Source organism: Cyanistes caeruleus, chromosome 2 (genome assembly GCF_971803275.1).
Source record: "Cyanistes caeruleus chromosome 2, bCyaCae1.hap1.1, whole genome shotgun sequence".
Taxonomy (NCBI): domain Eukaryota; kingdom Metazoa; phylum Chordata; class Aves; order Passeriformes; family Paridae; genus Cyanistes; species Cyanistes caeruleus.
Genome location: NC_141702.1, coordinates 363266 through 492512, shown reverse-complemented (window position 1 = coordinate 492512; position 129247 = coordinate 363266). Strand labels below are relative to the sequence as shown.

The window sequence follows — 129247 nt, the reverse complement described above, 5'->3', positions numbered from 1 at the left end:
TGTAGCTCTGGGTCCTGATGTCCCCCAGCACAGCCCTCACTCGGGGCAGCAGCTTCCCCCCGTGCCTGAGGCCGAGCTGGGGGGCAGCGGGAGGCAGGCGTGGGCACCGCGCCGCTGGGTGCCGGTGCCCGGCGTGCCACAGTGGCCTGGCACGCTGCACGAGGCCACTGCCAGCCCGCCTCGGTCCCCTGGGGGGTTCCTCAGCGGGGACACAGCTGTGCATGCCGGTGACATTCCCGAGGGGGGCCGCCTGCAGGACCCCGGCAGCTGCTCCTGCTGCTCTGAGCCGAGGTGAGGGCACCAGGACACGGCGCCAGCTGGCACCGGCATCACCCACGGCAGCCCCTGTGCGACCCAGGGGCAGGAGCCGGCCCAGGAAGGGCTACTGGTCCCCCCCGGTGCAGTGGTGGTCCCTGGGAACAGCCACTTGCCCCCAGCCCTGCAGCTGCCTGGGCCTGGGAATGCCCAGCTGCCAGCAAAGCCCGGCCCAGCCTCACGGCCACCGCGGCTCCTGCCAGCTCTGGTGCCTGAGGAGCCATTTGCTGCCCAGCAGCTGCCGGGATGGGCACAGGAAACCCCTGGCACAGCTCTGGACGGTCCCTTCAGAGCACTGTCCTGGTCTCAGCACCCAGCTGGGGCCGAGGCAGCACCAGCCACCCCTCGCCACAAGGGCCCTGTCCCCAGAGCAGCAGCAGCAGCAGCCTTTGCCTGGCTCCGCTGTGTGCCTGTCCGAGGGGCTGGGCACCCCGGGCTGGGCGCAGCAGGGTCGTTCCAGCGGTGCCAGACTGTCCCACGCTGCCCCTGGGGGTCCCTGGTGGTCCCCACAGTGGGGACAGCGAGGCAGGGGTCTCTCTGTGGGTCTCTGCAGTGAGGTCTCTGGGTTGGGGGCTCTGGTGGGGTCCCAGCCCACCTCGTGCCCCCCGGGTGGGCAGAGCCGCACATGTCCCTGCTCTGATGGGTCGATGGTGTTTGACCTTCACCGAGTGACTCATTGATCCTGTCTGGGGGTGCCCCTCGCTGCCGGGGGCTGAGGCAGGGCGGGGGTCTCTGGCACAGCTGGCACCTCACAGAGACCCCGGTGAGCGGTGCCAGCCCTGGTGCTGTCCATGCCAGTCCTGGTCACTCACAGGGACGAGGTGGGCAGCCCGCCCTGGGCGAGTCACTTTGCGGGGACGCCCAGCAGTGTCCCCATGGCGCGTGTGGCAATGGCGGTGGGGGGTGGCAGGGATGGGGCCTGCTCCAGGAGCTGGGCCTGCAGGGTGGCACTGGCTGGGGTGCAGCCCGGAGTCACTGGAGAGGGGTTCCTGGCAGGGAAGCAGCCCCAGCTCTGTGCCAGGGCCCCTCCTCTCCGCGGATTTCCCGGGATAATCCATTGACACGGCCCGTGGAGGACGCGCAGCTGCGGGGCCGAGCCCTGCCCGCACCGGGGCACCTCCGGCGAGGGTGGGCAGGTGGAGTGACCCCCAGCCCTGGGGGCTCCTGGTGGTCACCCCGGTGCTGCCTCTGCCCCGCAGCACCATGATGGCCAACGCGGCCACCATGCGGATCCTCATCAAGGGGGGGAAGGTGGTGAACGACGACTGCACCCTCGAGGCCGACGTCTACATCGAGAATGGCATCATCCAGCAAGTGGGGCGCGAGCTGATGATCCCCGGCGGTGCCAAGGTCATCGATGCCACCGGCAAGCTCGTCATCCCGGGCGGCATCGACACCAGCACCCACTTCCACCAGACCTTCATGAACGCCACCTGTGTCGATGACTTCTACCACGGCACCAAGGTACCCCCGCGGGCTGAGCGGGGTCTGCTCCCCGCTCTGGGGGCTCCCTGGGGGCCCAGGCTGCTGCAGGCAGCTCAGCCCCAGCACTGCGGCCATCCCAGCAGCATCAGCTCCACAGGAGCCTTGCGGCGTGGCACCGCCTGTCCCCACGTCCCCGTCCATCACGTCCCCTCCTCCCCCGCCGTGGCACCCCGTGCCAGCCCGGGGACCCTCTGCCCTGCCTGTGCCGGTGGCACTGTGTACCGAGTGTCAAGGGGCAGGCACAGGACTGTCCCTGCAGCTTGTCCCACTGTCCCCAGCACCCACACAGAGCAGCCATTGTGCCGGGCTAGCGCTGGCCGTGCCTGTCCCCAGGGTGTCCCTGGGCAGGGGGCTCGGCGGTGCGCCGGGGGGAAGGGGCCGGGGCAGTGCCCACGGGCGCCACATGCCAGGCCTGCTCCCTGTCACTGTCACCCGCCTCGCGGCACGGCGCCGGCAGCTCCCGAGGGCCGATGGGCAAAGGAGCTTTGGGGATTAGCGGGGCCGGGTGAGCCGGGGACACCGGCAGTGCCACCGCGCCTGCACCGCCGCCCACGCTGCCCGGGGGGGGCTCTGTGCCAGGGGGGCTGCGGGGTCCCTCAGCTCCCCAATCCAGTGCCTGGGGCTCGGGGGAGCAGCGGGTGCCCCGGTGGTGGCAGGATGGGGCCCTCCAGATGTTTCACACGCCCAGATGTGCTGCTGCCTTTGGGGGATGCGGGGGCCCTGCCTGCAGCCGGGACCCCCGCACGTCTGTGTGCCCAAACGCGGCGCCCCCAGCCCGGCACCCCCGAGCTCACCCGGCTCACGGCAGGGCAGGGCCGGTGCCAGCAGTGGGGGTCGATCCTGACCCCCCCCGCGGGCCCTGTGCCCCGCAGGCAGCGCTGGTGGGGGGCACGACGATGATCATCGGCCACGTCCTGCCCGACAAGGAGACGTCGCTGCTGGACGCCTACGAGAAGTGTCGCAGCCTGGCCGACCCCAAGGTGTGCTGCGACTACGCCTTGCACATGGGCATCACCTGGTGGGCGCCCAAGGTGAGTCTGGCACGGCTCCGGGAGCAGCTGCCGGGGTTAATTCCCAGCCCCGCTGATCCCATTAGCTGCTTGGGGGGTGGGCTGAGCCCCCAGGATGCCTTTTGAGCTGCCCTGAGCCGGGCTCAGCGGGGCAGGGGCTCAGGGGTGCTCCGGGCCAAGGGGTCCCTGTGGGGCTGGGCCCCTCAATGGGACAAGGAAGGTGCTGCTGATGCTCCGTGGAGGGGAGCAGGGTCCCCGGGGCTGGTGGTCCCAGCAACCCACAGCACGACCCCCGTGGGGGCGACGGGCAGGACTGGTGACCAGACCCCAACCCGCGGCACACTCAGCCCCTGCAATCCCCTCAAAGCTGCTGGAGTGGGATCAGAGCTGGCTCCCGGCTGTGCTGCAGGGAGACCCCAGCCCCGAGTCCCCTTCCAGCAGAGCAGGGGCAGAGGGATGGCGTGGGCACCCCCTGGGGACAGGAAAATCCCTTCTGCTCTCCCCAGCGTCTGGCACTGCCTGCAGGAACGCACGTCCCCTGTCCCCAGCGCGGCCCCTCGGGCGCTGAGGCCCCACTTGAACCCCTTGTCCTGGTGCAGGTGAAGGCAGAGATGGAGACGCTGGTGCGGGAGAAGGGGGTGAACTCCTTCCAGATGTTCATGACCTACAAGGACCTGTACATGCTGCGGGACAGCGAGCTCTACCAGGTCCTGCGCGCCTGCCGCGACATCGGCGCCATCGCCCGTGTCCACGCTGAGAACGGAGAGCTGGTGGCCGAGGTGAGGGCAGAGCGGGGCGGGGCAATGGGCGCCCAGCTGGGGCAGCAGAACCTTCACCCTGACCCCAAAAATTCCCCAGGGAGCCAAGGAAGCTCTGGATCTGGGCATTACGGGACCAGAGGGCATCGAGATCAGCCGGCCTGAAGAGGTAGGTGACGGCAGGTGTCACCGTGGCGCTGCAGCAGTGGCATGGGATGTGGCTGGGATGGTCCAGGACATCCATATGGCTGCCACCACCCATCCCTGTGTCACCCACGCACCTGTCGGTGCCACCACTGTGTGTCACGTGTGTCACCACCGGCTCTCTCTGCAGCTGGAAGCTGAGGCCACGCACCGTGTCATCACCATCGCCAACCGGGTGAGTGGTCCTGGGCATCACCCGGTGGGGGTGGGCGTCCCGGTTCCATGGGGGGTCCCTGGGCCCCAGTCGGGGTGCAGGAACCCCCAGGGAGCTGGGCTGTCACAGAGACAGCAGCACTGACCCCTCTCCACAGACCCACTGTCCTGTGTACCTGGTGAACGTCTCCAGCATGTCCGCGGGGGATGTCATCGCCGCTGCCAAGATGCAAGGTAGGGGACACGGGTGGGGACCTCCCTCCCCAGCACACGGGGACACCTGTGTGGGTACAGAAAAACCCCGTGACACAGGACACACGTGGCCACTGGGGAGGTTTGGGGCTCGGAAGGATGAGGACATGGATTGTGGAGCTGTGGATATGCAGAGACACGAGGGCACCCATGGGAACCCGTGGGTACCTGTGGGGCTGTGCCCTGGCACAGGTGAGCACACCTGGGGCCCCAAATCTGCTTGTACACACGGGGCACACACACAGGTCACACACACACAGACACACACACACAGAGGTCACACACACACACACTCACAGGTCACACACACACACACACACACAGAGGTCACACACACACACACACACACACACTCACAGGTCACACACACACACACACTCACAGTGCACACACACACAGTGCACACACACACAGTGCACACACACACACACTCACAGTGCACACACACACACACACACAGTGCACACACACACACAGAGTGCACACACACACACTCACACTCACAGGTCACACACACACACACACACACAGTGCACACACACACACACACACAGTGCACACACACACACACACACACACACAGGTCATACACGCACACACACACACATGTAAGCACACACAGGTCACACACAGGACACAGCAGGTCACACACACACAGTGCACACACACACAGGTCACACACACACACACAGTGCACACACACACAGGTCACACACACAGGTCACACACACACACACACACACACACACAGGTCACACACACACAGGTCACACATGTAAGCACACACAGGACAGAGGGCTCATGCCCTGGCAGGAACAGGGGCATGCTGACATGGACACACACGTGTGCCCCGTGCACGCCTGCCGCCGCACGCCCGCCTGTTGCACACGCGTGTGCCTCCACCTGGCAGGGAAGGTGGTGTACGCAGAGACGACCACGGCGCACGCCACGCTCACCGGGCTGCACTACTACCACCAGGACTGGTTCCACGCCGCCGCCTACGTCACCGTGCCGCCGCTGCGCCTCGACACCAACACCTCTGCCTACCTCATGAGCCTGCTCGCCAAGTGAGACCTGCCCCGGGCACCCCCTCCCTGCTCCGGGCACCCCCTCCCTGCCCCGGGCACCCCCTCCCTGCCCCGGGCACCCCCTTCCTGCCCCGGGCACCCCCTCCCTGCCCCGGGCACCCCCTCCCTGCCCCGGGCACCCCCTTCCTGCCCCGGGCACCCCCTCCCTGCCCCGGGCACCCCCTCCCTGCTCCGGGCACGCCCTCCCTGCCCCGGGCACCCCCTCCCTGCCCCGGGCACCCCCTTCCTGCCAGCTGCACTTGCCAGGGCCATCTGGGCATCCCTGTGTCCGGCACAGCCAGGTGTCCCACCCTGGGTGCCAGGCTGTCCAGCTGTGCCATTGCCCCAAGCACTCTGCTCCCCTGGTGCTGTGGCCTCGAGGCACCTCATCCTCTGGGCACCCCACATGGTGGCATTGGGCGCTCTGGACACTGTGCACCCCCAGGGACACGTTCTGTGGCTGCTGCACTTCCCAACAGCTCGCTGAGCACCTGGGCTATGGGTGCTTCACTCACCCATTCCCTGCATGGGTGCTCCTTTCCCTGGGCACCCTGTTCTCCAGGCACCCCACGGCAGGGGTACCCCACTCCCTGAGTTCTGGACTCCCTGGGCACCCCAAGCAGCCGCGGCAGTGCCATCCCCACCCTGCTCTGTCCCCCGCAGTGACACGTTGAACATCGTGGCCTCGGACCACCGGCCCTTCAGCACCAAGCAGAAGGCCATGGGCAAGGAGGACTTCACCAAGATCCCCCACGGTGTCAGCGGGGTGCAGGACCGCATGAACATCATCTGGGAGCGTGGTGTGGTACGGCACCGCCGGCCTGGGCGCGGGGCTCACAGGGGCCTTGTTGGAGCGGGACATCCCGTGGGGTGTTCACCCCCTGGCGTGAGGGCGGGGGGCAAGGAGCTCCCCAGAGCACCTCGGTGGGTCCCGGCAAGGATCCTGACCCCGCAGCACACCTGGGATTTTTGGGGCACTTGGGGGTGACAGGGAGCGCCCAGCACATCCTCACCCCCGCTCTGGTGGCAGGTGGGGGGTAAGATGGATGAGAACCGCTTTGTGGCTGTGACCAGCTCCAACGCTGCCAAGATCCACAACCTGTACCCCCGCAAGGGCCGGATCATCCCCGGGGCCGACGCTGACGTCGTGGTCTGGGACCCCGAGGCCACCAAGTAGGTTCAGCCCACGGCAGGGCCCGGGGAAGGGCTCCCCGTGCCCCCAGCACCCACTGACCGCCCCATCCCCCTGCCCAGGACCATCTCTGCCAGCACCCAGGTGCAGGGCGGGGACATCAACCTGTACGAGAACATGCGGTGCCACGGGGTGCCCCTGGTCACCATCAGCCGTGGGCGCGTGGTCTACGAGAACGGCGTCTTCATGTGCGCCGAGGGCACCGGCAAGTTCTGCCCGCTGCGCTCCTTCCCGGACATCGCCTACAAGAAGCTGGTGCAGCGGGAGAAGGTATGGGGACACTGGTGGCCGTGCTGTGGCCATGCCATAGCTGTGCCGGAGCGGTGCCGGAGCGGTGCCGTGGCTGTGCCGTGGCTGTGCCGGAGCAGTGCCGTGGCTGTGCCGGAGCGGTGCCGTGGTCATGCCAGAGCGGTGCCAGAGCAGTGCCATGGCTGTGCCAGAGTGGTGCTGTGTCCATGCCAGAGCAGTGCCAGAGCAGTGCCATGGCCGTGCCAGAGCAGTGCTGTGTCCATGCCAGAGCAGTGCCAGAGCAGTGCCAGAGCAGTGCCATGGCCGTGCCAGAGCGGTGCCAGAGCAGTGCCATGGCCGTGCCAGAGCAGTGCCAGAGCAGTGCCAGAGCAGTGCCAGAGCAGTGCCAGAGCGGTGCCAGAGCGGTGCCAGAGCAGTGCCATGGCCGTGCCAGAGCAGTGCCAGAGCAGTGCCATGGCCGTGCCAGAGCAGTGCCAGAGCAGTGCCAGAGCAGTGCCATGGCCGTGCCAGAGCAGTGCCAGAGCAGTGCCAGAGCAGTGCCATGGCCGTGCCAGAGCGGTGCTGCGGTGTGGGACAGGACTGCACCGTGTGGCTGCTGGAGGGGACAAGGGGACACGGCTGTGCCAGAGGAGGGTCTGTGCCAGGCCGATGCCACGCCATGCTGGAGCATGTGACAGGAGCTCGGGGCAGGGGAGGGGGGCCTGTGTGTGACAGAGCCCTGCAGTGCAAGAGGACAGTTGTCCCAACACGTGTGGCCCGTGGCCACTTCAAGGCACGTGCGGGGTGTCAAGGCTGCCCGTGCCCCACCCCAGCTCTGCCCCACGGCAGCCCCACAGCTCACAGTGGCCCCCGATGCTCCGGGACAGGGACACGTGTGGCTGGGGCTGCCCAGCGGAGACACCCAGGAGCTCTGGCTGTCCCTGTCACCAGGGACCCGCTGTGCCCTCGTGCTGTGGCTGTAGGGGACAGGCGGGGGGATAGCGTGGTGCTGATGCTGCAGGGGAAGGGCAGCCGGGGGCTCCGGCACTGTCACAGGAAGGTGATGGCCAGGCCACCATGATGGCCACTGGGGCACTTGTCAGGAGCTCTGTGTGGTTGTTGGGGGGCACAGAGCATTGCATGGGCTCGGCTTGATTTGGCTTTGCTTGGATTGCTTTGGCTTGGATTGCTTTGGCTTGGCTTGGCTTGGCTTGGCTTGGCTTGGCTTGGCTTGGCTTGGCTTGGCTTGGCTTGGCTTGGCTTGGCTTGGCTTGGCTTGGCTTGGCTTGGCTCCGTCGGGGGGACGGGGCGAGGGGCTGCTCTGCCAGGGCCACCCACCTCCCCCAGCCCCTGCTCCTGTCCTGGCACTGCATTGCACCGCCAGCCCCACAGCCCGCCCGGCACCTCTCCGAGTGCCCCTCCCCAGTGACAGCGTTCCATCCCCCTGCTGTCCTGCCTGCACCCCACTGCAGAGCCCCTCACCCCACTGCAGAGCCCCTCACCCCACTGCAGAGCCCCTCACCCCACTGCAGAGCCCTGCACCCCACTGCAGAGCCCCTCACCCCACTGCAGAGCCCCTCACCCCCACTGCAGAGCCCTGCACCCCACTGCAGAGCCCTGCACCCCACTGCAGAGCCCCGCACCCCACTGCAGAGCCCCTCACCCCCACTGCAGAGCCCCCCACCCCACTGCAGAGCCCCTCACCCCACTGCAGAGCCCCTCACCCCACTGCAGAGCCCCTCACCCCACTGCAGAGCCCTGCACCCCCACTGCAGAGCCCTGCACCCCCACTGCAGAGTCCTGCACCCCACTGCAGAGCCCCTCACCCCACTGCAGAGCCCCACACCCCACTGCAGAGCCCCGCACCTCACTGCAGAGCCCTGCACCCCACTGCAGTGCCTGGGCATCCCGCACCCCGCTATAGAGCCCCCCATCCCACAACCCGCTATAGAGCCCCCCATCCCGCTATAGAGCCCCCCATCCCACACCCCGCTATAGAGCCCCCCACCCCGCTATAGAGCCCCCCATCCCGCCCCGCGGCTGCTGATGCTCTCTCCGCTCTTTCTCGCTCCCGGCAGAGTTTGAAGCTGCGGGGTGTGGATCGCACCCCGTACCTGGGGGACGTGGCCGTGGTTGTGCATGCCGGTAAAAAAGAGACGGGGACGCCCCTGGCCGATACGCCCACCCGGCCGGCCACACGACACGGGGGCATGAGGGACCTGCACGAGTCCAGCTTCAGCCTCTCCGGTAAGAGCGGGGCCGCAGCGACCGCCCCGGCCCCTCCTGCCACCGGCCGGGCGCTCGGCCCCGCGGGGTGTCCCCATGAGCCCCCCGTTACCCCCGGCACCTCCCGGGGGGCTCCCGCTGCCACCGCAGGGTGTCCCGGCATCCCTTCCCTAGGGCTGTCCTGTCACCCCCTCCTGCAGGCTGTCCCCGTCACCCCTGCAGGGCGTTCCCACTGCATCCCAAAGTTGGGTGCACGACCCGAAGCACCCCGGTCCTGCCCACATCCCCCACCTCCGGGCGCAGCCTCCTCCTCCCGGGCAGGGGCCGTGGCAGAGCAGGGGGTGCCCCAATCCTCGGATCTGCAGCCCCAGCCCTCGCCCATCCCTCCGTGCACCGTCCGTCGTGTGGCTGCGCTGGCTGGGGTGTGGGGCGGGCTGGGGGTCGCTGCCAGTGGGGGGCACTGGGGGTCTGTGTCAATGACAGGGGCACTGGGGGTCTGTCTGTGCCAGTGGGGGGCACTGGGGGTCTGTGGCAGTGACAGGGGCACTGGGGGTCTGTGCCAGTGACAGGGGCACTGGGGGTCTGTGCCAGTGGGGGGCACTGGGGGTCTGTGGCAGTGACAGGGGCACTGGGGGTCTGTCTGTGTCAGTGACAGGGGCACTGGGGGTCTGTGCCAGTGACAGGGGCACTGGGGGTCTGTCTGTGCCAGTGGGGGGCACTGGGGGTCTGTGGCAGTGACAGGGGCACTGGGGGTCTGTCTGTGTCAGTGGGGGGCACTGGGGGTCTGTCTGTGCCAATGACAGGGGCACTGGGGGTCTGTGCCAGTGACAGGGGCACTGGGGGTCTGTGCCAGTGACAGGGGCACTGGGGGTCTGTGTCAGTGGGGGGCACTGGGGGTCTGTCTGTGTCAGTGGGGGGCACTGGGGGTCTGTGCCAGTGGGGGGCACTGGGGGTCTGTGTCAGTGACAGGGGCACTGGGGGTCTGTCTGTGTCAGTGACAGGGGCACTGGGGGTCTGTCTGTGTCAGTGGGGGGCACTGGGGGTCTGTCTGTGTCAGTGGGGAGCACTGGGGGTCTGTGCCAGTGACAGGGGCACTGGGGGTCTGTCTGTGTCAGTGACAGGGGCACTGGGGGTCTGTGTCAGTGGGGGGCACTGGGGGTCTGTCTGTGTCAGTGGGGGGCACTGGGGGTCTGTGCCAGTGGGGGGCACTGGGGGTCTGTCTGTGTCAGTGGGGGGCACTGGGGGTCTGTGCCAGTGGGGGGCACTGGGGGTCTGTCTGTGTCAGTGGGGGGCACTGGGGGTCTGTCTGTGCCAGTGGGGGGCACTGGGGGTCTGTGCCAGTGGGGGGCACTGGGGGTCTGTGCAGGGCAGGATGGAGCCCCGTGCACCGGGCAGCCCCCTCCCCGCGCTGTGCCAGGGCCGGGGGCAGCTGCTCGGTGCTCTGGGGGCCCGGGGCGCTCTGTCCCCCGAGGGCAGGGCCTGAGCACCGGGGGATCGAGAATGTCAGAGCCGGCACAAGGCTGCGAGGTCAGAGCAGCCCCAGGGGCAGCACAGCCGCGTGGAGAGGGGACACGGAGCTCCCCCAGTGCCGGGGGGCACACTGAGCTCCCCCAGTGCCAGGGGCACACGGAGCTCCCCCAGTGCCGGGGGGACACGGAGCTCCCCCAGTGCCAGGGGGGACACGGAGCTCCCCCAGTGCCGGGGGGGACACGGAGCTCCCCCAGTGCCGGGGGGACACGGAGCTCCCCCAGTGCCGGGGGGACACGGAGCTCCCCCAGTGCCAGGGGGGACACGGAGCTCCCCCAGTGCCGGGGGGGACACGGAGCTCCCCCAGTGCCGGGGGACACAGAGCTCCCCCAGTGCCGGGGGGCACACGGAGCTCCCCCAGTGCCGGGGGGGACACGGAGCTCCCCCAGTGCCGGGGGACACAGAGCTCCCCCAGTGCCGGGGCACACGGAGCTCCCGCAGTGCCGGGGCACACGGAGCTCCCGCAGTGCCGGGGCACACGGAGCTCCCCCGGTGCCAGCGGTGCTGGGGACACACTGAGCTCCCCCGGTGCCAGCGGTGCCAGGGGGTCATGGGGCTGTGCCCAGCTACCCCATCCTGACGCTGCCGGCCGTCCGTGTGTCCGGCAGGTTCTCAGATCGATGACCACGTTCCAAAACGAGCCTCGGCCCGGATTCTCGCTCCCCCCGGGGGCCGGTCGAGCGGCATCTGGTAGAGCCGGGGACCTGTCCCCCAACTGAGGAGCAGGCGCCGCCCCCAGCGCCCCCGGACCCCGGCTCCGGCGGGGCTCCCCTCGCCGCGGGGGCCCTGCCCGGCCCCCGTCCCGCCGGCGGGGCCGTGCCGGCGGCGGGGCCGTGCGCGGGGGCCGGGGGCCGCGGAGGACCGGGGGCAGCGGGTGCCCCCCCCCGGCCCTTTTCTGTTTGCACGTTGGATTTGGATCAGTGAATTTTTGACTTGTTTGTGCATCACGTGGAAATACTCTGAAGTGGTTTGTGTCACTAGCGTAGGGGAGACGCAGGGACCCCCCCCTTTCTGCCCCAGCCTGCCCCATCCCTGACCCCCGACCCCCACCACCATCCTGATCCCCGTTCCTGCTCCCCTCCATCGCCATCCCCCCGTTCCTGCCCCCATCCCCGGTGCTGTCCTGCCCTCCCCGAACCCAGTCACCATCCCTGGCCCCCATCTCCCCTGCTGTTCTCCCCAGCTCCATCTGCACTCCCCCATTTCCACCCTGCACCTGCATCTCCGTCCCGAGCCCCTCCAGCCCAGACCCCCATTCCCCCCTCCCCCATCCGGACCTGATCTCCATCCCTGAGCCGTCACCAGCCCCCATCCCTGAGCCACATCTCTGCTCCCCCGCCCCATCCCTGCACCCCCGTCCCCACACCCCCCCTGCCTCCCCACCGTGAGCTCCTACAGCCCCACAGGGAGAGGTGTCACACCTGGGTCACACACCCGTGCCACACCCGTGTCACACCCGGGTCACACCTGGGTCACACCTGGGTCACACCTGGGTCACACACCTGGGTCACACCCATGTCACACACCTGTGTCACACCTGGGTCACACACCTGGGTCACACACCCGTGTCACACAACCATGTCACACACCTGTGTCACACCTGGGTCACACACCTGGGTCACACACCCGTGTCACACAACCATGTCCCACACCTGGGTCACACCTGGGTCACACACCTGGGTCACACCCATGTCCCACACCTGTGTCACACCTGGGTCACACACCTGTGTCACACACCCATGTCACGCACCCATGTCACACACCCGTGTCACACACCCGTGTCACACCCATGTCACACACCCGTGTCACACCTGGGTCACACACCTGTGTCACACACCCATGTCACACACCCATGTCACACCCATGTCACAGACCCGTGTCACACCCGTGTCACACACCTGTGTCACACCTGCAGGGGCCCAGCGGGGTGTTTGCACACACGTGTGCACAGGTGAACCCCTGGGCAGATGTCACACAGCTGCACACGTGTGTGCCAGTGTCCCACGGCTGTGACACCTGTGGCAGGCCCTGCCAGCTCCCCAGCCCTGCTGCCCGCAGGGGTCTGTGTGTGTGTGCCCCCCCAGAAATCCCTCTCCCCCTGGTGCTGTCAGGGGCTGTCCCAGCCCCTCGCCCCTTCCTGGCCCCCCGTGTCCCCTGTGCCCTCCCCTGTAGGTCCCTGTAGGTGTTTGGGGGCCGGCGGGCGCCTGGCGGGGGTCCCGTGTCCCCCCGGGTGGTCCCCACGGCCAGTTTAGGAACATGCCGTCCGTTGTTTGCTCATTAAAGACCGTTCACAGCGCCTGGCCTGCGCCTCATTGGGGTCTGGGGGTCCCGGGGCTCTGGGACGGGCCTTGGGGACAGCGCTCAGGACCCCAGGGTCACAGCACCCGGGGGCAAACAGGACCCAGGAGAGCGCTGGGAGGTGAAAGAGCCGTGACATGGGGACACAGGGGGGACATGAGGGGACACAGGGACACACCGGAGATACGTGGGGACACGGGCGGACATTCATGGGGACACAGGGAGGACATGTGTGGGGACACGGTAAGACAAGGGGGGGTGACAAAGCTGGCCCTGTCGCCAGGTGGACACCTCTGCTCAGATGTACAAACACAGGTGGGTGCGGGGGGGTCTCGAGCAGGCTCGGGGGTCTCTCAGGTGTGTCACAAGGACTCTGGGTCCCCTGGTTACAGGGGATGTCCCAGGATGATTTGGGGCTCGGGGGTCTCTCAGGTGTGTCACAAGGGGTCCCCGGGTTACAGGGGGGGTGTCCCAGGATAATTTGGGGCTCGGGGGTCTCTCAGGTGTGTCACAAGGACTCTGGGTCCCCGGGTTACAGGGGGATGTCCCAGGATGATTTGGGGCTCGGGGGTCTCTGAGAGAGAGCTCACAATGGTACCCAAGGGTCCCGAGGGGATCTCAGGAGGGTCTCTGGGGGTGTCCCAGAGGGGGCCCTGCTGTGCTCCCAGGAGTGCTGGGGGGCTCTGAGGGGATCCCGAGGGAAGCCCTGAAGAATCCCAAAGGGATTGGAAGAGGATGGAGAGGTCCCAGAGTGATCCCGGGGGAGGCTCAGGGGTTCTTAGAGGGGTCTTGAAGGATCACAGAACGATCCCGGGGAGGGTCCCTGAGAGGCCTGGGGGTACTTAGGTGTGTTTAGGGGGGGTTCCTGAAAGGCCTGGGGGGTGTTTAGGGTGGGTCCCCGAGGGGACTGGGGGTGTTTGGGGGGGTGTTTAGGGAGGGTCCCCGAGGGGTCTGGGGGAGTTTAAGGTGGGTCCCCGAGGGCTCTGGGGGTGTTTGGGGGGGTGTTTAGGGTGGGTCCCCGAGGGCTCTGGGGGTGTTTGGGGGGGTGTTTAGGGAGGGTCCCCGAGGGCTCTGGGGGTGTTTAGGGTGGGTCCCCGAGGGCTCTGGGGGTGTTTGGGGAGGGTCCCCGAGAGGCCCGGGGGGTGCAGTAGCCGCCTCCCGCCACCAGGGGGCGCTGGTCAGGCTCGTTGCCATGGCGACAGGGGGTTCGGCCATGTCTGTTGTCATGGCGGGAGGGGCGTGGCCAGGCGCGTTGCCATGGCAGCAAGAGGGGCGTGGCCAGACAGATGACGCTCTGGAAGGGGCGTGGCCATCCCGTGTCAGCGCTCGGAAGGGGCGTGACCGGGTTCGTTGCCATGGCAGCGGGGGCGGGGCGGGGCTGTTGGCACCGCCCGCGGGGGGGGCGGCGCAGGCGCGGTCGGTCCGTGCGGTTCCGGCCCGGTCCCGGTCCCGGTCCCGGTCCCGGAGCAGCGGAGCGGGGGGAGTGGAGCGGCGGCGGCCGCGGCCGAGCGGTGAGTGCGGCGAGACCGCCCGGGGGCAAGGAAGGGAGCGGGCAGCGCTACCGTCATCACCCGCATCCCCGTACCGGCCGCCGCCGCCCGGCAGGACCGGCCGGGGGGGCCGCGGGGCCTTCGGGGACGGAGTGGCGGGGCCGGGCCGGCAGCGGGGCTGGAGAAGCGAGGCCAGAGGGGCGAGGGGCCTCCGGAGATTGAGCGTCCGGAGGAGAGAGAGGGGCCGGTTCGTCCGGTAATGCCGGGGATGGAGCGGTCGGAGCCGGGCCGCGAACGGGTCAGGGCTGAGCGGCGAGGCCGAGCGGTCCCGCGGGGCCGGTGGCGGCGAGGCGCGGCCTGACTCAGCGGCGGCCGCTCCTGCGTCCCGACCGCGGCTCCCGCGGGACCGCGGGCACGGCACGGTGCGCTCCCGGTACGGAACGGCCCCAGCATGGCACGGCACCGGCGCGGCGCCGGTATGGCACGCTGTAGTGTCGGCTCCGGCACCGCGCAGCACCGGCCCGGCCATCCCCTCCGGTACCGGCCATCGTCGGCGCCCGGCCATCACCCGGGGACCTCCGGTCTCGGGGGTCCTGCGGGACCCGGGCCGCCGCCGCTCGGGCACCGCCGGTGCGCCGGTCCCGTCCCGCGGGTGCCGCTGTGGGTGATGCTCCCGGGATGCCGCCGTGGCGGTCCGGAGCGGCGGCAGGTGGCTGTCACCGTGACACACGGAGCGTGACGCGCTCTCGGTCCTCGGACTCATGGCGGCACGGCGGCGGCGGTGTCACCGGTACAGTGGTGTCACCGGTAAGGTGACGGTGTCACTGACGCGTGCGTGTCGGGATGGGGCCGGGGCCCTTCTCCGCGCTCCCCCGCCATTCCCGGGATATCCAATCCCATCTCCTGCCGGGGATCTTCCCGAGCGGGTCCTCCCGCCGCGGTGGGGCACACAGAGCGGCTCTGACCCCCCTCACGGTGACTGGGGTGCTGGGGATGTGGCGGACCCTTACGGTGCGTCCCATCACGGGTGTGGGGACACTCTGGGGACAGCCCTGCCCGGCGGCATGTCACAGGCGCGCTGTCCCGGCCGGGGATGCGAGCGTGTCCCCCAGGCAGCCCGACTCTGCCAGCTCGGCTCATCCCGCGGCATTAATATTTCAGGAGCAGGGGGGAGGGCTCCGCTCTGCACATGCTCCCGCCGCTGTACCGAGTTATTTAGGTTAGCGGGAGCCGAGCGGGCGGGGGGATTTGGGCGGTCGGGCACTCGCTCTGCGCCCCGAGCATCCCGGTGCGTGTACGGCCGGTTTGCCTCGCCGCGGGCCGGGACGGGCGCTGCCGCCGGGAAACGGGGAAGGGTGCTGGGGCCGGAGCCGGTACGGAGCTGGGGACGGGGCCGGTGCGAAGCTGGGCGCTGCCCGCCCCCGGCAAAGCCACCTGTGCCCACGGCAGCGCGGGCTGTGGCGCGGGGCTGCTCTGCTCGGGGTGGGGGGAAGTGGCTCTGGGGGGGGACGTGGGCGAGTGGCCCTCGCTGTTAGCACCCGGGCCACCGTGCCCGCTGCCAGATCTCGGCAGCCCCGTGGCGGCTCCGCACGGCGCTCGGCCCCCGCCGGGCTGTCTGCCACCCCCCCTCGCGTGTTTGTCACTTGAGAAGCCACCGGGACGGCTCCCAAAATAGAACCCGCCAGTCGCAGCAGCCCGGTTCGCACCGGTACCGCGGTGCTGCTGGGCCGGCACCGACGCGCTGCTCAGCTCCCGGTGCCCGCCGTCGGTGCCGCCCTCGGCCGCCGCGCTGGCACCTCACGGCCTCACTCTGCTCCCGTTTGTTTGGGCAGAGCGGCCGGGGGGGCTGCGCCGTGGGACCGGGCCCGGACGACCTCTGCGTGCGCCCCGGCAGCGCCGCGGGACGGGCACGGACGCACGCCCGGGGCTTCGGTCACCGTCGGGCCGTGATTAGCAGCTCCTGGCCGGACAATTAAAATGCAGCGGTAAGCGTCCCCCGCCTGGCCGGGCGCCCGGCAACAACCCCTCTCCTCACGGCCTGCCGGGAATCCGGGCGGAATTCTTATTTTCGTTAGTTCTTTTGGCGAGAGCCGGCGGCAAACCGGCCGGGCCGGAGGCTCCCGGCCCTGGGCGCGTCCATCGCCCGCGTCGGGGCGGCAGTGGGTCGGAGGGTGCCGCAGGCCCCGGCTGCCCTGTCATTACACCGGGGCGTGCTCGGCGCTGCGCCGGGGGCTTGGAAGGCGTTTGGGAGGGTGGGGACGGACCGGGTGGCACCGGGCGGCGTCCCCGCACCGCGATCGGGACACGCGGGTGCCTGGCGGGGTCAGGCTTCTCCCGGTGGGTCAAGGTGCTCCCGGCGGGATCAGGGTTCTCTCCGCGTGTCGGATCAGGGTTCTCTCCGTGTGGATCAGGGTGTTCCCCGCGGGTCAGGGTTCGCCCCCGGGCTCTCAGGCGTGCCGGCGTGTGCGGGGGTCGAGGTCCGGCCGGAGCGGGGACACCCCAGTTCATCTCGGCTGGGAATCTGGGGGTGCCTGCCCCGTCCCCAGGAGCGCGCACGGGCAGGATGCCGCAGAGCCCTGGGCGGCTGTGCCGGGTTCCAGGGGCGTCCCCCGCTCAGCCAGGGCGGCTCGCGGTGGGCTCCTGCTTCGGCTCTGCCGGCAGCCGCCCCGGCCATTCGGGGAAGGGCCGGCCGTGGCAGGGGGGTGTCAGCTGCTCCTCGCCGGGGCGGGCAGGCAGCCCGTGCCCCGTGCCCCCGCTGCCGCCCCCGCTGCAGCCCGTGCCCCGGTACCCGGCAGCCGCGGCACCGCAGTGCGCGTGGCTCTGGCTCAGCGCCGCGCATGACTCAGCTCCGCTGCCGGAGCCAGGGGAGGGGGGGAAGATGGGGAGAGCCCTGCGGGGGGACCCCTGCCCGCACCCCAGTGCCGCGATGCCGCCAAACGGGCGCGGGACGGGCTTTGGCTCTCGCCGGTGCCGGGAGCGGGTCGGTGCGCATCTCGCCGTGCCGGGGGCGGCGGCGGCGCGGGGGCCTCGGTTCCAGCTGCTGCGGTGGTGGCTAAAAATACCGGCCCCCCCCTCCGCGGCTGCGTGCGGTAGCACGGCGGGGTGGGACGGGGGTCCCGGGGGTCCCGGCTGCGGCAGGGGACGGACCGGCTCAGCTGCCGGGGGGTTCAAGCGGCCACAGCCGTGCGACATCGCCGGTGCTGAGTCACCGTGGTGCTGTACCCGAGAGTGGGGGGACTGCGGCCACCGGGACCTTTTGCCCCCGCAAACGGGCCCTGGGGGGAGACAGCAGCCCGGGGTGGCAGCGCCCCCCAGGCCCCCAGCACTGCGAGCGCAGATGTGCGCTGGGAGCGTCCCCCCTCATTCCCCCGGGCTGTGGATCCGGAGGGGGGGCTACGGGGGCTGCACCCTCCCCTCAGCCCCCGCCTGGCAGCTGGCCCGGGCCCGCAGCCCCCCTCACCGAAGAGGGAAGCGGATTAACGCCGCCGCTGCCGCCGCTGCTGTGCGGGGGGGCCGCGGGGGCACCGGGACCCCCTCTCCCGGGAAGGGGCAGCAGGGCCGGTCCCTGCACTAAAGCATTTTGTGCAGGACAGTGAGACTGAGGCTCGGTGCCCCCCTCTCTGCAGTGGGGCTCCGTGTGCTCTGCCATGCTGGGACTGCAGCCAGGGGGTCCTGGAGCCCCCAGCCATCTGGGCACAGGCCGCCTGCCGGCAGATGTTGCCCCTCTAAGCCCTGCTCTAATGGACCCCGATCCCGATCCCGGCCCCGGCAGATTAGGCAGCACCGGGGGCCGGAGAGGGGGGCCCTAAGCTGCTTATGGGCAGCAGCCCCCAGGAGCCCCATGGGCTCACACAGGGCAGCAGCAGCAGCCCCTCGGTGCAGGGGCAGTGCCCTCGGCAGTGCTTGCATCCCCTTAGCAATGCCTGGGTCCTGGGACCCCTTCCCCATGAGCCACATCCTGCACTGTATCCCCATCTCACTCCCAGCAGTACCCCAAACCCGGCTCCCCTGGGTACCCCTGTTCAGGGCAGGGGTCCACCTGGCTGGGTGGGCCACAATGGGGGTTCTGGGCACCCCTCATGCCTCCCTGCCATACCTTGGGGTGCAGCTGGAGTGGGGGTCCCACAGGTTGCACCGTGGCAGCCTGGCCCCGCTGTCCCTCGGCGTTGGAGCACAGTTGGGATGGGCACCCTAGGTGCCTGTGCCCCCAGTGTCAGAGTCTGGGTGGGATGGACACCCCGGATCCCAATGCTCCCGGTGCGGGGTTGGGGTGCCCCGGGGTGCTGGTGTGACCCCTGTCTCTTGGCAGCTGGGGCATGGCCGTCAATGTGTACTCGACATCGGTGACCAGCGAGAACCTGAGCCGCCATGACATGCTGGCCTGGGTCAACGACTCCCTGCAGCTCAACTACACCAAGATCGAGCAGCTTTGCTCAGGTGGGCTTGTGGGGCGGTGTAGGGGACACGGGGGTTGTGGCCAGGGTGCCCCCAGCCCCCCTTGACCGCGGCGTGGGCCCGGCGCAGGGGCTGCGTATTGCCAGTTCATGGACATGCTGTTCCCCGGCTGCGTGCACCTGCGCAAGGTGAAGTTCCAGGCCAAGCTGGAGCACGAGTACATCCACAACTTCAAGGTGCTGCAGGCCGCCTTCAAGAAGATGGGAGTGGACAAAGTAGGTCCATGGGGACAGCAGGGGCTGCCTGTGGGATTCTGTTTCTGCCGGGCTCCGTGCTGTTCTGTGCCGTGCTGTCCCCGCTGTGCTGGGGGCCGGCTGGGAGCGCTGCCCTGCCAGCCCCTCCGTGTCCCCCCCAGATCATCGCGGTGGAGCGGCTGGTGAAGGGCAAGTTCCAGGACAATTTTGAGTTCATCCAGTGGTTCAAGAAATTCTTTGACGCCAACTACGATGGGAAGGAGTACAACCCGCTGCTGGCGCGGCAGGGCCAGGACGTCGCGCCCCCCCCTAACCCAGGTGATCACATCTACAACAAACCCAAGAAACCCATTGGCACTGCAGGTAATGTCCGGGGCCCCCCAGCGAGCGCTGCCCCCCGCCCTCTGCACCCCGTGACGTGCTGGTCATGGCCAGGCGTCCCCCTGACCCCTGCCTGCGCCCCGCTCTGCTGCCTGCCTGCCTGCCTGCGACCGGGGGGACTGGGCGGGTCTGCAGGGACACCGAGACTGCGGAGGAGCAGGGATCTTGGCTGCCTCCATCTGCCTGCTCAGCCTGGGCTGGGGGCGGTTTGTCACCCCAGCCCCCCTGGCTGCCACCCCCCCGTGCCGTGCCACCACCGTACAGCTCCCATGGGCACTGGGGGCTCCCCGTGCTGGCCCAGTGGGAACTGTCAAGGTCTGGGACCTCCTCAGATCCCATGCTGAACCCTAAACGAGCCACGAGCACCCTTGGAGGGCTGGGGGCAAGATTTGCCAGGGGAAACTGAGGCAGGGGGGAGGCTGGAGTCGGGAGAGCCTGTGGCTCTGCACAGGGTATCTGCCTGCCCTTGCTGCCCACTGCTGCCCCCACACAACGTAGGGGGGTCCCTGCTGGCAGCTCCCCCCAGCCAGCATTAACCCGTTGGTCCCCGTGTGCTGTCAAGTCCCCCAGAGGACCTCCCCCACGGGCCCCAAGAACACCCCGAACCCAGCCCGCCTCGGCAACGTGCCCAGCGGCATCCTACGGAAAAACTCGCCCGCCGCCCGCAACGGCGGCACCGAGGCTGACGCGCAGATCCTGGAGCTCAACCAGCAGGTAGGGGCTCCCTGCCAGGGGACTGGGGGGCACCGCAGGGCTGGGGGCGACCGAAGGCTTCAGCCAGGTAGGGGGTCCCAGCCAGGGGGCTGGGGTGCACTGTGGGACTGGGGGGGCTGAAGGTTTCGGCCGTTTCCCTCTCCCACAGCTGATGGACCTGAAGCTGACAGTGGATGGGCTGGAGAAGGAGCGGGATTTCTACTTCAGCAAACTGCGGGACATTGAGCTCATCTGCCAGGAGCACGAGAACGAGAACAGCCCCATCATCACCGGCATCGTCAGCGTCCTCTATGCCACGGAGGTGAGGCCGGGCACCTCAGGGTGCCCCTGCAGCCCATGTCCCTGTCCTGCTCTCTGGACTTCCCTGGGAGAGGAGAGGGACTCCCTTCTCCCCGAGTTGCTCTTGGCCTCGTTCACTCCGTGGGGTGCCAGGAGGGGGTTGGGCTTTGCCAAAGGCCTCCTGCCACGCCAGGTGGAGGTTGGCGTGCCCGCCCGTGCCACCCCTGTGCCAACGGCTGCCATCTTTCCCCCCAGGAGGGCTTCGCCCCACCAGAGGACGACGAGCTGGAGGAGCAGCCACCAGAGGACCAGGACGAGTACTAGCCCCGGCCCGCGCCCGCGCCCCCCGCGCCGCCCCCACCATAGACATTGGAGGTCTGAGCCCGCGCCTCGCCCCGCACCGTCACACGCCATCGCGGTCTCCGGCAGCTCCAGGGGGAAGCCACCATCTCCATAACCAGCCGACATCCCTTGGGCGAGGAGCGCGGCTGCGCTGGGGGCCGGGGCTGGGGACGGGCTCCGGCCCCACGCTGGGGCCTGGCCCGCGCCACCCCCTCCCCATATTTATTTCTGTTGTCCCCCTGGTGTGAGCGAGTGCCGCGTCCGCCCTGGTGTCCTGCCTGCCCACAGTGAGCGTGAGAAGGAACAGCGAGTCCTCGGGGGCTGGCCGGGGGTGCCGTGTGCTGCTCACCTTGCTGGGACCCCCAGGGCCCCAGGACCCCTGTGGCAGAGTGAGTGCCGGCCTGGCAGCCTGTAGGAGTGGGAGGCCACGGAACAGAGGAGAGAGATGTTGGTTCAGGTTTCTGGGAAGATGAAAAGGAAACCCCAGCCCAGTGCGGCCATGGCAGCGGGGGGCACCTGCAGCCACGGGGGTCCCGGAGAGGGAGCCTGTCCTCACCATGGCATGGAATGGCAGTGGGCCCTCTCCTCTCGCCCGTGGCCCCCAAGGAGCCGGGGCTGGGGTGGGTCACCGCAAGGGCTCGCAGCGCCCACCCGCCCTGGCTGCCGTGTCCCTGTCGCATCGCTTGTCTGGTCCATCACACCGGTCGCAACGCTGCATCTGTGTTCGGTTTTATTTAAATAAACTCGTGTGGTAACGCCGCGTCCTGCCCGTGCTGGGGGACACTGCAGGGTCCGGGGGGCTCCTCTGTGCTCACAGGAGAGCAGGAGGCCGGAGTCGAGCCGGGTGGAGGGCACAGCGTGTGAGGAGGGCCGGTTTGAGAAACTGAGTGACCAGTTTCTGTCGAGGTTAATTTGGGCTATAAAAGCACCGAGCTGCCTCAGCACCTGCTCCTGCCTCGGCCCGGGCGGGATTGTGCCGAGCGCCGAACGGCACCAGCCGTCATTCAGCAGTGCAGAAATGGACCTTGAATGCAGAAATGGACCTTGAAAGCTGCGGAGCCTCTACGGGACAAGGAGCAGGGAAGAGCAAAGCTTCCGCTCGCCCTTCTGAGCCAACGCCAGGGTTTTGATCTATTTTTAACCGCTTTGATCAGGGGAGAGCGCGAACGCAGTCCCCCACTACCACAAATTATGCAGTCGAGTTTCCCGCATTTGGGGAAATCGCAGGGGTCAGCACACCCGGAGTGCAAGGGATGAGCCTCGCCCTGGGAAAACCACCTGCCTGATCATGGTGTCTCCCCTGCCAGGTAAGTATGCCCGAGCCCGCCCAGCGCCCAAACACCCTGCCCGCCCCACGCCTCCCCAACACACGCCCAGCCCGAGCCCGGCCCCGCACCCAACCGGCCCCGCGCTGCGGCCCGGCCCGCACGGCCCGGCCCGCGCAGCGCCCGCGGACGCGCGAGGGCAGCGCGGGCTTTGCGCGGGCCGTGTCCCGGCATGCCGCGCGCCTTGCCTCGTTTGCATAACCCCGCCCCACAAACCGGCCCGCACCGCCCTCTGCCCCACTCAAATTTGCATTACCACGCCCCCTGTGCCGCTCTGATTTGCATGGCCACGCCTCCCCCGAACCCCGCCTCGCGCCGCTCTCCCGCGACAGCGCCCCCTGGCGGCGCGGCGGAGCCTCCCCGAACGGATCCGGGTCCCGAACGGATCCTGACCCCGAACGGATCCGGGTCCCGAACGGATCCGGACCCCGAACGGATCCGGGTCCCGAACGGATCCTGACCCCGAACGGATCCGGGTCCCGAACGGATCCTGACCCCGAACGGATCCGGACCCCGAACGGATCCGGGTCCCGAACGGATCCGGGTCCCGAACGGATCCTGACCCCGAACGGATCCGGGTCCCGAACAGATCCGGGTCCCGAACGGATCCTGACCCCGAACGGATCCTGACCCCGAACGGATCCTGACTCCGAACGGATCTTGACCCCGAAGGGATCCGGGTCCCAAACGGATCCTGACCCCGAACGGATCCGGGTCCCGAACGGATCCGGGTCCCGAACGGATCCGGGTCCCGAACGGATCCTGACCCCGAACGGATCCGGGTCCCGAACGGATCCGGACCCCGAACGGATCCGGGTCCCGAATGGATCCCGGTCCCGAACGGATCCGGACCCCGCCGGGGAAGGAAGCGCTGCCGCCGAACGCCGCGCTCGGCCGCGCTCCGTGCCGCGGGCAGGAAGGAAACGCCGCAAAAGACGAGGAGCAGAGAGGATGGGAATAATCCCAAGTGATGGCTGTAACGATGGGAAGGGGTAGAAGAGAAGGAGAAGAGCCAAAAGAAGTGACCAGAGCTCCTGTCAGGGGCAGCGAAGCGGCACAAGGCGAGGTGTACTTGAGGGACGAGGTCTGAGTCGGGATTAACGGCGCTCCAAAAGGATCAGGGTGCGGCGTGCAGGCAGGACGGGCCGAGCAGGGACGGAAGGGAAAATGGGAAGAGGAAGAAATTGGGCCGGACTGAAGGGGACCGGAGGCACCTCCTGTTTCCCCGGCCGATCCTTTGGTTGCACTTAAGCCGGGGAGCGGAACGCTGGATTTTCTAGTGGGTACTGGAACATCTTGGGCCATAGGTACCGGCTCTGAGGGACCTTTGAGTGGAAGGTCATTGTTGCTGCTGCAATGGGAGGAAATCTCTCAGGGCAGGAAATCCCTCAGGGGCAGGAAATCCCCCAGACAACCCATGGAATTGCGCTGGGAACGCAAAATGACCCCGTCGCTTTCTCCACGTGCCGAGTGCCCTTTGCCGTGGCTCGGGCAGGGTTTGCTGTGCCGCTTAAATGCGCAATTAACTTTCCCAAAGGGCTCTGTCCGGTTTGCATATTCCTCTGGAAAATGCATGGAAAGTGCAGCTCTGCCCCTTCTCCAGGGAAAGCTGGGGGAAGAGGAGGAAATGCCCGGGGAAGTTTCAGCTGTGCTCATACCACTGCTTTGGGCTTTGGGAATCCCGGGTGTAATAAATGGAATTGATTCGTGCTAACTAAATTGTAACTATTTGGAAAGTTTTTATCAGAAGCAATCAAAAGAATCGGTGTTACAAGGCAGATGTGCCCCTTTACAGATGTTACATGTTAAAATTGAGGTAGAGGATGGAGTTTGGAAGATCAGTGATGTCCCAAGAGAAAAATGGCTCCGAGATAGACAAAATTAGAACTTTAGGCATGGGTCTAAAATCAGTAAATATCAGAGTGATTAGTAACTTACATAGCACAACGCTTAGTACGCACGCACAAACCTGTAAGGTCATCCAAAGGACAACGAGGAAGAGGAGAAGCCTTCCCCAAAAGACCCCAAAAGAAGACTGGAGACCCCCTAACAACAAGTGAGGCGTGTGCTGTGAGGAAAAGTGACATAAAGTCGGAGGAATGGGAAATAGGAGGAAACTGATGGGAAACATGAATGAATATGTAGAAGCACACAGTATATGAGTTTAGCTGGAAGTGCTTTGTTTGGTACGAGGGGCAGGGTGGGGAACCCCCTCCGTACCCCGGTGGGTTTTGTACGTGAGGTGGGGTGAGAAGCCCTCCCCATACCCTGGGAGGTTTTGCTTATGCTTTATTCATACGTAATTATTAGCAGATTTTATATATATAAATTGTAATTTTCTGCTAAATTATATTTTTTTCTATTAAACTGTATTTTTTTATTCCAAATTATTATTTAATTTCCTAAATTGTATTCCTTTTTAATTAAACTGCAATTAACCCAAGAGGCCTAGTTGTCAAAATTCTAATTTCATTTATAAAACGAGGCAAGAGACAAACGTGAGTCGGATGAAAGCTGAACCGAAGGCGGTAAGAAAAGACCAACCCCGATAAAATGAGAGGCCCAGCGAGGACTGGAAATGTTAACAGGCTCTTTTTTAGAGTTTGGGTTATTGCCAATTCGGATTTACCGCTCTTATCCCCCGGAGAAGAAGCCGAGCTCGTCAGAAGAGCGGTGCAAGAGCTGCGGGAACTGAAGCGCTGACGTTCCCGGGCTTGTCCCAAACCCCGGCCCCCTCTCCTCGGTGCCAGGCCCAGGAGGCACTTTGCGGTGCTGGATGTGAAAGAGGTTTTCTCTGGTGCCCCTGGGGGAACAGCGGCACCGGGTCTTTGCCCTGGCTGGGGAAATGCAGCTCAAAGGGGGAAATGATTTCTGGAGATTGGAACGGAACTTTTTAGTTGTTCATCGGTACCTGCGGACAGACACTCGCGACTGCCCAGTTCCCCAGGGAACGCCGCACACTCGGCCAATCTTTTTCCTCAGGGAGAAGAGAAGCCCGAGAGGAACGGACCGTCCGGACGAGCGGCACCGGGAGCGTCACGGGCAGGAGCGGGCAGCGCCCGGGGAAAGGGAACTCCGGCGGCGGGAGACGGTGCCCATCGCCCCCCCGGCCGCTCCCTGCGAGCAGAAGCGGCCCCAGCGGAGGGCAGAGCTGCTCCTGCGGGCTCGGGGCCGCGGCTGCCGCGGTACGCGGGGCTCCCGGCGGTGCCCGGGCCGGGCGGGTCCGCGGAGCGGCGGGACCGGCCCGGAGGGGGCGGGGCGGGGGGAAGACCGGGGGCGGGGTTATGCAAACGAGGCGAGGCGCGCGGCATGCCGGGACACGGCCCGCGCAAAGCCCGCGCTGCCCTCGCGCGTCCGCGGGCGCTGCGCGGGCCGGGCCGTGCGGGCCGGGCCGCAGCGCGGGGCCGGTTGGGTGCGGGGCCGGGCTCGGGCTGGGCGTGTGTTGGGGAGGCGTGGGGCGGGCAGGGTGTTTGGGCGCTGGGCGGGCTCGGGCATACTTACCTGGCAGGGGAGACACCATGATCAGGCAGGTGGTTTTCCCAGGGCGAGGCTCATCCCTTGCACTCCGGGTGTGCTGACCCCTGCGATTTCCCCAAATGCGGGAAACTCGACTGCATAATTTGTGGTAGTGGGGGACTGCGTTCGCGCTCTCCCCTGGTATTTCGGTTGAAGAACAGGTTGGATTTGTTCATTTGCTCTTTCGGTCGCTCTCGGGGATTGCCCAAGAAGCCGTTCCCAGCAGCCGGGGCTCGGGCGCTGCTCCCCGGGGCTGGGGAGGTGACGGAGGGCGGGCAGGTCCCGGTGCGGATGTTCCTGCTGCTCGGCCCCAGCGTGGGGAGTGTGGGAACCGGCCTGGCCCCTTCCCGTGCGTGCCCTCCCTTCCCCGGGAAGGAAGCAGACGGACACACGGCGAGGATCTGCAGCTTTATTGATCCCGAGAGCCTCCCAGGCCTCAGAGCTTACAGCCCAGGCACGGCCCCCTGCCCTGCTCAGGGGGTCTTGGCCTTCCTCCGCTGGGTGCCCCACAGCAGCAGGGACAGGGACACAGTGGCAGTGCCCAGGATTCCTCCAAAGAGAAGCATCGGGAATGTTCCCTGTCGGGGAGCAGGAGTGAGCATCAGCACTCCCTGCAGCCCCTGCTGACCTGGCTGGGGCACAGCCAGAGAAGGTTCAGTCCCACGGGAACTCACCTCACGCAGGCACTTGTAGCCGTGGAAGGGATTGTCACAGAGGCACTGGCTGAAGCCGGGTCCGTCAGGGGCACACACAGAGTTTTCAGGGCATGGCCAGACTGGCAGAGCAGAGCAGGGGGTCAGGGGCCGAGGCCAGACCCCACTGCCAGCCCCATGCACACACCGCCAGGGTCAGTCCCCCACCATACCGAGTTCCATAGAGCTGTTGCAGGGGTTCCTCTGTCCCTGGCACAGCCGGCTGCTCCCATCCGCTGTCACGTCCTGCCAGGCGTCACTCCCGCCTGGACACTCCAGGGTCAGCGGCACCGCGCTGGGGACAGAGCTCAGCACGGGCACCGCGGTGACCCCCCAGCCCCTCCTGCCCCCAGCACTCACAGGCTCTGCAGCTGGATGAAGCCCAGGAAGGAACCATTGGGGAGAGCTGTCATGGGGTTCTCAGTCAAGTCCCTGTGAACACACGGACCTTCAGTCTCATCTGGCACCGGGGGTACCCCTGGCACCTCAGCGAACCTCAGGTGCTTTCCATGACCCCCCACCCGAGGCCCTGGGAGAGCAGCCCTACAGCCGGGGCTCAAAGGTCTCTGCAGAGCTGCTAAGGGACCGCTTGGTCATTAACAAAAGCACTGATGAGCCGAGGTGTCATGCTGCCCCGAGGGCCACCACGGCTCACTGGGCACAATTGGACACTGCGCCCTGGCAGTGCCCTGGACGTGGCTGTCCAGAGTCACCTCCCTGACTCCTGTCTCTCCAGCCTGGGGCCAAGGACGCTGTGTGCAACTGTGGCAAAAGTCAAGACGTGACCAAGTGGCTCATCTCTCACCTGCCAGCACAGGCCCCCACGGGAGAGCTGTCCTGTGACAATGTGCACCATGACAGAATTCCAGAAGGATCTGTCCCATGCTCCCACTGGGCACAGCGGGGAGGCTGCCTGGTCAGATAGGTCCCAGGGCTCCCCGTTTACAAACGGGGGTGGTTTCTGTTTGTTCACACCCTGTGGACTGTTACTGACAGCCATGAGGGCAGGGAGTGGCCGCTGTCCCTGGCACCAGCAGGGCACGGCTGTGCTGGCCTGGGCCCACGGGAATGTCCCACCAAACCTGCCCCAGCCCAGCCCAGCCCAGCCCAGCCCAGCCCAGCCCAGCCCAGCCCAGCTCCTTGCAGGGGCCAGAGGGCTCCCAGGGGAACTCACAGGACAATGGCATCAGTGGCCTCGGCCAGCCCCGGGGGGACAGTGTGCAGGGAGCAGTTGCTCAGGTCCAGCCTGGGAAAGGGCAGTGCTTGGGGCAGACAGTTTCATGCCTGCTCCCCACACTTTACCCCAACGCCCTTGTGACCCCCAGCACCCATCTTGGCCCCTGCCCGTACCTGGTCCCCACACGCCACCATCCAGGACGCTCCATCCAGGCATTCCCCAGCCCTGCCATTCCCCTGACACCACTGTCAACCCAAAAACCCATCCCGGCACCCTCCATCCCCCTAGCACCCCCATCACACGGCCCCCGACGCCCCCAGCACCCCAGATTCGCCCCCAGCCCGGGCATTCCCGTCCTCCCCCGGCCCCCCGTACCCCAGAATCCGCCCTGGGGACGGAGCCCGCTCCCGGCAGCAGCGCCCATCGGTCTCAGCGTTGCCCCGGGACTCACAGAACCGGGACACGATGGAGCCGTTCCGCGGCGGCCCCGGGCAGAGCCCGCACACCTGGAGAGGTGGAGGGGGAGATGCAGCGCCGGCACAGGGGCACCCCCGCCTCCCGTGCGCCCCGCGACCTCCGCCTATCCCCGTTAAAGGACAGCCTCCTCGGCCCTGGGGCAACCCGCCACTGCCCCGACACCGGACACCTCCAGGCCGGGCACCCCAGGCCCCGGGACACCCCCGGCCTCGGGACACCCCGGATCGGGGACGCACCGGCCCCGGTTCCCCGCCGGGAGCTCTCGGTCCGGGCATCCCCGTGCGGGCACTCCCTGGCCTCTGGGCACCTCTGCTCCGTGCCACCCTCTGCCCACCGCAGTCCCCCGTTTCCGGCCCTCCCCTTGTTTCCGTGAGCCCAGCCCTGTCCCCCCGTCGCTCACCCCGGCCCCGCGGGCGGCCCGGGGCAGCAGCAGCGGCAGCAGCAGCAGCGCGAACCCGCCCGTGGCCCCGCCGGCCCCGAGCATCCCCGCGCCACCGGGGCCGCACGGCGGGCAGCGCCGAGCGGGACGGGCAGATCCGTGCCCGTTCTGCCCCCGCCTCCACGGGCCGGGCACCCTCTGGACCCGAACGAGGCCACGGAGGGTCCCCGGCAGCGCGGGCAGCGGGGCACGGTGAGCGCCTGAGCGGGCGGAGCGCGGCGGGGCCGGGCCGGGATGGGGCCGGGATGGGGATCGGGGATCGGGGATCGGGGCTCGGGGCTCGGGGCTCGGGGATCGGGGCTCGGGGCTCGGGGATCGGGGATAGGGCCGAGGCCGGGGCCGGGGCTCGGGGCTCGGGGATCGGGGCTCGGGGCTCGGGGCTCGGGGATCGGGGACCGGGGCTCGGGGACCGGGGACCGGGGCTCGGGGCCCGGGGATCGGGCCGGGGCCGAGGCCGGGGCCGGGGCTCGGGGCTCGGGGATCGGGGATCGGGGCTCTGGGATCGGGGCCGGGAGCCGCAGGCCGGGCCCCCGGTGATGACGTCACGCCGCCATGCGGAAGCGGCCCCGGGAGCGGCCCCGCCCCCTCACGTCATCCCGGCGCGCCCCGGCTGCGGCGGCACATGGGGTGAGTGAGTGCTGCCGCCGCCGGTGAGTGTCGCACCGGGGCCGCCGGGCAAGGTCACCGCCGCCACCCGCACCGGGACCGGCTGCACCGCGGGCTCCCGGGATGGGGGCCCCGGGGACACCGGGGACGGGGAGCAGAGCCCCGGGAGGGGGACACCGGGGACGGGGAGCAGAGCCCCTGAGGGCACCGGGGAAGGCAGGCGAGGTCCCCGGGTACACGGGTGACAGGGAAGGGTGTGATGGAGCGGGGACACCGGGGAAGGCAGGCTGAGGACGGCAGGGACAGGGGCAGCAGGTTCTGCACTCGGGGCCCCCCAGCGCTGGGAGAGCGGGGCTGGGGCTGCTGAGTTTTGTGGGGACATTCTGGGCCCATCGGGGGGAGAGGGCAGCAGGGCCTCGGTGGGGTGACCAGGACAGCAGGGCTTGGGATCACCAGCTGATGGGGATGTGGGGACACCAGGGCTGGAGGCAGCAGAGCCTCAGGGACACAGGGGAATGTAGGGCACAGGAGTCTCGGACCAGGGCCATTCAGGAGGTTGTGTGACCACTGGGGACACGATGTAACCTCCCATGTTTAGTCTGCATGGGGGAATGTGGGGAGTGACCTTGGACGCTGGCCCTGAGCTGATGCGCCTGGAGCCGTGTCCTGGTCAGGGACGGGCCAGGGCTGGTGGCAGCAGAGACACTGCCCTCTCACCCCATTCCCCACCCAGACACTGCCGGTGCCGCAGAGCCCCGTGCCAGCTCAGCCACCCACGGCCCTGTGGCAGGCAGGTCCAGGCAGGCTGTGCCAGGGGTGCCAGGAGGGGCTCAGCCTAATCCCACCAGGCATTCCCCAGGCAAGCATTCCTCCAGGGATCACGATGGGATCACAGCAGGCACTGTGCCACTCCCTGCCTGCCACCCCCGGTCCAGACTTGTCCTCCCTGTGCCCTAACGCTGCCCGGCTGGGACAGAGGGTCCCTGCGGCCTGCACCCCCTCCCAGGCCGGGGAGGGGGGCATCCACAGCCCTGTGGCACCAGCTGCTCCCAGGTCCCCGCAGTCCCCTGGATGTGGGGGGAGGCAGGGGCAGCAGTGTACCCAGCTGTCCCCTCCTGTTCCACAGTGGCTGGAGCCGGGGGCAGAGCACAGGGGGCTCTGGGGAGAGCCCTGTGAGCAGGCTCAGGGTGCCAGAGCTGCTGGATGCTCAGGTGTCTGCTGCACCTGGCTGATGCCCAGAGCCCCTGAGGCTGCCAGCTCCCCTCTGTCCGTTCCATCCCTGTGTCCATCCCTGGCCATGTGGGGTGTGTGGTGTGGGGGTCACCCTGCCCAGCTTCTGTGCTCCAGGACAAGGCTGTCCTGTCCCTCCTCTCCAGTGCAGGCTGGACTCCATCACCTCCCCAGCCCCATCCATGGACCCTGCAGGTCCAGGGGCTGTTGGTGGGGGCGATTCTGGTGCAGGAGCCACTGCCCCAGCGCTGGCTGTGCTGTGCTGGCCCCAGAGCATCGGGCTGCCACTAGGGCCAGGGCAGTTGTGCTGGGCTTGGCCAAGCTCTTGCACCGGGGGCAGTTCTTACAGGGCCATGGGGTGCTGGAGTGCTTGGGCTGGGTTGACTTAGGTGCTGGTGGGACCGGTGCTGCCGGGTTTGGTGGGGCTGTGCAAGGCTGGGGTGGTTGGGCCAGGTTGGGTTTGGCTCGGGTGGGACCGGCACTGCGGGCTCAAGGCTGTGCAGCTCCAGGGGTGGTCGTGTTGCGTTTGGCTCAGGTGGGATTGGGGCTGTCCTGCACCGGAGGCGGCTGTGTTGGGTTTGGCCGGTTCTGCCGGCACTGGTGGTGCCGGTGCTGCGGGGGGCCTGGGTGGGACTGTTTTTGCAGCCATTGTCTTGGCGCTCTTTGAAGACTCTCCAGTTTCCTTCAGCGGGGCAGGTGGGGCGGCCCGGGGGTGGCCAAGCCCGGCCCAGAGGGAGGAGGAGGAGGAGGGTCCAGCCATTCTTCTCCCCCGCTCTGGGTCCTTGAGGCTGAGACAGCGCGAGCGAAGGTCCTGCAGCACTGACACTCCCTCCTGCAGCTGCCAGGGCCAGGCCGATGCTGGTCAGGACGTGCCGCCGGGGTCAGGAGTGCCCATGAGGCCGGCAGGGCGGCACCGGCGGGGCAGCGGCACAGGGACACGCTCACCATGGAGTTCACGGCCATCGACTACGGCATCTTCGCGCTGCTGCTGGTGCTGTCCTCGGCCATCGGGCTGTTCTACGCGCTGAGCGGCGACCGGCAGCGCACGGTGCAGGAGTTCCTGCTAGCCAACCGTGACATGGGCTGCCTGCCCGTCGCCCTGTCCCTGCTGGCCTCCTTCCAGTCAGCTGTGGCCATCCTGGGCGTGCCAGCTGAGATCTTTCGCTTCGGCACCGAGTACTGGTTCCTCGGCTGCTCCTATTTCCTGGGGCTGCTCATCCCGGCGCACATCTTCATCCCCGTCTTCTACCGTCTGCGCATCACCAGCACCTATGAGGTGAGCAGAGGGGACACGGGGAGCGCAGGGGGGTGTGGGGACCACAGAGACCCTGCAGTCGGGTGCCCTGACCTCTCTCCTTGCAGTACCTGGAGCTGCGCTTCAACAAGACGGTGCGAGTCTTCGGCACCGTCACCTTCATCTTCCAAATGGTGAGTGGAGCTCGGGGTGTGGGGGTGCAGAGGTCGGGGGTGGGCACGGCTCAGCGCTGCTCTCCCTCCCCGCAGGTTATCTACATGGGCGTGGTGCTCTACGCACCCGCGCTGGCCCTCAACGCAGGTACGGTGAGGACGGCTGGGGGGGCCATGCCAGGAGGCTGCTGCCCCTCACCCCATTAACGTCCTCTGCACTTCCAGTGACGGGCTTTGACCTCTGGAGCGCGGTGCTGACCATGGGGCTGGTCTGCACGCTCTACACTACGCTGGTGAGTCCCTGCCGCCGCAGGTGCCCCGTGCCCCTGCCGTCAGGGCGGGCACTGTGATCCTGTGGTGACGGCCGTCGTGTGTCCCCAGGGTGGGCTGAAGGCCGTCATCTGGACAGATGTGTTCCAGACGCTGGTGATGCTGGCGGGGCAGGTTGCCGTCATCGTGGTGGGCGCATGGCGGGTGGGGGGCATGGCCCGTGTCTGGCGTGTGGCTGAGCAGGAGGGCAAGATCTCCGGCATTGAGTGAGTGACCTCCTGGGACCCCCCGTCACGCTGTGGGGACGCTTAGGGCAGCCTGGGGTGGGGGAGAGGGACCCTGGTGCGGTGTGGTGGTCCATCCCTGTTGCCCTCTTTCGCGTGGGGTGCCAATGAGCACCTGTCATCATGACGCCCCTGGCCCTCCCCACAGCCTGGACCCCAACCCCCTGGAACGTCACACCTTCTGGTCGCTGGCTGTGGGTGGGATCTTCATGATGCTCTCGCTGTACGGGGTGAACCAGGCGCAGGTGCAGCGCTACCTCAGCGCCCGCAGCGAGCGGGAGGCCAAGCTGTGAGTGGGGCTGGGGCTGGGGGTCCCTGCAGCTGGGACGGGCCCCCCCTCACTCCCCCAGGTCTGACACCCACACGGCGCCCGCAGGTCCTGCTACGCCGTGTTCCCCTGCCAGCAGATTGTGCTCTGCCTCAGCTGCCTCACCGGCCTCGTCATGTTCGTCTATGACCGGGAGCACCCGCTGGCACCCAGCCAGCGCTACGCCTCCTCTGACCAGGTGGGTTAAGACCCCCTCCCATGTCCCCTGCTGCCCCAAGCCCTGCACTGACCTCCTGCCACAGCTGGTGCTGTTCTTCGTCATGGACGTGCTGCGGGACCTGCCGGGGCTGCCCGGGCTCTTTGTCGCCTGCCTCTTCAGCGGTGCCCTCAGGTGAGTGGCAGCCCTGGGACAGTGGTTCAGGTGTCCTGGCCAAGCCCCCTCCTGCTCCCTCTCCTCCCCAGCACCATCTCCTCTGCCTTCAACTCACTGGCCACGGTGACCATGGAGGACCTGGTGCGGCCGCACTTCCCTGGGCTGTCGGAGTCGCGGGCCACACTGATCTCCAAGCTGCTGGGTGAGTGGCTAGGGGGTGGCCAGGGCTGCAGCCGCGGGGCTGGCATGGTGGGGGGGTCCCCAGCACGACCATGACACCCCGCTGCCCTCCCCAGCTCTCGGTTATGGGCTGCTGTGCCTGGGGATGGCGTATGTGTCCTCCCTGCTGGGACCTGTGCTGCAGGTAGGCACGGGCCGCAGGACCCCTGGCTCTGGCACCCCAGATGGGGTGAGGGACCCCTGCCCCTGGCACCCCCAGGGGCACGGGGCTGGTGCTGAAGGCCGTGTCCCCGCAGGCGGCCATCAGCATCTTCGGCATGGTGGGGGGTCCACTCCTGGGGCTCTTCTGCCTCGGCATGTTCTTCCCCTGTGCCAACCCCACGGTGAGTGTCCCCTGGCCCGGTCAGCGTCCCCCAGCCCTGCCTGGGTGTGTGGGGAGGTGTGGGGCACCCTGAGTCCAGACGGGGGCCAGTGCCCTTCTTTGTCCCCTATTGCAGGGAGCTGTCGTGGGGCTCCTGGCTGGACTGGTCATGGCCTTCTGGATAGGCATTGGCAGCTTCCTGCACAGCACAGCGGGGGCCAAGGGGGTCTCCCCAGCCAACAGCACAGCACTGCCCACTGTGGGCAACCTCAGCACTGTCCTGGCTACCACCCTGCTGCCCCCCACATCAGCACCCCCAAGGTGAGCGGGCCGGGGGGCTCAGGGTGTGCAGGGTGTGGAGGTGCTGCTCCACACACCTCCTAACCCCGTGTCCCCCAGGCCCACCGGGCTGCAGCGCTTCTACAGCCTGTCCTACATGTGGTACAGTGCCCACAACTCCACCACTGTCATCCTGGTGGGGGTCCTGGTCAGCCTGCTCACTGGTGAGTGTGGGGTGGTGGGGGGGCCACCGTGATCCCCCTGCCCCACTCACGGCTCTGTACCCCCAGGCCCCACGCCGCCGGCGGCACTGGACCCCCGCACCATCTCCCCCGTGCTGCCATGGCTGCTCTGCTGCCTGCCCCCCAAAATCCAGCAGTGGTTCTGCTGTGGGGGAGGCGACCCTGTCCAGGTGAGGGAGAGACCCCCAGCACCCCGGGGGGAGGGCAGCATGGGTGTGTACCCCCCCACGCCCCTGCTGCCTCCCCTGCCCCCTGCTCTGTCCCCACAGGGCCCCAGCCATGTGGACACCATGGAGAAGAACAACGGGGTGCCCAATGGCCTGCTCCCCCCCGGCCCCGACCAGCAGGGGAAGGAGGAAGGACAGGGGTACATCCGCAATGCTGGTGCCCCCATGTACACCGTGCAGGAAACCTCTTTCTGATGCCCCCAGCATGGGGGTCTTGGCCACACCCCTGCTCAGGGGGTGCAAACCCTGCTGGGGCATCCACAGACAGCTGGGGAGTGCCAAATGTCAGGCGGTTGGGTCTCTGTGGGGAGACTGGTGGGCTGCCCCTCCGGGGGCTCTGGGACCATGGCCTGGGGATGTTGGAGCGATGCCCCCCTCTCCGGGCCGGGACATCGTCCGGTACCCCCGGCCCAGCCACGTGCCTTACACACTGCTCCAGGGCTGGGGGCTGCCCGGACCCCTCAGGGTGCCGAGTGCTCCCCCAGCCCCTGTCACCTGTCTTTGTGTCTGGTGTCCCCCCAATAAATGTTTCTGGAGCACAGGTGTTGGAGGGTCCCAAGGAACAGCCCGCTCCCTGCTGTATCCCGGGAACCCCGGCTCCCCCAGCAGTGGGCTGGCCACGGAACCCCCGTCACCCCTGCACTGGCTGGGGTGTCTCCCCTGTCCTCCAAGAGCCCACAGGGCACACGAGACTGCCGCCTCCCCAAACACTGGGGTGTTCCCACCGTCCCCCAGTAGCCCACAGGAGCCCCATTTTTCCGATCATTGGGGTCCCCATGGAGCTACAGGACCTCTGTCTCCTCACGTGTTGGGGGGGTCCCACTGTCCCCCAGGAGCCGCTGTTTCCCCAATCACGGGGCTGTCCCCACTGTCCCGTGCCCGGGACCCCGTTTCCCGGTGGATCCCCCAATCACGGGGCTGTCCCCACTGTCCCGTGCCCGGGACCCCGTTTCCCGGTGGGTCCCCCATCCCCGGGCTGTCCCAGGTCTGTCCCGTGCCCGGGACCCCGTTTCCCGGTGGGTCCCCCATCCCCGGGCTGTCCCAGGTCTGTCCCGTGCCCGGGACCCCGTTTCCCGGTGGGTCCCCCATCCCCGGGCTGTCCCCGCTGTCCCACGTGACCTCGCGCCCCCCGTGGTCTCGCGCCCGATTTGCCACACCCCCGGGGATGGAGCGTGACGTAACAGCGTGCTGAGGTCACGGCGCGCTGACGTCACGTCCCTGTCATGGCGCCCCGGCGTCCCGCCGAGCTGTACCGGGCGCCGTTCCCGCTCTACACCGTCCGCCTGCACGCGCGGCGGCCCCTGGCCATCACCGCCGGCGGCGGAGGCGCCGCCAAGACCGGCATCCGGAATGGCGTGGTGCGGCGGAGCGGGGACAGGGCTGTGCGGATCGGGGGCGCGGGAGGCTGAGGGGCTCGGAAGGGCCCGGTGTCTGAGGGAGCGCTGAGCGCGGCGGGGCCCGAGGGCTTTGGGGTGTCCGGGCTGCGGGCGTGGGGCGCGGACAGGCCCGGCTCCCGGCCGGCCGGCCCGGGGACACGGCTGCCACAGGGGGTCCGAGGTGTCCCCGGGGAGCCCCCGCGCCGGGGCCGTGACCGGGCCGTCCCGCCCCGCAGCACTTCCTGCAGCTGGAGCAGATCGGGGGCCAGCTCAGCGCGTCGCTGCTGCACTGCCACGACACCGAAACCCGCGCCACCATGACCATGGCGCTGGCCGGGGACGTCATTGCGGCCGGGCAGGACAACAGCTGCCACATCCTGCGCTTCAGCCTGCAGGAGCCCGAGGGGCCGGCTACCGCCGGGAAAGACGGTGAGACATCGGTTCACCGCGTGTCGGTGCGAGGCGCTTGCCCCCGGAGCTGTGGTGTGCTGTCGGGATGGCCCTGAATTCCCCCCCTGCCTGCCCTGAATGCTGTGGGGAGGGCTGAAGGGTGTTTTGGAGATAAGGCACTCTGTGAAAACCTCATGCCCACCCTGGATCTCCCCTGTGCCTGCCCTGAATCCTCCTCCCCTTGCCTGCCTTGGGTGCCGTGGGGCAGGATGGCTTGGGGATGGGGCACTGCCTTGAGCCCCTGGCTGCCTGTGCTGAACCTTCTTCTCTGTGCTTGCCCTGGGTACCATGGTGAGCTTTGGGGACGGGACACTGCCCTGAAGGTCCCTTGTGCCCCCCCTGCCCCGGGATGCTGTGGCCAGAGTGTGGGGGGCTGTGGGGTGCTTTGGGAGCGGGGTACAGCTGTGGACCTCCCATCCTCACCCTGGATCTTCCCTGTGCCTGCCCTGGGTGCTGGAGGGCAGGGCGTGGGGGTCCGGGTGTCTGTGGGGTGGCTTGGGGATGAGCATTGCCCTGAACCCATCCATCCCTGTCATGGACCTGCCCCGTGTCTGTCCTGTGCCTGCCCGGGGTGCCACATGGAGCTTCGGGGATTGGACACTGTCCTGGAACCCCCCAATGCCCGTCCTGGGTGCCGTGGGGAGCTCTGGGGATGGAAGCCCCCCATGGCCTCGTGCCTGCCCTGAACCCTGCCGTGCCTGCCCGGGGTGCAGTGGGGCAGGGTGTGGGGAGCCATGGGGCTGCAGAGTGTTTTGGGGAGGGGCTCTGCCTGGGACCCCCTGTGGCAGCCGTGTCCCACCCGCAGGCAGCGAGGACAAGGGGGCGCGGCGGCGGCGAGGCCCTGCCGGGGGGGCACAGGGGAGCTCGCAGAGCCAGGCCCGCGAGGTGAGGGTGGAGAGCCTGCAGCGCGTGCGCACCGACTTCAGCCCCGACGCCCTGCAGAAGGCCGTGCGCTTCAGCGCCGACGGAGCCCTGCTCGCCACCGGCGGGGCTGACGGCTTCCTGCGCCTCTGGGAGGTGGGCATGGACGGTGGGGGACACAGGGGGGGCCAGGCTGGACAGCGGGGCTTGGGGGGCATGGGAGAGTGGAGGTGGGCAGGTGAGAGTAGAGGTGAGCATGGGGGAGCCAGGGCAAACACAGGGAGCTGGGGGGCACAGGAAGCTGGGGGACATGGGGGAGCCAAGAAGGGGCATGGGGAAATGGACGGGGGCACGGTGGATTGAAGGCCAGGCACAGGGCCGGGGGTGGGCAGGGGGAGCTGGGGACAGACACAGAAGAGCAGTGGCCGCCGTTGCGGTGCCGATGGCAGCACACGTTGGGCAGGGACGGCCGATCGGCAGCACCTGCAGTTTCCTAATGCTGCTCCCCCCACACCTGCCCGGGACTGCGGCAGGGCCTGGCCCGTGCCCAGCGCCCACGCCAGCTCTGCCCCTGCAGTTCCCCAGCATGAAGAAGACGTTGGAGTTCAGAGCCCACGATGGGGAGATTGAGGACATCGCACTGGGCCCTGACAACAAGGTGGGTGTCAGGTGGCTCCCCAGGTCCCTGGCCCTGCAGGAGAGTGGTCTCAGACCCCTGTGCTGTGTGCAGCAGGTGGTGACGGCGGGGAGGGACTTCCAGTGCTGCGTGTGGCAGCAGGACCAGCTGGTGACGGGGCTGCGCTGGCACGAGAACCTGCCCGGCATCCCCGACAAGGCCTATCGCTACCAGGCCTGCCGGTGAGGGCTGGGGATGGGGCCGGGGGGCAGATCGGAGGGCTGGGCTTGGGACACTGGCACTGGGCTGGGGACAGGGCAGGGGGCTGGGGCTGGGGCCATGGTCTTCAGGGCTGCGTCACGGGGCAGAGAGTGGGGAGGGAGCAGTAGGAATGGGCCCCCCCTGCCTGCTGCCCTGCCCTGTCACTGTTCCTGCTGGCTGTGTGAGATGGAGTCTTAACCTCTGTTGAAAGCTGTACAGGGAGGGGGCTGGGGCCAGGTTTGGATTGGGAGAGAGGTGGTGCTGGAGGGCTCCATCCCACGTACCCCATATCCCGTTGTGCCCCGTGGATCTCATGCCCCCTGGTGCCCCTCTCCCCTGCGGCAGGTTTGGGGCTGTGGAGGGCAGTGCTGGGGCTCTGCGGCTCTACACAGTGCAGGTGCCCCACAAGCGGGAGCGCCGCCCCCCGCCCTGCTACCTGACCAAGTGGGATGGGAAGAGCTTCCTGCCGCTGCTGACGCGGCCCTGTGGCTCCGAGGTGGTCTCCTGCCTCTCCATCAGGTACCCCAGGGCCAGTGGGTACGGGGTGGGGGCCATGGCAGCCCCCACTCACTACCCTCCCCTCATAGTGATTCGGGCACCTTCCTGGGGCTGGGCACAGTGACGGGCTCCGTGGCCATCCACATTGCCTTCTCACTGCAGGTGAGCTGGGGCAGGGGCGTGGGGCAGCCCCACTGGCCCCCAAACAGCTCCTCACCTCCTGTGTCCCCCCAGAGATTGTACTACGTGAAGGAGGCCCATGGCATTGTGGTGACGGACGTGGCCTTCATCCCCGAGAGCTGGCCCGGGCGGGAGCTGCTGGGGGGCCACGAGGCTGCCCTGCTCAGCGTGGCCGTGGACAGCCGCTGCAAGCTGCACCTGCTGCCCACCCGCCGTACGTCTGGGGGCTGCCCGGGGGCTGCCGTGCCTCTGCTCCCTCCTCTGCCACGGGGGGCTGCAGCTCCCTCTCACCCATCTCTGTCCCACAGGCTCCCTCCCTGTCTGGCTGCTGCTGCTGCTCTGTGCCGGGCTCATCGTGGCCACCATCTTGCTGCTGCAGCTCGCCTTCCCAGGCTTCCTGTAGCCCCCTGGCCTCCGGAGGGACCCCCAGCGATCCCCCAGCCTCCACCTACCCCACACAGACTGTGAAGGACATGAGGGACCACCCCTGGCCCCGCTGTCCCCGCTGGCGCTCGGGGAGCAGATTGGAGCCAGGGATCCACGCAGGGCGCCGTCCCTGTGGGACTGTGCTGGCAGCAGTGCAGGGCTGGCCCCGCGACAGGGGGGGTCTTCGGGACAAGAGGGTCCTGCTGGCCCCCCGCCCTGCTGCTGCCATTAAACTGGAGCATGAAGGCAGTGTTGTCCACGTGTGCTGGGAGAGCGGGCCTGGGGCTGAGGGCATGGCGCTCCGGGCCGTGTGTGCCCTCGGGGGCCGGTCCGTGCCCCAGGGCCAGCGGGGCCCGTGTGTACCGGCACAGTCGGCGGTGCTGCTGCGGGGGTCGGTGCCGCTGGGCTGGCCCGGCTGTGCCCGGGACCGTGAGGGGCTTAGGGGGGTCTCACCCCCGGCACGGCTGTGACCGGGCGCCCATCCCTGGCCCCGGTTCAGAGGGGCCGGGTCCCGGTTACCCCCGGGACGCCCTCCGTGGGGCTGGATCCCCGCTCCCCGCGGGCAGGGCAGCGCCGGGGCGGGCGGGGCCGCTCTGGCCCGGGTGGCAGGGCCGGGACGTGTCGGCTACGTGGCCCCGGGGCGGGGCGGGCGGCAGCGACACGCGAACGGGGCTGGGTGAGCGGGTACCGGGGGACACCGGCGGTACCGGGTCGGGCGCGTGCTGGGTGAGCGGGTACCGGGGGAGCGCTGGGTGCGACGCGCTCCGCGTTCCCCGCGCACCCTCCCACCCGTGCGAGCGCATCCCCGCCGCGCTGGAACCGGGGCTGCTCCCGGAGCCCCCGCCCCTCTCCCAGCGCCGGGTTCCCTCGGGCCCTCTCGCCGACCCCCCGGCAGGGCCAGCCCCGGCCCCGGTGTTCCCGTCCCGCCGCAGCCCGAGGTGGCGGGTGAGGAACCTGCCGGTGATGCTGATCCTGCTGCTGCTGCTGCTGGGGCCAGCGGCCTGGGCCGCCCCCAGGGAGGGGACCAGCAGGTATGGGGGGACACGGCTCTGGAGGCAGTGGAACGGGGGGACACAGCTAAGGGAAGGCAGAGGTGTGGCGTTTCCATGGGTGCGGGGGCACAGGTGGACACGGACATACAAGACGGCCATGGGAGGGGCTCCCAGGCTGCACAGTGAGGGATGGCACTCGTGGATCTGCAGGGGCGGGGGGTGTCAGGCCGGCCTGGGCAGCCCCCCCACGGATAACCCCCTGTCGTTTGGCCAGGCCTGAGCCCCCCGTGGCCACAATCGTGGATCCGTACCCTGACCCGCTGAGCCTGGAGTCACCTGCACTGCTGTGAGTCCCTGCCCTGGGGAGCGCTGGGACCCCCAGCACGGCCCAGGGCTGTGCTTTGGGGCTGGGGGACACAGTGGTGGCTGGAGGGCACGGACAGTGCCCAGCTGGCCGTGGGGCGAGGTGGGCCTTGAGGCGGGTGCGGAGCTGCCCAGCCCAGCCCTGCTCCCCCCGCAGGCTGCTGCGGAGCGCAGTGCGGAGCCTGGGGCCACCGCAGCAGGACGTGGAGACCATGACACGGGAGCAGGGTAAGGCCAGCGGGCCGGGGATGGGGGGCTGAGGGGCTCGTGGGGCCAGGGACCCCAGCCCCACAGCACCCCATACCCCACAGCCCTGCTCTACCTCTTTGTGCTCCATGACCACGACCAGAGCAGGCGCCTGGATGGGCTGGAGCTGCTGCAGTTACTTGGCACGGTGCTGGCACAGGCTGGGGGGCAGCCAGACCCTGACACGGTGGGTCCCACAGGGATGGCTTCTCATACCCCAGTGAGCCCCTGGGCAGGCCCTCATCCTGTTCCCCACCCCTGTAGGTGGCTGCCCTGGTGGACCAAGCCCTGGCAACGCAGGACCGGAATGGGGATGGGCTGCTGGACCCCTCTGAGCTGCTGGACCCCCCTGAGGTGCTCTTGCCTGGCCAGGATCAGGGACCCCCAGGACAGCCCCCCCTCGAGCAGCAGGCAGGGGCTGGGGCTGGGCCTGGGGGGGGCGCAGCGATGCCCAGGCAGGACCTGGAGTTGAGAAGCCCAGGACAGGCAGCCACTGAGGCTGGAGATCCCAAGGTGGAATCCCTCAGCGTGGAATCTCCCAGTGCTGAGGCCTTGGAGGCAGAAGTCATCCCTGAGGCCAAAGCCCCCAGTACTGATGCCACAGAGGAAGAGGAAGCCCCTGAGGATGAAGCCCCTGAGGAGCAGGCAGCCCCAGCCTGGAGGGACCATGGGGAGGGGTAGGCAGTGGGGACTGTGGGATGCAATGCCCTGACTGCTCCCCGCCCTCCTCAGGCCAGAGTGGCAGGGGGATGCCCCATGGCCAGGCTGCTGGGCCCAAGGAGGGCTGGGTTCATGTGCTCCCCTCTGTCATGCATCGGATGAGAAATAGAGGCACTGCTGGTGACCTTGGCTGTGGTCAGTGCATCCCAGGGGCAGGGGGACCCCAGCCAGGGCAAGGGGGGCACAGCCAGGGGACACAGGAGCCAGTAGTGGCGCACGGGGGGGTTTTACTGGGGGGTTGCTGGGTGCAGTGGAGATGTGGTGTGCCTTGGGGGTGCAGAGGTCTCCAGGCACAAGCTCAGACAATGCCATCGAAGCCCTGGATCCCACATTTCCTGCCCGCGATCCGGCAGCCGAAGGTGAGGGCGTCCTGCAGGGTCCTCCCTGGGGATGGGGCCCAGGATGAGATGTGGCCGTGCCGTGGCCGTGCCAAACTGAACCATGGCCCTGTTGTGGCCATGCCATGGTTGTGCCCATGCCATGGCTGTGCCCACCTTCTGCGAGCGCAAAGATGACGGCGGCATTGAAGGTGTCCCCAGCCCCCAGCGTGTCCACGAGGGTCTCTGGGGGGAAGGCGTCCGAGTGCACCAGTTCCCCGTCGGGCCCCAAGGCATCAGCACCCTCCTCAGCCCAGGCGCAGATCAGCGTGGCCCTGGGGGAGTGTGAGGTGGGTCTGGGGCACACCACGTGTCCCTCGGCCTCCCGGCCCCTCTCAGCTGCCCCCCTACCCTGGCTGGATGCGTCCCCGCAGTCCCTGCAGGGCCTCGGGGGCCGATAGGTACCCGAAGTGCTGGGCCAGGTCCTTGCTGATGAACACCTGTGGGAGAGGGGCTGGGGCGGGGGGCAGGCCCCGGTACCCCCAGCCAGGTGGGATTAGACCTGTGCCCTGGTGCTGTCCCCAGACCCCAACTGTGCTCCCCAGACCCCACCTGCACCCCTAGATCCAAACCCCCCTCGCCTGCACCCCCTGAGACCTGACTCCCCCAAACCAGGACTCCCAAGTCCCGTTGGGCCATGTCCCCCACGGATCTGACCGCTCCCATCCTCACCTCGCCCCCTCCACCAGGACAGGGGATCAGGACAGGGGATCAGGACAGGGGATCAGGACAGGTGACCAGGACAGGGGATCAGGACAGGTGACCAGGACAGGAGATCAGGACAGGGGATCAGGACAGGGGATCAGGACAGGGAATCAGGACAGGCGATCAGGACAGGGGATCAGGACAGGGGATCAGGACAGGTGACCAGGACAGGGGATCAGGACAGGTGACCAGGACAGGTGCTCAGGACAGGGGATCAGGACAGGTGACCAGGACAGGTGACCAGGACAGGGGATCAGGACAGGTGACCAGGACAGGTGACCAGGACAGGCGCTCAGGACAGGAGATCAGGACAGGAGATCAGGACAGGAGATCAGGACAGGTGACAAGGACAGGTGCTCAGGACAGGGGATCAGGACAGGAGATCAGGACAGGGGATCAGGACAGGGGATCAGGACAGGGGATCAGGACAGGTGACAAGGACAGGAGATCAGGACAGGGGATCAGGACAGGCGATCAGGACAGGTGACCAGGACAGACGATCAGGACAGGGGATCAGGACAGGGGATCAGGACAGGGGATCAGGACAGGGGATCAGGACAGGTGACCAGGACAGGTGACCAGGACAGGCGCTCAGGACAGGAGATCAGGACAGGAGATCAGGACATGCGATCAGGACAGGGGATCAGGACAGGTGACAAGGACAGGGGATCAGGACAGGGGATCAGGACAGGTGACCAGGACAGGCGATCAGGACAGGCGCTCAGGACAGGAGATCAGGACAGGAGATCAGGACAGGGGATCAGGACAGGTGACCAGGACAGGTGACCAGGACAGGCGATCAGGACAGGGGATCAGGACAGGTGACCAGGACAGGCGATCAGGACAGGGGATCAGGACAGGTGACCAGGACAGGCGATCAGGACAGGGGATCAGGACAGGTGACAAGGACTGGCGATCCCGCCCCATCGCCCCGGCCCTGGCCCGCACCACGTGTCCCCGCCCCATCAGCGGCAGCAGCTCCTCCCGCGGCTTCTCCACCTCCACCGAGATCCGGACCCGCCGCTCCGGCGCCGCCGCCCGGTTGTGCCGCTCCACCCGCTCCAGCATCGCGCTCTGCTCCGCCGCGTTCCGGGCCTGCGGACACGGGCACGGCTCCGGCATCACCGGGGAAGTCCCGGGAGGCCCCTCGGCCCCGGGGATGCTCCCCCATCCGGGATGTCCCCCAGATTCCCTCCGGTCCCGAGGGATTTTCCCCAGCGCCGGAGATCCCCCGGATCCTAGAAGCCCCTCGAGCCTCGGGCTCACCTCGAAGTGGATCCACTTGTACTGGGAAAGGTCGACCCGCTCGAAGTGGCGGGCTGTCACGTCAGGCAGGTTCCTGTGGGACGGAGGCCAGGGGGGAGATGGGGACCCTCAGCCCGGCACGCGGCCGGGGCGAAGGGCAGTTCCAGGGGCCCTGCAGGGCCCCACGCGGCCGGGACAGAGGTTCGGAGGAGGCACTGCCCGAGTGAATCATTAATGATGGCACCCGGGACCCTGAGCCGGATTCGAAGGGCAGCGCAGCCGCGGCCAGCTCGGGGCCTGGGGGCCAGCCGTGCCTGACGGCCCCTGACCCTTTGGCTCGGCTGAGGGAGTCAGGTTATCCCCACGGGGCCGAGCCGGCTGTCCTGCGCTGTGGCTCTGCGGAGGGAGCACCACCGGTCCCGGCAGCGGCACCGGAGGCGACAGGGCTGCAGGGAGCGTTGGCGGCGACAGGGTCCGCGCGATTACGGCGAGCCCCATCTGGCACTCGGTAGCCCCGGCAGGCAGCGGGAGGGACCCTTGGAAGCGAGCCGGCAGAGCCCGGCGGGCTCGGGGCTGCGGCCCTTACGTGTCGTGCAGGACGATGGTGCGGGAGCCGCTGGTGGCGTTGACGAGGCAGCAGGCGCAGGGCACATCTCCGCGGGGATGCCACGCCACGTGCGCCGTGTCCACACCTCGGCGCTGGAAATCCGCCGCGATGAAGCTTTGGGGGACAGAGAGCGGCGTGAGCGGCGCCGCGGGGACGGCGGGCGCTGGCGGCGGTGGCGGAACCGGGCGGACCACCGGGGAGCCACGGCCACGCCGTCGCGCCGAGGGTCGAGGCCGGCGGCAACAAAGCGGAGGGGCCGATGAAGTGTCCGGGCGGGTGAGCCCGGTGCCCCGCCGGTGGGAGAGGCTCCGCACCCCACTTACTCGGCGGCGGGGCCGGGGGCCAGCGAGCCCACGAAGGCGCAGGGGGCTCCCAGCAGCGACAGCACCGTGCAGGAGTTGGAGGCGTTCCCGCCCCGCTGCCACCGCTGTGACAGGCACCTGCGGAGGGCGAGAAGCTGTGGTGGGCGCAGGGTCGGTCTGGGGGGCACCGGAGGAGCCCCCCCGTTGCCGGTACCTGGTTTCAGAATCCTCGGCTGGGAAATCCTTCACGACGCTGATGATATCCAGGCACACCAGCCCCACACACATGATCCGCCGCTTCCCCGCCGCGCCGCCCGCCTCTGCCGCCATCCCGGGCCGCTGCGGTGCAGGACCGGGAGCGGGGCTGACAACTGGACCGGGACCGGGACAGGGGCAGCACCACACCGGGCACGGGCACTGCCTCGGCCCCGCCCCCTCGCGCGTCCGCCAATCAGCGCCCGCCGCCGCGCCGAGCCCACGGGGGCGTGGTCACAGGATCCGCCCGGCCACGCCCCCGCCACGCCCCCCCACAGAGCGCGCGCGGGACAGGGACACACGGACACACGGACACAGGGACACACGGACACACGGACACAGGGACACACGGACACACGGACACACGGACACAGGGACAGACGGACACACGGACACACGGACACACGGACACACGGACACACGGACACAGGGACACAGGGACACAGGGATACACGGACACACGGACACACGGACACAGGGACACACGGACACAGGGACACACGGACACAGGGACAGAGGGACTCAGGGACACACGGACACACGGACACACGGACACAGGGACACACGGACACAGGGACACAGGGACACACGGACACAGGGACACAGGGACACACGGACACACGGACACAGGGACACACGGATACACGGACACAGGGACACACGGACACACGGACACACGGACACACGGACACGGGGACACAGGGACACACGGACACAGGGACACAAGGACACACGGACACAGGGACACACGGACACACGGACACACGGACACAGGGACACAGGGACACACGGACACACGGACACAGGGACACACGGACACACGGACACACGGACACAGGGACACACGGGCACACGGGCACACGGACACAGGGACGCACGGACACAGGGACACAGGGACACAGGGACACACGGACACACGGACACAGGGACACAGGGACACACGGACACAGGGACACAGGGACACACGGACACACGGACACAGGGACACAGGGACACACGGACACACGGACACACGGACACAGGGACACAGGGACACACGGACACAGGGACACAGGGACACAGGGACACAGGGACACACGGACACACGGACACAGGGACACAGGGACACACGGACACAGGGACACAGGGACACAGGGACACACGGACACACGGACACACGGACACACGGACACAGGGACACAGGGACACACGGACACAGGGACACACGGACACACGGACAGGGACACATGGACACACGGACACACGGACACAGGGACACACGGACACAGGGACACACGGACACACGGACAGGGACACATGGACACACGGACACACGGACACACGGACACACGGACACACGGACACAGGGACACACGGACACAGGGACTCAGGGACACAGGGACACATGGACACACGGACACACGGACACAGGGACACACGGACACACGGACACACGGACAGGGACACAGGGACACACGGACACACGGACACGGCTGCTGAGCGCGTTCGGTGCCGGCAGCTCCGGGCTGGGAGCGGGGGGAGCTCCCGGACAGGGCCCGGGGCTGGCGGTCCCCGGCACGGGGAGGGAGCGGGGCCGTGTGGCCGGGCAGGGGACACTCGGAGCCTGCAGGACAGGAGGACTCCGGGCTCTCCTGCACCCACGCTGGGAGGGGGTAGGAGCCCAGAGGGTCCTGTCTTTGGGGCTCCTCCTTGGAGGCACCAGCTCGGGCTGTCAGTTTGTTATTTAATTAATGAACCACGATGAAATGATTTTAAGGCCTGAGGGCCAGGCCGGGGAGCGCGGCTGCTGTGGCTCGGAAGGGCGGGCGGTGCAGCTGCAAGAGCGCTTTGGTCCCGGCTCAGGTGGGACAGGTGTGGCCGCCCGAGCGGCTCCGGGATGCTCCGACAGGAAAGTGTCCTCAGTGACACCTGGGCCATCCCCTTCAGAGCCTCCCTGCTCCAAACCCCACCTGCCGCCACTGGGGCAGCTCACCTGCATCTTCGGAGCAAGGAGGAGCCAAAAGTGAGTGCTCAAATTCCTGGAGCAGATTCGATGTCAGAGATCAGGATCTGCGATTAAATCGCTCCAAGTCTCTCAGTCCATCTGTGGGTGCAGCATTTTGTACAGTCTGGGAAATTCCTGCATTGGTTTGAGTGTGAACGCGTGGCCTGGGCAGCCTGAGGGGAAATTGGGGCACCTGGGATCTCATCCGAGGTGTGCAGGGGACTGAAAAAGGGGCACGGGAGGGTTTGGAGTCTCCACAGGCATGGAGGCATCTGGGCTCCCTCGTGAGGTGCACTGGGGGCTGAGGTTAAAGGGGTTTTTTTACTGGTTTTTGTACATCCAGCACAGCAAGGGGACGCTCTTGGCCAAAGCTGTGCAGTTTGGAACATCGGGGATGATTTGAGGCTTCACTGCCCTGGGAGAGAGAGAAAAGGTTGATGGCAGAGTCGTTGAAGCGTTTTAGAAGACTGAGAAATTGTGTAAAGTCCTGGGCTCTATCGTGTGCCACAGACAGAGTTTGATGTCTGGGATTCCCTTCAGGCACTCTGAGAGTTCTTTCACAGCTCCCAGAGAGGTGCCCAGACACCGTGAGAGGAGCACAGACACACCCAGAGCAGTGATGGCTCTGGGCTGTTACGGGATCGCCCCGAGAGGAGGAATTCGGGGAGATCTGCATCCACAGCGATCTCATCTCCAGCCTGTGCTGGTTGTGCCTGGCTGAATGGGCTGTCGGGGTGTAAAGCTCAAATCCTGCCCCAGGAGCAGGTTCTTCAGAGGGCAAATGTCAGCTGAAATGCTGCTTTCATTTGGTGTCTGTGTAAGGTTCCTGTGCAGTGGTGCTTGTAATGGTTGTTATTCTGTGTCTGTGTCTTTCTAAAACATTTTCCTACATGTAAATTTCTATTAGGTGAGAGGATAACAAATGTGCACGTTAATATTTGAAGACTTTTTTCAGAATGAGGAGAACTTGTGGCTGTTCTTGAGGAATGGGTGTTCTCTGTCCACAACTGAAGGCATCACCTGCGCCTGGTTTGCTGCACTGGAACAGCAACGGGAAACTTTGAATTTTAAAATTAATGTTATTTGTATTAACCTGGGGGAAACTGTTGCATTTCCTTGCAGGAGGATGATCCACAGAGTCCTCCCCGAGCAGGAAAGGGGTTCTGGTGCCTGATGATTTGTATGGCCCCCTCATGGGGGAGGGAAGGAAGTCCTGTGACACTTAAAAAAATAAAAAAGTAAATGAGAAAATGCCTTTAAAGTTGTGCTGTAGTTTTTTGGTGGTTGAAGGTACAACCCCTTGAATCTGCAGAGAATTTTGGCTCTTAGTAGACTGGTACAAAAGGTATGAAATTCCTGTGGGCTCTGAAGAGTTGGCTCCTGTTTATCCTTAGCAAATGGGGCTGAGGTGGCAGTGCCTGGACGTGGTGCCCTGTGACCAGGGAACAGCTGCATCTCCCTCCAAAGCCCAGCTGGGCCAAAAGAAAAGGCAAATATTTCGGTTTCATTTTGGGGAAGGGCAGTGGATGACAGATCCGGAGAGAAGCTCCCATGTCCCGTCACGAGGAGCGCACGGGAGGGGTGGGATCGTGCTGGCCGTGGATTCCTGGGCTGGGAGAACTGACAGAACCTCTGAGTGAGGCAGCCAAGGGGAAAGAGACAGAATCACTCGTGGAGAGGTTCCACAGGAATGAGGGCCCAGGAGTGGTGGCCACAGGTGGCTCCAGGAGCAGCCTGAGCTCAGACAGGAGCCAAGTCTGGCAGTCCCTGGGTCTGAGAGGGGTCGCTCAGCAGGAGAAGAGAGATGGGGGAAAAGCTGGAGACAACTCAAAATGGTGATGGACAATGGACAACTGGGGCAAAGCCAATTCTGCCAAGGAATATTTAGTCGTTTATACTGCCAAAAAAAGAAAATAAATCACGAAAGGCTGCCCAACTTGCCAGAAGTTCTCTATTTTCAGCCTGAGCTTGGAGCCAGAGGGAAGCCTGGGGCTGTTTCCCCTTCCAGCAGCGTAGCAGGATGCTGTGCTCTGGTCAGTGAGCTCACCTGGAGACACAAGACCAGCAGTCGTACGATTTCACGCTGTAAAAGTCCACTCCAGCCTCAGATGGAAAGTTCTCCTAACATATTCCTTCTTGGAGTGTGTGTGTGAGGTTTCCTCCCGTGAGAAGCAGACACCTCCAAGGACACCCCTCGGGTATTTAAGAGAAATGCCTGAGGCCCACCCAGCGTGGTGAGTTACATCAATCTCTGCTTAATAATTGTTTCTTTTTGCCTGTTTTAGTGTAATTGCTTTAATGCACTTGCTTTGATATAGTGCACTGTACTACACACTACTAAGCAGTTTTGGCTTCTTTATCGTGTAGTAAACGCTTCTGATTAAGATCTTTCATCTAATCATTTGTCATAATAAATCATTCATTTTACAGCAATATAGCTGCTTTGCAATCTTTAATCCCATGGGACAAAATTACTTAAACTGTTGAGAATCTGAGGCTAAGATTGGCCAGGGCTCCTCTCTGAGAAGGAATTTGGAGAGCTGGGGGTCCTCTCCTTGTGACTCAGCCACAGGGCTTCTCTCACAAACCTTGTGTGAAGCTCCCACTGCCAGCCAGGGCTGTGCAGGGACTCTGGGAAGTGGCACCTGTGCTGGAACCAGCGTTCCCTGGGGTCAGTGGAGCAGGGATCCCACTGGGCAGAGCCTTTCCAACAAGAGGGGCTGGCACGGGAGGAGCAGGGAAAGCCTGGCTAAAGGAAGGGTTCCACAGTCAGCAGAATCAGACACAGGCCTTGTTTCATAGGGATGGGCACTGATGAGCTGTGTAAGTCTGTGGGGACAGGAAGGCTCTTCAGGAAGCCTCTTGGCTATGCCAGGACCTGGATTCCCAGCTGGGAGCAGCCTGTTGGATGGCCACTGCCTGACCCAGCATGTTAACAAGTAGTGAATGATCAGGTAGTTGGTATTAAATGACTTTTGAGAATCCTTTGTGATTTAAAATCAATTATAATTCCTGCCCTATCACAATCCTGTCGCTTTGATTCTGTTTGGTGTTTGCAATAATGCTGTGGAGACAGCAGGAGCCAGCGGCCCCCAGGCTTCCCCAGCTCAGGCTGGGAGGGGCAGGAGCCCAGGGGTTCCTTTGCTCTGGGTCCCTTCTCAGAGCCACCAGCTCGGGCCAGTATTTTGTTACTAGTTATTGCACCAAGATGAAATCATTTTAAAGACTGGGACATCTGAGACTGTGTGATGGGAAACCTGGGACTGAGCTGGTGGGGGGAACTGGTCTGACTGGGGGAACGTGGAGGTGCAAGCGCCAGAGTGGCTCCAGGATGCTCGGACAGGAGTTCCTTTAACATGGACACACAGACAGACACACACACGGACATATGGACCTGCACACACAGCATGGGCCCCTTCAGGTGCCTGGAGCATCCTGTTCTAGTGGGAGGTGTTCCTGCCCACGGCAGCGGGTGAAACAAGAGGAGCTTTGAGGTCCCTTCCCACCCGAATCATTCTGCCATTCCATGAAACCCCCAGGGGTTTCTTTGTCTGGGTCCCTTTTCTGAGGCACGAGATGCTGCGATTGATCTGTGCCACTGACTCTGATGGGAATGAGAGCCCAGGGCCAGAGCTTCCCTAAGTACCCCCCATGGCAGGACTCCCTCTGAGGCTGCCCAGGCACAAGTCTCTCCCAGTTTCGATTTAGAGGAGGAAAAGGGCTGTTCCCTGTCTTGGAGCTGTGCTGGTGTCAGTGTTTGGGGTATTTTCTCTGCAGTTGCCATCATGGTGCCTCTGGACACAGGAGTGAGACTCTGGATGTCTTGGAATCGCAGCTCTGGAAATGCCCAACACCAGCTCACTCCATTCCCCGCCCAGAGCTGAGGTCAGGGGGCTTCTGTTCCTGAGGTCAGGGGTGATCCCTGTGCTGGGGGTGGCTGCTTCCTGGGTGTGAGTGATGGTTTAGTTTCCCTTGACCCCTCTGTTCCAATTCTGCCCCAGCAGTGACAATGCCAGGTGTTAATGAGCCCGAGGTGGGACATCCCTGCACACCTGGGCTCCCTCCCATCCTCAGGCACACATTATCCCCGACTAATTATCAGGGATAATTAGGACCCCTCTCGCTTGCCAGGTTATCTGCAGATGCAGCAGATCCATCTCAGATCTTCCCCTCCTCAGTGGGTTCATTGTGCATCTCACTTTCTGGAAAGCATTCCTGGATGATGAAGGTTCAGGGATAATGGATAAAGGATGATCTTCCTCAGCTGCCTCAGCCCCATCCTACTCTGCCAGAAGGAGCCTGCAGCACCCCACAGCCCTGCTCTGCAGGGGAATCAACCCTCCAGTAACCATGGAAATGATCCAGGTTGGAACAGGCAGGTCAGAACAGCCCCAAGGGACTGGAAGGGTGCAGAGTCCAGAGCACAGGAAGCGGCTGAGGGAGCTGGGAAGGGGCTGGAGCCCCAGGAGAGGCTGAGGGAGCTGGGAAAGGGGCTCAGCCTGGAGAAAAGGAGGCTCCGGGGGCACCTTGTGGCTCTGCACAAGTCCCTGCCAGGAGGGGACAGCCAGGAGGGCTCGGGCTCTGCTCCCAGGGAACAGGGACAGGACAAGGGGAAATGGCCTCAGGCTGGGCCAGGGCAGGCTCAGGCTGGATATTGGGAACAATTCCTGCATGGAAAGGGCTCTCCAGCCCTGGCACAGCTGCCCAGGGCAGGGGTGAGGTCCCCATCCCTAGGGGAATTTAAAAGCCCTGTGGTTGTGGCACTTGGGGACACAGGACAGGGGTGGCCTTGGCAGTGCTGGGGAAATGGTCAGGAATACTCAATGGTGTCAGGGAGCTTTGCCAGTCTTAATGATTCTGTAATTCTAGGAGTTGCAGGAAGACTCACACCCATTTTCCTTATAAAACTCTCTTCTCATGGCTAGAAGGACAATGATCCTTCTAAGAATGGTAAATCTTAGAAAGTCACCTGCAGGAATTTCTCCTTCCCTTTGGTCCCCATGGGCAGTGAGGGGCCCGTCATTGCCCAGGGATGATTCTAGGACGGGACAGAGAATCTTCCAAGTGGATACAGTGGAGGGACAATACAGAAGTCTGAGCCCTTCCTAGTTTTCAATTCCCTCCTCTGCAAGAATTACTGTCGTGGCTCTGGATCTCCACCTTCTGCTGACAATGGGAATGCCATCCCAGAGAAACAATTTCCCAAAGATTCTGCTCACGTTGGGATTTCTGCCCCAGAGCAGGACACAATGAGAACCCGGCTGGGCAATGCCAGAATGGCTGACTGTGAGCAGGGATCCCATTGATCCAAAAATTAAACTGATAAAAGTGGGTCCAGAGGAGGCCGTGGGGCTCCTCCAAGGGCTGAAGCTCCTCTGCTCTGGAGCCAGGCTGGGAGAGCTTGGAATGTCCAGCCTAGAGAAGGATCCAGGGAGAGCTCAGAGCCCCTTGCAGGGCCCAAAGGGGCTCCAGGAGAGCTGGAGAGGGACTGGGGACAAGGGCTGGAGGGCCAGGAACCAGGGAATGGCTGCCAGTGGCAGAGGGCAGGGCTGGATGGGATTTTGGGGCAGGAATTGTTCCCTGGCAGGGTGGGCAGGCCCTGGCACAGGGTGCCCAGAGCAGCTGGGGCTGCCCCTGGACCCCTGGCAGTGCCCAAGGCCAGGCTGGACACTGGGACAGTGGGAGGTGTCCCTGCCATGGCAGGGGTGGGGCTGGGTGGTCTCGAAGGTCTCTTCTCACTGAAACCATCCTGGGATTTGATGATATTTTCTCACACATCAGCAGCAGTGGAGCTGCATTAACAGAACGGCCTCACACTGATCCTCTCGCACACCAACCCTTCAATGAACTGTTAAAGAATCCAGACAGACAGACAGACAGACAGACAGACAATGCCACTGGTGCTCACCTGACAATGGCACCGATGCCAAGAGCACCTGAGGACAAAAGGCTCGGTCCCAACCCCACTATTAAGGATCTCCCACAAGAGCTGGGGCACAGACTGGGACTGGACACCCCCCTCTGCCTGGCCCCACATCCTGACCTTTCTGCACCAAAGGATCTGCACAGGAGCCATGACCAAAACCACTGAAATCTCTAAGGTTTCCCAACCCAGACCCAACCAGGAGCCCGTCCTACCATCGATGGCCCTGGGACCTCCCCCACCACCATCCCTCCCCCTGCAGGGCACAGTGCTGGGCACAGCACCCCTGGCAGGCCAGGCCAGAGCCCTGAAGGGGAAGAACAGGGGTACCCACGGCCGACCCGACGGCAGGGGATGAATTCGGGTGGATTCAGCAGCGACGTGGGGCCCCCCTGGGCAGGTACCACCCATCACCCCACAGCGCCAGCCCCCCATGGCACACCCATCACCCGGGGAGCGCTGCAGGGTCCCCCAGCACAGCAGGACATGATTCCAGCACCTGGAAGGCCCCAGCACCTCCCGGTCCCCCGGGAACCCGAGTCCATCCCAGTCACACCACAACCAAAACAGCTGGACATCCCCTTCACCCCAAGCCCGCCCTGCTGTGCCCAGGGTGACACTGCTGGGGCCACGATGGAGCTCGGTGCCATGGTGACACTTGGCAGCCACCAGCCCCACTCCCCTCGTCCCCTCCGCGGGCGAGGGATGGAACTGGAGCCGTGGGTACAAAACCCGGTGCCGCATCTTTATTGTGGGGGCAGTGGGGGGCCGGGGCATCCAGGGCGGGCCGTGTGGGGCAGGAGTGTGTGACGGCGGGACAGCGAGGGCTGGGGGGTGCTGATAAATAAGGGGGTGGGGGGTGGGGGTCCCGGCAGGGCGTGGGGACCCCCCGGCCTGGCTGTGCCCTCGCGGGGGACCCGGCAGCTCTAGGGCTCGTCGGAGTCGTAGAGCAGGGCGGCGCTGAAGACGGTGAGGGGCTCGTCGGGGGCGTGGGCCAGGCGCCCCGACACCAGGTCCACGCACAGGGTCTCGCCGGCCGCCAGCGGCAGCAGGAGGCTGAAAACGCCGAGGGCACCGGGGCTGGGGGCCTGCGCGGCCACGGGCCCCTTCTCCAGCCCCTCGGGCTGGAACCCGGCCGAGTCCAGGCGGGCGATGCCGTGGCCGGAGCGGGACAGGACGGCCTCCAGCCCCTCGCCCCGGTGCCCCGTCAGCACCGCGCTCACCAGGTACCGCCCGGGCACCGGAGCCGTGAACGTGCCTGCGCCGGGAAGAGGGGATCAGGGACCTGCAGGGACCCCCGGTGCCCCCGGAGCCGGGTCTCCCCAAGGCCAGCGGGCCATCCCGGGACAGGCGCGACACCATCCCAGAACCCTCGGCCACCATCACACGCGGGCATCGGGCTCGCCCTGTGACTCTGCCGCCCCCGCCTACCCCAGAGCCCCTGCTGCAACATCCATCACCCCAAAACCACCCCACGGCCCCCAGAGCACCCCCAGCGTGCCGCGGGCTCTCACCTGTCTCGGGATCGTAGGCACCGCCGTCGTTGAGCAGGACCTGGTCGAAGAGGACGGTGCCCGGCTCCGTGCGCTGGGTGCTCAGGGCAGCCGAGAATGCGACGCGGGGCACGGAACCCGGCTCCCCGACCTCGCCTGGGCACGGTGTCAGGATGTGGCACCCCTGTGCCCCCTTCCCTCACCCCCTCGACCCTCAGCCACCCTGGTACCCTCTGCAGCCCAGCAGCCCCTGTCCCCCCAGGCCAGCAGCCACACCCATGACCCCTCCTTTACCCACCCCTGCAGTGTCCGCGCCCCTCCTTGACCACGTCTCCACCACGTCCCTGGCCCCCCCCTGCTCCCCGGCCCCCCAGCGCCCTGTGCCTCCCCATGCCAACCCAGACCTGCTCCCATTCCACCCCCGGGCCCCTCCCAGCTCCCCATGTGCCCCCCAGCCCTCCATGGTCCTCCCTGCACCCCCGGCCCCTGCCCTACCTCTCTCTCCGGGCAGCCCTGCAGGAAAGATGAGGAGGAGCTGCTGCAGGGCCAGCTTGGGGCAGGACCCCCTGGGACAGGGTCTGGCCTCGCCTGCATGGTCGGGACACGTGGGGGGGCTGAGCCTTACCGGGGGGACCCATGGGACCCTGTTCTCCATCCTTGCCAGGGGGCCCAGTGGGGCCAGGAGGGCCTGTCTCGCCCACGGGGCCTGCAGGGCCAGGGGGGCCAGGGGGGCCTGGAGGGAGGAGGGCGTTAGAGCCACCTTGGCCCCACGGCTGGTGGCCCCATGCACCATGTCCCCTTGTCCCCACACACTGCAGCCCCACAGCCGGGATCCTCCTGTGGTCTTGTGCCCCCACACCACAGCATCACCCGGCCGAGCCCCTGCCTCCCCACACCCCACTGCAGCACTCCCTGGTGACCCCACATCCCCACACCTCCAGCACCGTTCCCGCAGCCCCACGTGCCCACCGTGCCCACCGTGCCCACCGTGCCCACAGACCCGGGATGTCCCGTCCCCCCGCAGCCCCCCACGGCACCCATATGCCCAGATCCCCCCGGTCCCTTATGCCCCGAGTTCTCCGTATCCCCGCGGCCCCTGCAATGCCCCACGTCCCTCCCCCTCCCTGCAGCCCCCCGCGCCCCCCGTGCCCCCGCACCGTGTCGCTCCCGCTGTGCCAGGCGGTGCAGCTCCCCGCGCAGGTGCCCCAGGCTGGCGTTCAGGGCGCCGAGCCGGGGCGGCAGCTCCAGCGCCTTGTCCAGCAGGGCGGCCTGGCCGCGGGCCGTGGCGTTCAGGTCCCGCACGGCTCCCCACAGCCCCGCAACGTGCCGGCCCAGCCCCTCGCGGACGCCCCGCAGCCCCCCGGCCACCGCCTCCAGCTGCTCGCAGACCCCCTCCAGCTTGGCCACGCGTGGCTCCAGCCCCGCCGGGCAGCCCCCGGCCCTCGCCAGCTCCCTCGCCAGCGCCTCCAGCCGCTCCTCGCTCTCCGCCTGTCGCGCTGCCGACGCCGCCGCCGCCTGGTCCAGCTCGGCCACCACGCGCTCGGTGACGGCGCTGAGCTGGCGCTGCCGGGCGTCCTGCTCCTCCAGCGCGTCCTGCAGCCCCTCCACAGTGCCATTGAGCCCGCTCAGGGCCGCCAGCGCCGCCGCCAGCTCCCCCCGCAGCTCCCGCAGCTCCGAGGGTGACGTGCCCCCAAAGACGCCGAACCCCTCCAGCGGTGCCTCCAGCCCCTCCGGCTCTGTGGGGCCGGGCGGGAGCTGCTCCGGCTCCCGGGGGGGCGGCGAGGCGCAGGGCCGGGAGCAGGGCTCACCGCTCAGGTCCCCCAGAGCCGCCTCCAGCCGCCCTGTCCGGTTGCGGAGCTGCTCCAGCTCCTCGGCCAGCGCCTCCCCCCGCGCCCCCAGCAGCCCTCCCAGGGTCCCGGTCAGCCCGTCCTCCCAGAGACCTTCGGTGTCCTCTGGCTGCCGGAGGTGGGGGCCGAGCACCCCGTCCTGCCCCGGGCACGGGTGGCCGCAGCGGGCCAGCAGCTCCTCGAGCTGGTCCAGGCGGGCGCCGCGCTGTGCCCCGCTCGCCGCCAGCCCTTCCACCGCCCGGCTGAGGTTGGCCAAGCGCCCCGGCAGCCCACCCGGCCGCCCCTCGGGCTCGGAGGGCCACGGGCCGGCGCGCGAAGCGTTCAGCCGCCCCTCCAGCTCAGCCAGCCGCCGCGCCAGCACCGGTCCCGGTCCCGGCACCGCTGCCGGCCCCGGCAGCCCCTCCAGCCGCCGCTCTAGCTCGGCCAGGCGACGGAGCAGGTCCGGGGACGGGGGGGCCGCAGGGGCGGGGGCCAGGCGGCTGCTCAGGCTGCTGATGTGCCGCTGCACCGACTCCACCGCATCCCTGTTGCGCTGGTCCACCGAGCCCACCAGCTTCTCCAGCGCCCGCATACGCTCCCGGTCTTCGGCCGCCTGCCGCCGCAGCCCCTCGGTGCCGGTCGTGCACGCAGCGCACAGCTCCTGCAGCCGCTGCTCCAGCTCGTACAGGGCCGCCGTCCCCGGGCCCCCCGGGCCCCCCGGGCCCCCCGGGCCCCCCGGGCCGTCCCGGCCGCCCTCGGTGCGGCGCAGGCGGGTCTCCAGCTCCTCCAGGCGCCGCTGAAGGTGGCTCAGTGCCTCCCGCACTTCGGCGGGGGCGGCCGCGTCAGCCGGCTGCTCGCCCCCGGGCTGCCCCTCCACAGCCCGGGGCTGCTCCTGCCCGGCCCGCAGCTCCTCCACCTGCTCGCTCAGCCGCCGCACCTGCTCCTCCAGCCGCCGCACCTTGTCCGTGTCTCCGCCGCCTGCCGTGCACCGCCAGGGACAGGGTCACCCTCACGACACATTCACTCCCCCGCCGCCGCGTCCCCCGCCCCAGCTCTACCTTCACCCCCCAGGCCACTGAGGGGGTTGCCGAAGCCAGAGAGTGTGGGGCGGCCGGGCCGGGGCAGGGGACGGCCGGTGGGCTGGGGGGATGCTGGAGAAGGCCCCTCGCTGCAGTCCGGGCCCGAGTATCCCTGGCAGCAGCGCCAGGCCAGCTCTGACACCGTTCTCTGGGACACCTTGTAGCGGGGCCGGAGGAAGCTGCGGTACCTGCAGGCGGAGGGAACGGGGGGCTGGGGATGGAGGGAAGGGTGTGGGGCTGCCCCACAGAACCAAAGCCAGCACAAGCTGCAGCTTGACCCAGCAGCGCCTCTGTCCTGCTCAACAGCCAGCGGCTGGGGGGCCGCCCCTGCCCAGCCCTGTCACCCTGTCACCAGTATCACCCCAACACCAGCGTCGTCACAGCACCGGTCCAGAGAGCTGCGGGGTGCCTCAGGGTTTTGGCTGCACGTGATGGGGGAGACAGTGACCGGTCACCCTCCGGCACCACTTGAGGTCACTGACTCTTGCGCAAAAGTAAACACGGCTCCAGGGTGGGTAAACAGCGGCGGCGGCGGGGCGGCCGCGCTTCGTCCCGGCTCTGCGCTGGCCCCCCCAGAACGGCCCGAACCCCCCCAGAGCCCTCCAGCCCCGGCCCGGCCCCACTCACGCCAGGACACGGGGGCATTGGAGCTGCCCCCAGGCGCAGGGCTGATAGTCCGGCTTGATGAAGCTCTCGACGCCATCCTCCACCACACAGCTCACGCTGCGTGTCACCACGTAGGCGCACCAGTTCCTGCCGGAGGGAAGGGGTCAGGGCACACACCCGGAATGTGCTGGCACAGGGCATCACCCCGGCACGCAGCAGGCATTGTCCTGCTACGGACCGAGCATGGCACACGCTGGGCATCATCTGGGCACGCACCGCGCGCTTTCCTGACATACACGAGGCGTCATCCCGGCACAGAGCAGCCATTGGCACTGCCCTAGCGGGGACCTAGCATCATTCCTGCACACAGCAGGCACTGTCCCGGCACACACCACGCACAGCATCCCGCCACACACCAGGAATTGTCCCGGCCGGGAGCAGGCACCAGGCATCACCCCGGCAGAGACACAGCAACGCCCCCCGCCCCAGGCCTTCCCTGACACACACCATCACCCCAGGCACACCCCGCATCCCCCAGCACAGCCCGGCCCCTCTGGCCACACCCTGCATCCCCCGAGCTCCTGTGCTTGTCCAACCAGCCCCACCGGTGGCACCGTCATGGCCCAGTGCGGCGGGTTAATGGGCCGGAGCTTGCCCCACCACGGCCTCTCAGCCCTGCCTGGAGACCCTGCAGAAACGGCTGCAGCCCCCGGCCTGCGCTGCCCTGGGGAGCCCTGCAGGGACGGAGCTCCGCCAGGAGTCGGGTGCCCACACCCCATCACACCGTGCTGTGCACCCTGCATGCTGCCCCATGGCTGACCCCGTGCTCCCTGCCCCTCTGTGCCACACGTGGGTCCCCAGCCCAGCGCCACAGGCTGCGGGGACCCCAGCAGCCCCCCCCGCGTGGGACTCCAGCCTGGCCCCGCTGTAGGGACCCCGTCGCAGCCTTATATGGTACGGACCCGAACCCGGGCCCCGCTCGGGCCCCCAGCCCCACTGAGCGCCCCCCGGGGAGCGGCCCCGGCCCTGGGTCCCCGCCGCGGGGCCCCGGTGCGGCGGCCGGTTCCCGTCAGCCCGGCTGGTTCCCCTCAGGCCCCGGCTGGATTCCAGCTCCTCCCCGGGGGCCGCCGGGAATTCCTGCGCCGACCGACGGCTCCCCTCATCCCCTCCCCATCCCAGCCCTGCTCCCGCGAGGCCCTGGGTCCCCCGGGCTGCCCTGGGGTCCCACCGCCCCGCACCGGGGCTGCCCCCGTCCCAGGCGTGGGATAGGAGCAGAGCTCCCCTGAAAAGGGCAGGATATGGGGACACCCGCCGTGCTCCCCGAGCCGCGGGGATGGAGCGCTGCACACCCCGACCCGTGGGGAGCCCCCGCTGAGCCCCCAAAGCCGCAGGTAAAGGCGCCGGAGGTGCCCGCCCCAGGGACCCCACGCTGGGCCAGGTCCTGCCATCCCCCCGGGGCCACCGTGGGGCCGGGGCAGCCCCGGCCCTGCGGCCGCGCTGCTGCAGCGCTGATGTGTCCGCGGTGAACACGTTGTGACCCCAACCCAGCGTGGGGCCGTCCCCAGCCCTGCGCCCCCGCAACGCCCCGACCCACAGCCACGGGCTGCCCCACGGTACGAGATAGGACAGGGATGGGGACAGGGGTCCGGGCCCCTCTCCCTCTCTCCTGCAGCGCTGACCCACGCCTGGATGCCGAGGAAGGACCGGCCCGGAATCCTCAGCCCCGCTGCACCGGCGGCCCCGACCCTCCACGTGCGCCCACTGCCCACCGGTCCCGGGGGCGACGCCCCCGCTTAGGGGACCCAGCGCCCCTCCCGCCGCCCCCCGGCCCGGACGTGGCACGTGCCGGTGCCCGCCCGGCGCCGGGCTTCCCGTGGCATCGGGGTGGGGGCTGCAGCCCGCGGCCCCGCGGCCGCCTGGGTCGCCCCGGTGCGTCCCGGTGCTCTCGGCTCCTACCTGTGCCGGCTGGCGGCCCGGGCACCGCTGTGGGCCGCGGCCGGGCCGGGGGCGAGCGGGGCGGCCCCGCCGGTGTAGAGGCTGTACCGGGGGGGAAAGTTGGCGGCCAGGGCCTGTGCGGCCAGAAGGCACGGCCAGAGCCAGGGTGCCATGCTGGGCTGGGGCGGCTCCGCTCGGCTCGGTCAGCCCGGTCCGGCGCGGCTCAGGACCGCATGCGGTGTCCCGTCGCGGCTCCGCGGCTCTGGGAGGCTCGGCACGGCTCGGCTCGGCTCTGCCCTCCCCCCGGCCGCCCCTCGGCCAGCCCCTCGCCACCAGAGCCGCCCCGCCGCCGCTGCCCGCCGGCGGGGTCCCCGGGGCCCCCCGCTTCCTGCCCGCCGCGGCCCCCGCCCCAGCCGCGCCGGGCACCGCGGCCCCCGCCGGCCCCGCCGCCGCCACATCTGCTCCTCGTTAGGCCGGGCCGGGGCTGGGGCAGCCAGCGAGGCCGGGCAAGGGGCCAGGGCGCGGGCGGCCAGCGAGGCGGCCGGGGCTACCGCCGCGGCACCGGCACGCCACGGCCAGCGGTCGCCCACGGCCACCGCTCCGCCGCTAGCACCGGCTCCGGCGGCGGCTTCGCGCCGTGCCCCGCATCTCCCCGACCGCCGGTGCCCTCGCTCCTCACCCCCGCACGGGGCACGGCAGCGCCGGGTCCCGGCAGCGCATCCCGCGGTGCCACGTCCCCGCGCGCCCGTGCCCCTGTGCCGGGTGACACGTCCCGGTGCCAGCACCGAGCCGGCTGCCCCCAGCCCCCCCCGACACCGCGCTGGGGACACTGGGGACACTGGGGGCACTGGGGACACTGGGGACACTGAGGACACTGGGGACACGGGGGGCACTGGGGACACTGGGGGCACTGGAACGCCAGCGGTCACACAGCGGCCACCCCGGGCCGCCGTGGCCCCGAGCCCACGGTGATGCCATGGCTTCCCCGGACTGTGTGGTGACGTCACGGCCTCACGGTGACATCACGCCTTGGCCCCGGCCCCACGCTGACGTCAGGGCGCGGGAACCCCCCGGCCCCGGGGAGCCGCGAGTGTGGGTTAAGCACAAACAGCTGCCGGCAGCTGGAGCGGAGAGGGACGGGGGAAGGGCCATGGGGGAAGGGGAATGCGGGGGAGCGAGACGTCGGGGAAGGGGACGCGGAGCTGAGGGGCCCGGGGCTGGGCTTGGCCAGGGGGGATGGTGTCACCTCCTCTGTGCTCTCAGAGGCTGTGGGGAGCTGTGGGGGGCCATGGGGGTCGGGGGGGGTTGGCCTTGCCGTGTCCCAGGGGACTCCAGACCTTGCTGGGGCTCTGCGGCCGAGCGTGGGGAACAGTGGGGGACCCTGCTCTGCCCCAGCACAGCTGGGGGCAGGACCCCGGGGGGATTCGCTGCTGGAACCCTTGGACTGGAGACCACCGATACATCCCGATACCCCCAGCCCACCCCAGTGCGTCCCAGCACATTCCAGGATGCTCCAGCTCAGCGTAGCCCAGCGTGCCTCCACAGCCCCGATACCCCCCGGTACGGCTCAGCAAAGCCCAGTGTAGCCCATCTCGCTAAAGCCTGGCGGCGCCGCCCGCTGTCATCAGCTGTAATGAGCTGTCACTAGTGTCATTAGCGCTAATTAGCCGCGGCCGCCCCGAGGCCGCTCGGCCCCGCCCCGCCCTCGCGCCGCGCCTTGTATGGAGAAGGAGCCGGCGGCGGCCGCCAGGGGGCGGAGCAAGAGGGGCGTTCCCGGGGAGGGACGGCCACGCCCCTCCAAGTGACGTCACCGCAGCCACGAGCCCACCGCTGGGCCGGGGCCCGGTTGCCGTGACGTCACAGCCGGGGCCAGGCGCTTCCCGCCGTGCCCCGCGGCCGGAAGTGGCGCGAGCAAGGGAGACGTGTCGGAGCGGCGGGCCCGGAGCGTGAACCGGGACACCGGGTGTGCCGGGCGGGAGCGTGAGTGTGAGCCGGGACACCGGCGGTGCCGGGACACCGGGCGCGCCGCTGGGCGGGCTGTGAGGGGCCTGCAGCCGGTGCTGCCGGTGGCCGGTCCCTCCGCAGGGCCCCGTTTCCCCGCAGGATGATCACGGACGTGCAGCTCGCCATCTTCGCCAACATGCTGGGCGTCTCGCTCTTCCTCCTCGTCGTCCTGTACCACTACGTGGCCGTCAACAACCCCAAGAAGCAGGAGTGAGCATTCCCGGTGAAGGCCGAGCGCGATGGCAGCGCAGCGCCGCCGCCGCCCGTCCCTCCCTCCCTCCCGGGGGCCGCCCCGCGACGCCTCGGCGGGGCCGCGAGAGGAGCGAGGCCGAGCTTCTTCCAGAGCAGCTTTAACAGAAACACGATGATCCACGACAAAACCGTGTGACGTTCTAAACTCCCCGTGGGGCCGGGCCCCTCCTCCGGGCCCGCGGGGAGGAGCGGGGCTGGGGCGGGAGCACGGCAGTCCCTCGGCGGGGCCGGGCGGGGGGCTCAGCGCAGGAACAGAGGAGCTGTCGGCAGGAGCTGGGCAAGCGGGGATCGGTGTTGGGGCGCTGTGGTGGGGGCCAGCGGCGCGGGCAGGGACAGGGGGGACACCGGGCCCTTGCACAGGTGCTGCCGGCACGGGGCAGGGCAGAGCCGGGGCAGCCCTGCGCGTGCTGCAGCTCCCCGGTACGGCGGGGCTGGGGCTGCGAGCCTCTGCCCCAGCACAGGAAGGGTCCCTCGGTGCTCAGCACCCCCGCAGGGGGCACTGGGGCCTCCGGGCAGAGCCCTGTGGGACAGAGACTGGTATCAGTGGGGCACGATACTCCTGGCAGCCCCAGCTCCTCTCGTGCCCCACAGCCCCTGCCTGGGGCTGTCAGGTCACCCACTCTCCCTGCCCGGCAGGGGCTTTGCTCTGGGCTCCCACTGCTGGCAAGGGCTGTGAGACAACCCCACACTGCAGCTGGCAGCAGCACCTACCCAGGCCTTTCTGGAGCTCTCCGGGAATTCAGCTTCACTGGGAGCACCTGTGGAAGAGGGGAGAAGAGGATCAGTGTCCTTCATCCCTGGGGTTTTCCCATGTCTCGGGGAAAGTTATATGGGACAGAAATATCTGGCAGAGCCCCACAGGTGGGGAGGTTCCCAGTCCCTGAGGGGCTCCCAGTGTTTGGGGCAGCCCCCCAAAGGTCTTCCCCCAAAGGGCCCACTCCACAGAGCCGTGGGGCAGCTCCCTCCCTGGGCACAGGCCCTGCTGCACCCCCAGGTCCCCTCCCTGCTGGTGCCTCTGATACCTGCAGAGGTGCCATGCCCTGGAGCTGTTCCATGCCTCGCTGGGCCTCCCGTGGTCTGTGGCCGGTGCTCGGCGCTGCCCGTGTGCCCGTGGGCAGAGTCCCTGTGTGACAGAGGAGACAGAGCTCAGCCGGTGTTGGTGGGGGCTCGGTCACCAGCTGCCCATCCTGGGGCACAGTGGCACAGCCTGGTGACACTGTGGTACCCTGCAGTGGCCACACACGTGCCCCTCCCTGCCAGCTTTGCCAGGGCTGGGCCCCTCCGCACAGCCCGACACCCAGGGGTTGCTCAGGGAGCGTCTGGTGCTGGTGGGAGGATGTGAAGAGCACAGAGCTCAATCCCAGCTGTGCTGCCCCAGCTGTGCTGCGTGGTTCTGCACATCACTGGCCCCAGCTCCAGCCAGTTCTGGCTTGGCTCCCATGGCACTTGTGTGACCGTGCTCGCCAGGAGTGAGGAGCTGGGGCCACAGCCGTGCCTGCTGAACCAGGGTATGTCCTGGAGCATGGGACATCTGCTCAGCCAGGGGAGCTGGAGGAAAAAGGAAAGCATTTGGGGGTCTGGCTGCAGTGGACAGCACTGAAAAACACCCCTGAATTACTTCAGTTTTGCACCCAGTTTCTGCTCAGCTGGTTCAAGTTTTTATCCCAATCCAGTTTTCTCGCCATCCCACTGAAGAAGTGAGGTGGGGAGGGCACACTGCCCACTGGGGTGAAGCCAGGGCCAGACCCCGCAGCAAATGGGACCCTGCAAGCAGGAGTCTCTGCTGGGCAGGATGGGCCACAGCCCCTGCTGCCAGTGCAGTGCTGGCAAGTGGCAGCTGATTTCACCTGGACTAAAACCTGGTGACCAACTTCAGCTGGCAAAGGCCAGCAGTGGCGGAGGGTGTCACTGGGGGTCTGGCAGAGACCCCCTCACCCTAGCATGAACACAGGTCTGGGCTCCCCAGGGCGTGGCCAGGCTGGGATGGGACATGGGGAAGAAGGGGGAGGGTGGGACAAGACCAGGAAACTGGGTCTTTACCCTGTGCAATCCAGCCCCCAACCCTTTCACACCTCCAGGCATACTCGGCTTCCTTCCCCACTGTTTGGGGAGGGCAGAGGCTGCAGTGGCACAGCCAGCAGGAGGGCACGAGCACGGGGCTTGGAAGGCAAAGCCGGGGTCAGAGCATCCCTGGCCCCAGTCCCCGTGCAGACACAGTGGTGCTGACAGTGCTGGGCCCCTCGTGGGTGGAGTGGCAGCACTGTGGGAAAAGGTGCTGGGAGAGCTGCCAGTGGCCAGGCAGGAAGCAGGACAAGCTGATGCCAGGGCAGGGGAGGAAGAGCCAGGTCCCAGTGCCAGGCAGCAAGAAGGTGCAGTGTCCCGTAGACACTGCTGGTCACTGTGCTGGAGGAGGCCACGCCAGTGGGGACCACGGGCCAGGGAGGCAGGAGACCCCACCCAATTGGTTCTGGGGACACCATGGGCCAGGCTCTGCCCCTCCAGCTCACACGGTCTATTCCTGCTCGTGTCCCCAACTGTCCCCAGTTCCTTCAGCCAGGAATGAGGCCAGGGGTCGCTCCAGGTGGGCCCGGCCAAAGGAACAGACAGAACAACGTGCCCATGAGAACATCAGCCTTTTATTTCCTCCCCACCATGTTCTCATGGCAGACAAGACACAGTCATGACAGAGGGCTGGGCAGCAAACCCCGAGGGCAACGCAACGGACACCAGAGGAATGCAGAGGTCAACACAAGCACAGCTTCAGGCACACCCAGGCACACACACAGGCACCTGCCCCCAGCTTGCACCCCCAGCCCTGGGCGCTGGGAGGCTTTGGAGCACGGTGCCCCCAGGGCTTCCCCTGCCACTGCCTGCCCCCCAGGGCCCTGAGCCCCTTCCCCACGGGGGCATAGCCAGTGCAGCCCATCAGCCTCCACCAGAGGGGACTCTGCATGTTGGAAACCCTCTGGTGGCCCCTGCCAGCTCACCTCACCACAGCCACAGGTCACAACCCACTGTTGCCCAGCCAGTGCCTAAAGAGGGGAAAGGCACTTCGGTGTGTCCCTGCTGGTCTTAGGAATGCTTGGGAACAGTGGGAAGTTGAGCAAAGGTTTTCTGTACTGGCTTCTCCAGAAGCCCCTTGGCCCTGGCACTGGAGGGAGGGACCCATTGCCCAGGGTCCCACAAATCCCAGTGGAGCAGCAGCAGCTCCTGCCCAGCCAGGGCTGAAGGGCCGTGGAGGAGGAGCTCAGCTGGGCTGTGAAACTGCAGGTCTTGCTGTGCACAGTCAGCCCTGGCCCCACTCAGGACCCTCCTGTGGGGATGGGGCCCCTCACACTCACTGTTCCACACAAACCCACTGTCACTGTGTCCGAGCCCAGCACAGGCCAGCGCTGACCTCCCTCAGGGCCGTGCTCCCGCACAACAGCTCGACAGGCGCCGCAGCAGGCGTGCAAGGGGTCCCCAGCCTGGCTTACCTCTGCCCAGGGCCGGGGTGCTGCTGCTACTCAGGGGGCTCTGGGAGGCCACGGCCGCAGCCGGGGGCCTGGGGCTGCCGAAGGTGAAGCTGGGAGAGGTTCGGATTCGGGGGGAGTCCTGCTGGCTTCCCCCGCTGCCACCGGTGCCGTTGCTGAAGCTCCTGGCACGGGTCAGTGTGTTGTCAGAGGCCGAGGTGGGCAGCCCTCTGGAGGGGTGAGAGATGGGGGTCAGCCCAGCACGGTGAGAGGGCTCCCCTCTGCACCCTCCACCCACCATCCAGGCCAGCACCGAGTGCTGAGCGGCTGCGGCACCACCTCTGGCAGAGCCCTGGACTTCTCCTCAGGAGCTGGTGAACAGCTGGGGACAAGGATGTCACCAGGACACTCCCTGAGAGCTGCAGCCCCAGTGCCCTGTGCCACACATCGCTGTGCCAGCAGCGTTGTCTCAGGGCTCCCACGTCCTCACCCTCAGTCCCAAGTCTTGGAATTGCTGAGTTTGGAAAAGGCCTTAAGACACCATCGTGTCCAACCCTTCCCCAGCACTGCCAAGGCCACCACCAACCCATAGCCCCAAGTGCCACATCCACAGAGCCTTTAAATCCCTCCAGAAATGGAGACTCTATCCCTGCCCTAGGCAGCCTGTGCTGTCAGGAAGGAATTGTTCCAAATATCCAACCTGAACTTCCCCTGGCACAACTGGAGGCCTTTTTCACTTGTCCTGTCCCTTGTTCCCTGGGACCAGAGCCCAAGCCCCACCTGGCTCCACCCTGCTGTCAGGCAGCTGTGGAGAGGAAGAAGGTCTCCCTGAGCTTCCTCTTCCCCAGGCTGAGCCTCCCAGTGCCCTCAGCCTCTCCCATCCCAGTCCAGTCCTGGAGGTGATGCAGGAGAGACCTCCCAGATTACTGTGGCAGTCAAATCCCAACCAGTTCACTCTCTGCCCTTCTCTGCTGATGGCTCGGAGCATCTGACAACAGCAGTTCCCAGAGCTTGCAAGAGCTAGGGCCAGGGCAGGTGACCCTGGCAGGTGACTCACTTGGGGACATTTATCATCTCTAAGTGCCGTTATCCTGCAGCTCCCACGCTCGCCCCAGCCAGCCCTTACGTGGAGCTCCTGGGGGGGGTCCTGGCACCTCCTCTCCTCCGCGGGCCCCCGCCGGCGCCGCGCAGCCCCCGCACGTGCTTCAGCATCCAGGCACGCAGGTTGCCCAGGCAGGTGTGCTCCGAGAGCACGATCCGCGGCCAGGGGTTGCAGTCGGCCATGTCCAGCGCTGCCACCGCCACCGCCCGGCCCACCTGCCCGGGACAGCGCACAGGTGAGGGGGGCACGAGGAGAGAGGAGGAACAGGAGAAACGTGAACTGGTGAGCATGAGAGGGCACAACGAGAGGACCCAGGGAGAAGGGGAGCACAGGGAGAGAGGAAGCATGGGGGAAGAAAGGGACACAGGGAAGGAAGGATACAGTAGGGGGCACTGGGGAGAGGAGCAGTACTGAGGGGGTTACTGGAAGAGGAAGCCACCAGCAGAAGGGGGCATGAGGGGAGATGAGAGCATCAGGAAAGGGGGATTCCAGGAATGGAGAATGCCACGGGCACTGGGCAGAGGGACAGCTCCCTACAGCTCGGGACAGCAAAGTTAAGTGGAGGAAAGAAACCCCAGCCTCAGATTCCAGCCAACTCTATCTCACTCCCCATGCAGGCTCCCCTGAGACCCCTGTACCTGCTCGAAGAGCTCCACGGTGTACCGGGAGGGGAAGGCAGGAGGTGGCGGGGGGCTGGCACGGCCGTTGTCATGGCACGCCCCCGGGATGCTGTTCACCAAGCGCCCCGTGTTGTAGTTGCACTCCAGGGTGTAGCTGTGGGGCACGAGGGAGCCCGTTAGGCCACAGACCCACAGCAGGGCTGGGATTATGGCACATTATTCCCCTGGGAGAGCCCCTTCGGCAGATTCACGGCACCAGGAAGGGGGCCCTGCTCCAAAGGACACAGAAGTGCAGGGGAAGTGGCAGGGTAATGAGGACAGCACCCTCCGATGGCAGGAATGGCCATGCCCTGTGTGAGGATGCATGGATGTACCAGAGATCAGCATGATGGGAATTCGGGATGGATGTCTGGGGCTCTGAGGGTGGCACCCAAAGTGCCAAGGTCCCTGTGAGGAGTCCTCCTGGTCACCTCTGGAAGGTGATGGGGATTGGGGGCTGTCCCTGATGGGTAGGGAAAAGGAATCATCTGATGTCATCACCAACAATCCAGGAAGTGGGTGGCTACAGCCTTCCCCTGACCTTCAAGGTGCCTTGGAGCACTTCTTCCCAGAACAGGAGGGATGGAGAAGTGTGGGCTAGGAGCTGCCCTAGAATGGCTACTGTCTGTCCCACTGCCCAGAGACAGCTGCAGGGCCAGCACAGCAGAAAACCTGAGCAGCTCTGTCCCAGTCTGCCTGAGGGACCACACGTGCACTGTGAGCACTCTCAGCACTTTTTTGGGTTGTTGGATCAACAACCTGGGCTGCTCCAGGTCGGTGACAGAGCAAAGTACCCCAGTGACCCACGCCCAAAGCCCACGTGTGTGTTTGTTCCTGTGGGGCTGGACTGGCGCTGAGCACAAAGCAGCAGCTGAGTACACAGCAAGCACTGATGAAACTGAGAGAACCTCTGGGTCTGCCTGCCTCACCCCATGGTGTGTTCCCAGCACAGGAACAGGCCAGGTAAATCCTGGGAGAGGGGTGGATCACACGTATCCCCAACTCATGGGACCATTGATAGGCTAAGGCTGGAATCTCACACACAGCCATGGGGATGCTGTGCCCACTGCAACTCTACTTAGTTACAGCTCGATATAGACAGAAACACCCAGGAAAGAGAAGAATTCCCCTCAGAAAGCTGTGCAAGAGCAGGGAGAAGCCAGAGCAGCTGCAGGAGGGATGGGGAGGAACAGGAAGGAAAGGAGCCTGGCTGAGCCTGCATCTCAGGAACACGGCAGCACCCGGCACAACCAGGCCCAGCCTCTGCTGACCCACCCCGGGGCCACGCAGGACGTGCCTGTCCCACAGAACTGGTTCCCCCTTTGTCCAACACCCCCACCCAGCAGAAGCACTTAGTGCTGGGCCAGATAGCCCCCGGGGCTGCCCTACCTGTGGATGATGCCCAGGGCCTTGTAGATGGCCACGCGCCCGCTGCCCTCCTTGGACTGCCCGTCCCGCTTGTCCCGGGCATACATGTTCTTCTCCGAGAAGTTGCAGCCCGTGAAGTCAAAGTGAGGGGAGTTCAGGGAGATGAGTTTGGGGAACAGCATGTTCTCCACCTGCAGAGTGCAGGGAGCAACAGGGGTGACTGGGGACCCTTGGCTGCTCATCCTGCTCCAGTGGGACCAGTCTGCCCACACTTCCAGGGTCTCACAAGGTCTGACTGTGCCCATGGCACCTTGCCCACCCCCTGCCCACCTCCCTGACAGCCAGCTGGGAGGACACCCTGATGACACATGCCAGCTCCCAGGGAAAATGTGAGACCTCCTGCTGCCCTGGTCACCAGACTGGGGGAGGAGAGAGAGGAGAAAGAAGCAGAAAGGAGGAGGAAAGAAGGGAAAGAGAAGGAAGGAAAGGAGAAGGAAAAGGAAGGAACTGTGACAGGAACAGATGTGACATTCCATGCCCATCTCCCAGCAGCGGGAGCACTGGGGCCCCTGGGCAGCGGGCAGAGCAGCAGGAGGGTCCTGGCAGCCGCAGCAGCCCCGGAATTTGGCTGTGCCCTCACCTGGTCGTTCTCGTCGCTGAAGCTGTTGCCGTACATGAAGCAGCCGCGCTTGGACGCGTGGCCGTGCAGGTCCACGTAGTAAGCCAGGCCACTGTCCCGGGGTGCAATGGGCTCTGGGGGCTCAGCAGCTTCAGGGCTGGGGGCTGGGGGAGGCGTCCACGGCCCCTCCTCACAGTGCTCGGTGCTGTGGCTCGAAGGGAGGATCCAGGCGGCTCGCTCTGTGCTGTCTGGCAGCTGGGCATCCTGGGCTGGGCAGGACTGGGTGCTGGCACGCCAGGTGCTGGGGCAGTTGCGGAGGTTGTTGGTTTTGTCCAGCTCTGATAACGTGGCCTCCATGGCCGGGACGGGACAGTTGGGAGATTTTATGCTCAGTGAGCTGGCGCTGAGTGGGGAGACAAACGTCCTCCAGTCCGGAGAGCCCGGCAGGACGCGGCTGTGGATGTGGTGGTAGAGCAGGATGGCTTTGGCGCCGTACACCGCGGGGTGCAGCTCGGCGTCGGGGTGCAGGTACTGCCGGTTCAGGTTCACCCCGCGCGAGTCCGTTCTGCAGACAGAGCGGAGACACGTGAGCACCTGCCAGGGCGCTCCAGCAGAGCTGAGCTCACCTTGGAATGCCGAGGGCTTTGGGCTCTGTCCTGGAGCACAATGGCCAAATCAACAGCCAGAAGCCGCCGAGCACTGACACTGTGCAGTGCGGCAGAGCCCTGCACAATCCTCCCCAGACAGGAATGGAGCTGGGAAGGGGCTGGAGCACCAGCAGGGGCAGAGGGAGCTGGGAAAGGGGCTCAGCCTGGAGAAAAGGAGACTCAGTGGGGACTTTGTCACTTCCTGCAACTCCCTGATAGAAGAATGGAGCTGTGGTGGGAGGGTTGGGTTCTGCTCCCAGAGAACAAGGGACAGGACCAGAGGGAACAGCCTCAAGTTGACCAGGGAAGGTTTAGGTTGGATACTGGGAACACTTTCATTGTGGAAAGGGCTCTCCAGCCCCAGCACTGGCTGTCCAGGGCAAGGGTGGGGTCCCCATCCCTGGAGGGATTTCGAAGCCCTGAGGATGTGACACTTGGGGCCATGGGTCAGTGGTGGCCTGGGCAGTGCTGGGGAAGGGTTGGACTCAATTGTCTCACAGGGCTTTTCCAACCCAAGTGAATCTGGGGTTCTGTGACTTCTATAAATTTTACAAAAATCATACAATCAGCTTTCTGAGATCCCTTCTTCAGCAAACTCACGGCCTTTTCCATGCCTACACCCATCACTGAAGGACACTCACCTTTTGCTCACATCTATCAACCAATATTCAAATAAATGGTTTCTGCTTCTTTTTCTTGGGGGAATGGTTGGACTCAATGGTCACGCAGGACTTTTCTAGCCCAAATGGTTCCATGAAACACAGAGCAGGCTCAGCCAGGAGAGCCTGGCTGGGCCCTGCACTCACCGGTAGTGGCCCCGCACCACCCCATCAGGGTTCAGCATGGGGATGAGCTTGAAGACGAACATCCGCCGCAGCATTTGGGCACGGGGATCCTCCTCCCGCAGGATGAAGTCCAAGAAGCCATTGAAGACAAAGCTGGAGGGGGTTTCTCCTGGGTGGACTCTGCTGCTGAGGAAAAACACCTGGGGACAAACAGACAGGGTGAGGGGGGCATCCTGCCTGCCACAGGATACTGCAACAGCGTAGGGTCTCACAGAGTTTGCTCCACAAACTGACCACATGCTCCAGCCCTTGGGGATGTGATGCCGTTCTGGTCACAGACACGGGGGCTGAAGTAAGTTGACAACACATGGGCCAGCACAGGGGCTGCTGGCCCCCCATCCCTGGCCCAGGCCCAACACCTGCATGGTCTCTCACCCTCTTTCCAGTGAAGCAGTGAGGCCGGGGTGTGCTGGTGTCTGGGAAAAGCTTGTCCAGCCGGGGCTCCCGCTTCTCCTGCATGCCATGGCACGAGGTGATGGTCAGCAGGTCCACGCGCTGCTTGTCCAGAGAGTGGCACAGCAGCTCCCGGTGGTAGTAGACCGAGTCAAGGGGGCTGTGGGGTGAGAAGGGATCTCAGCCAGCCCCAGAGCAGGGGGGCTCCCAGCTGGGTCGGGAATGCTGCCCGTACTCGCAGCCTGAGCTCTGTGCCCTGGGAGCTGAGCAGCCCCAGCCCCACAAGGACCACCCCTACACCTGGGCTGTTTGCTGCTAGAAGCCCTCAGAGCTTGCTGGGAACATGAGCAGCCGTTCCTTCAGGGCAAGGAGGGGGCCCAGGGCTGGCGTTTGCACTGCCCAACTCCCCAGCTGTGGAAGCGGTGGGGGATCAGCTCATGCACAGACAGACCTGGCACACAAGGCCAGGTCATCCCACGGGAGGGATAATGCAGCCCAGCAGGAGGGACAGGACACTGAGGGATTCATCCCACCAAGGAGATAACCCATTCTGGCAGGAGGGATTGGGTTCCAGAACAATAAGGGATCTTCCGGAATCCTGTAGGTAGCTCAGGGTGAGCTGCTGCCACTGCTTGTACAGAGCTGGGGCACAGAGAAGCATGGGCCAGGCATCTTTGGGGAAGGCACAGAGACCCTCCTGCTGCAGACAGAGCTTCCCCAGGGGAAAAAACTCAAGCAGGCACAGACCAGGAAAGGTGTGAGGGCCAGGAAGGTGGGACAAAAGCCAGAAAGCAGAAAGTGGGAGGCACACCTGCTGGGGGACATGTGCCTGCAGTCCTGGAAGCGGCCGTCCAGCTGTGCCAGCATGTCCTGGCACTCAGTGTAGGAGAAGGGGTAACAGAAAGCAAAGTAGGTGGTGGCCCCGCGGTGCTCCAGGAAGCGGTGCACGAAGGACAGCACGAACTGCGTCTCCACCACCTGCCACGGACACGGAGAGGGGTGGGCGTGGGCTCGGGGGCAGAGCCACCCTAGCACAGCCCCTACTGCTCTCCTCTGCCCCCCACCAGGCACTGGGGGTGCCCGTGGCCACTGGCCCTTGGCTACCCCCATGGCATAGCAGCCCCTATCCCTCCCTCGGAGATGCCAGGAACAAACCAGCTGCTCCACTAACCCAGCAGACTCTGGAGATCTCACCTGGAAGCTGGGCCGCTGCCGGATGCGCTCCCAGCGCGGGCGCACGGGCAGGGTGCGCACGAAGGGGGTCATGCCCTGCGCGTACAGCCGGCTCTGCTTGTTCATGTTCAGGATGTGCAGCTTGATCAGCTTCCCCGGGGCACCCCCCCGCACGCTGAAGTAGAACCAGGACCTGGGGAGGGGTGGAGCGGCGCCGCCTCAGCCGCTGCCCGGGGGTCCCCAAGCTCTCCGGTGTCCCTTCCACACACCCGGACCCACCACGAGCCTGTCAGAGCCCCGGGGGGGGCGGACCCGGAGCGCCTGAACCCCCTCCCGGGGCACCTCCGATCCCTCGATCTTCCCCAGCCCCTTTCTTCAGACCCCCAGCCCCGCCGCTCCCTCTGCCCGGGGAACCCAGCCCAACGCGGTACCACCCCGCCCCGCCGGAGCTGTCAGACCTCCGGGGCACGGTACAGACCCCCGAGCCCCCCAGGGCTACTCTGGCTTCCCCAGCCCCGTTCCTCAGCCGCGCAGCCCCACAGCGCGGCAGCCACTCCCGGGGCCCCGCCACAACCGGGGGAATCCACCCGGACCCCGGCGCCTCCGCCCCGTACCAGCCGCCCCTTCCCGGTTCCCCCGCACACCGGTACCTGTTGCCGTTCTCATACTCAGTGTGGGCGCAGTCGGGCTGCGTCCACACGTTGAACTCGTAGTCGGCGGCGGGGAGAGCGTTGGCGCGGGCGGCGGGGCCGCCTCCCGGCTCTGTAGGCCGCACCTGTTCTACGTGTGCCAGGTTCCCCGAGTCGAAGCGGGAGCTGAAGAGGAGACCCCCGCAGCGGATCTCCATGGCCCGGCAGAGCCGGGACCGGCATCGCCCCGGGACGGCCCCGGGACGGCCGGTACGGGCCGCCCGGCAACAGCAACGCGCGCGGCCATTGGCTGCCGCCTCCCAGCAACGTGCCCGCCCATTGGCTGGCGCCTCGGCAACGAATGCAGCGGCACGGGGACCGCCGGTCCTCTCGACCACGCCCCTTTCAGGGCACGGACCACGCCCCTTTACTGTACTGGTCACGCCCCTCGCTGGGCTCCGTCCCCAGAGGTGCGACCGGACACTGGGAATGACCGGACACTGGGAATGAATGGACACTGGGTGTGAATGGACACAGGGGTGTGAATGGACACGGGGTGTGACCGGACACTGGGAATGAATGGACACAGGGGTGTGAATGGACACAGGGGTGTGAATGGACACAGGGGTGTGACCAGACACTGGGAATGACCGGACACTGGGAATGAATGGACACAGGGGTGTGAATGGACACAGGGGTGTGAATGGACACTGGGAATGACCGGACACTTGGGTGTGACCGGACACAGGGGCGTGACCGGACACAGGGGCGTGACCGGACACTGGGCGTGAATGGACACTGGGTGTGAATGGACACAGGGGTGTGACCGGACACTGGGTGCGAACGGACACTGGGTGCGACCGGACACTGGGAATGAATGGACACAGGGGTGTGAATGGACACTGGGAATGACCGAACACTGGGTGTGAATGAACAAGGATGTGCAGACACAGAACACAGGTATGAATGGACACAGAACACAGGTGTGCATGGACACGGAACACAGGTGTGCATGGACACAGAACACAGGTGTGCATGGACACAGAACACAGGTGTGCATGGACACGGAACACAGGTGTGCACGGACACGGAACACAGGTGTGCACAGACACAGAACACAGGTGTGCACGGACACAGAACACAGGTGTGCACGGACACAGAACACAGGTGTGCATGGACACAGAACACAGGTGTGCATGGACACGGAACACAGGTGTGCACGGACACAGAACATAGGTGTGCACGGACACGGAACACAGGTGTGAATGGACACAGAACATAGGTGTGCACGGACACAGAACACAGGTGTGCACGGACACAGAACACAGGTGTGAATGGACACAGAACATAGGTGTGCACGGACACAGAACATAGGTGTGCACGGACACGGAACACAGGTGTGAATGGACACAGAACACAGGTGTGCACGGACACAGAACACAGGTGTGCACAGACACAGAACACAGGTGTGAATGGACACAGAACACAGGTGTGCACGGACACAGAACACAGGTGTGAATGGACACAGAACACAGGTGTGAATGGACACGGAACACAGGTGTGAATGGACACAGAACACAGGTGTGAATGGACACAGAACACAGGTATGAATGGACACAGAACACAGGTGTGAATGGACACGGAACACAGGTGTGCAGAGACACAGAACACAGGTGTGCACGGACACAGAACACAGGTGTGCATGGACACAGAACACAGGTGTGCATGGACACAGAACACAGGTGTGAATGGACACAGAACACAGGTGTGCACGGACACAGAACACAGGTGTGCACAGACACGGAACACAGGTGTGCACAGACACGGAACACAGGTGTGCACAGACACGGAACACAGGTGTGCATGGACACGGAACACAGGTGTGCACAGACACGGAACACAGGTGTGCACGGACACAGAACACAGGTGTGAATGGACACAGAACACAGGTGTGAATGGACACAGAACACAGGTGTGCACGGACACAGAACACAGGTGTGCACAGACACAGAACACAGGTGTGCACAGACACAGAACACAGGTGTGCACAGACACGGAACACAGGTGTGCACAGACACGGAACACAGGTGTGCACAGACACAGAACACAGGTACACATGGACACAGAACACAGGTGTGCACAGACACAGAACACAGGTGTGAATGGACACAGAACACAGGTGTACATGGACACGGAACACAGGTGTGCACAGACACAGAACACAGGTATACATGGACACAGAACACAGGTGTGCACAGACACAGAACACAGGTGTGCATGGACACAGAACACAGGTGTGCACGGACACAGAACACAGGTGTGAATGGACACAGAACACAGGTGTGCATGGACACAGAACACAGGTGTGAACGGACACAGAACACAGGTGTGAATGGACACGGAACACAGGTGTGCATGGACACAGAACACAGGTGTGCACGGAGGCACAGACACCTGTCCGTGCCCACACGTGAGTGAGCACACAGGTACACACAGGTGCCCCAACACACACACACCTGTAAGAACACAGGCACTCACCACCCCCATGCACACTCACACAGGTGACACTGGCAGAGGTGGGGGTCGAAGCTGACACCTCCACACGAACACCGCACCCCCAGGGCTGACCAGTGGCGTGGCAGCACCTGGCACCAGCAGCTCCTTGGACTCCTTTAAAGTGCCCCAGCCCAGGCATTGCCCCTCCCACTGTGGGTGGGAATGGGGCTGCAGGGGGTCCGGACAGCCCCTGCCCCCCACCATGCACAGCCATCTTCAATAAGGAAGAAATATTAAGCATATGAAGCAATTATAAGGAAAAAATAATAAAATAAATCAGTTCATTCATTGGTAGGAAGGGGTGGGAAGGTGAGGGGCTCCAGGTGTTTACCCCTGATCCTGTAAGCAGGCAAAACACAAGGGGATGGGGATCACCCACCCAGGGACAGCAGGATAGGGAAACCCAAAGTGGTCGCTGGGTGTGGAAAAACCTGGATGTGTGTCTCCCTAGCCTCCAAAAAAATAACCCTTCCCAAAAGCCCCGATTTGACCCAAAGTTCCTATGGTATTGCCCTCGACGCCTCTGTCCCGCATCCTGCTGCATTCTGGATACTCCTGGGCAGCCAGGACTCTGGGAGGTGGTGTGACCTCCAGAGAGCAGCTCAGTGTCCAGAAATCATGGCCAGGGCCCAGTTCTTGAGCGCCAGGGTTGCGTTTTGCAGGTAAGCCCAGGAAGAATAGGTGAAGCTCATCAAGTGGTCCCTCACGCACTCCCACGTCACATCCCCACTGGAAAAGCAAAGACGAGGGATTACAGGGGCACTCAGAGCCAGGAGGGACAGGGACACGGGGGATACAGGAGCCCCTAGGGCAGGGCCACAGCAGCCCTGGTGCCAGGTCTGCAGAGCAGGATTAGGGGACACCCCCGGCCCGCACAGGGAGAGACACAAGTGCAGCGCCAAGGCCAGGGGGCAGCGCCCGAGGGGAACCGTGCAGTGGGGGCCACTCACTTGCAGGAGTCGAGGCAGCTCTGCCAGCCCCGCTGCAGCACCGCAGCCAGGCCCTGCAGCAGCGGTGCCAGGCAGCTCCGCAGCAGGAACAGCAGCAGCTCCCGCACGCACTCAGCCAAGTGCAGCAGCGACTCGGGGAGCCGGTTCTGGAACTGCGGGAGCAGAGACACGGCCCGGGGTGAACAACAACCCCTGCAGCACATCTGGGCACATCTGGGTCCCAGCTACCCGTGATGGGCGCATCTCACCCCTCCCTTCCCCAGCATCCTTGAGCTCCCCCCACATTCCCTCTTCTCCAGCACTCAGCAGACAGGGCACCCACACTCTGTGAGACACCGATGTCACCCCACTGCCACCAAAATGCTGGCTTCAGGAGCACCAGGAGTTTTCTGAGCTCCCTCCCTTGCACAGTCACTGGAAGCAGCTGGAGCGGGCTGGTGCCACAGAAAGACAGACAGCACCAGATGTGCCATGGAGCTGTCCCCTTCCCAGAACCCCAGCACTGGGGGCTCCTGCCAGGAGCAGTGGCAAACATGTCACCATCTTAGGTCTCCCCCCCATATCCCCCTGACAGAGATTTCCCAGTCCTACAAGCCCCCCACTGGCATTCCTTGTCTCCTCCAGGCCCAGGAGCCCCCACTCACCCAGTCGCTGAGCCAGGGCAGGCTGCCATGGAGCCAGGAGAGCAGGGAGCGGCACTGCTGGGACACATCCCGGGCCAGCTCCCCGCTCGTTTCCCAGAGCAGCTCCAGCTGCGGCCACAGGATGGACACAGCCATGGAACCGTGCTGGGCCAGGCTGTGCTCCAGCCACCTGCAGGGAGTCCTCAGATGAGAGCTCTGCTGGACCACGGCAGCAGCGGCACCCGCGCAGAGCACAGGGGCACGGAGCTGCCACCACAGGGTGAAGGGGTGAGAGTTCCAGTCTGAGCTGGAAGTGCTTCCAGGCAGGGCTGGGAACAGCTCCTGGCTCTCTCCCAAACCTTTTCCTGCTGCACAACAGCCACACCCCCCTCACCCCCGCCACCCACGCTGGTGTCACAGACCTGTACCCCTCCAGGCAGCCAAGGGACACCTTCTGCCAGGCCAGCTGGGACGCAGGCAGGATGCCGGAGGAGCGGAGCAGCCGAGCAGAAGACGAGGCTGCAAGACACAAGGATGTTTCTTGAGTGGCCCTTGGCTGCAGAGACACGCATCTGTCTGTCCCCAAGGACTCTGTGGGGACATGTGGCTTCAGCTGTGCTGTGGAACCCCTTGGGAGATGCTCCAGGAGAGGACAGATGGACAGAACCCCCTGAGCAGGGAGACCCTCCCAAAGGGGAGCAGACAGAGGGCAGTCTGCCTGCAGCACCTGCATCCCCCAGGACCCCCCAGCTGGACAGACCCCACTGCTCACAGCAGCTACAGGACAAAGGCAGGGCTTTGTCAGGGAGAGGCTTTGCTCAGGGGAACAGCCACAGGAGTGATCCCAGGGAGAAAAAGCCTCAAGCTCGTGACAGCGAAGGTTTAGGTTGTAAATAAAAACCAGTTTTGTCATAGGAAGAACTGTCCAGGCTGCTCAGGGCAATGGTGGAGTTCCCATCCCTTGGAGGATTTAAAAGCCACGTGGGTCTGGCACTCCTGTGGATATGGGATAGTGGTGGCCTTGGGAGTGCTGAGGGATGCCTGATGCTCCCAGAGGACTTTTCCAAGCTGGATTATTCTAGGACTCCCCACCGTACCCTGGAAGGAGCCGTGTGTCTGCACGTCGTGCAGGAAGAAGCCAGCGGCCAAGACCAGCAGGACGAGCAGCAGACGTGGCCAGGGGAAGCCCCGGCCCCTCATCTTGTGCAGCAGCTCCTGGATGGGAGGACAAGGCCCCGTCACCGCAGGGTCCTGGCAGCAGAGAGGCCCCAGCACAGCCCTGCTGTGCTCTGGCAGTGCCCAGCCCCGGCTTCCCAGGCGGGACAGAGAGATCTGCTGAGCAGCTGCGGGGTCTGACAGGGACCAGCACGTCTGTCCCCAGCGTGTGCCGCCGCAGGGCTCTGCCTCAGCACGTGCTGGCAGAGGAGGGGCCCAGCAGAGCCCCAGCACGGAGCTGCAGCCTGGCCCCGGTGCCACCAGGCAGTGCCTGCCTGTCCCGTCCCTCACCTTGCAGGCGGCGTCACAGGCGGCCACATCCTGGTCCCCTCTGGCCCCCCTGGCCGCCAGCTCCTCGTTTGTCACTTTGAAGGAGCGAACCGTTTCCTGCAGTGACTGATGCACCTTGGGGACAGCAGGAGCTGTGTCAGGAGCCCCAGGTCCCCACAGACCCCCTGAGCTGCCGTGGCACCAGCAGGGCAACCTCAGGTCGCGCGGGGACCTGGCCAGCTCAGGGAGCTCTCACAGCAGCACGGGGACATTCTCTCACCCCACAGCTCACCCCTACCTTCTTGCTGCAGCTCTCCCAGGACTCCAGGAGATGGTTCAGCAGCAAACTGGGGGGAAGGAGAACCCGGGGCTTGGTGAGAGGCTCCCAGAAGGAATTTAGGTGTCCCAAAGGTTCTGTAGGTGGGCACTAGCCCCACTGAGAGCCAGCCTGGACTGACCTGGACTGAGCAAGGTGTTTGGTGTAGAGCTGCCTCCAGACGCTGAAGCTCAGTGGGTCCAGGCTCAGACACTGGCTCATGGAGGTCAGAAGCTGGGGAGGGGGCACAGCACGTGTGACTCTCCCCCTGGCACGCCAGACACCCCCTGCCCTGGGCTGCACCCCGGCACAGCTGCCCAACCCCACATCTGCCAGCTCCTGAGGCACCCAACGGAGCTGCAGCACCCCTGCCCACGGAGAGGGGCAGAGCTGGGTGGTCTTCAAGGGCCCTTCCACCCAAACCATCCTGGTCTGATGATTCCTATCCCCTGGGAGCAGGCAGCATGACCCTTGCATCACCACCCTTGTGACAGCACACATCTGTCCTGCCACCACTCCATGGCACCACCAAAGGCAGCCCGTGCCCCCTGCCAGGCTCACCTCCTTCTTCATGGCAGGCGGGCAGGCAGGCGTGGCCCGGGAGAGGAAGGAGGGGAAGTAGGTGTGCAGGGCCGCCTCGGGCCGGGCGCCAAACGCCAGAACCTTCAGGCGGGGGTAGAGGCGCCGCAGCTGCTCCTGCAGGCTGGGGGAGAGTGCGAGGCTGCTGAGGGCCGGCGGGCACCAGGGTGGCACCGAGGGGCACCAGGGTGGCACTGAGGGCACCAAGGTGGCACAGAGTGGCACCAGGGTGGCAGGGCTGGACGGGTCAGTGTACCTGGGGGACAGTGAGTTGTTGGGCATGAAGGCGAAGTCCAGGAGGGGGAAGAAGTCTTTGGGGCCGATCATGCCGAAGCCTTTGGTGAGGTTGGGGTGCATCCTGCAGAACAGGGCCCTGAGCTACTGCGGGTCTGGCAGGGGCAGCGCCGGCTCCAGAGCCCCGTGCCCCTGGAACCCAGCGGGACACAGGGCTTCACTCACATCAGGAGCCGGTCCAGGTAGGAAACGGCGTACGGCGACAGGGACTTGATGCCGAGCACCGGGAGCATGACGCCGAGCCACACTGCAAGGAGAGGCGGGAGGGGTCCGGCTGGGCTGTCCCTACACCGCGACAACCCAGCACCGGAGCCACCCAGTGGACAGGCAGGCAGACCCCTTGGGAAGGGTTTCGGGGTAGCTGTGCTGCAGAGCAGTGGAGCAGCACGCTCCCTGTCCTTCCAGGCAGGATGCTTCCTCTCAGGATCCAGCCACTTTCCTGTCCCGGCTGGGGGAAGCTGCATTCCAGACCTAAGGGATCTTTCCCAACCTTTTCCCAGCCCTAAGCAGTACCACCAGCAGGAGTGGAGGTGCACTGGCAGTCCCAGGAGGGGATTCCATACCGCTGCTCCTGGCTCTCACCTTTCAGGCCCTCATGGAGGTCAGTGAAGCCGGCCTGCCCCAGTGCCCAGAGGACGGTGAGGCACTTCGCCGGCCGGTTCTGGTGGGAGCGCAACACCTCCAGGTACTGTGGGAGGACAGGACACATTGGTCAGGGAGAGCTGCAACCCAACCCAGCCCAACCAAGCTCCATGCCATGGGACCAGCAGTGCCCAGGCCCCTAGCCCCTGAGAGGGACCTACAGCTCCAGGTGAGGCCAGCAGCCATCCTGGAGTAATAGGGGGAATCCCAAAACCAGCACCGGGGGTGCAGGGGGATGGGGAAAACCCCAAACCCAGCTCTAGGGGTCCAAGGCTGCTGAGCAGGGCAGGCAGGACCCACTGGGGACACTGGTCCCTCTGCAGGGGAAGGTAGAGAGGTACAAGGGCTTTGTAAAACGGGATGGAGGAACAGCACCACCAGGTTTACAGCACCCACAAACCTGGCTTACCCCAGCTCACCTTGCCCAGGTTGGTGGTGGCAATCCGGGGCCTGGCCAGGAGAAGTGCCTGGATGCAGATCCTGTACCCATGCAGTGACTCCCCTGGAACGGAGATGGGGGAGGTCCTGCTCAGCCAGGGACTCCGTGGAGGAATTACAGAGCTTCCAAAGAGGCAACAAGGAGCAGACACTGGCGGGGAGGACAGGGAGCCCTGGGGTGCTGACCTGGGGTCTTGTCCAGCTCCTGCAGCATGGTGTAGATGCAGTGGTCAAAGAAGAGCTCCAGGACACTCGAGGCCTTTCCCAGCAGGGACCGGATGATGCTCCTCAGCTCCTTGCTCACCAGGCAGTACGGGTAGTCTGGGGTGGCACGAGAGAGGGAAGAGCTTGGTGAAACCCTGCTCTGGAGAGCACCAGCAGCTGGAGGAACCGGCCCAGTGTCAGGTGGGTGCAGGGAGCGCCTCATCCTCGTAGCAGCCGGGCAGCACCGGCCTTCCCCCAGTGACTCCACGTCAGGGGTGGCTAATCCAGCCCTAAGGGATGGCTTCCCATGGAATGCTGATGCTGTGGGATGGACAGGGGTCTGGAGAAGATGCTTTTCTCCCCTTCTCCTCACCACCCGACACGACATGTTCTCAAGGTGAGTGGGGACTAACTGATGACACAGGAAAGGGAAATGCTGCCCCAGCATCCCTCTGACACTGCGGGCAGACAGCTGAGAGTGAGCTCCCAAACTCCACAGCAGCAGGCAGAGGTCATGGATCCCTATGGCGAGGGGTGACTGGGGAAGCACCCGATGTGCCAACTGTACGGACAGTTTCACGGTGTTTGTGGCCAAGAGAGGGCAGCTGAGGGGACAGCCCAGAACTGAGCAATCCTCCCTGTTCTGTTAACAAAGGACCACAGCCCCCATCGTTCCCGAGCGGCAGCAGGACACGGACCGTGGGGGTGCTGGCTCAGCACGGGGTCACTCCTGGGTGCCTGCAGCTTGTAGTTGAGGTACCCAGCCAGGTCCTTCACCCACACCGAGGGGTTCTCGGGGAACACACTCCGGCTCTTGTCCAGTTCCTTCTGCAGATCCACCAGGTCCAGCTGGAAGTGACAGACAGACAAACTCAACCCAGGATGAACAGAACTGGGCAAAAAGTACAGAAAGAAGAAAGTTAAGTCTGACTCCCAAGGGGCCACGAAGCATGAAGGGAAATGCTCCCACCGCCATCCCAAAACCATCGCCCTTCCCACATGGAAAACCCCTGCTGCCAGAGCTCCAGAGCATTGCCTGGGGCAGCTGGCTCCTGGCCAGTGAGCCCATCAGTCCAAACTGAGAACTTGCTCATGGTTGCAGCTTGGCAAGCACAAGCCCGAGGTGATCCCAGCCATGGCTGGTCCACAGTCCACACCCAGAGTCCTCCAGGGAGGAAACAGCCATGTTTCCATTCACCAAACCCACCCGATGAACAACCCAGCAGCACCAAACCAGGTACACAGCAGCAGCTCCCACCCCTCTCCTCCACCAGGAGGAGCTACCCAGACGTGCTCATTCCCTGCTTTTACACCCGGATTATCTTTGGGGCTGCTCCATCAGGGCTTGTTGCAAGGCTCAGACTCTGTGAGAGTCTGAACATGTTCCCTGCGAGTGGATTCCCACTGCCACCTTGGACTGCCACCACAAGGATTCCCCCTTGGGCACCTTGCCTCAGCCCCGCCTTGCGAGAGGAATTCTACACAAACCAGCTGGTGCCACGGCAGGAAATGAAACCTGCCTTGAAACCCCCGTCAGTGACCTGACAGGCCCACACAGTGTCTGTCACCGCAGAGCACAGGGACAGCTCTGGCTGCCCTGCCTCCCCAGGGAACGTGGGAATCCCACACAGTCCTGCACCAGCTGGCACGGTGGGCAAAAGCTGGATGTGGAGAACTACTGGAATGATGGAGAGAAACCCCACCCAGTGCAGGGGGACGCAGAGGGAAACCCCTTGTTCGGGGGAGGGGAGGTCCCAGGGCATGAGGGGGATGTAGCACCTGCGGCAGGGGAGCAGCCTGCCAACCCCAGGGACACATCACCCCGGCACAGCCCGCCTCGGCTGGTTCTGGAACCTTCCCTGCTCAGACATGGTCAGGACAGGCGAGACAGACACAGACAGGTTCTGCAGATCCAGCCAGAGCACGGGAACTGCACGGGTGACTCCCAGGGCTCCACCACAGAGACTGGGAGGAGGTTCCAGCCATCACGAGGCTTCCTTGGGGTTCCTCCCAGACACAGCAGTAACAAAGGGAAGCAGAAATCCCCTTCCAGCCACCTCCTGCCGCTCTGTCTCCTGCCTCCAGCACGAGGCAGCTCCTCCCGTGTGGCCCACGGGGAGATCGGCCCATATGGTGAGGCTGAAGCGGGATGGGGCCCTGCTCTGCACCGCCGGACCGCCAGCCGGGAATGCCGGCCCAGTGCTCTGTCCACGCGCTCCCGTGGGCTGGGAAACAGCCGGGCACGCTCTGGGCACACTCACGGCTTTCAAGGCCTCCTCCAGCGAGCGGCACCTGCCCGGTTTGGCTGCAGCGTCGTTCCCCGATGGCTTCTTCCCGCTCTTCCCCGCATGCTGCTTCCGCTGCGGCGGCTCGGGGGCCGCGGCCGGGGGCACCTGCTCCTTGTTCTGCTTCCGCAGCGCCCGCTCGAAGCCCAGCTGGAAGATGGTGCTGGAGGTGGCGATGGGAGCTGGGGAGAGGGAAAGGGTGACAGAGGGCGCCGTGGACAGCGGCGACACGAGGGGACGGATCTGGGCACAACGAGCAAATCTGGCCCGCCCGGCCAGGGCCGCTCGCTGCCCACGGTGTGCAGGGGCCCAGGGACGGCGCGCAGCACCCCCAAGGCCCCACGGAGCCCCCTCCGCACCCACCGGAGCCCGCGCCACGCCCCGCCGAGCCCGCCCAGCCTCGGCAGCCGCTCCCGGACCTGCGGGACCCACTGGAGAACCCCACGCGCGACCCTCCAGCTACACCCTCCTCTCGCCGGGACCCCCCGGGGACCCCCGTCCGTCCCACGCAAGGCCCGCAGGCCCCGGCAGACACCGCCCCCAGACCCACGGGACCCCCGCCCGCCACCCCGGGGGCCCGCGGGCGCTGACACTCACCGGGCACGGGCAGAGCGCGACCGGCGTTGGCCTCTCCCAAGGCACGGCGGCTGCCGGCGCCGCCCGCGGGTCCCCGCCGGCCCTTGCGTACCACCTCCCACCGGCCGGGACCGGCGCCGGCCGTGCCCGGGCCCGCGGCCGCTCCCGCCGCCGCCATCGAGAGCCGGAGCGCCAGGGGCGGAGCCGGGGCGCGTGCGCGCGCCGCCGCCGCTGATTGGCTGCGCCCTCGGACGCGCGCCGCTCGCGCCGGCTGCCACGTCCCCGCCCCGCCTCGCCGGGAAACGCGCGCGCCCCCCCCACCGGAGACCCCGCCCACACAGCGGCCTCCGTGACGCGACCCAGCGGGGACTGCGGGGGAACTGCGCTGATGACGCAGCCGACGGGGGCGGGGCCAAGAGGCGGGGGCGTGTCCAGGGCTCTCGCGGCTTCGACTGCAGAACCGCCCCGACCTGGAGGGGGCGGGGCCTTGAGACAGCGTGGGGGCGGGGTTATGCAAACGAGGCGAGGCGCGCGGCATGCCGGGACACGGCCCGCGCAAAGCCCGCGCTGCCCTCGCGCGTCCGCGGGCGCTGCGCGGGCCGGGCCGTGCGGGCCGGGCCGCAGCGCGGGGCCGGTTGGGTGCGGGGCCGGGCTCGGGCTGGGCGTGTGTTGGGGAGGCGTGGGGCGGGCAGGGTGTTTGGGCGCTGGGCGGGCTCGGGCATACTTACCTGGCAGGGGAGACACCATGATCAGGCAGGTGGTTTTCCCAGGGCGAGGCTCATCCCTTGCACTCCGGGTGTGCTGACCCCTGCGATTTCCCCAAATGCGGGAAACTCGACTGCATAATTTGTGGTAGTGGGGGACTGCGTTCGCGCTCTCCCCTGGTATTCCGGTTGAAGAACAGACTCTCATTGGCAGCGGCGTTGGGGCTCTCCCCGGGGTGGCAGCGGGCAGAGCTCTGCTCCCCGTCCGTCCCGGCAGCCAGCGCTGCCCGCCGCCGGTGCTGCCGGAGGTTGGGGCGGCTGGCAGCGGTTCGGGACGGGGTAAAGCGATAGGGGGGCTGCGGCGTGTCGCGGTGGATGTAGCGATGATCCCTAAAGTGGCCCGGGACCCTCTGAAAGGCTCCGGGGGAAGGCTCAGGAATAGCCGGGGTTCCTCTCAGGCGCTGGCGGCGGCCAGGACTGCAGGAATTGGCAGCAGGTCCCTTCCTGAAGGGAGGCTCTGGGCGGCCTGAGGGGGGGGATGATTCCGGCACGCCGTGAATGCCGGGCAGGGAAGCACCCCGGTTAACCGGGTCCCCGCAGGGGAAGCGGTGAGGAGATGCCGGTCCCGCTCGCTGAGCGAGCACTGGGGCACACCCGGCGGAGTCCGAGGCGGCTTCTGCCACAACAGAGGACAGCGACGAGCCCGGGAGGGCAGAGCCCGAACGCCCCGAGGTCAGGCTGCTGCCCCCGTGTAAGAGACGGTCCGAAGATTCCCTCATCTGTCTCACAGCCGTCTCAAGGAGAGACTGAGACCCTGAATATCACAAGGGACTTGGTTTGGGGGTTTGGGCCTAGCTGAGATGGATGTTTGCTCAGTGATTGTTTGCAGGTGGTTGCACGGTACACTGCTCTCGTTCCTGCTGGTGAGCAGAGGCTTGGTAACCTGCACAACGGGTTTTCCACGACTCATGGCTCTCGTTCCTGCTGGTGAGCAGAGGCTTGTGCCTGGTACCCGGTGCAATGGGTTTTCCACAGCACCTTGTCCTTGTTCCTGCTGGTGAGCAAAGACTTGCAAGACATGGATCGCTCTGTACCCTGCACCTGCTCCCTGTGCAATGGAATTTCATCACAATGATCATCAATCTCCTCTGGCTTTGGCCCTGCGCCCCTCGCTTTGCAAAAGACTATAAAATTATACCCCAAACTTACCTTCCTTTGAGATCTCCCCAATAAACAGAAGACTCTGCGTCGTTGGACGGCTGAGTGGACTTGGACGTTGGTAGCTATAATCCCCTTACTCTCTTTTCCTTATGCTTTGCTTTCTCCTCTTTTCCCTCTATCGCATATTAGTGCTGATGAGCACTCAATAAAGTGTGTTTTGCTGTTTAAGTCCTTGGTTTGCTGATAATCTTTTGTACTCTAAGACCGGCTAAAAGAACCACATCACGAATCCCACCTTGCGGATCGTGACACTCGGTTCCTGCGCCTGCAGGCGATCCACGCGAGCTCCAACTCCGCACGGCCCGCGGGCAGAGCCAGCACAGGACCCGGTGATGCGAGCTCGAATTTACAGCGACAAACGCTAACAACACCAGCTTCTACTGTCTATTCAATCTGTTCTTCAACCGAAATACCAGGGGAGAGCGCGAACGCAGTCCCCCACTACCACAAATTATGCAGTCGAGTTTCCCGCATTTGGGGAAATCGCAGGGGTCAGCACACCCGGAGTGCAAGGGATGAGCCTCGCCCTGGGAAAACCACCTGCCTGATCATGGTGTCTCCCCTGCCAGGTAAGTATGCCCGAGCCCGCCCAGCGCCCAAACACCCTGCCCGCCCCACGCCTCCCCAACACACGCCCAGCCCGAGCCCGGCCCCGCACCCAACCGGCCCCGCGCTGCGGCCCGGCCCGCACGGCCCGGCCCGCGCAGCGCCCGCGGACGCGCGAGGGCAGCGCGGGCTTTGCGCGGGCCGTGTCCCGGCATGCCGCGCGCCTCGCCTCGTTTGCATAACCCCGCCCCCGGCCTTCCCCCCGCCCCGCCCCCCCCGGGCCGGTCCCGCCGCTCCGCGGACCCGCCCGGCCCGGGCACCGCCGGGAGCCCCGCGTACCGCGGCAGCCGCGGCCCCGAGCCCGCAGGAGCAGCTCTGCCCTCCGCTGGGGCCGCTTCTGCTCGCAGGGAGCGGCCGGGGGGGCGATGGGCACCGTCTCCCGCCGCCGGGGTTCCCTTTCCCCGGGCGCTGCCCGCTCCTGCCCGTGACGCTCCCGGTGCCGCTCGTCCGGACGGTCCGTTCCTCTCGGGCTTCTCTTCTCCCTGAGGAAAAAGATTGGCCGAGTGTGCGGCGTTCCCTGGGGAACTGGGCAGTCGCGAGTGTCTGTCCGCAGGTACCGATGAACAACTAAAAAGTTCCGTTCCAATCTCCAGAAATCATTTCCCCCTTCGAGCTGCATTTCCCCAGCCAGGGCAAAGACACGGTGCCGCTGTTCCCCCCAGGGGCACCAGAGAAAACCTCTTTCACATCCAGCACCGCAAAGTGCCTCCTGGGCCTGGCACCGAGGAGAGGGGGCCGGGGTTTGGGACAAGCCCGGGAACGTCAGCGCTTCAGTTCCCGCAGCTCTTGCACCGCTCTTCTGACGAGCTCGGCTTCTTCTCCGGGGGATAAGAGCGGTAAATCCGAATTGGCAATAACCCAAACTCTAAAAAAGAGCCTGTTAACATTTCCAGTCCTCGCTGGGCCTCTCATTTTATCGGGGTTGGTCTTTTCTTACCGCCTTCGGTTCAGCTTTCATCCGACTCACGTTTGTCTCTTGCCTCGTTTTATAAATGAAATTAGAATTTTGACAACTAGGCCTCTTGGGTTAATTGCAGTTTAATTAAAAAGGAATACAATTTAGGAAATTAAATAATAATTTTGAATAAAAAAATACAGTTTAATAGAAAAAATATAATTTAGCAGAAAATTACAATTTATATATATAAAATCTGCTAATAATTAAGTATGATTAACGCATAAGCAAAACCTCCCAGGGTATGGGGAGGGCTTCTCACCCCACCTCACGTACAAAACCCACCGGGGTACGGAGGGGGTTCCCCACCCTGCCCCTCGTACAAAACAAAGCACTTCCAGCTAAACTCATATACTGTGTGCTTCTACATATTCATTCATGTTTCCCATCAGTTTCCTCCTATTTCCCATTTCTCTGACTTTATGTCACTTTTCCTCACAGCACACGCCTCACTTGTTGTTAGGGGGTCTCCAGTCTTCTTTTGGGGTCTTTTGGGGAAGGCTTCTCCTCTTCCTCGTTGTCCTTTGGATGAGCTTACAGGTTTGTGCGTGCGTACTAAGCGTTGTGCTATGTGAGTTACTAATTAGTCTGATATTTACTGATTTTAGACCCATGCCTAAAGTCCTAATTTTGTCTATCTCGGAGCCATTTTTCTCTTGGGACATCACTGATCTTCCAAACTCCATCCTCTACCTCAATTTTAACATGTAACATCTGTAAAGGGGCACATCTGCCTTGTAACACCGATTCTTTTGATTGCTTCTGATAAAAACTTTCCAAATAGTTACAATTTAGTTAGCACGAATCAATTCCATTTATTACACCCGGGATTCCCAAAGCCCAAAGCAGTGGTATGAGCACAGCTGAAACTTCCCCGGGCATTTCCTCCTCTTCCCCCAGCTTTCCCTGGAGAAGGGGCAGAGCTGCACTTTCCATGCATTTTCCAGAGGAATATGCAAACCGGACAGAGCCCTTTGGGAAAGTTAATTGCGCATTTAAGCGGCACAGAAACCCTGCCCGAGCCACGGCAAAGGGCACTCGGCACGTGGAGAAAGCGACGGGGTCATTTTGCGTTCCCAGCGCAATTCCATGGGTTGTCTGGGGGATTTCCTGCCCCTGAGGGATTTCCTGCCCTGAGAGATTTCCTCCCATTGCAGCAGCAACAATGACCTTCCACTCAAAGGTCCCTCAGAGCCGGTACCTATGGCCCAAGATGTTCCAGTACCCACTAGAAAATCCAGTGTTCCACTCCCCGGCTTAAGTGCAACCAAAGGATCGGCCGGGGAAACAGGAGATGCCTCCGGTCCCCTTCAGTCCGGCCCAATTTCTTCCTCTTCCCATTTTCCCTTCCGTCCCTGCTCGGCCCGTCCTGCCTGCACCGCGCACCCTGATCCTTTTGGAGCGCCGTTAATCCCGACTCAGACCTCGTCCCTCAAGTACACCTCGCCTTGTGCCGCTTCGCTGCCCCTGACAGGAGCTCTGGTCACTTCTTTTGGCTCTTCTCCTTCTCTTCTACCCCTTCCCATCGTTACAGCCATCACTTGGGATTATTCCCATCCTCTCTGCTCCTCGTCTTTTGCGGCGTTTCCTTCCTGCCCGCGGCACGGAGCGCGGCCGAGCGCGGCGTTCGGCGGCAGCGCTTCCTTCCCCGGCGGGACCCGGATCCGTTCGGGACCCGGATCCGTTCGGGACCGGGATCCGTTCGGGACCCGGATCCGTTCGGGACCGGGATCCATTCGGGACCCGGATCTGTTCGGGGTCAGGATCCGTTCGGGGTCAGGATCCGTTCGGGGTCAGGATCCGTTCGGGGTCAGGATCCGTTGGAGACCCGGATCCGTTCGGGACCCGGATCCGTTCGGGGTCCGGATCCGTTCGGGGTCAGGATCCGTTGGGGACCCGGATCCGTTCGGGACCCGGATCCGTTCGGGGTCGGGATCCGTTCGGGACCCGGATCCGTTCGGGACCCGGATCCGTTCGGGGTCCGGATCCGTTCGGGGTCAGGATCCGTTCGGGACCCGTATGCGTTCGGGACCCGGATCCGTTCGGGCCCGGGATCCGTTCGGGCCCGGGATCCGTTCGGGCCCGGGATCCGTTCGGGACCCGGATCCGTTCGGGACCCGGATCCGTTCGGGGTCCGGATCCGTTCGGGACCCGGATCCGTTCGGGACCCGGATCCGTTCGGGACCCGGATCCGTTCGGGGAGGCTCCGCCGCGCCGCCAGGGGGCGCTGTCGCGGGAGAGCGGCGCGAGGCGGGGTTCGGGGGAGGCGTGGCCATGCAAATCAGAGCGGGGCAGGGGGCGTGGTAATGCAAATTAGCGCGGGGCAGAGGGCGGTGCGGGCCGGTTTGTGGGGCGGGGTTATGCAAACGAGGCGAGGCGCGCGGCATGCCGGGACACGGCCCGCGCAAAGCCCGCGCTGCCCTCGCGCGTCCGCGGGCGCTGCGCGGGCCGGGCCGTGCGGGCCGGGCCGCAGCGCGGGGCCGGTTGGGTGCGGGGCCGGGCTCGGGCTGGGCGTGTGTTGGGGAGGCGTGGGGCGGGCAGGGTGTTTGGGCGCTGGGCGGGCTCGGGCATACTTACCTGGCAGGGGAGACACCATGATCAGGCAGGTGGTTTTCCCAGGGCGAGGCTCATCCCTTGCACTCCGGGTGTGCTGACCCCTGCGATTTCCCCAAATGCGGGAAACTCGACTGCATAATTTGTGGTAGTGGGGGACTGCGTTCGCGCTCTCCCCTGGTTTATCGGTGAACGGTAGATGCAAACGGAAAATTGCTCCCTGAGAGCCGTGTGTTTGTTACCGGACTCAGCGTTTCCCCGTGCGGTGTGTCGGGGTTTTTAAAACCTTTTTCAGCCACCGCTCCGCTGTCTCAGTGGTGGTCTCGGTCTCTGCCTGTCCGAGCACGCCTGGGTCCGTGCAGAAGCGGCAGGAGAGCTCAGCCCCGCTCCCGTTGCAGTCGGGATTCTCCTCTCGCAGCTCCGGGCCCGGGCCGCGCTTGGGCCCCGGCGGGCGGCGGGGCTCGGGTTCGCCCCGGCGGCACCTCCGCACACCGGAGCGGGGGCCGGACGGACCGGGGGAGAGTTTCCGTCCAGCTCGGCTTTGGGGTTTTCGCTGATACAGAGAAAACAAACAGAACTCAGCAGCATCTTCGGATGCTTGTTGGGCAGCTTTTCTCTGTTACGGCGTCCCGGGCGCATGGGGGATCGTTGAACTCCTGCGTTTCATGCGCTCCTCGGCTCTGAGAGGAAAGATGTGCGCTAATGTCTTACAGAAGGGTGAAGGGATGGGTGTTAACATCTTTGAAATGAGTCTTAATGTGCCCACCGGCTTCGGGCAGCGGGTTCCTGCAGAGCCCTCCGTACCCCGGTGGGTTTTGTACGTGAGGTGGGGTGAGAAGCCCTCCCCATACCCTGGGAGGTTTTGCTTATGCTTTATTCATACGTAATTATTAGCAGATTTTATATATATAAATTGTAATTTTCTGCTAAATTATATTTTTTTCTATTAAACTGTATTTTTTTTATTTCAAATTATTATTTAATTCCCTAAATTGTATTCCTTTTTAATTAAACTGCAATTAACCCAAGAGGCCTAGTTGTCAAAATTCTAATTTCATTTATAAAACGAGGCAAGAGACAAACGTGAGTCGGATGAAAGCTGAACCGAAGGCGGTAAGAAAAGACCAACCCCGATAAAATGAGAGGCCCAGCGAGGACTGGAAATGTTAACAGGCTCTTTTTTAGAGTTTGGGTTATTGCCAATTCGCATTTACCGCTCTTAGCCCCCGGAGAAGAAGCCGAGCTCGTCAGAAGAGCGGTGCAAGAGCTGCGGGAACTGAAGCGCTGACGTTCCCGGGCTTGTCCCAAACCCCGGCCCCCTCTCCTCGGTGCCAGGCCCAGGAGGCACTTTGCGGTGCTGGATGTGAAAGAGGTTTTCTCTGGTGCCCCTGGGGGGAACAGCGGCACCGGGTCTTTGTGCTAAGTGGGTCGGGAAGGCTACACCCTCCTGGTACCTCAGCCAGTGGGGAAAGGAAGAGGGAAACCTGCGGCCGGGAGTTAGGATAAAAGGAGGCTGTGCCCTCCAAAACCCTGAGAGAGAAAAGGCCGCGGGCATGTGCTGCAGTGAACTTTCTGCCTTTATTTGAACAAAATTTAAGAACTCCTCTGTCTCCTTTTTGGACATAAACCTCTTGCGTTTGTGGATCGGCAGTCACAAAGTCATTCCCCTTATCTAGCGTTACAGCATGTTTATTAATTTAACTTCGAAGACATCGTTTACATTTTCCTAAAAATGTTTTCCCAAACTACGCCTCCCCATTCTGAGTTATTTCATGGTCTCTGCTGTTATCTCCTATCATAAACAGTTCATTACACGCTTTTCTAGTGGTCATTCCGAAGCTGTCTTGCCTTGGCTTCTGGTCAACTTTTTCTCGTTGCTCCACCAGCTGTCCCCTTCGGGCCGGGTTTTGTGTATTCGCAGTAAAAGCGAATCTTGCGCTATCTCGTTTGTTACGGTTAAGCATAACATTGTACACAGTTTCTTCAGCAAGCAAAGAGGTGAAGTTCGTTTTATATCAACTCTCGTCCTTCACAAGGACGTGTCGAATTCCCCCCTCTGGGAGTCCGGCAGCGCTCAAGGGCTCGGTGTGGAGTGACCCGCTCGGAACTCCGCCAGGCGTTTCCCCGGTGTTTCCCGCAGATTCAGGGCGGGACAGGCCGGGATCATCCCGGCTCCAGACACGTCAGTCCAGCGGCCCCGCTGGGAAACCGCTCTCCGATTCCAGCAGGGAATAACCCGGGATCCAGCAGCGCCGGGATTCCTCAGCACCCCCCGGGTTATTCCTGAGCCACCTCACCGGGAACGGGAGCGGAATCCTTTCACTGCCGAGCCTCACTGCGCGCTTCAGCGCCGCTCCGAGCCCGGCCCCCAAAAACAGCAGCAGCGGGCCCAAGGCCCATCCGATACCAGCCTTTAGAGGATTACAGAGCTCTTCATCACTCCCAAATTCACGTTCTGTTCTTTAACCGGAATACCAGGGGAGAGCGCGAACGCAGTCCCCCACTACCACAAATTATGCAGTCGAGTTTCCCGCATTTGGGGAAATCGCAGGGGTCAGCACACCCGGAGTGCAAGGGATGAGCCTCGCCCTGGGAAAACCACCTGCCTGATCATGGTGTCTCCCCTGCCAGGTAAGTATGCCCGAGCCCGCCCAGCGCCCAAACACCCTGCCCGCCCCACGCCTCCCCAACACACGCCCAGCCCGAGCCCGGCCCCGCACCCAACCGGCCCCGCGCTGCGGCCCGGCCCGCACGGCCCGGCCCGCGCAGCGCCCGCGGACGCGCGAGGGCAGCGCGGGCTTTGCGCGGGCCGTGTCCCGGCATGCCGCGCGCCTCGCCTCGTTTGCATAACCCCGCCCCCAGGCGGGGCAGCGCCATTGCCGGTCCCGCCGCTCCTCCCGCCGTGACCGGAGCTCCGCTCTCGCCTCCCCGCCCGTCCGGCCCCTCCTTCCCGCCCGTGCCGGGACTGCGCGGTCCCCGTGCCCGCGGGAGCTTCAGCCGGGCGGTTCCAGGGCTGCCTGTCCTTCCCTTGGCTCATCCCTGCTTTGCGCGGCCCCGTGTGCCGGCCCTGGCCCGCGGGGTGTCCGCTGCCCGCTCCCACATCCCTGCCGCTCGGGGCGGCTCGCACCGCCCCGTTCCCCCCGCGGGAGATGCGGCACACGGGTCCCTGGTGCCCGGGAGCTCAGGGTCCCTCGTCACCGCACCCCGGGTGTCCCACTGTCCCTCCGTGCCCGCCTGGCGATGGGCAGCGCCTGACTGAAACCGCGGTCACAGCCCTCCCACCTCCCCTCCTCCCATCCCCTCCTCACTCAGGATTGTCCCTCTGACCCTCTCTGCCCCATCCAAGCCCCGCTTCCAGGCTCTCACGTTCCAATTTGCTTCCAGGCTGGATCGGCTTGTTATAAATGAAATTAAAATTTTGGCAACTAGGTCCCTTGGGTTAATGGCAGTTTAATTAAAAAGGAATAAAATTTAGGAAATTGAATAGTAATTTGGTGTAAAAGAATAGAGTTTAGTAAAAGAATATGATTTAGCAGAAAATTACAATTTATACATATAATCTGCCAGTAATTATGATTAACGCATAAGCAAAACCTCCCAGGGTATGGGGAGGGCTTCTCACCCCACCTGACGTACAAAACCCACCGGGGTACGGAGGGGGTTCCCCACCCTGCCCCTCGTACCAAACAAAGCACTTCCAGCTAAACTCATATACTGTGTGCTTCTACATATTCATTCATGTTTCCCATCAGTTTCCTCCTATTTCCCATTTCTCTGACTTTACGTCACTTTTCCTCACAGCACACGCCTCACTTGTTGTTAGGGGGTCTCCAGTCTTCTTTTGGGGTCTTTTGGGGAAGGCTTCTCCTCTTCCTCGTTGTCCTTTGGATGAGCTTACAGGTTTGTGCGTGCGTACTAAGCGTTGTGCTATGTGAGTTACTAATTACTCTGATATTTACTGATTTTAGACCCATGCCTAAAGTTCTAATTTTGTCTATCTCGGGGCCATTTTTCTCTTGGGACATCACTGATCTTCCAAACTCCATCCTGTACCTCAATTTTAACATGTAACATCTGTAAAGGGGCACATCTGCCTTGTAACACCGATTCTTTTGATTGCTTCTGATAAAAACTTTCCAAATAGTTACAATTTAGTTATGTTGTGGTTTTAAACCAACAACTAAGAAAATCACTTATTTCTTTCTGTGAGATATGGATTAGAACAAGAGCAAAACAGGCATACAACTTAAAAGGGAAAAAAAGAGAAAGTTTATTGACAAACAACAATAATAAGAACACCAGAATAAACTTCCAGAAAAACCTTTTCATCCCCTATCTACCCACTATTCCCTTGTTCACATGACAACAAAGACAAAAACTTTGGAACTTTGATGGTTAAAACAGTCCCAATTCTTGCTACAGTCTTTTCACCAGTCTTTGTAGAGAAACAGAAGTTTCTTCCTGTTAATTTATGGAGTTTCTCACAAGAAAACTATTTTTGTTATAGTTTTCTATTGCCCTAATGTTAGCTGCTCAGAGCTGCTATTATTAGAGCCCACTCCTCCCATTTTCACATCACTCTGAAGTGTGTATGGGCCATGAGTCTAGAGATAGCATTTTTAAGGATAAGTTATTCAAAGGCAAAAAAAGTCTTCTTCATCTGGTTCTGTGAGCTTCACCAGAAAACAGTTTTCTCATTGCCTCTCAAGGCTTCAAATCTCCCAGCACTTCACTATACCATAATTACTCTACTTTTTACTCAAATTTACACTTTGAACACTTTATTCCTCTCTAGATACTGTATTATGAATTAAAGGAGTTCTTTTCAGGACTTCATTGTCCATCTCCATAGTTTTAACAAGGAGATATTTCAGCTTAATTAAAGCATCTTCTTAATTCTCTACCTTCCTTGAAGCTTCTTTTCTTTCCTGTCACTGGTAGTTTATAAAGTCTCTTTTCATGTTGATCTCTCTCTCTCTCTCTCTCTCTGGATAAAAAGATTAATCTGCAAATCTCATCTGGGTAATGAAAGAGTTAAAATCTTGCCCAGGCTTTTGTAGATGGTTTGAGGATCTCTGCCGAACAGGAGCTGGAGCCGTCTGTGATGGAAAGTTCCTCATGACTGCTCTAGAGCGTGTAGTCGCTGCTCCAACCCGCTGCAAGTCCAGGGCCTCTCTCTTTCTTCACTGGGCAGTTTCTAGTGAATGTAGTTACAGCAAAACCTGCAGCCGAGCCAAAGATCGGCTCGGCCCGGCCCGGGGAAAACCTTCCCCAGGCCCCCCCATCTCCCGGCCGGGAGACGGGGCAGGCCCGGCCCCATCCCCGCCCGGCCGCATGGCCTGGGCAGGGACGGGAGGCCTGGAGCTCCGCCACCCTCCACAGCCAGAAAAACAAAGAGAACCCAGAGAGCTCTGCTTTTACACTTTAAGGTAGGGTTCACAAGTTGATCCCACTTTTCAATGGCCTAAACTGCAATGGCCTAAACTGCTGTCAATTCTCAGCAATGACCGATAATTGGTCAGGAGAAAAGACTCCAGGCAGTTCCCAGCAACTCCAACTCCTGTAAAGTAACTCCATGACAAGTTAGCACGAATCAATTCCATTTATTCCATGCTGAACCCTCATTGGCACAAACTCCAACAGTGACAAGCCCAGCACGACCTTGACGCTGCCCCAGCAGGTATCTTATTCATCCTTCATGCTCAGAAGGTGTTGCTACCCATCTAAAAGCTTTGCTCCAGATCTTCCAAGCAGTTTGGGAAGTTCTGTGAGCTGGCATCTCTGTTCTCAGCCTTTGTTCTGCAGATGGACAGCACTGCCCACAAGCAGCCGGAGTATCCCCGAGAGCCCAGCCAGCAGCGACAGGAGAGGAACAGGGGCACGGTGTCGGCTTTGGCTGTGCAAGGCTCTGTGGGGTGATGGGAGCTGCTGGGTCTGGGGTGAGGCGAATACCGGTGTTTAATGGCCCCTCGCTGCCCCTTGGAGGCTGCATGGGCATTTCCACGGCACCGTGTGCACATGGGCATCCCCTCCAAGGGCATCTGCTCTCCGTGTGCTGCTGCCAGTGCCCACACCCCCGCGGTACCGGGGGTTGCTGGGCCGTGGCACCTTGTAGGTGCCATCCTGTGTCCCTGTGCTGGAGCCCAGAACAGGCCCTTACCGCCCGGCGAGGCCCTGTGCAGCCCCTGCCGATCCCCGCGTCCCTCTCAGTTCGCAGGACCAGCCGGCAGCGACCTGTGTCCCTGGGGTAGCGCCGCTCACCCCCGGCCCGATCTCCCGCTCTCGGTCCAGTGGCGGCTGCGCTCCGCCATTGCTGCGGCTCTAGCCCGGCAGCGCTGTGCTCGGACACCGAGTCCCGGGCAGCCGGAGCCGAACCCGCGGAACCGGAGCAGGGCCCGGTTCCGGTCAGAGAGGGGGCGTGGCCTTGGGGGGGCGGGGCGGGGCAGCGCGAGCGCGCGGCAGAAGCGGCGAGGGCCGATTTGTGGGGGTGGTTATGCAAATTAGAGCGGGGCAGAGGGCGGTACGGGCGGTGTGAAGGCGGGGTTATGCAAACGAGGCGAGGCGCGCGGCATGCCGGGACACGGCCCGCGCAAAGCCCGCGCTGCCCTCGCGCGTCCGCGGGCGCTGCGCGGGCCGGGCCGTGCGGGCCGGGCCGCAGCGCGGGGCCGGTTGGGTGCGGGGCCGGGCTCGGGCTGGGCGTGTGTTGGGGAGGCGTGGGGCGGGCAGGGTGTTTGGGCGCTGGGCGGGCTCGGGCATACTTACCTGGCAGGGGAGACACCATGATCAGGCAGGTGGTTTTCCCAGGGCGAGGCTCATCCCTTGCACTCCGGGTGTGCTGACCCCTGCGATTTCCCCAAATGCGGGAAACTCGACTGCATAATTTGTGGTAGTGGGGGACTGCGTTCGCGCTCTCCCCTGGTGTGCTGGTGGCAAAGACAGAACAAGTTCAGAAGAAGCTTTTCATCTTTCCTAACTTTGGGTTACTGTAGCACCATCCGTCCGTTTGGGATCACTGAGAGTTGTTCAGGTCTCCAGTCGCCCTGTCCGAGCTTGCGTTCGGCCTCAGCCCGCCCGGGTCCCGGTGCTTGGCTGCTCCAGCATCTCCGGCCGAGCCCCGGGAACCGGCGGTCGGGCCCCGGCTCGGTGCTGTTCTCCGCGCCCGCTCTCGCCCCGCGGAGCCCCCGCGGCCGCTGCACCGGGCGCCGCTGTCCCGCCCCGGGGCGGTCCCGGCGCGGCCCCGCCCCGGATCCTCCCGCCGCCGCCGCAGCCCAGCGGCGCGCGCCCCGCTCGGTCCCCGCCGCGGAGCCGCCGGAGCGCACGTGGCGACGCCATGGCCCGACTGGTGCTGCAGGACGGCTCGGTGCTGCCCGGCCGCCCCTTCGGGGCCGTCGGGGCCGCCGCGGCGGGGGAAGTCGGTGAGTGCGTCCGGGGGGCCGGGCCGGGGCCGGGATGCCGTGGGGCGGCCCGAGACGGGCGGCGGCGCGGGAAGGAGCGGGAACCGGGGATCCGGCCCGGCCCGGGAACTCCGTCAGCTCGGGGCCCCGTCCGTGGGTCCTCCAGGGGCGCGGGGTTGGGATCGGCCCGGCCGTGCCCGGCTCGGTGCCCCCCGACGGGACGCGGGGCCGTGCAGCGCCCCGCATCACCCCCGTGCGATCCCCCGCAGTGTTCCAGACTGGCATGGTGGGGTACCCCGAGGCCCTCACCGACCCCTCCTACAAGGCGCAGATCCTGGTGCTTACCTACCCGCTGGTGGGTAACTACGGAGTGCCCCGGGACGAGCCCGACGCCTTCGGCCTCAGCAGGGTGAGCGAGGGGCTGCGGGTCCCGCGCTGGTGTCGCCGGGCGTGTGGCAGAACGGGACGCGGCCAGGGTGGCACGGATGGCACGAGGTGCCAGGGCGGGACGTGCGGGGTGCCAGGGCACAGTGAGTGGCACATGGGGGCAGGAAGAGGTTTGAGTGACCCCGACGCTTCGGGGCCCAGGGCCGCAGCGGGGCCCGGCGTGCTGTGACACGGCGAGGACGGGGGCTGGGCAGGGGGACACCCCCGTGCACTGGGATTGGGGTGCCCTCGCAGCTCGTGGGGTGTGGGGCTGTGTTTCCTCACCAGGGCTCTGTTGCAAGGCGGGAGTCTCGAAGCCCTGTGATAAGGCAGGACTGGGGCTGGGCAGAGGGGCTGCTCGAGGCCCCAGCCCCCTCCCAGCCCCTTGGCCACCACACTGCCCATCCCGGGGCAGAGTCCAGCCCTGCTGGGGCCGTGCTGTGCCGGCCTCCCCGCTCTGACCCGGGGGGGTCTCGCTGTTAGCAGCCCTCTCCCGTGGTGTGCAGGTCTCTGCTGTGGCCTGTGCTTCCAGGAACCTGAGCCTTGGTCCCATGGGACAGGACATACCGGCATGTCTGCACCTCGCTGGCGAGGCTGTGGCTGGTGGGTGGGTGCTTTCCCATCGGCTTGGTTTGTGCTGCAGCTGAGCCAAGCTGAGGCGTGTGTGGCACGGGCCATGTTGGAATGTGGGCAGTGGGCTGCAGTCCAGCAGCACTGTGGGGGCCTGGACACCCCATCCTGGGCCTCCCTGATCCAGGGACTTTGCTGGACTAAGGCTCAGCCTTGCTGCGATATGTGTGGGCCAAGGTGGGGGCAAGTGACAGCCCAGCACTGGGAGGGCTGGTCCTGTGCTGTGGGAATGGGGTTTGTGTTCCATGGGGTTTCACCAGGGCTGGTGACCCTCTGTCCCTGCAGTGGTTTGAGTCCAGCAAGATCCATGTGGCTGCACTGGTGGTGGGCGAGTGCTCAGAGACCCCCAGCCACTGGAGCGCATCCCACTCCCTGGACCAGTGGCTGAAGGAGCAGAACATCCCTGGGCTACAAGGTGGGACTGGGGAGACAGCAGAGTAGGGTGGGGGTGGGGGCTATGGGTCTGCACGTTCTGAAACCAGACCCGTCTCTGTGGAAATTTGCCCACCGGGGGTCTGACCCTCTGTTTGGGGGTGATGATGCTGCCGTGGCACAGGGCTGGGCTGGGCCAGGACCGTGGGATTGTGTCTCACAGCCCACTTGCAGGGGTGGATACCCGGGCGCTGACAAAGAAGATCCGTGAGAAGGGGACGCTACTGGGGAAGCTGGTGCCGGATGGGACCCCCGAGGGGAGCCTCTCCTTCGAGGATCCCAACGAGAAGCACCTGGTGCAGGAGGTGTCACTGAAGGTGTGGAGGGGAGTCTGAGCGGGGCTGGGGACGTGGGGGCTGTGCAGCTCCTCGCTGCGGGGGCTGGCCCCAGCAGGAGTCCGGGCAACCCACTCCCCTTCCCACAGGCACCACGAGTGTTCAACCCGGGCGGGTCGCTGCGTGTCACGGCCCTCGACTGCGGCCTGAAGAACAACCAAATTCGGTGTCTGTGCAAACGGGGGGCCACTGTCACTGTGGTGCCCTGGGACCACCCGCTGGACCCTGCAGGTGAGATGGCAGTGGTTGGGGACAGTCGGGGGCGGTGGGGGGAATGGGGTCTGGCATAGGGACTGTCTGCATGGTTGCTGCTGGGGACAGCAGGCACCTGTGTCCTGCTCAATGCAGGTGGGGTGGGGAGCCTCGGTGTCATCATTCCTGGAGGCTTTGGGTCTTGGGCCCTCAGTGTGGCACCACAGGAGCAGGGCCATGGGCCTGGGCTGCCTTGCTGTGATTGGCATGGGGGACTCTGGACTGTGGTATTGGTGTGCCTCAGGGTGGGGGGGCACCATGGGGGAGTGGCTGGGCCTTGCTGCCCTTTGAATGGGTGTTGTGGGGTCAGAACACCTTGGTTGCAACCCTGCTGGGGTGTCGAGGGAGCTGCAGGCTCAGGGTGCTTCTCTGCTGATAGCCAGGAGTGCCCACTGTGAGTCTGTGGGGATCTTGGGGGCCCTGCTGTAATGCTGAGGGGCCCCACTTTGACCCTGCTGCTCTCTTGACACAGACTTTGATGGGCTGTTCATCAGCAATGGCCCTGGGGACCCACAGCTCTGCCAGGAGACGGTGTCCAGCCTATGCCGGGTGCTGGATGCACCCCAGCCCAAGCCCGTTTTTGGGATCTGCCTGGGACACCAGCTGCTTGCCCTGGCCCTCGGTGCCCGTACCTACAAGATGAAGTGAGTGGGAGTCTGGAGTCACTGCAGGGGTCCTGGCTGCTGGGGCTGCCTGACACCTGTCCTGCCACACAGGTACGGGAACCGTGGGCACAACCAGCCCTGCCTGCACGAGGACACGCAGCGCTGCTTCATCACGGCGCAGAACCACGGCTTCGCGGTGGAGACGGGCAGCCTCCCGCCCGGCTGGCTGCCGCTCTTCACCAACGCCAACGATGGCTCCAACGAGGGCCTCGTCCACCAGCACAAGCCCTTCTTCAGGTGCGTGTGGGGAGACAGCACGTGTGGGGTTGGGGGCTGTGGCTGTGGGTCACAGTGATGTGCCCTGCCTGATCCCCTCCGCAGTGTCCAGTTTCACCCTGAGCACTGCGCCGGCCCCACAGACCTGGAGGGTCTCTTTGATGTCTTTGTGGAGGTGGCGCGGGACCTGCGGGACGGGCACGGCAGTGCCCGGACAGGTGGGTGTGAGTGTGAGAGACGGGCGGGACCTCGGGCCGAGGGCTGCAGGACAGGGCTGTGCACGGGGATGCCCTGTCCCCAGCGTGCCACGTCCCCCCCCAGTGCGGGAGCGCCTGCAGGAGCGGCTGACCTACGCCAAGGCCCCAGCGGGGGATGCAGCCCGGCCCCGCAAGGTGCTGATCCTGGGCTCTGGTGGCCTTTCCATTGGGCAGGCAGGCGAGTTCGATTACTCGGGGTCACAGGTGAGTGCCCACCCCAAGGCATAGGGGGTGGTAGGGGCCACAGGGGGGGCAGGGGCCCAGGGGCCACCAACTGTGACCCTTCTGCTCCCCATGAGGCCATCAAAGCGCTGAAGGAGGAGAACATCCAGACGGTGCTGATCAACCCCAACATCGCCACGGTCCAGACCTCCAAGGGCCTGGCGGACAAGGTGTACTTCCTGCCCATCACCCCTGAGTACGTCACCCAGGTGAGCACCCCGGGATGCTGGCTGGGAGGGGGCGATTTGGGAATGCAGGGATGGTGGAGTTCAGGGAGGTGAGCTTGGGGCTGGGCTGGGGGATGGCCTAGAGCCTGGTGCATGTAGGGCAGGGTAGGCTTGGAAGGGACTTGAGGGGCCGCACAGGTGAAGAGGCAGCTGGAAAACACAGGACCCACCCTGGTTTCTGTCCCACCACCCCGTACCCACCAGGTGATCCGGAATGAGCGGCCTGACGGGGTGCTGCTGACCTTCGGGGGGCAGACAGCCCTCAACTGTGGCGTGGAGCTGACCAAGGCGGGGGTTCTGGAGCGTTACCACGTGCGGGTGCTGGGCACACCCGTTGCCTCCATAGAGATGACAGAGGATCGCAAGGTCTTTGTGGAGAAGATGGAGGAGATCGGGGAGCACGTGGCGCCCAGCGAGGCGGCTGCTTCCCTGGAGCAGGTCTGGGGTGGTCTGGGGAGCTGTGGGACAGGGCAGGGTCCTGTCCTTCCTGTTCCCACCATGACCCCGTTGCTCCCTGTAGGCACAGGCTGCAGCTGAGCGATTGGGGTACCCGGTGCTGGTGCGCTCTGCCTACGCCCTGGGGGGGCTGGGCTCCGGCTTTGCCAACAGCCGGGAGGAGCTGGTGGCTCTGGTGAGCCAGGCCTTCACCCACACCTCCCAGGTGCTGGTGGACAAGTCCCTGAAAGGCTGGAAGGAGATTGAGTACGAGGTGGTGCGAGATGCCTACAACAACTGTGTCACGGTACGGGATGGAGGGAGGCCTCGGCTGCTGCAGAGGGATAAATGTGGGGCAGGGGCTGGGGGCTCACACTGCTCCTTGTCCCCAGGTAGGGTTCCCCAGTGCCTCCAATGGTGCTGGCACAGCTGCTGTGTGCCACTGGGAGCTGCACCCTGTGTGCCAGAGCCCTGCGCCCCTGTGCTGGGGTGTTCACCCCGGCTCTCCACCCAGTGGAGCACCCCGTGTACTCCAGTCCTGACTGGGCAGGGGAGGATGTGGTGGGAACTGGGAGGGACCCACCAGGGACAGCACGTGGAGCTGTGGGGGAACCCCAAGCCTACAGTGATCTCCCCACTGCCAGGTGTGCAACATGGAGAACCTGGACCCGCTAGGGATCCACACGGGCGAGTCCATTGTGGTGGCACCCAGTCAGACCCTCAACAACACCGAGTACTTCATGCTGAGGCGCACAGCCATCAAAGTGGTGCAGCACCTGGGCATCGTGGGCGAGTGCAACATCCAGTTTGCCCTCAACCCCGAGTCAGAGCAGGTACTTGCAGCTCCCTACGGGTTCTGGCTCCCGCTCCTGATCCCTGGCAAGCCTCGCCCTGGGGGATCTGGGTCCTGCCCCATGCTGTCCCACCAGGCTGTGCCGCTGCAGCATCTCGGACACAGCGGGTCTGGCCTGTGCCACGGCACCCACTGACCCTGCCTGCCTGCTGCCCACAGTACTACATCATTGAGGTGAACGCCCGGCTCTCCCGCAGCTCAGCCCTGGCCAGCAAGGCCACCGGTTACCCACTGGCCTATGTGGCTGCCAAACTTGCTCTGGGCATCCCCCTGCCCCTCCTCAGGTGAGGGACCACCACAGCATGAGACAATGTGCTGCCCTGGTGGGATGGCCCCAGCTGCTGACCCCTGTCACCTCCTCAGGAACTCTGTCACCAACTCCACCACGGCCAGCTTTGAGCCCAGCCTGGACTACTGTGTGGTGAAGATCCCGCGCTGGGACCTCAGCAAGTTCCTGCGCGTCAGCACCAAGATCGGCAGCTCCATGAAGAGCGTGGGTGAGCGCAGGAGGGCGGCACTGGTGGGGCACGCGGCGGGCACAGGATCCTCCTGCTCACCCCACCTTCTGCAGGCGAGGTGATGGCCATTGGAAGGAACTTTGAGGAGGCGTTCCAGAAGGCTCTGAGGATGGTGGACGAGAACTGTGTGGGCTTTGATCACACAGTGAAGCCGGCCTCAGACATGGTGAGCAGTGGGGTCTGGGTGTCTGTGCTGGCTGTGCTATTCTGGAAGGAGAGGGGGCCACCTGCCTCCCTCGGCCACACTCAACCCCTGGCCCGGCAGGAGCTGGAGACGCCGACGGACAAGCGAATCTTCGTGCTGGCAGCAGCGCTGCAGGCCGGGTACTCCATCGAGCGGCTCTATGAGCTGACCAAGATTGACCGCTGGTTCCTGCACAAGATGAAGAGCATCACGGACCACGCGCTGCTGCTGGAGTCGTACCGGGGTGCGCAGAGCACCATGCCGCCCGCCGTGCTCAAGCGCGCCAAGCAGCTCGGCTTCTCCGACAAGCAGGTGGCCCTGGCTGTGCTCAGGTGAGATGGGATGGGGACAGCCCTGTTCTGCTCCCTGCCTCGATCCTGGCGCTCACCCAGCTCTGTGCAGCACCGAGCTGGCCGTGCGGAAGATGCGGCACGACCTGAAGATTCTGCCAGTGGTGAAGCAGATCGACACGGTGGCAGCAGAGTGGCCAGCCCAAACCAACTACCTGTACCTGACCTACAATGGCTCTGAGCACGACCTGGCCTTCCGTGAGCCTCATGTCATGGTCATTGGCTCCGGCGTCTACCGCATTGGCAGCAGTGTCGAGTTTGACTGGTGTGCAGTTGGCTGCATCCAGGAGCTCCGCAAGGTCAGACGGGCCCCAGCACCCTGTGGAGCGAGGGGTGGGTGTCCCCAGTCAGAGGATGAGGCTGGGTAGGGGTTGGGGGCTCTGGGCTCACCTTGTCCCAACTCCCAATAGATGGGCTTCAAGACAATCATGGTGAACTACAACCCTGAGACAGTGAGCACCGATTATGACATGTGTGATCGCCTCTATTTCGATGAGATTTCCTTTGAGGTGAGTGGTCTGGGGCCCTGAGAGCTGCAGGGCTGGGTGAGGGCTGCCATGGCTCTGTCCCAGCCATCCCTCTGCCCTGCACGGTGCTGCAGGTGGTGATGGACATCTACGAGCTGGAGAACCCTGAGGGTGTGATCCTGTCCATGGGCGGGCAGCTGCCCAACAACATCGCCATGGCCCTGCACCGGCAGCAGTGCCGCATCCTGGGCACCTCCCCGGAGGCCATAGACTCGGCCGAGAACCGCTTCAAGTTCTCCCGCCTGCTCGACTCCATCGGCATCAGCCAGCCCCTCTGGAAGGAGCTCTCCAACATGGAGGTGGGGCCCAGCGAACAGGAGAGGGCTGCCTCAGGGCGGCTCTCTGCACGTGCGCTGAGGTTCCATCTCTCCCACAGTCAGCCAAGCACTTCTGCTGCAAGGTGGGGTACCCCTGTGTCGTGCGCCCTTCCTACGTGCTGAGCGGTGCTGCCATGAACGTGGCGTACTCGGACAGCGATTTGGAGAAGTTCCTGAGCAACGCCGTGGCTGTGTCTAAGGAGCAGCCTGTTGTCATTTCCAAGTTCATCCAGGAGGCCAAGGTCCATCCAGGAGGCTGCTCCAGCCCTGGGATGTCCCCTGAAAGCCCTAGCCCCCACCCCAGGGACAGGCTGTGACCATGTTCCCGCTCACAGGAGATTGACGTGGACGCGGTGGCCTGTGACGGTGTGGTGGTGGCCATCGCCATCTCGGAGCACGTGGAGAACGCTGGGGTGCACTCGGGTGATGCCACACTGGTGACCCCCCCACAGGACATCACCCCCAAGACACTGGAGCGCATCAAGGCCATTGTCCATGCCATTGGGCAAGAGCTGCAGGTCACAGGGCCCTTCAACCTGCAGCTCATCGCCAAGGTACCTGGGACTGGGGATTGCACGGGTGGGTGCTCACCCCACGTCCCCAGCCCTGCCTCATTCTGCTCTCTCTCCTAGGATGACCAGCTGAAGGTGATAGAGTGCAATGTTCGTGTCTCCCGCTCCTTCCCCTTCGTCTCCAAGACCCTGGGTGTGGACTTGGTGGCTCTGGCCAGCCAGGTGATCATGGGTGAGGATGTGGAGCCTGTGGGACTGATGACAGGCACAGGCATCGTTGGTGTCAAGGTGAGTGGGGGCCATGGGGCCAGGCTGGGGTGCAGGGTCAGGCAGCTCCTGAGCGTCCCCTTGCCCCCAGGTGCCCCAGTTCTCCTTCTCACGCCTGGCGGGCGCTGATGTGGTGCTGGGTGTGGAGATGACCAGCACGGGTGAGGTTGCCTGCTTTGGCGAGAATCGCTGCGAGGCGTACCTGAAGGCCATGCTCAGCACCGGCTTCAAGATCCCCAAGAAGAACATTCTGCTGACCATTGGCAGCTACAAGGCATGTGGGGGTAGAAGTGCTGGGAGCCTGGGGTTCCCTCTCTGCCCTCTGACAGGCCCCTGGTTCATTTCAGAACAAGAGCGAGCTGCTGCCCACGGTGCGGACGCTGGAGAGCCTCGGCTACAATCTGTATGCCAGCCTCGGCACCGCCGACTTCTACACTGAGCATGGCATCAAGGTCAGGGCTGGGGCCTGCAGGGCCAGGGTCACTCCTGGGGTGTTGCAGGGCCCTGACGGGGTCACTGCCTGCAGGTGAAGGCTGTGGACTGGCACTTCGAGGAGGCAGACAGCAGCGAGGCTGGCGCCCGGGAGACCCAGCGCAGCATCCTGGACTACCTGGCCGAGAACCACTTTGAGATGGTCATTAACCTCTCAATGCGCAACTCGGGGGGCCGCCGGCTCTCCTCCTTTGTCACCAAGGGGTACCGCACCCGGCGCCTGGCTGTCGACTACTCCGTGCCCCTCATCATCGACATCAAGTGCACAAAGCTCTTCGTAGAGGTGGGCTGGGACACGTAGAGATGCGCTGGGGCACGTGGGGACCACAGGTGCAAGGAAAGGGAGCGAGGTAGGGTTGTAGAAGTCCTGTTGTGGGTGCTGTGGGGCAGGCACTGTGTGTGGGTGTCACTGTGCAGGGGTTGTTTTTGGGGTGCAGCTCGCAGAGGCATCATCACGCTGGCCCTGCTCCTGACCTAGGGTCCTGCCTCACGGCTGCTGTTTCTGCAGGCACTGGGCCAGATCGGGGCAGCTCCCCCATTGAAGATGCATGTGGATTGCATGACATCCCAGAAGCTCATCCGTCTGCCAGGTGGGTGTTCGGTGGCCCCATGGGGGCAGCACGGAACCAGGACTGCTGGCAGCCGGGCTGGGCACATCTGCAGGCACGGCAGGGAGAGATGTTTGCGTGCTGCACTGGCGGGATGGCCCTCGTCCCTCGTATCCCCTGTGGCCAGCAGCTGCCAGTGCTGACGCTGACACTCCCCAGGCCTGATCGACGTCCACGTCCACCTCCGTGAGCCGGGTGGCACCCACAAGGAGGACTTTGCATCGGGCACGGCAGCCGCCCTGGCCGGGGGTGTCACGATGGTGTGTGCCATGCCCAACACCAGCCCTGCCATCACCGATGCCACCTCTTTCGCCTTGGCGCAGAAGGTGAGGAGCTGCTGCCAACCTCACATCCCCTCCTGTGCCAGCCATGGTGGGCTCCTTGCTGGTGGCAGGACCGGTCCCGCCACAGCTCCCACTGCCTCTTGTCCTGCAGCTGGCTGAGGCTGGGGCCCGCTGCGATTTTGCTCTCTTCCTGGGGGCCTCCTTGGACAATGCTGGCACTCTGGGCCCCCTGGCTGGTGCAGCCGCTGGGCTCAAGATGTACCTGAACGACACCTTCTCCAGCCTGAGGATGGACGACGTGTCGCTGTGGATGGAGGTGAGCAGGAGGGCAGGGGCTGGCACAGGGCGGATCTGCTCGCCGCACCGGTGCCCAGCAGCCCCGTTCCCCCCAGCACCTGGAGCAGTGGCCGCGGCACCTGCCCATCGTGGCGCACGCGGAGCGGCAGACGGTGGCCGCCGTGCTGATGGTGGCCCAGCTGTACCAGCGTCCTGTCCACATCTGTCACGTGGCCCGCAGGGAGGAGGTGAGCAGGGCGAGCCTTGGGTTCCAGGGATGGAGCACGGCGCCCTGTGGGTTCCCCACTAACCACGGCTGCCCCAGATCCTCCTCATCAAGGCGGCCAAGCAGAGGGGGATCCCGGTGACGTGCGAGGTGGCCCCGCACCACCTCTTCCTGAGCCAGGATGACCTGGGGCGCCTCGGGAAGGGCCGTGCAGCCGTGCGGCCGGAGCTGGGCACCCGCCAGGACGTGCAGGCGCTCTGGGAGAACATGGACATCATCGACTGCTTTGCCACTGACCACGGTAAGTCCCCAGGGATGGTGGCCATGGGGCGGGGAAGGTGGCGGGGACAGGCTCCAGTGACCAGCCCCATCCTGCAGCACCCCACACGCTGGAGGAGAAGCAGGGGCAGGAGCCGCCCCCTGGGTACCCTGGCCTGGAGACGATGCTGCCGCTGTTGCTGACGGCCGTCTCTGAGGGGCGACTCAGTGTGGAGGACATCGTCCAGCGCCTCTATGAGAACCCTCGCAAGATCTTTGGGCTACCAGCGCAGGAGGACACCTTTGTGGAGGTGTGTCCTTGCCCATGCGCCCCAGGTCCAGCCCCCACCCTTCTGCCTCTGACCCACTGTCCTGGCAGGTGGACCTGGAGCACGAATGGATCATCCCCAGCAGCACAGTCTTCTCCAAGGCCCGCTGGACCCCCTTTGAGGGCATGCAGGTGAAGGGGACAGTGCGGAGGGTAGTCCTGCGTGGGGAGGTTGCCTACATTGATGGGCAGGTAAGTCCTAGGTCTTTTTATTCTGGTATTGAGGATGTTCTCTATCACAGAGGGGGTGCTGACCCCAGTGCTGACCCCGTTTCCCTAATCCCATCTCTGCCATGGCTGCAGGTGCTGGTGCCCCCTGGCTATGGACAGGATGTGAAGAAGTGGCCCTCAGGAGCTGCACTGCTGCCACTTGGGGCCCCCACCAAGGAGAGTGTGAAGGTACTGGGGTGTACCCAGCTGGCAGGGGGTCCCTCTCCACCCCAGCTCCAGCTCGGTCTCTCGTTTCAGAACCCCGAGCAGTCCCGGCACATGGCTGGTGATGTGCTGCGTGGGCGAGCCCCCAGCCCGCGCCGGCCCGGCCCGGCAGGTGACACACGCTTCCACCTCCCGCCCCGCATCCACCGAGCTTCCGACCCCGGGCTGCCAGGTAGGGGGGCGGCCGGTGTGGCGGGCGAGCGGCGGGCACGCTGCCTGGGGGGCCGGGTCTGGGAGCGTGGCTGGGCGGCCCCGCTGATGCCAGCCCTTGTGTCCCGTTCAGCATTCCGGAGGCTGGGAGCCGCGCACCGCCCGGGCGCCCGAGGCACCGGTAATGTCTGGGGGGGGACTCACTAATGGCACTGACTGCAGCCCATGAGTGCATCCCCTCCCCCAGGTGCCGTACAGGCCCCGGGCTGCCTGCGCTGCCCACCACGGGCCCCTGACGGCACCCAGCACCGGGACTGGGCGCTGTGGGACAGGGCATGGCTGTGGCCGCCCACTCCCCTCCTGCCCCAGCTCACCTCAGGGACCCCTCACCTGCCAGTGTGATCTGGGGGGTGGCCAGTTGGGAATTGCAGGGCGTGCAGGGAGAGGGTCACAGCACAGCGTGGGGCTTGGACTGCCTCTCTGGTTGACCATCCCCCTGGCATCAGGCCCATCTTGATTTCACCTGGTGTTGCCAAGGGCCAGGAGGGTTGTGCCACGCTGGCAGCATGCCAGGAGGAGAGCGGGGCCCGGGGTGCCGCTACTCCCCACAACCCCTAACACCACCGCTCCCCTCTCCCACCCAGCCGAGGACACTCGTGAGAAGGGCAGCAGGAAGGCAGCGGAACTGGGTGAGTGCAGCAGGGGCCCACAGTGGGAATCCGGGGTCTGAGGCTGGTGCCTGGGCTCCTCAGAGCACTCCCGTGGGCTGACCAGCTGCTCTCGGTGCCGCAGATTCGGCGGGGGTCCAGGACAGCCACTTCTACCCCCTGGGCCCTGTCCCGCGCCAGGCATCTCCTCAGCGCGCTCCCCACTTCCAGACCTCCCCGCTGCTGCACCCCCTTGTCGGGCAGCACGTCCTCTCTGTCCGGCAGTTCTCCAAGGAGCAGGTGGGTGCGGGGCTGTGGGTGCTGCAGTGCTTCCCATGCCCCAGCTGAGCCCTGGTGCCTCCCGTGCCACCTGTCCCTGCAGCTGTCCCACCTGTTCAATGTGGCACACACCCTGCGCATGCTGGTGCAGAAGGAGCGGAGCCTGGACATCCTCAAGGTGAGCCGTGCACAGAGTGCACACCTGTGCCCTGGGCACTGCGAGGGAGCCCTGAACCAGCCGGGGATGCCAGGGCTTCCCGAGGTGACAGCTCGGCCCTGCAGGGGAAGGTGATGGCGACCATGTTCTACGAGGTGAGCACGCGGACCAGCAGCTCCTTTGCAGCAGCCATGAGCCGGCTGGGTGGCTCTGTCCTGTCCTTCTCCGAGGCCACCTCCTCTGTGCAGAAGGGCGAGTCGCTGGCGGACTCTGTGCAGACCATGTGCTGCTACGCTGATGTGCTGGTGCTGCGGCACCCCCAGCCTGGCGCTGTTGAGGTGAGGGGCTGAGGGAAGCTGCCTTCTTTTCTGGAGGCACTGGGGACTCTGCCCCGATGGCAGGGATGGTGACCTGTGCTGTGGGGCAGGGATGTGGTCCCCAGCTGGGTTGGGGCTGGGGATCGTGCCCTGCCCGTGCTCACCTGCCCTGCCTTGCTGGTGCTCCCAGCTGGCCGCCAGGCACTGCCGCAAGCCGGTGATCAACGCCGGGGACGGGGTGGGGGAACACCCCACGCAGGCGCTGCTGGACATCTTCACCATCCGCGAGGAGCTGGGCACAGTCAACGGGATGACGGTGAGGTGCAGGGGCCAGACGGCACAACCAGCTGGTCAAAGGGCCCTGTCTAGGCCCTGAGTGGCCCCAGACAGGCTGGGCTGACCTCTCTCCCCAGATCACCATGGTGGGTGACCTGAAGCACGGGCGCACGGTGCACTCCCTGGCCCGCCTGCTCACCCAGTACCGCGTCAACCTGCGCTACGTGACCCCTCCCGGCCTCCGCATGCCCCCCGACATCACCAGCTTTGTGGCCTCCCGGGGCATCCAGCAGGTGAGGAGCAGGGTGGGGGCTGGCCCGCACACACTCTCTGGCCCTGTGCCCCCCCCAACCTTACGGTGCTGCCCCAGGAGGAGTTCGGGAGCATCGAGGAAGCGCTGCCAGACACAGACGTGCTCTACATGACCCGCATCCAGAAGGAGCGCTTCCAGCGGGCCGAGGAGTACGAGGCTGTGAGTGAGGGGAGCCTGGGTCCTGCTGCCCTCCGGGGGTGTGGGGACTCCCCTGGCCCAGCTCAGGGGCTCTGTGTGTTCCCTCAGTGCTTCGGGCAGTTCATCCTCACACCCCACATCATGACCCGAGCCAAGGAGAGGATGGTGGTGATGCACCCCCTCCCCCGTGTCAACGAGATCAGGTGGGGAGGGGGGAACGGGGCTAGGGCGGCTGCAGGGCTCTGAGGGCAGGGCAGGGAGCGTGTGGGGAGGTGTCTGGGAGAAGGGCTGCGGACTCTACAGGGCACAAGTGGGGGTACCCCGGGCACGGGGGCTGTAGGAGGGCTCGGGGGGTGTCTGGGGCAGTGGCGCTGCAGGGGGGGCTGGCAGGGCCATGGAAGCTGCAGAGTGTGGGGGTGTCTGGGGCAGGAGGACGGCAGGGTGGTGGGCAGGGCTGGGGAGAGCTCAGATCAGCGGGGGCTGCAGCGGTGGGTCTGTGTGTGCCGGGGGAGAGCTCAGATCAGCGGGGGCTGCAGCGGTGGGTCTGTGTGTGCCGGGGGAGTCCCGCGGGGGTCGGCGCCTCCCGGGGGGATCCTGAGGGCCCCGGGGGGATCCTGAGGGCCCCGGGGGATCCTGAGGGCCCCGGGCCGGGGGGGCGGTGCCGCTGATGACGTCACTCCGCAGCGTGGAGGTGGACTCGGACCCGCGCGCCGCGTACTTCCGGCAGGCGGAGAACGGGATGTACATGCGGATGGCGCTGCTGGCCACGGTGCTGGGCCGCTACTGACCAATAAACGCTCTCGGTCGCGACACGACATCGCGCCGCGACACGCGTCACCGCCCCGCGACACGCGGGGCCATGGCGGCGCTCTGGAGGGGCTGCGGGCGGCTGCTGGCGCGGCGGCCCGGGGCGGCGCAGGCGCTCACAGCCGGTAAGGGACGGGCCGGGCTCCTGCTGCGGCCGCGCCCTGAGACCCCCGGCCCCGGAACACAGCCCCCCTGCCCTGCCCCGGGCCCCGCATAGCCCCCCAGAGCACAGCCCCCCTGCCCTGCCCTGGGTCCTGCACAGCTCCCCTGCCCTGCCCCGGGTCCCACACAGCCCCCCCAGAACACAGTCCCCCTGCCCTGCCCCGGGTCCTGTACAGCCCCCCAGAGCACAGCCCCCCTGCCCTGCCCTGGGTCCTGCACAGCTCCCCTGCCCTGCCCCGGGTCCCACACAGCCCTCCAGAGCACAGCCCCTCTGCCCTGCCCCGGGTCCTGTACAGCCCCCCAGAGCACAGCCCATCTGCCCTGCCCCGGGTCCTGTACAGCCCCCCTGCCCTGCCCCGGGTCCCACACAGCCCCCCAGAGCACAGCCCCCCTGCCCTGCCCCGGGTCCCACACAGCCCTCCAGAGCACAGCCCCTCTGCCCTGCCCCGGGTCCTGTACAGCCCCCCTGCCCTGTCCCAGGCCCCACACAGTCCCCCTGCCCTGCCCCGGGTCCCCCCCCTGCCCTGCCCCGCGTCCTGTACAGCCCCCCTGCCCTGCCCCGGGTCCCACACAGCCCCCCAGAGCACAGCCCCCCTGCCCTGCCCCTGCTGGCACACAGGCCACCCTCCCCGGCACACACCCTGTCCCCCCTGCACATGCCCCTCGTGGTCCCTGCTCTCCCCGGTATGCTGAGCTCCCTCTTTGCTCACAGTCTCCATCAGCCCAGGACCCTCTGCCCACGCACGGCCCCCCCAGCCCCTCACCCCGCTGTGTGGGCACCATCACCCTGCGGGAGGCAGGGCAGAACACAGCTGGGGGGCTTCCAGTGCCTCAGGGGTCTGTCCTAGGTGGAGGAGGGGCTGCCATGCCCAGGCTCAGCAGGGACCCCCATGTCACACCAGGAGGGGCCCCAGCCTGCTCCCTGCTCAGGAGGTCTGTGTCAGGGGTCTGTGCTGGAGCCACAGCAGGGACTGTAAGGAATCACAGCCCTCACACCCAGACCCGGGGGGAGGCTGTCCTGGGGTCCCCCTTCCCTGGGAGGGGATGGATGCTGAGCTGCAACACGGGGGATTCACAAGTCATTCACAGTCAGTGCTGAAGGCATAGAGGTGCTGCCTGAGGAGAGGCTCCCGGGGCTCAGCACAGGGGATTGAATCTCCCTAACACTGCTGCTGCTTGCAGAGCTCTGAGGTGCCACAGGTCTGCCCTGGTGTTGGTTCATGACTTTGCTGCTCCGAGGATTTGCAGCCCTGGGGCACCGGGCAGCTCTGCCCCCCGTGTCCTGCTCCCTCCCCACACCCCACCTGTGGCTGGGTCTGGGTGGTGGGGGAGCATGTCCTGCTTGTGGCACATGTTCTCAGGGCTGTGTGGTGCCTGTGCTGCACTGATGGTTGGAGCTGGGGGTGGTCCCTGCGTGCTCACACCCTTCTTGCAGCCTCTCTGTCACCCCCGCTTTGCTCCTGCCCTGATTCTCCCTGCCCTGCCACTGCTGCCCCTGCCCTCCTGCTCCCAGCAGCCCAGGATGCTGGGAAAGCACGACCCCGGGGCCTGGGGGTGCCCTGCTGAGCCGGGGGCTCCCCTCACTGAGCCGGCACTGGCCCTCAGCCCTGAGAGCCGCGGGGGGGTGGCGCGATGCCCCCCTGCCTGGCTGCTGGGGCCCTGCCAGGCCGCTTTGCTGTTCCTGCTGTTATTTTTATCGGATGTCACGGAGTCTATTGCTGGCAGCACGTCCCCCTGTGCTTGGCAGGAGACCTGTGCTTGGCAGGAGACCAGTGGAGAGCTGGGACGGGCTTCCCAGGGCCGGCCCTGCCCACCCCTCCCCTGCTCACTGTGTCCCTGGGCTGGCTCTGACTTCAGCTCTGCTCTGCCTGTTACTGCTTCCCATGGGAGCTGGCGCTGCTGTGACACAGCCCCCTGTCCCCAGGGCTCTGCCAGCCTGCAGGGCTGCAGGGCACGGCCTCTCTGGATGCTGGGCTGCTGCTGGACATGGTTCCACCAGCCCAGAAGTTTCTGCCCTCGGGCTGGGCTCTTCCTGCTGCAGCAGGTGCCCAGCTCCAGCCAGGGGGGTGTGAGCACCCCTGCTCTCCTCAGAGCTTCCACAAGGATCTCCATGCACAGTCAGGCTCAGCCCCACTGCTGGCTGTGATGGTCCATGCAGCTTCCCAGCCCTGTGCCAGGTCTATCCCAACCTCCAGCCCTGCCTTCTCTCGCTGCTCCCAGAGACCCCAGTGCTGCCAGCTGGGGCCAGGCCAGGGAGCTGCTGGCAGTTGGCTGTGCCCGCTGTGTGCAGCCACACTTGCTGGCTGAGCTGCCGTCCGAGGGCTCTGGGGTCAGGCAGGGCTTTGCCTCCTGCATCCTGGGCCCTGGGCCAGGCTGCCAGCAGGGCCTGGGCACAGTGGGCAGTAGCACGTGCCTGCAGCCGTGACCCTCCTGTCCCTCTGCCTGTGGAGAGCAGTCCCCTGCTCCTGCCATGGCAATGCCATGGGCACAGAGATGGTGCCCTGCTCAGGTTTGGGCCCCATTCAGAGTCCTCTGGTCACAAGAACCTCAGCCTGGGGGGCTGCTAGGCACTCTGGGCACCAGGTTTGGCTGGGATGAAAGCTCCAGCCATGCACAGGAGCTGTGGCTGGGCTGTGCTGATGGCACCCTGGGCAGGCACTGTGGCCAAAGCCATTGCAGGGGGCTGGATCTGGCTGCATCCCCAGGCCTGGGGAAGGGATGCACGGACAGGTCTGTCCCTCCTGGCACAGCCTCATCACTTCTGGGCACTGTACCCTGAGTCTTTGGCACTGGATGAGTAAGAGGTGCCTGCTGTGTTCTCCGTGAGTGCTGTGCCCTGCACCCAGCTCCTGGGACTGCAGCTCCTGGGAGTGCTGCTGCCAGCAGCCAGGGCTCTGTGCCTGGAGTCCAGCACCCGCCTCCACCCCCTGCCCGGTGCCGCTGTGGCCCGTGAGCTGATGGGGGGTTGTGGGGTCTCTCAAGGCTGGGGACAGACCCTCAGATGCTGGGGCAGGAGATGGAACCTGTGAAGCAGCAGGTGGTGCTGCTGGGAGTGCAGCAGCTCTGTGGGGCAGCAGAGCCTGGGCTGGCCCTGCCAGTGAGCTTCGGGGACCATGTGGCATGGTGTGGGGACAGGGAGCTGGGCCCTTTTCCACTGAGGAAGTCCCTGGGGTACAGCTGGTACCGAGCTGGTCATGGCTGGGGCTGTCAGACAAGGGCTGCTGGGGCTGGCACCTGTCAGGCTGAGGGCTTGCTGGGCTCAGGGCTTCCAAGGACGGAGCAGAGAGGCAGTGGGGCTGGAGACCTGCCAGGGAACCGTCCCAGGGGGAGTGGGGAGAGGGAGCAGGAGCCGCCAGGGCCGGGGGAGCAGCTGGAGGGGGCAGCACTGGGCCAGCCGAGTTGCGTCGATGGGGTCAGGGGTGTAGGATGGAGCAGGAGCTGCCAGAGACCCAGCCGGGCAGCACCCCACCAGGGACACTGATCTAGAAACAGGGCCAGGAGCTGTGCCAGCAGCCAGCTGTGGCAAGGGGCTGGGACAGCCTGGGCAGTGGGGAGCTCGTTTGGCCCATCCCAGCTGCTGGAGCTGCTCTCTGTGGAGGGGATCACAGTCAGCAGAGCCTGCCCGGTGTCCAGGGAGAGCTTTTGGGGTGCTGTGGGAAAGGCTGCGGTGGAGATCACGGGCAGCAGCTGGACAGGCTCTGCTCTGAGAGCCCCAGGCACTGTGGACCCTGGGTGAGGGTCAGCCCCAGTCCGGGTCACAGGGTCGAGGTGCAGCTGGACACCGTTTTCACCAGAGATGCTGCGGTGTCCTGGGAGGCCCGAGGCACTTGGCAGAGTGGGACGCCTGTGCCCTGGGGTTTGGTGCAGGCAGTGGGGAGCTGCAGCTGGGACAGCTGGCAGGGCTGGAGCAGGCTCAGGCATCCTGGGGCAGGGGGCCCAGCTGTGGGCAGGCCACACAGGGGTCTCACCTGCCTGAGTGGGCTGTGCTGGTTGCAGGGGCCCTCATGGGAGCTGGGGATGTGATTGCGCAGCAGCTGGTGGAGCAGCGGGGGCTGCATGGGCACCAGTGCCCCCGCACCCTGAGAATGATGGCCATTGGCTTCTGCTTTGTGGTGAGTGGCAGAGGGGTGGGGTGGGATGGGATGGAGTGGGAGGCTCCTTCAGCCTGGTGGGACCATGGTGGTGCAGTGGGAGTTGGGCCATCCTGGTGCCACCTCCAGCAGCCATGGGCAGGGCCAGTTCCATGGAGCAGGAGCAGCATAGGACAAGTTGGTCTTTGTGGTCCAGAGCTGGAGCAGGGTAACCATGTAACCAGCTTGGATCCCCCCAGCCCTGGCCTCGGTGACCAGTGAGGGCAGATGCTGCTCCTCACCTCCTGGCTCCTGCAGGGCCCTGTTGTGGGCAGCTGGTACAGGATCCTGGATTGGCTCATCCCAGGGAACACAAAAGTTGTGGCTGTGAAGAAGGTGATCCTAGACCAGGTTGGTGTGACAATAGTGAGGGTGTTGCTTGGGTCTGGGGCAGTGGGATGGAGCAGTGGGGACAGCCGTGTCCCTCTGGCAGGTTTGCAGCCTGCTCTGAGAGCCCAGTGCCTGAGCTGGGCCCAGCCTCACTTCAGTGGAGGGCTGGAGTGGGGCATTTTCACAAAGGCTGCCCATGGCCAGCCTGGCTTCAAGCACCACAAGCTTCTCAGCACGGGCCGTGGCTCCTCTCTCGCAGGGGGCTTTCGCGCCGTGCTTCCTCGGCTGCTTCCTGGCTGTCACAGGGGCCGTGAACGGGCTGTCGGTGCAGGATAACTGGTCCAAGATCCAGCAGGTATGTGCTGCTGCCCTGGGCAGCCCTGAGGGGCCCTGGCAGCTCCTCCCTGTGTGCTGGCCCTGACGGCTGCTCCTGTTTGTGTCCGTGCCCATGGCCGGGCACTGGGTCCCAGGGCCCTGGGCGTGTTGGGTGCCCAGTGCTGCCAGTCCAAGTACTGGTGCCAGGCCTGGTTCCTCTGGCGTGGGTGTCCTGTGGGTGAGTACTGGGGTCCCACCTGAGCCAGACACGGGTGCCATGGGCATTCTGTCCAGCCCCGCTCCTGGCTGGGTCTCCAGAGCAATTACCGAGATGACTCCCATTAACAGTAATTGCTGGAAACCGGTGTGAGCACTGAGTCAGCGTGTCCAGAGTGAGTCACTGGGGAGTGGGTGCCCACCTGCCACAGGAGGAGGCACGCTGGGGTGGTCGTGTGGCTGCCAGGAGTGGCAACACCAGCCTCGCTCACTGATGCTGCCGGAGCTGCGTGTGAACGGCCCCAGCCTGGCTGGAGCTCTGCCTGAGTGCCACCACCCAGGGTTTGTTCCTCTGCATGGCACCCAGTCACCAGCCTGCTACACTCTGGGCTGCCAGTACATGCCCCTCATTCTGCCCCAGAGTGCAGGAAGCAGATCCCAGGGCAGGATCCCATCACCTCTGCTTTCGTCAGACTCTATGCAAGTCACGGACGGGGTATGGAGTGCTCCGAGGCACCCTAAGGACACGCATGAACAGATCGTGGGCACAGGCAGCACTCTGAGCACTCCAATCCATCTTCCCCTGCTGCATCCTGACCAGCTCGTGCCATGGATCCTGCCTTGCCTTCCCCAGGGAATCCTGCCCTGCTTGGTGATTCGTGCGAGCTGTGGCTCCTGGCGAGCCCTGACCTGTGAGGGGGTGATGGGCTGGGGGCTGGGCAGCAGCTCTGGCAGCACCTTCACCCCTGGCTTGGGGTGCATCCGCCTCTCCCCACGCAGAGGAAGCGTCAGCAGAGCATCCATCACCCCGCACCTGCTCAGCCCGTCCTGGGCTGCTGGCCAGCGGCAGGAGGAGCCCGGCCTCCTGGCTGAGTCACGGCCAAGCTGGATGAGGGACTTGTCCTGCTGCCATGGGACAGGGATGTGACACGGCCGTGGCTGTGGCAGGAGGACAAGGCAGCACCTTGGAGTCCCACACCAGTTGCCCCAGCTCAGTGCCTTTCTCCATTTCTGCTGCATGGTGCCCAGGAGGGGGCTTGGGGGGGCACTGAGCTGGAGAGGGGCTCACAGCCCACCCTGGGGAGAGAAGCCATCTGCCCATGTGCCCTGGCTGTGGCACAAAGGGCTCTCGGGGGGGATGGTTCTGGTCACCCTCTCCCTGCCACCCTCAGGCAGGGAAGTCATGGGCAGGGCTGCAGGGGCTCCGTGCCCCGCAGTGTGGAGTTGGGGGGACCAGTGGCAAGGATGGGGGCCCTCTGAGTGCTCACACCTCCTTTTTCTTGCAGGACTACGTGGATGCCCTGATGACCAATTACTGTGTGAGTGCTGGCAGATCTCTGTCCCTGCCCGTCTCCTCCATGGGGCTGCCATGGGCTCTGTGGGACAGCCTGAGTGCCAGGCAGGGGTGGGTGTGGGGCAGGGACCCTGGCAGGGCTCCTCACTGCTCCTCCCTTTCTCTGCCCAGATCTGGCCACCCGTCCAAGTTGCAAACTTCTACTTTGTGCCTCTGCAGCACAGGTAACGTTGCGGCCCTGGCGCCCAGTCCCTGCCCCGTGAGGTGGCAGCTGCAGACCCTGTCCCCTCTGTCCCCAGGCTGGCTGTTGTCCAATGTGTTGCCATCGTCTGGAACTGCTACCTGTCCTGGAAAACGAATCGGATGTGAGGCAGAAGCCGTGTCCCATCCCTGTCCCCAGCCTGTGCCCTGCCTGACCCCACTGCAGCTCAGAGCCCTTGGAGTGGGCGCGTGTGGCCGTGGCAGGTGGGACACGCGGGGTCCTGGCAGCAGCCATCCTGCTCTTCTCAGGGGAGCACCATCCCCTGTGGCCTCAGCCCCCACTGCCCCAGGGAGAAGATGGTGCCAGGACAGGCCTGGATCTGCTCTTGCCGTGCTGCGCAGCAGCTCTGCCCACAATGTGCTTCTCCACCTGTGCTCAGCCATTTCTGAGCCCTTGCCTGCACACAGGGTGCTCCTGCCCCGAGCGTCACTCTGACCTTCCCATGGCACATCCTGAGGGAAGAGAGGAGGGGAAGTGGAGAAGAGGAGCAGAAATGGCCCTGAGCTGGCTGTGCCATGGGCACAGAACTGGGGTCACTGCAGGCTGGGGATGCTCCCCCTGAAAACGGGGTTTGCTGTGGCTCTGCTGTGGACAGTCAATAAACGGTGGTCTTCGCTTCTGATTCCCGTGGCCCGGGGGCTTGTGGCCCAGCGTGCCCCCCAGACCCTGAAGATGCAGTTCCAGAACGACTGTTCTGTTACGGATCAACAGGTCCACCCTGCCTCATCTCAAGGCACCGAGCATAGGGCGATGGACTGCAGGCAGCTGGGGTGGTCTGCCCCACTGGCTAGAGAAGGACTCTGACAGAGGGTGGATGGTGGTTTAGGGGATCATCCTGCTGCAGCTGTTCCATGGGCTGTGATGGTGCCTCCACAGCTGCAGAGCAGTGAAATGAGGTCGATGGTGCCAGAGTCCTGATGCTGGCTGTAGAGTCCCCCAGGGGCAGGGCGTGTCTGATGCAGGGCTGTGCATCTGGGGAGGGTGCCATGTCCTAAACAAGCCTGCCTGTCGTGCCAGAGAGAAGCCCCATGGAGCTGTCACTGCCAGCACTGCTGCCCCTGGGCAGGTGTGTCCACACTGACACCACAATGGCAGCGAGCAGACACAATCCAGCTCCCACAGTGTCCCTGCCCAGCACATCCCAACCAGGGGCTCCAAGTGGAGCTAATGGGACTATGGTGGTTCATCTCACCTCTGTGGAGCCCTGAGCCCTGGCCCCCCTCACCTGTGCTACTGCAGCCCCACACAGCTGGACAGAGCCATCCCCATGCTGCTGGCACCACCTGGGCTCTGCCAGCGTGGCCTTCATGGAGGGGATTCACTGTTGTCCTCCACCCTCATCCTCCCCACGGTCTGCTTCTGTGCTGAGTACCTGGGGGGCCTCGGGTTCTGTGCGGGGCTCAAACTCTCTACAGCCAGTGGGGTGGGTGCTGAAGGTGGCAGCAATTTGCAGCTCTGAGGTGTAGAGCCTCTCGCAGCTCCCTCTGGGGGTGCAGGAGGCTCTCGCTGTCAGCAACGAGTGAGCTGCGAGCATGGCAAGAGCCACGTGAAATGAGCCACTTGTCCCCAGGAGCAGCCGCCCCAGCGTGGGGCTGCCAGGGCTCGGGGGGCTGAGTCCAGCCCCTGCCGAGGGCTCTGCCCTGCCGCTGCGGGAAGCGGTGCCTGGTGCCAGCCTTCATGCCAGATCACGTCATGGGGGCACGACACCGTGTGCTGCTCTCTGCCACCCCTGTGCCACCTGGGGTGGGACACACCGTGCAGGGGGCCAGGCTGAGCCTCTGAGCCCGCCTCTGCCCCACACTGGCACCTGCACCAGCGCTGGGTGTCAGCTCAGCTACACTGCTGTTAGCTCGGGGGGCTGCTGTAATCAGCGTGGAGCACTCGGGGGGCTGCTGTAATCAGCGTGGAGCACTCGGGGGGCTGCTGTTGGCAGTGTGGAGCACTCGGGGGGCTGCCAGCAGTGTGGAGCACTCGGGGGGCTGCCAGCAGTGTGGAGCACTCGGGGGGCTGCCAGCAGTGTGGAGCACTCGGGGGGCTGCCAGCAGTGTGGAGCACTCGGGGGGCTGCCAGCAGTAGTGTGAAGCCCCAGCAGCCACCTCACCATTTGGCAGCGGTGCCGGTGCCCCGACGGAACACCCTGCATCCAGCACGGCGCTGCCGGCTCCGGTGCCTTCATTCTATGACTCACAGGACTTGGCCGGTGCTGCCGCTGCGCTCGGGGCGTCTGCGGCCTCGGCCCCGCGGTTTGACCTCGGCACCGCCCGCTCGGCCCGGGACACTGGGCCAGGCTGGGCCCCCATCCGTGACCCTCCTGTCCCGGAGCTGCCGGTGCTCGGGGTATCCCCACCCCCGCCCAGGGATGTCCCCCATCCCCAGGCGGGTCCCTGCTTGGACGCCGCTGCTCGACGCGGCCGTTCCGCCCGGGAACGCGAGGGTTCCACGCCGAGAAGCCGCGGCTCAGCCCGGTACAGCTCACCGAGGGCTCACCGGGAGCTCACCTGTACGGCTCACCGGCCCGGCTCCGGTCACCGGCCCCGGTGCCCCAGCGCGTCCCGGCCGTTCAGCACCGCGGACAGCGGCGGAGAATGAGACTGGAGATGCGGCATAGCCGGGAGAGGGACCGGGAGAGGGACCGGGGAAATCGGGGCACCGGGAAAGCGAGGGTTAGCACTGCCGGAGGCACCTGCTCTCACCAGCCCCGGCCCCGGCGCGCCTCTCTGGTGGGCGTCAGAAAAGAACCGGAGCGGTGGCTCCCGAACCCGGGGAGAGCGGGCTCTGCCGCCCCGCCCCTCATCCCCGTCCCGCCGCCGGGTGTCCGCTCCCCGCCGCCCGGTGCCCCCCTCCCCCCCGCCCCCGCCGCCCGGTGCGTGCCCGGCGCTGACGTCAGCCCGGGCTCCGGGACCGATATAAGCCCCGGCCGCGCCGCCGGCTCAGCTCCCGCGGGACGGATCGCGCTCGCTCCGCCGCCAGCACCGGCACGACAGGGCACGGGCACAGCGCACCGGGTACGGGACGGGGCATGGGAACCGGGCGGGGACAGCACCGGGGCCGGGGGCGCGCAGAGGGGACGGAACGGGGCGGCCGGGAACGGAGGGGGCTCCGCGCGCGGGACGGTCCCGGGGCCGCCATTCCCGTCGGGCCCCCGCCGCCGCCCCGGTCTCTGCTGCGGCGCTGAGCCTCTGGCCCCGCAGGTGCAGAGGGACCGAGGATGCGGCGGGCACTGCTCACCCTCCTGCTGCTGCTCGCCCGCCCGCCGCCCGCCGCCGCCCGTCCCGCCACCACCGACGGCTCCGTCCCGGCGGCCGGGACCGCGGCTCAGGACCACCCGCTCTGGCCGCCGCTGGCGCCACCGCCCCCGGGGCCGTGGCGAGGGCGGCGGGACGAGCCGCCGCTGTCCATCGACCTCACCTTCCACCTCCTGCGGCACCTCTTGCTGCTCGCCCGCGCCCAGAGCCAGCGCGCCCGCGCCGATTCCAACCGCCGCATCCTCGACGCCGTGGGACGCTGATCCCCCCCGGAATTCCCGGATAGCCCGAACCCCCTCTTACCCTGGGGCTGCACCGGCCTCCAGCCACCGCCTCGGCTCTGCGCTGCAGGGCGCACGGCACCAGCACCGGCACGGGCTGAACCCGACTCAGCCCCAGCGCTGGGGCGAGTGGGAGCGGAACCGGCCCCGGGACCGGTCCGCACCGATTTTGTAATAAAACGTGGTGGAAACCCGAGGAGTGAGCGAATGAGGGGTGGGGGCAGCTGGGGCTGTGCAGGGCCAGGGACTGGGCAAACTGGGAACGTGCTCACCGGGAATGGGCTCAGCAGGAATGGAGAATGGGGGGGAGAGGCTCAGTGGGAACAGGGAATAGGGCTCAGTGGGAACAGGGAATGGGCTCACCAGGAACAGGGAATGGGCTCATCAGCAATGAAGAAGGGGCTCAGCAGGGATGGGGAAACAGACTCATTGGGAGTGGTTTACCAGGAAGGGACAAACGGACTCACTGGGAATAGGGAAAGGGCTCACTGGAAAGGGAGAAAGGGCTCAGGAGTAGGAGACAGGATGAGCTGGGCCAGGGCTGAGTAGGAGCACTGGGAACAAGGCTGTGCGTGCTCTGGGTCAGGAGGTGATACCATGTTCTTCAGGGGGATTGAGATGCTCACAGCCCCCCAGGTGTGGGAGCAGTAGGAAGAAAATGGGGCAGAGGGATGGGAACAGTGGATCCTCACCACCAGTGAGCCAGGCACATGGGGGCTGCACCCACCTGCCCGCAGTGGGGGCACGAGCAGGGAAGCAGTCCCTCCCCAGGATGGGGGCAAGGCTGGGAGCTGGGGGAGGGCCCCTTGTGGGAGGATATGGCCACCCATGAGGGAGCACCAGGAGCAGGGGGAAACCTCTGTGGGACACACGGTGCAGCTGAGTGGGTCAGGGCTGGAGTCGTGGACGGGGAGGGGGGACACAGGGGTGGGCTGTGTTTCAGGCTCCCAACCAAGAGGACAAACATGAAGCTTTCTGAGGCAGCTGGGGGAGGTTCAGCCTCCCTGTGGGTGGCCCTGGTCCCCACTGGGGGCTCCAGCTTGGTCTGTGGAAGGTGCCCCTGCCTGTGGCAGTGGATGGGACCAGATGTCCCTTCCCTAAACCAGCCAGAAATTCTGTGATACCATCCCGATACCTGCTGGAAGGGCAGCATGGCAGGGCTGGAGCAGGAAGCAATATTTTGATGGTGTACCTGGGAAGGACTGCGTGGGGATGTCAGAGCAGTGGAGGTCAGTGCTCAGGGCAGGCAGGAGTGCAGGCAGCACAGAGCTTGATAACCCTGGCAGGGTGTGCAGCCCTCTGATTTCACGTGAGCTGCTTTCACTGAGCCAGTGGCTCTGGCAGGGGGCTGCTCCAAGGGGCAGAGGAGCTGGGGAGCACGGCCTTTGGGAACGAGCTCAAGGCTGCAGATTCCACCACTCCAGGCCCTGCTCCAGCTGCTCATGCTGTGGATGTTCACTGGGATTTTAAAGGGGAAATTCCACCAGAGCATGAGTACCCTGGAGCTGGAAGGCCAGGCTGGCAGGAAGGGTTGTAGTGGGACAATCCCTCCTAGGAGATACTTATACCAGATTGGACACTGACTTGGACAGCCTGCTTCAGCCAGCCCTGATGAGCAGGCTGGGGCTGGTGGGGCTCTGGGGGCCTCTTGCCCCTCACACAGCCATGGGTGCCTTCCCAGCTGGAGGCACCACAACCCCTCTGGGCAGCCTGTTGCAGGCACCCTGTGTGATCAGCCTCGCTGCAAAAAAACCCCAAATCTTTGGAGGCCAGTTTGTGCCTGTTGCTGCTGGTCCTGTCACTGGGCTCCACTGGGAAGAGCCTGGCTCTTCTGTGTACACAAAGGTACCCCAAAACATTCCAGTTCCTCCTCATGCAGCACATGCTGCAGCCCCTTTGGCATTGCTCTCCTGGACTCCAGATGTCACGTCCTTCTTGCCCCAGGAAGCCCCAGCATGGCCAGGATGCTGCATCCAAAGCTCTCCACACTTCATGGAGGGGAGGGCTCCCTCTCTGCCTTCGTCCTCCCCAGCCAGTGGGCTGTTGTCCACCTGGATCTGCTGGGAAGGGATGTCACTGCTGCCTCTCTGACTCAGTGTCACCACTGAGGGTTTTGTTGTCCCTCATGTCCCTCAGTAGCTGTAGTTGGACACTTGTGATTGGTAATTACATCATGAACCTCGCAGGCTCGACTAATCTTCTAAGGAAAAGAGCAGAGCATTCCAAGAGCACTGGGCTGGCTGGATGAGAGGCACCAGGACTGAAGCAGGGGAAAAGGTAATTCTGGCAACAGGAGATCACAATCACTGGCTCACTGACCACCTACTCAGAATGGACCCCAACTCAAACTGAGGAAAAAGCTGCACCTGTGGAGGGAGATACACCCAGGAAAGAGGGGTTTGAGTCCTAATTAATAACAGTTCTGTAATTGGTAACAGATGAATGCCGGTTATTTGCTCAAATGTATCAATAGCGTAAGGTTCTGATGCTCAGGGATCAGCCTTGGGGAAACCCTCATCTCCTGGCTCTGCACTAAGCAGAATAAACCCAGAAATCCCTTGCCTTGATTTGTGGCTTGTCAGTGCACAGCAGGCAGCCCACAGCTGTTTTGGATGACCCAGATGGGATAGCCAGAGTGCCCTGCCCCGACTGACCGGCTGCTCCAGGCAGGACGAATTCCCACACACTCCAACCTTGTGATGGGGCACTGCGGATGAGCAGCCCTGACACCGGGACAAACCGTGACTCCATGGCACAACACGATTTGTAGAGGTATTTCCTCGCTGAAGGGGGTGGTTGGAAGTTGCCAGGAAGCAGGATTTGGGGTCTGGGCTCTGCATAAGCTGAAGAAAAAAATGTTTTGTTTCTACAGTTTGGTGATGCATGTCTTGGATTTTTGATATTTGCACAGGTTTTTCACATGCAGAGCTGGTGATGTGAAAACTGGGATTTGGATGCGTGCATCAGCATGGTGTATGAAATACTGGAAATTCCACAGCTGAAATGGGTTCCTCTGCTTCTGTGAAAATTCCACATTGCTGTCCTCTAGGATGCATCCTGGAGGGTTAGGGTGACCCTGTGATTCAAGATAAATTGAAAAGATACTGTCATCAATGGTTGCCTCATTCTGAATTAAGTGATGGTGAAAAAAGAATGGAAAATTGCAGGTCTTTAAAATACAATACAGTTTTACAGTTGATGTTACTTTGTAGGAGGCAAAATGAACGGGATGAAGTCCTTGATGTAGATCTGGTTTTCGCTTTAAGAAATAATTAATAAAGTAAGGAAAAATATGGTTTAGTAGCTTCAAAAATATCAAAATGGAATATGTTCTTTGGGAAATGAAGAAAAGAGGATAAGGGGAAAGATACTTGTTGTATGGGACAAGAAGATAAAAGAGACAAAAACCTCAAGTCCAACTCTTGGCAGCTCCTCCGAAGGAAGGATGAGAGCTGGAGGTGGGCAGTGTATCTGGAGATGAAACGGTGCCTTTGACACATCCCTCACCTCCAGCAGGATCAGGGAGAAAGGTAAGCTGGTGCTACAAACACATCGAGGGCAGCAGAGGGACCATGTGCAGGTGCTGGTCACACTTCAGACTTGCTGAACCAGCAGCAGCGAGCAGGGTCATCTCACAGAAATCCTGATGGAATGTGTAGAGTGATTAAAACCACGATGTGAATTCATAATCCAAACCAGGAGGACATCCAGGCTCTCCTGGAATATTTGCTTCCCCGTGAGGAATGGAAGACAATTTAGAAAAGACTTGAGAAGAAGGAGTTAGGAAAACAGGATTAGATCAAATGGTTCATGGCAACCCAAATCCTCACAAATTTCATCCTAAGAAGGACCCAGGGTGGGATCTCAACCAGAGTGCTGGTGAGAGTCAATGAAATGATATTAGAAAATGATTTTATTTGGATTGTAAGAGGAAGTGAAGGAACTGAAACACCTTGCCAAGTTGTATGAAGGGAAGAGGGAGCAAAGCAGTCTCCATTGGCTTTGTAGGAAAGATTGTGTGAAGTGGCTCCCAAAGGGATGGATCCAGATCCAGCAAGAGAAGGGAGCAGGATGCTGTTTAACAGGCTTTTTGTTGGGCAGTTGGCAGCTGGTATTAGAAACTCCAGAACAGAGAAGAAGTGGAGGGAATGGTTATTTCCCAAGTGATACCTGCAAGGATCAGGAAGAGGTGGAAGAGAAGGAGAAGAGCCAAGAGAAATTACTGAATCCATCGTCAGGGGCAGGCAATTTCAGGGATGAGGCTGGGGCTGAGGGTGGGGATTAACACCCTCCAAAAGTATCAGGGTGCCCATTGCAGACAGAAGGGCACTGGGAAAAGGAGCATCCCCATCTTACAAATAGACAGAAGGAAAAATCAGAAGATGCAGAAATTAGGCTGGACTGAGGGGGAACAGAGACATCTCCTGTTTCCCTGGGCAATCCTCTGATTCCAGTTAAACTGGGGAATGAAACAATGGATTTTCTAGTGGATAATGGAGCATTTCATTCTGTAGTTACCGTGAAGAACCTTTAAACAAGAGCAGGGAGGAAATTCCTCAGGAGCAGGTAATCCCTCAGACAATTTCACATCCCATGGAATTCACAACTGGGAGCACAAAATGACCCCATCACTTTCTCTACCTGCCAGAGTGTCCTTTTCCATTGCTGGGGAGGGATTTGCTGGGCCAGCTACGCCAGTCTTTACTGACAGAAGTAAAGTAAATGGAGTAAATGACAGAAGAAGTAAATGGAGGCCAGAAATCTGGGCACACTGTGGTCACTACCATGAAGGTATCGGGAAACAATCCACTGCTCATGAACAGCTCTTCCCAGAAAACCAGACTAGGAGCTCTCACTCGGGCCCTGGCATTGAGCTGAGGAAAGGAAGTCAATATTTATACTGACTCAAAACCTGCCTTTGGCACAGTCCATGCTCATGGAGCAGCTTGGGAAGAGCAAGGAGTTTTCACCTCACAGGGGAGGTCAGAAAAATATGTAGCTGAAATTCCAAAGATATCAAAAGCAGTTATTCAAGCAAAGAACATCACAATAATACATTGCAAAGCCCCCCAGAAACATAATTCAAATATTGTAAAGGAAATGGAAGAGCAGATCCAGCAGTGGAAGAAGCTGCATTGAGGAAACCAAGTTGTGAAGGAGCTTTCATTCCACAAACCTGTATAGATTAATTTCCAACCAATTATACCAAAGGAGAGACCCAATGAGTGGAACAGCTTAACTGTACTGAAAAGAAGGGTGGTGGAAAGCACCTGGAAAGCAGCTCTTGGACATAATGGAAATCCAGCTTAAAAGGCTGCATCAAGAGACACACACAGGAGCAGAGGCATCACTGCTTTCAGCAAAAAATTCTTTGGATGCAAGATGCAAAGTTTTGCAGACAGAGTAATTAAAAAATTATCCTTTGCTGTGTTAATCATCCAAAAATAAGAAAGAAAATACAGGGAGGAAGCACAAAGCAAGGAATAACCCCCGAGAAACATTGGCGAATGGATTTTACAGAATCACCCAGCTGTAATTAATGCAAACATTTATTGATATTCTTCAACCACTTTTCTGGTTGGCTGGTTGCCAAAGAATTGATATGGTCTGAAGAAAAGGCCTTGGAAGCTCAGGTCTATCTGGTACAGAATCCTGAACTTGAAGCAGAAATATTAGAGGAAGTGGACAATGCAGGAGGGGCTTGGAATGCAGAATCCAGCACTGAACAGCACACTGAACTGGTGTACTCCAGCCAAGAAGATCTACAGGACACTCCTCTGGAAGAAGCTGGTTGCAAACTCTGTGGATGGGAGCAGCTTGTGAGCAGTGGAATCTGAAAAGGCAGGAATGCAGCACTAGCTCAGCATGAGGTTACAGGAACCAAAGCTCTGACCCCCAACACTTCGGCTCAGAAAGCAGAGCTGATTGCACAGAGCATTGGAGATCTCACATGAAAAGACTGTAAATATATGGATGGACTCAAAATTTGCTGTTGGAGTGGTCCATGCCCATGGAGCCATTTGGAAAGAGAGAGAGGGCTGTGAACTTCTAAGGGATCCCCCAGGAAACATGGACAAGAAATGCAGAAATTGTTGGAGGGCATGGAGCTACCTCAAAAGATGGCAGTGACACCTTGCAAAGCTCATCCATCCAGAGAAACCCCAGTGAATGCTGGAAATGGCCTGGCTGACAAAGAGGCAAATTTGTTAGGTCCTGAAAACAGCCCTGAAGGAGGGTGGATTACATCCAGCAAACAGGCAGCAATTCCCCAACACCTCATGGGGATTATGGCAGAGGAACAGCATAGGGGAACTCACTGGAAATAGAGACTGGCAGAAACACTGAAGCCTCAAGTTTTGAGCACAGAGATAACTGTTGGGAAGGTAGAATCAGAAAGAAATTATAAATATGACTCTTTAGCCAGAAAGGCTAAGGAAGAAATGCAAATGATAGCATGGTTTGAATAATTCAAAGAAACCGGGCTGGTATGCCAGAACACATTCTTTCCTGCAATAAAACCAAGCTGAGACCCCTCTCCCCAGCCTTATAAGGAAAGGTCTGAAGGACCCTGAGATAACTAAATATGCTAAAGCAGCGATTTCTATAGGTTGTACACAAATGTTACTGTATTAGTATACTTATGAAGATTGATTAGTAAAGGAATAAAATATTCAATGTATAATAGGTTACATAAGTAATTGTAAAGGAGAGCTCGGCCTTTTTCCCCCGGCTCTCTCACTTCTGTTCTGTTACTCTCTTTCTTAGCAATCTTAAATCTTAAACTCATGTATTCATATTTTACCCCCTTTTGTATTGTTCTCTCTGAGCCCGCTTTGAGCTTCATCTGCTGGCTCATAGCAGGCTCTCTCTCTCTCCCATGCCCTGAAATAAACTTCCAACCCCTAACTCGGCTATAGAGGTCTCTGCCGTGTCTCAGACCGTCCGCCCCGAAGCGTCTCTTACAGATAACTGGTATAAAAAGCATCATTAGAAAGTGCCAAACCTGTTTAAAGAACAATACATGCCAAATCAGAAGGACCACACCCAGGACTGTCAGGAGAGACAGATGTCTGTGACTTAATCTTGTGCCAGCTAATGCTTCCTTATTTACTTTTATTAGTGATTAATATGTACTAGCCAATATCTTAGTTTTGAGAACAAGGATTGTGTGTCAGAACAAAGAATGATAAGAGAAATACCTTATAACCCAACATATTTAAAATGCTCTCAAAGAGAAAAGATCCATCAGAAGATCTGGAACCATACCAAAATAAGTCCTCAGAAATTATTAGCATTTATTCTTGTATTCAGGAAATGTGATGTATATTTATTCTCTTCAGGAATAACCTGGTCTGTTAAGTTACTGACCATGCATGCTTTGGGGAGGATTTCCCATGCATCCAGCGCTCCTAGTAAATCAATGTTAACTTTCTAACCTAGCAAATTGGTTGGAGAGTTTATTTTCCAGTTTTCTGTGACACCAGGGCTTTCCCCTGTTGCACCAACCAGAGCAGAGACGTGATCAGGGTTTCTTCAAAGAAACAAATACTCAGATTGTTTCTACAAAGAAACAATACTCAGATTGGATGTCCCAGAAGGAATTTCTACAGATAATGAACCCTACTTTATAGCATAAATTGTGCAAGAATTGTCCAAATTTTCACAGTATACTGGGGAGCTACACACCTCATGGATCCCACAGTCCAGTGGGAAGACAGAAAGGACGAATCAGACAATAAAGAAACAAATATCCAAGTTACAACGAAAGGCTGGAGTGGAGCATCATCTTTGGCTCTTAACGAGCTTGTGTCAGTCCCCAGCTCAAAGCAGGAATGAGAACTTTGGAAATACCATAGTGGAAGGCAAAACCTTGTAACCACACGTGGAGATCAGGTGTGTGCAAGGAGAGACAAATGTTCAATTTCTCCTTCACAGCCTTTATCCTCATTCACAGGTTTTTGAATTGGAGGCCCCACCCTTCCCTTGGGTATCCTGGACAGTTTTTGCAATCTGGAGAAGTGTTTGAGGATGAAAGGAAGAGGCTCTACAAGAAAGGTGGGAAGGCACTTTCCCAGCAGTGTTAAGGAAATACACTGCAGTGAAAAGGACAGGAATCAACTCTTGGATCTATTGCTTGAGTGAAAAAGCTCCCTGAGTCCGGACAAGATACATGGAATTCACACCAAACTGGAAATCTGAAGTTCCAACTGACTGAGGACGTAGAAGTATGTTCTTCAGTTTTTAAAATCTGTTTATGTAAATGCAAGTGAAGTACTTATATAATATGTTGTTACTTTATGGTGATCCATTATAAAACATGTTGTTACTTTACAGCTTGTCCAATTGATGGGGAAAATTCAAACACAAGCAGTAAAACTGCTGGGTTTCCCAGTGTCACAATCAATGAAGGACCCTCTGATCGGGGAATTTTAATCTTAGATTTAAATCTGATATTGCTCCTTAAGTCTCAAAACCCTGTGAGGATTTTCCATGGGGTTTAACATAAGCCCAGAGGAAGGTAATTTGCATGTGTGTGATGGATTGACCGTGGCTGGGCAGCAGGTGCCCACCAAAGCTGAATCATCACTCTCCCCTCCCTTGGACAGGGAAGAGAAAATGTAAG

The 129247-nt window shown here is 64.2% G+C and overlaps 14 protein-coding genes, 3 long non-coding RNA genes and 7 other non-coding genes across 43 annotated transcripts in view; 15 read left to right on the top strand and 9 right to left on the bottom strand.

Annotated features, from left to right (window-relative positions):
* DPYSL5 (dihydropyrimidinase like 5) overlaps nucleotides 1–11183 on the top strand; it is a 14170-nt gene extending 2987 nt beyond the window's left edge. For both annotated transcript variants that reach the window (XM_086875286.1, XM_086875285.1), the window contains exons 2-13: nucleotides 1515–1779; nucleotides 2673–2831; nucleotides 3410–3589; nucleotides 3669–3737; nucleotides 3903–3947; nucleotides 4084–4159; nucleotides 5088–5244; nucleotides 5908–6049; nucleotides 6275–6417; nucleotides 6499–6706; nucleotides 8743–8911; nucleotides 11026–11183. In XM_086875286.1, coding sequence (XP_086731412.1) covers nucleotides 1519–1779; nucleotides 2673–2831; nucleotides 3410–3589; nucleotides 3669–3737; nucleotides 3903–3947; nucleotides 4084–4159; nucleotides 5088–5244; nucleotides 5908–6049; nucleotides 6275–6417; nucleotides 6499–6706; nucleotides 8743–8911; nucleotides 11026–11111 — 1695 coding nt within the window. In that variant the 5' untranslated portion in view covers nucleotides 1515–1518 and the 3' untranslated portion in view covers nucleotides 11112–11183. The remainder of the gene's footprint in view (nucleotides 1–1514; nucleotides 1780–2672; nucleotides 2832–3409; nucleotides 3590–3668; nucleotides 3738–3902; nucleotides 3948–4083; nucleotides 4160–5087; nucleotides 5245–5907; nucleotides 6050–6274; nucleotides 6418–6498; nucleotides 6707–8742; nucleotides 8912–11025) is intronic.
* Nucleotides 11184–14095: 2912 nt separating this feature from the next.
* Nucleotides 14096–21325, top strand: MAPRE3 (microtubule associated protein RP/EB family member 3). Of its 6 annotated transcripts, XM_086875281.1 has the most exons (8): nucleotides 15031–15216; nucleotides 16038–16190; nucleotides 18515–18642; nucleotides 18730–18875; nucleotides 19016–19217; nucleotides 19798–19949; nucleotides 20098–20250; nucleotides 20484–21325. In XM_086875281.1, exons 2-8 carry the CDS (start codon nucleotides 16183–16185, stop codon nucleotides 20550–20552), a joined length of 858 nt encoding a protein of 285 aa, XP_086731407.1. In that variant the 5' UTR covers nucleotides 15031–15216; nucleotides 16038–16182; the 3' UTR covers nucleotides 20553–21325. The 6 variants fall into 6 exon arrangements, with proteins under 6 accessions (XP_086731410.1, XP_086731408.1, XP_086731407.1 ...); XM_086875284.1 differs by lacking the exons at nucleotides 15031–15216; nucleotides 16038–16190 and adding an exon at nucleotides 14096–14226 and having other exon boundaries at nucleotides 19016–19172; XM_086875282.1 differs by lacking the exons at nucleotides 15031–15216; nucleotides 16038–16190 and adding an exon at nucleotides 14096–14226.
* A 396-nt stretch (nucleotides 21326–21721) lies between these two features.
* LOC147654534 (U1 spliceosomal RNA) lies at nucleotides 21722–21885 on the bottom strand. The gene has a single exon (XR_015283950.1). It is a non-coding gene; the product is annotated as a U1 spliceosomal RNA (small nuclear RNA).
* A 2587-nt stretch (nucleotides 21886–24472) lies between these two features.
* Nucleotides 24473–25087, bottom strand: LOC147654533 (uncharacterized). Its single transcript, XR_015282486.1, has 2 exons — nucleotides 24807–25087; nucleotides 24473–24698 (listed from the first exon to the last, which is right to left on the bottom strand). It is a non-coding gene; the product is annotated as an uncharacterized LOC147654533 (long non-coding RNA).
* Nucleotides 25088–25388: 301 nt separating this feature from the next.
* On the top strand, nucleotides 25389–25552 carry LOC111930029 (U1 spliceosomal RNA). The gene has a single exon (XR_002864998.1). It is a non-coding gene; the product is annotated as a U1 spliceosomal RNA (small nuclear RNA).
* A 254-nt stretch (nucleotides 25553–25806) lies between these two features.
* Nucleotides 25807–28728, bottom strand: ATRAID (all-trans retinoic acid induced differentiation factor). Its single transcript, XM_086875277.1, has 7 exons — nucleotides 28158–28728; nucleotides 27656–27786; nucleotides 27278–27349; nucleotides 26464–26535; nucleotides 26277–26398; nucleotides 26086–26186; nucleotides 25807–25989 (listed from the first exon to the last, which is right to left on the bottom strand). Exons 1-7 carry the CDS (start codon nucleotides 28239–28241, stop codon nucleotides 25885–25887), a joined length of 687 nt encoding a protein of 228 aa, XP_086731403.1. The 5' UTR covers nucleotides 28242–28728; the 3' UTR covers nucleotides 25807–25884.
* A 24-nt stretch (nucleotides 28729–28752) lies between these two features.
* On the top strand, nucleotides 28753–34464 carry SLC5A6 (solute carrier family 5 member 6). Of its 2 annotated transcripts, none has more exons than XM_086875274.1 (16): nucleotides 28753–28846; nucleotides 30871–31308; nucleotides 31395–31460; nucleotides 31536–31587; nucleotides 31665–31732; nucleotides 31821–31975; nucleotides 32142–32282; nucleotides 32370–32499; nucleotides 32564–32652; nucleotides 32724–32836; nucleotides 32931–32998; nucleotides 33111–33197; nucleotides 33312–33496; nucleotides 33575–33678; nucleotides 33745–33866; nucleotides 33966–34464. In XM_086875274.1, the coding sequence occupies exons 2-16, from the start codon at nucleotides 30979–30981 to the stop codon at nucleotides 34116–34118; spliced, it is 1863 nt and encodes a 620-aa protein (XP_086731400.1). In that variant the 5' UTR covers nucleotides 28753–28846; nucleotides 30871–30978; the 3' UTR covers nucleotides 34119–34464. The 2 variants fall into 2 exon arrangements, with proteins under 2 accessions (XP_086731400.1, XP_086731399.1); XM_086875273.1 differs by having other exon boundaries at nucleotides 28764–28823.
* A 612-nt stretch (nucleotides 34465–35076) lies between these two features.
* PREB (prolactin regulatory element binding) lies at nucleotides 35077–38840 on the top strand. Of its 2 annotated transcripts, none has more exons than XM_086875276.1 (9): nucleotides 35077–35281; nucleotides 35536–35728; nucleotides 36555–36766; nucleotides 37188–37268; nucleotides 37344–37468; nucleotides 37833–38006; nucleotides 38075–38147; nucleotides 38220–38379; nucleotides 38474–38840. In XM_086875276.1, the coding sequence occupies exons 1-9, from the start codon at nucleotides 35147–35149 to the stop codon at nucleotides 38566–38568; spliced, it is 1248 nt and encodes a 415-aa protein (XP_086731402.1). In that variant the 5' UTR covers nucleotides 35077–35146; the 3' UTR covers nucleotides 38569–38840. The 2 variants fall into 2 exon arrangements, with proteins under 2 accessions (XP_086731402.1, XP_086731401.1); XM_086875275.1 differs by having other exon boundaries at nucleotides 35119–35281; nucleotides 37341–37468.
* Nucleotides 38841–39086: 246 nt separating this feature from the next.
* CGREF1 (cell growth regulator with EF-hand domain 1) lies at nucleotides 39087–41036 on the top strand. The gene is made up of 5 exons (XM_086875278.1): nucleotides 39087–39622; nucleotides 39858–39929; nucleotides 40104–40174; nucleotides 40258–40379; nucleotides 40457–41036. Exons 1-5 carry the CDS (start codon nucleotides 39555–39557, stop codon nucleotides 40871–40873), a joined length of 750 nt encoding a protein of 249 aa, XP_086731404.1. The 5' UTR covers nucleotides 39087–39554; the 3' UTR covers nucleotides 40874–41036.
* An 86-nt stretch (nucleotides 41037–41122) lies between these two features.
* Nucleotides 41123–44546, bottom strand: KHK (ketohexokinase). Its single transcript, XM_086875169.1, has 8 exons — nucleotides 44363–44546; nucleotides 44170–44286; nucleotides 43826–43960; nucleotides 43261–43333; nucleotides 42943–43089; nucleotides 41641–41729; nucleotides 41407–41564; nucleotides 41123–41296 (listed from the first exon to the last, which is right to left on the bottom strand). Exons 1-8 carry the CDS (start codon nucleotides 44476–44478, stop codon nucleotides 41211–41213), a joined length of 921 nt encoding a protein of 306 aa, XP_086731295.1. The 5' UTR covers nucleotides 44479–44546; the 3' UTR covers nucleotides 41123–41210.
* Nucleotides 44547–53047: 8501 nt separating this feature from the next.
* EMILIN1 (elastin microfibril interfacer 1) lies at nucleotides 53048–59562 on the bottom strand. The gene is made up of 8 exons (XM_086875272.1): nucleotides 59271–59562; nucleotides 57336–57461; nucleotides 56688–56896; nucleotides 54961–56607; nucleotides 54429–54536; nucleotides 54299–54316; nucleotides 53825–53959; nucleotides 53048–53568 (listed from the first exon to the last, which is right to left on the bottom strand). Exons 1-8 carry the CDS (start codon nucleotides 59420–59422, stop codon nucleotides 53237–53239), a joined length of 2727 nt encoding a protein of 908 aa, XP_086731398.1. The 5' UTR covers nucleotides 59423–59562; the 3' UTR covers nucleotides 53048–53236.
* Nucleotides 59563–61105: 1543 nt separating this feature from the next.
* Nucleotides 61106–61633, top strand: OST4 (oligosaccharyltransferase complex subunit 4, non-catalytic). The gene is made up of 2 exons (XM_086875271.1): nucleotides 61106–61229; nucleotides 61353–61633. Exon 2 carries the CDS (start codon nucleotides 61354–61356, stop codon nucleotides 61465–61467), a length of 114 nt encoding a protein of 37 aa, XP_086731397.1. The 5' UTR covers nucleotides 61106–61229; nucleotide 61353; the 3' UTR covers nucleotides 61468–61633.
* Nucleotides 61588–72644, bottom strand: AGBL5 (AGBL carboxypeptidase 5). Its single transcript, XM_086875269.1, has 13 exons — nucleotides 72414–72644; nucleotides 71785–71956; nucleotides 71402–71568; nucleotides 70573–70750; nucleotides 70159–70337; nucleotides 68727–69270; nucleotides 68108–68277; nucleotides 66698–66833; nucleotides 66084–66274; nucleotides 64982–65187; nucleotides 62528–62628; nucleotides 62217–62263; nucleotides 61588–62025 (listed from the first exon to the last, which is right to left on the bottom strand). Exons 1-13 carry the CDS (start codon nucleotides 72608–72610, stop codon nucleotides 61746–61748), a joined length of 2568 nt encoding a protein of 855 aa, XP_086731395.1. The 5' UTR covers nucleotides 72611–72644; the 3' UTR covers nucleotides 61588–61745.
* A 2571-nt stretch (nucleotides 72645–75215) lies between these two features.
* Nucleotides 75216–83551, bottom strand: TMEM214 (transmembrane protein 214). The gene is made up of 17 exons (XM_086875270.1): nucleotides 83362–83551; nucleotides 82741–82946; nucleotides 81178–81328; nucleotides 80462–80596; nucleotides 80257–80339; nucleotides 79778–79883; nucleotides 79361–79442; nucleotides 79158–79259; nucleotides 78884–79025; nucleotides 78465–78556; nucleotides 78305–78353; nucleotides 78028–78141; nucleotides 77619–77736; nucleotides 76944–77040; nucleotides 76543–76711; nucleotides 75899–76050; nucleotides 75216–75677 (listed from the first exon to the last, which is right to left on the bottom strand). The coding sequence occupies exons 1-17, from the start codon at nucleotides 83516–83518 to the stop codon at nucleotides 75551–75553; spliced, it is 2082 nt and encodes a 693-aa protein (XP_086731396.1). The 5' UTR covers nucleotides 83519–83551; the 3' UTR covers nucleotides 75216–75550.
* A 509-nt stretch (nucleotides 83552–84060) lies between these two features.
* Nucleotides 84061–84224, top strand: LOC147654529 (U1 spliceosomal RNA). The gene has a single exon (XR_015283949.1). It is a non-coding gene; the product is annotated as a U1 spliceosomal RNA (small nuclear RNA).
* Nucleotides 84225–85678: 1454 nt separating this feature from the next.
* On the bottom strand, nucleotides 85679–85842 carry LOC111943948 (U1 spliceosomal RNA). The gene has a single exon (XR_002871100.2). It is a non-coding gene; the product is annotated as a U1 spliceosomal RNA (small nuclear RNA).
* Nucleotides 85843–86267: 425 nt separating this feature from the next.
* Nucleotides 86268–86759, top strand: LOC147654528 (uncharacterized). The gene is made up of 2 exons (XR_015282485.1): nucleotides 86268–86424; nucleotides 86534–86759. It is a non-coding gene; the product is annotated as an uncharacterized LOC147654528 (long non-coding RNA).
* Nucleotides 86760–89395: 2636 nt separating this feature from the next.
* Nucleotides 89396–89559, top strand: LOC147654527 (U1 spliceosomal RNA). Its single transcript, XR_015283954.1, has one exon. It is a non-coding gene; the product is annotated as a U1 spliceosomal RNA (small nuclear RNA).
* A 2295-nt stretch (nucleotides 89560–91854) lies between these two features.
* Nucleotides 91855–92018, bottom strand: LOC111927520 (U1 spliceosomal RNA). Its single transcript, XR_002863599.1, has one exon. It is a non-coding gene; the product is annotated as a U1 spliceosomal RNA (small nuclear RNA).
* A 4115-nt stretch (nucleotides 92019–96133) lies between these two features.
* On the top strand, nucleotides 96134–96297 carry LOC147654526 (U1 spliceosomal RNA). Its single transcript, XR_015283952.1, has one exon. It is a non-coding gene; the product is annotated as a U1 spliceosomal RNA (small nuclear RNA).
* Nucleotides 96298–96577: 280 nt separating this feature from the next.
* Nucleotides 96578–110397, top strand: CAD (carbamoyl-phosphate synthetase 2, aspartate transcarbamylase, and dihydroorotase). 8 transcript variants are annotated; one of them, XM_086875262.1, is made up of 45 exons: nucleotides 96578–96794; nucleotides 97043–97182; nucleotides 98115–98244; nucleotides 98436–98578; nucleotides 98686–98827; nucleotides 99321–99492; nucleotides 99565–99750; nucleotides 99835–99947; nucleotides 100051–100190; nucleotides 100286–100417; nucleotides 100640–100873; nucleotides 100956–101177; nucleotides 101515–101703; nucleotides 101883–102007; nucleotides 102087–102220; nucleotides 102295–102407; nucleotides 102507–102757; nucleotides 102828–103074; nucleotides 103186–103284; nucleotides 103377–103601; nucleotides 103679–103861; nucleotides 103955–104173; nucleotides 104252–104419; nucleotides 104490–104672; nucleotides 104746–104850; nucleotides 104925–105173; nucleotides 105399–105480; nucleotides 105658–105824; nucleotides 105934–106098; nucleotides 106175–106306; nucleotides 106384–106585; nucleotides 106663–106853; nucleotides 106922–107062; nucleotides 107174–107269; nucleotides 107339–107477; nucleotides 107589–107636; nucleotides 108100–108144; nucleotides 108248–108402; nucleotides 108485–108559; nucleotides 108664–108876; nucleotides 109046–109171; nucleotides 109269–109424; nucleotides 109502–109603; nucleotides 109691–109785; nucleotides 110267–110397. In XM_086875262.1, the coding sequence occupies exons 1-45, from the start codon at nucleotides 96710–96712 to the stop codon at nucleotides 110367–110369; spliced, it is 6762 nt and encodes a 2253-aa protein (XP_086731388.1). In that variant the 5' UTR covers nucleotides 96578–96709; the 3' UTR covers nucleotides 110370–110397. The 8 variants fall into 8 exon arrangements, with proteins under 8 accessions (XP_086731388.1, XP_086731390.1, XP_086731389.1 ...); XM_086875263.1 differs by having other exon boundaries at nucleotides 96619–96794; nucleotides 107351–107477; XM_086875264.1 differs by lacking the exon at nucleotides 107589–107636 and having other exon boundaries at nucleotides 96617–96794.
* A 22-nt stretch (nucleotides 110398–110419) lies between these two features.
* MPV17 (mitochondrial inner membrane protein MPV17) lies at nucleotides 110420–117720 on the top strand. Of its 5 annotated transcripts, XR_015282612.1 has the most exons (8): nucleotides 110420–110514; nucleotides 114548–114663; nucleotides 114940–115032; nucleotides 115271–115564; nucleotides 115675–115884; nucleotides 115964–116861; nucleotides 117008–117060; nucleotides 117136–117720. XR_015282612.1 is itself a non-coding variant. In XM_086875266.1 (7 exons), the coding sequence occupies exons 1-7, from the start codon at nucleotides 110442–110444 to the stop codon at nucleotides 117203–117205; spliced, it is 534 nt and encodes a 177-aa protein (XP_086731392.1). In that variant the 5' UTR covers nucleotides 110420–110441; the 3' UTR covers nucleotides 117206–117720. The 5 variants fall into 5 exon arrangements, 3 of the variants coding, with proteins under 3 accessions (XP_086731392.1, XP_086731394.1, XP_086731393.1); XR_015282611.1 differs by having other exon boundaries at nucleotides 115271–115884; XM_086875266.1 differs by lacking the exon at nucleotides 115675–115884 and having other exon boundaries at nucleotides 115271–115366; nucleotides 116829–116861.
* A 2586-nt stretch (nucleotides 117721–120306) lies between these two features.
* UCN (urocortin) lies at nucleotides 120307–120721 on the top strand. Its single transcript, XM_086875167.1, has one exon. The coding sequence runs from the start codon at nucleotides 120307–120309 to the stop codon at nucleotides 120604–120606; it is 300 nt and encodes a 99-aa protein (XP_086731293.1). The 3' UTR covers nucleotides 120607–120721.
* A 908-nt stretch (nucleotides 120722–121629) lies between these two features.
* On the top strand, nucleotides 121630–128799 carry LOC147654524 (uncharacterized). The gene is made up of 3 exons (XR_015282580.1): nucleotides 121630–123396; nucleotides 123536–124154; nucleotides 128579–128799. It is a non-coding gene; the product is annotated as an uncharacterized LOC147654524 (long non-coding RNA).
* The last annotated feature ends 448 nt before the right edge of the window (nucleotides 128800–129247 follow it).

Bases quoted from the DNA above. Each gene is read 5' to 3' on its own strand.
- MAPRE3 (XM_086875281.1), top strand. The intron at 18,876-19,015 runs GTAGGTCCATGG...TGTCCCCCCCAG, and splicing joins AGAAGATGGGAGTGGACAAA to ATCATCGCGGTGGAGCGGCT. The intron at 20,251-20,483 runs GTGAGGCCGGGC...CTTTCCCCCCAG, and splicing joins GCGTCCTCTATGCCACGGAG to GAGGGCTTCGCCCCACCAGA.
- ATRAID (XM_086875277.1), bottom strand. From the start codon at position 28,241: ATGCTCGGGGCCGGCGGGGCCACGGGCGGGTTCGCGCTGCTGCTGCTG. The intron at 27,787-28,157 runs GTGAGCGACGGG...CCACCTCTCCAG, and splicing joins GGGCCGCCCGCGGGGCCGGG to GTGTGCGGGCTCTGCCCGGG. The intron at 26,187-26,276 runs GTATGGTGGGGG...CTGCTCTGCCAG, and splicing joins CAACAGCTCTATGGAACTCG to TCTGGCCATGCCCTGAAAAC.
- SLC5A6 (XM_086875274.1), top strand. From the start codon at position 30,979: ATGGAGTTCACGGCCATCGACTACGGCATCTTCGCGCTGCTGCTGGTG. The intron at 32,653-32,723 runs GTGAGTGGCAGC...TCTCCTCCCCAG, and splicing joins CTCTTCAGCGGTGCCCTCAG to CACCATCTCCTCTGCCTTCA. The intron at 32,837-32,930 runs GTGAGTGGCTAG...TGCCCTCCCCAG, and splicing joins ACTGATCTCCAAGCTGCTGG to CTCTCGGTTATGGGCTGCTG.
- PREB (XM_086875275.1), top strand. From the start codon at position 35,147: ATGGCGCCCCGGCGTCCCGCCGAGCTGTACCGGGCGCCGTTCCCGCTC. The intron at 35,729-36,554 runs GTGAGACATCGG...TCCCACCCGCAG, and splicing joins GGCTACCGCCGGGAAAGACG to GCAGCGAGGACAAGGGGGCG. The intron at 37,469-37,832 runs GTGAGGGCTGGG...CCCCTGCGGCAG, and splicing joins TATCGCTACCAGGCCTGCCG to GTTTGGGGCTGTGGAGGGCA.
- CGREF1 (XM_086875278.1), top strand. From the start codon at position 39,555: ATGCTGATCCTGCTGCTGCTGCTGCTGGGGCCAGCGGCCTGGGCCGCC. The intron at 39,623-39,857 runs GTATGGGGGGAC...TCGTTTGGCCAG, and splicing joins CCCAGGGAGGGGACCAGCAG to GCCTGAGCCCCCCGTGGCCA. The intron at 40,175-40,257 runs GTAAGGCCAGCG...CATACCCCACAG, and splicing joins GACCATGACACGGGAGCAGG to CCCTGCTCTACCTCTTTGTG.
- KHK (XM_086875169.1), bottom strand. From the start codon at position 44,478: ATGGCGGCAGAGGCGGGCGGCGCGGCGGGGAAGCGGCGGATCATGTGT. The intron at 43,334-43,825 runs GTAAGGGCCGCA...TCCGTCCCACAG, and splicing joins ACCATCGTCCTGCACGACAC to GAACCTGCCTGACGTGACAG. The intron at 41,297-41,406 runs GTGGGCACAGCC...CCCCATCCCCAG, and splicing joins CATCTTTGCGCTCGCAGAAG to GGAGGACCCTGCAGGACGCC.
- EMILIN1 (XM_086875272.1), bottom strand. From the start codon at position 59,422: ATGGCACCCTGGCTCTGGCCGTGCCTTCTGGCCGCACAGGCCCTGGCC. The intron at 54,537-54,960 runs GTGCGGGGGCAC...TCCTCCCTCCAG, and splicing joins GGCACAGCGGGAGCGACACG to GCCCCCCTGGCCCCCCTGGC. The intron at 53,569-53,824 runs GTGAGAGCCCGC...TTCCCGGCGCAG, and splicing joins TGCCTACGATCCCGAGACAG to GCACGTTCACGGCTCCGGTG.
- OST4 (XM_086875271.1), top strand. From the start codon at position 61,354: ATGATCACGGACGTGCAGCTCGCCATCTTCGCCAACATGCTGGGCGTC.
- AGBL5 (XM_086875269.1), bottom strand. From the start codon at position 72,610: ATGGAGATCCGCTGCGGGGGTCTCCTCTTCAGCTCCCGCTTCGACTCG. The intron at 66,275-66,697 runs GTACAGGGGTCT...TGTCCCGGGCAG, and splicing joins CCGTGGAGCTCTTCGAGCAG to GTGGGCCGGGCGGTGGCGGT. The intron at 62,629-64,981 runs GTAAGCCAGGCT...TCTGTCACACAG, and splicing joins CACCCCGGCCCTGGGCAGAG to GGACTCTGCCCACGGGCACA.
- TMEM214 (XM_086875270.1), bottom strand. From the start codon at position 83,518: ATGGCGGCGGCGGGAGCGGCCGCGGGCCCGGGCACGGCCGGCGCCGGT. The intron at 79,443-79,777 runs GTGAGAGCCAGG...CTCTCCTTGCAG, and splicing joins CCTCCATGAGGGCCTGAAAG to TGTGGCTCGGCGTCATGCTC. The intron at 78,142-78,304 runs GTAGGGGTGAGC...GCTGTCCCCAAG, and splicing joins GGGAGAGCTGCAGCAAGAAG to GTGCATCAGTCACTGCAGGA.
- CAD (XM_086875258.1), top strand. From the start codon at position 96,710: ATGGCCCGACTGGTGCTGCAGGACGGCTCGGTGCTGCCCGGCCGCCCC. The intron at 103,285-103,376 runs GTGAGTGGTCTG...ACGGTGCTGCAG, and splicing joins TCGATGAGATTTCCTTTGAG to GTGGTGATGGACATCTACGA. The intron at 107,270-107,338 runs GTACTGGGGTGT...CTCTCGTTTCAG, and splicing joins CCACCAAGGAGAGTGTGAAG to AACCCCGAGCAGTCCCGGCA.
- MPV17 (XM_086875268.1), top strand. From the start codon at position 110,442: ATGGCGGCGCTCTGGAGGGGCTGCGGGCGGCTGCTGGCGCGGCGGCCC. The intron at 115,367-116,828 runs GTATGTGCTGCT...TTTTTCTTGCAG, and splicing joins ACTGGTCCAAGATCCAGCAG to GACTACGTGGATGCCCTGAT. The intron at 116,862-117,007 runs GTGAGTGCTGGC...TTCTCTGCCCAG, and splicing joins CCCTGATGACCAATTACTGT to ATCTGGCCACCCGTCCAAGT.
- UCN (XM_086875167.1), top strand. From the start codon at position 120,307: ATGCGGCGGGCACTGCTCACCCTCCTGCTGCTGCTCGCCCGCCCGCCG.